The 104,268-nt window shown below is 29.4% G+C and overlaps 16 protein-coding genes across 20 annotated transcripts; 9 read left to right on the plus strand and 7 right to left on the minus strand.

Annotated features, from left to right (window-relative positions):
• Window positions 1–21,667: 21,667 nt before the first annotated feature.
• Window positions 21,668–42,964, plus strand: LOC134833618 (ataxin-1). Of its 3 annotated transcripts, none has more exons than XM_063847995.1 (5): window positions 21,668–22,183; window positions 37,048–37,461; window positions 37,522–38,337; window positions 39,591–39,849; window positions 41,616–42,964. In XM_063847995.1, the coding sequence occupies exons 2-5, from the start codon at window positions 37,253–37,255 to the stop codon at window positions 42,285–42,287; spliced, it is 1,956 nt and encodes a 651-aa protein (XP_063704065.1). In that variant the 5' UTR covers window positions 21,668–22,183; window positions 37,048–37,252; the 3' UTR covers window positions 42,288–42,964. The 3 variants fall into 3 exon arrangements, with proteins under 3 accessions (XP_063704065.1, XP_063704067.1, XP_063704066.1); XM_063847997.1 differs by lacking the exon at window positions 21,668–22,183 and adding an exon at window positions 23,059–23,126; XM_063847996.1 differs by lacking the exon at window positions 21,668–22,183 and adding an exon at window positions 36,666–36,728.
• A 2,623-nt stretch (window positions 42,965–45,587) lies between these two features.
• On the plus strand, window positions 45,588–56,731 carry LOC134834494 (calpain-D-like). Its single transcript, XM_063849198.1, has 9 exons — window positions 45,588–46,127; window positions 50,542–52,179; window positions 52,236–52,384; window positions 52,446–52,577; window positions 52,636–53,117; window positions 54,093–55,440; window positions 55,499–55,638; window positions 55,697–55,963; window positions 56,023–56,731. Exons 1-9 carry the CDS (start codon window positions 45,847–45,849, stop codon window positions 56,341–56,343), a joined length of 4,758 nt encoding a protein of 1,585 aa, XP_063705268.1. The 5' UTR covers window positions 45,588–45,846; the 3' UTR covers window positions 56,344–56,731.
• A 794-nt stretch (window positions 56,732–57,525) lies between these two features.
• On the minus strand, window positions 57,526–58,361 carry LOC134834495 (dynactin subunit 5-like). The gene is made up of 4 exons (XM_063849199.1): window positions 58,253–58,361; window positions 58,010–58,197; window positions 57,839–57,950; window positions 57,526–57,783 (listed from the first exon to the last, which is right to left on the minus strand). Exons 1-4 carry the CDS (start codon window positions 58,301–58,303, stop codon window positions 57,580–57,582), a joined length of 555 nt encoding a protein of 184 aa, XP_063705269.1. The 5' UTR covers window positions 58,304–58,361; the 3' UTR covers window positions 57,526–57,579.
• Window positions 58,362–58,789: 428 nt separating this feature from the next.
• Window positions 58,790–59,241, minus strand: LOC134834496 (histone H2A). Its single transcript, XM_063849200.1, has one exon. It carries the CDS (start codon window positions 59,190–59,192, stop codon window positions 58,818–58,820), a length of 375 nt encoding a protein of 124 aa, XP_063705270.1. The 5' UTR covers window positions 59,193–59,241; the 3' UTR covers window positions 58,790–58,817.
• Window positions 59,242–59,603: 362 nt separating this feature from the next.
• On the plus strand, window positions 59,604–60,034 carry LOC134834498 (histone H2B). The gene has a single exon (XM_063849201.1). It carries the CDS (start codon window positions 59,626–59,628, stop codon window positions 59,995–59,997), a length of 372 nt encoding a protein of 123 aa, XP_063705271.1. The 5' UTR covers window positions 59,604–59,625; the 3' UTR covers window positions 59,998–60,034.
• Window positions 60,035–61,991: 1,957 nt separating this feature from the next.
• On the plus strand, window positions 61,992–62,732 carry LOC134834022 (histone H1A-like). Its single transcript, XM_063848534.1, has one exon. The coding sequence runs from the start codon at window positions 62,037–62,039 to the stop codon at window positions 62,688–62,690; it is 654 nt and encodes a 217-aa protein (XP_063704604.1). The 5' UTR covers window positions 61,992–62,036; the 3' UTR covers window positions 62,691–62,732.
• A 968-nt stretch (window positions 62,733–63,700) lies between these two features.
• LOC134835789 (histone H3-like) lies at window positions 63,701–68,408 on the minus strand. The gene is made up of 2 exons (XM_063850751.1): window positions 68,027–68,408; window positions 63,701–64,060 (listed from the first exon to the last, which is right to left on the minus strand). Exons 1-2 carry the CDS (start codon window positions 68,373–68,375, stop codon window positions 63,738–63,740), a joined length of 672 nt encoding a protein of 223 aa, XP_063706821.1. The 5' UTR covers window positions 68,376–68,408; the 3' UTR covers window positions 63,701–63,737.
• LOC134835790 (histone H3-like) lies at window positions 64,409–69,100 on the plus strand. Its single transcript, XM_063850752.1, has 2 exons — window positions 64,409–64,787; window positions 68,754–69,100. Exons 1-2 carry the CDS (start codon window positions 64,439–64,441, stop codon window positions 69,074–69,076), a joined length of 672 nt encoding a protein of 223 aa, XP_063706822.1. The 5' UTR covers window positions 64,409–64,438; the 3' UTR covers window positions 69,077–69,100.
• LOC134835788 (histone H2B-like) lies at window positions 65,963–66,355 on the minus strand. Its single transcript, XM_063850750.1, is given in 2 exon segments — window positions 65,963–66,007; window positions 66,010–66,355. Coding segments are annotated over 2 exon segments (372 nt in total). The 5' UTR covers window positions 66,337–66,355.
• On the plus strand, window positions 66,717–67,171 carry LOC134835786 (histone H2A). The gene has a single exon (XM_063850749.1). The coding sequence runs from the start codon at window positions 66,766–66,768 to the stop codon at window positions 67,138–67,140; it is 375 nt and encodes a 124-aa protein (XP_063706819.1). The 5' UTR covers window positions 66,717–66,765; the 3' UTR covers window positions 67,141–67,171.
• Window positions 69,101–69,602: 502 nt separating the features above from the next.
• Window positions 69,603–72,298, plus strand: LOC134833152 (5'-nucleotidase domain-containing protein 3). 2 transcript variants are annotated; one of them, XM_063847379.1, is made up of 4 exons: window positions 69,603–69,927; window positions 69,981–70,384; window positions 71,061–72,034; window positions 72,121–72,298. In XM_063847379.1, exons 1-4 carry the CDS (start codon window positions 69,765–69,767, stop codon window positions 72,122–72,124), a joined length of 1,545 nt encoding a protein of 514 aa, XP_063703449.1. In that variant the 5' UTR covers window positions 69,603–69,764; the 3' UTR covers window positions 72,125–72,298. The 2 variants fall into 2 exon arrangements, with proteins under 2 accessions (XP_063703449.1, XP_063703450.1); XM_063847380.1 differs by having other exon boundaries at window positions 71,061–72,298.
• Window positions 72,299–73,236: 938 nt separating this feature from the next.
• On the minus strand, window positions 73,237–75,254 carry LOC134834766 (rRNA methyltransferase 3, mitochondrial). Its single transcript, XM_063849540.1, has 2 exons — window positions 75,237–75,254; window positions 73,237–74,814 (listed from the first exon to the last, which is right to left on the minus strand). Exon 2 carries the CDS (start codon window positions 74,652–74,654, stop codon window positions 73,305–73,307), a length of 1,350 nt encoding a protein of 449 aa, XP_063705610.1. The 5' UTR covers window positions 74,655–74,814; window positions 75,237–75,254; the 3' UTR covers window positions 73,237–73,304.
• Window positions 75,252–76,785, minus strand: LOC134834767 (protein-L-isoaspartate(D-aspartate) O-methyltransferase). The gene is made up of 5 exons (XM_063849541.1): window positions 76,638–76,785; window positions 76,438–76,577; window positions 76,149–76,384; window positions 75,915–76,089; window positions 75,252–75,636 (listed from the first exon to the last, which is right to left on the minus strand). The coding sequence occupies exons 1-5, from the start codon at window positions 76,690–76,692 to the stop codon at window positions 75,556–75,558; spliced, it is 687 nt and encodes a 228-aa protein (XP_063705611.1). The 5' UTR covers window positions 76,693–76,785; the 3' UTR covers window positions 75,252–75,555.
• A 1,057-nt stretch (window positions 76,786–77,842) lies between these two features.
• LOC134835028 (uncharacterized) lies at window positions 77,843–78,687 on the plus strand. The gene is made up of 4 exons (XM_063849879.1): window positions 77,843–78,011; window positions 78,069–78,236; window positions 78,301–78,337; window positions 78,399–78,687. Exons 1-4 carry the CDS (start codon window positions 77,945–77,947, stop codon window positions 78,568–78,570), a joined length of 444 nt encoding a protein of 147 aa, XP_063705949.1. The 5' UTR covers window positions 77,843–77,944; the 3' UTR covers window positions 78,571–78,687.
• An 800-nt stretch (window positions 78,688–79,487) lies between these two features.
• On the minus strand, window positions 79,488–88,330 carry LOC134833630 (cohesin subunit SA-1). The gene is made up of 5 exons (XM_063848014.1): window positions 88,197–88,330; window positions 87,223–88,138; window positions 86,516–86,601; window positions 83,549–84,035; window positions 79,488–81,536 (listed from the first exon to the last, which is right to left on the minus strand). The coding sequence occupies exons 2-5, from the start codon at window positions 88,133–88,135 to the stop codon at window positions 79,579–79,581; spliced, it is 3,444 nt and encodes a 1,147-aa protein (XP_063704084.1). The 5' UTR covers window positions 88,136–88,138; window positions 88,197–88,330; the 3' UTR covers window positions 79,488–79,578.
• Window positions 88,331–88,548: 218 nt separating this feature from the next.
• Window positions 88,549–95,884, plus strand: LOC134835990 (E3 ubiquitin-protein ligase UBR1). Of its 2 annotated transcripts, none has more exons than XM_063851076.1 (7): window positions 88,549–88,682; window positions 88,956–89,205; window positions 89,323–89,502; window positions 89,565–91,839; window positions 91,900–92,011; window positions 92,883–93,011; window positions 93,074–95,884. In XM_063851076.1, exons 2-7 carry the CDS (start codon window positions 89,025–89,027, stop codon window positions 95,534–95,536), a joined length of 5,340 nt encoding a protein of 1,779 aa, XP_063707146.1. In that variant the 5' UTR covers window positions 88,549–88,682; window positions 88,956–89,024; the 3' UTR covers window positions 95,537–95,884. The 2 variants fall into 2 exon arrangements, with proteins under 2 accessions (XP_063707146.1, XP_063707148.1); XM_063851078.1 differs by having other exon boundaries at window positions 88,553–88,682; window positions 89,020–89,205.
• Window positions 95,885–104,268: the final 8,384 nt, after the last annotated feature.

The following is a 104,268-nucleotide window of genomic DNA, read 5'->3' on the forward strand; positions in this document are numbered from 1 at the left end:
AAAAAAAATATTATTAGGTATTTAAAAATAATTTATAAAAATTATATTTTAAAATATTTTATAAAAATGAACAGAAAATCAACTTGTAATTTTTTATTAAAAGTTTAAAAAATTGTTTTTTATTTTAATTAATTAATTTTTCACTTAATTATTAAAAATTATTTATTTATAATTAATTAATTAATTATTAATTAAAAAATTAAATTTTCGATAATTAATTCTTAATTATTATAATTTAATTTAATTTATTTTATTTAACATTTTAAAATTAATATTTGGGAAAAAATATTAAATTAAATTTATTTTAAAAAATTTAATTCAAATAAATTATTACATTTATTTAATTATTATTTTACTTATTATTATTTAAAAAATTAATGTATTTTATTTTTTTTAATTAGTAATTGAAACTAATAATTTTACAGTATTAAAATATTTTTTCATGAAGAAAAAAAATATTTTAAGTTGAAATTTTTTTAATTATTTTATTTTAAATAATTTATAGTTTTTTTATTCAAAAATTCTTATTGGTACGGAAAAAAATTCTGTTGATTTTTTTTATTCATTTTAAAATCAAAAAAATAATCTAAAATAAAAAAATAAAATAATTAAAATAAAAATTTTAATTTTTTTTAAATCTATGAATAAAAAAAATATTTATAAAATTGTTCAAATAATTTTTAAAAAATAATTTTAAATAAATTGACAATTTTTTTCATTTTTTCAGAGTGTCACACGTTAATTCATCCCGACGTTGTTTGCTTTGTAGCCGATTTCTCGCAGAAACCATAAAATCAACATTTGTAGTATTTTGTCCGTTTACTACAGAATTCTTTTTACGATACGATTCTGACTAACCAAAGAAGAAAAAGAAGAAGAAGACGACTTGCGAACGAAGTAAAGGAATGCAAAAAGAAAAAAAAAGAAGAAACTCTGTGGCAAAAGTACACACAATCAAAAGTGAAATAAATATACACAATGATGATGATGATAATTAATGGATTGTCCGGTTTCTGTAGTAAAAATGTGAAGTGAAATACCTTTCTTATGCTTTATTTTTACGATGCCGAGCAAAAAAAGGGATAAAATAAATAAAGAAGAGAAGAAGTTATGGGTGCACGATCAGAATTCTTCTTCTTTTTTTTTTACCTTTTTTCCGTGCGATGCGATGCCAAATGAAGAGAAAAAAACGTCTTTCATCATTATGTTACATGGATGCATGAACAAGTTCGAAACCATTTAAAACTCGATTTTTATTATTATTAACAAAAAGTGACAGATATGGAATTTGAACGAGAGATGCAATTAGATACGAGTCGGTTTCGAGCGATTTTTATCTCTTGCAGTTCAAGAACCAATTTTTTCCTCTTCTTCTCGTTTTTTTTTGCGGTTTAATCCAATCAGCATCCAATCGATATCTCATCAACAATTTTCAAAAAAAAAAAAAAAATGGAATTTTTAAATAAATCCAAAGCAAGCCAATCAAAAAATACACAGAAGCCCTTAATTTGTAAAACACTTTTTTTTTGTTTCGTTCCTCTTTTCATCCGTCAAGAAGAATGCAATAATAACCAGTCCGAATCTACATAAAATATATTTGAATATATCCCATTAAGAGAACGTAAAAGCGTAAAACAGTAGCGTATCATCGGAGCTAAAACCAGTTTTTGTCTTTCATGTTGGATTTTTCGTGCGCGACTTGTAAATAAATTCATTTTTCTTCAGACTCTTGTTCCTTCGGTCGGTTTTTATTTTTTTTGCACACAAATGCATTTGAATGTCGTTTGTGCACGACGACGCGACTGCACGTTCCTTTCCGAGAAGAACGATTTCGCAATCCGCCGCCATAACACACTCGCTCCAATAATACATTATTATCTTTTTATTCATAAGTTTTTTTTTTTGCTTTTTCGATTGTAGTAAAATTTGTTGTTGTTCTCCGCGCGATTTGTAATGCATTTGAGGCGTCTGATGAATTATTTTAGCATAAAATCAAATCAACGCGATGATTTATTTATGTGCAACTTTGAAATAAACAAAAAAAAATCGAGTCAAATGCAAATTTGGTGATGATCGGGGAAATTACGTAAAAAATTTTTTTTTTTTTTTTTTGTTTTTGTTCTAGAGAGAGTTCTTTTTTTGCGAATTTTTGCTTTTCTTATGCAATCAGTGTGGATGGCTGGCGTGAGTAATTCGATACCTTCGTTGCTGATAATTTGCTTTGTTGTCGCGTAATTTGATTCCACATTTAATAATAAATAAAGTAATAATGAAAAAGAAATAGAAGAAAGTCAATTTTTTTTGTTAGAACTTTAGCGCATTGTGCAAAAATTACGATATTTTAAGGTTTTTTTTTGAAAAAAAATTAATATTCTTTTCATTTAAATTTTTTTTAAATAATTTTTGTAAAAATTAAAAAATTAAATTTTTTAATTAATTTAAGTTTTTTTTAATTAATTATTTTTTCAGTGCTGTAATTGTAAAAAAAATAAAAATTCGAGAAATTTAATTTAAAAATTATAAGGCTTAAAAATTAATTTTGGAAAATTATTTTAATTTTTATTTTAGTAAAAAATTAAAATTAATTTAAAAATGCTAATTTTTAAAAATAATTTTAATTTTTAAAATTAAAGATTATAATTTTTTAATTAATTATTAATATTAAATTTTAATAAATTTTTTAATTATTTTAGTTTTTTAAAAATAAATTTTTAATTTAATTAATTTTAATTTCTTAATTTGAATTTTTATTTTAAAATTAATTTTAACAAATGAAAAAAAATATTAATTAAAAATTAAGATATTTAATTTGTATTGATTAGAAATATGACTTTTTTAATTTATTTAAATTAATTTTTTTAAATAATTTTAATTTTTTTTTTAATTTTAAATTAATTTTTTTTTAATTTAATTTAATTTTAATTTTTTTAATTTTTAAATTAATTTAATTAACAAATGAAAAAAAAAATGAAAAAATTGAATTTTATTTTTAATTAATTTTAATTAATTATTTTTATTTAATTTTCAAATTTTTTAAAATTTTATTTTTTAATTTTAACAAATTAACTACAAATATAAAAAAAAAATTAATAAAAAAATTAAAAAATAAATCAGGAAAATTTTTTTTTCATGAAACTGTTAGAATTAAAATCTCGAAATTTTAAAATTTCTTTAAAAAAAATTAATAAAAACTTGGACTTCTAACAGTACAAAAACTGCAATTTTTCCAAAATACCGACGATAATGCAAAAGAAAAAAAAACAATAATAATCATAAAAATGTTGATGAAACTCAATATCATCCTATTTACAATAAAATATATATATTGCTTCGTTGCTGTCTTGATTCCGTGCGCAAACAGCAAAGGTACTCTAATTAAAGTTATGAGTGTGCACAAAAAGCAAAAAAGGTAAGAAAATAATATTTAATTAATCATAAAGTGCATTTGTATTGATTCGGTAAATTTAATTTTCAAGATTGCCTTTGACTGCAATTAATTTCTGCAACGAAGAGATTTTTTTTTTATTTTCATTACTTCGCTCAAAGTTCAGAAATGTTCATAAGATAAACTTCTGACATAACAGCTTTCATTAATTAAATTCTAACAACCTGCATGCTGATAAACTTTTGTGTCTCTCATCGTTGGCGGCGTAGTCATCATTATTTTTATGTGATAAAGGAGGACATTACTCTTCATTTCATGGCAACAAAAAAATTGAGCTAAAAATAAACAAATTAAAAAAAAATTGTGAATATTGATTAAAATTTTACGCTAGCAATTTTTTTTATTGTTGATTGGATTTTAAACAAATAAACAGAACGTAACCAGCTTATCACCAAAAAATAAAAACAATAAAAAGGCAATAAATAAATAATAAAAGTTGTAAATCATCAGGTCAAATTTTCGATGACTGGCAAACTTTTTTTTTTATTTTATTTTCATTTGCAGAAATTTTATTTGTGAAGTGCAATTTTCAGAGAAACTGAACGATCAGCTTTTGGTTTTGAAGTTTCAATCAATTTTATTTGATTGACATATGAAAAAAGTCTTTGAGCTGTTACAAAAAAAATAATTGAAAGGATAAAAAAATTGTAAAAAAAATATTTTTATTAGATAATATTTTTTAATAAAATAAAATAAAAAAAAATTAATTGAAAAAATTTTTAAAACTATTTTAATAAAAAAATTAATTTTCTTTTAAATTATTTGAGAAAAAAAATAATAATTTTAATAATAAATTTATTTCTCAAGGAAATAAATAATAATTAATTTATAAATCTTGTAATTAATTTAATTTTAATTTAATTTTTTTTTTTTTGATTTATTTATTCTTTGTATTATAAAAAAAAATAAATTTTTTAAAAATTATTCAAAAAATTATTTAAAAAATTATTATTAAAAAATTATTATTATTTAAAAAATTATTTAAAAATTATTAAAAATTATTTTAAAAAAATTTAAAAATTAAAAGAAATAATTAATTTATATCACAAAAAAAAATAATAAAATATTTAATATTTTTGAATATTATTTTAGGTACTAAAATTTTTTTTTTATTAAAATAATTTAAAAAAATATTTAATTAATTTATTTTACAGAAAAATAATAAAATATTCACGAAATCAATTAATTAATTTTTTTTTTTAAATTATTTTAATAAAAAAAAAATTTTATTTCGTAAATATTGTTTAAAAAAAATTCAATTAATTTTTTAAAAAAATATTCTATTAACTTATTTTACACAAAAAAAAAATTATAAAATATTCACGAGAATCCTTCGTCAATATTTGACCAATTTTTAAATTTTATCCTCAAATATTCAACTGAAAATGTAATATCAAAGCAATATCAAAACATATTGGAATTATTTTTGCTTTGACAAAATTTCTCCGAATCGAGCATAGAACTTCCTCAAAGCTCCTCCAATATTCATTACTTTCACAGAAGCGAACCAAAAATGGGGATTACCAATACTGCTTTTTTAACGGAAATCCATTTGCTGCCATCAAACATCGCTCAAAACATGCAACAAGTTGAACCAACTCATCAACCTGCCATCATCACAACTACACAACACGTGTCAATATCCCATTCCATTGACTTTGCCCCGCGTACGGTTCGCGTAGGTATACAAAGAGTTTATTTCAGCAGCTTGTTGCCAAAGTAACGAGCATCTCCTTTGTTCGATAAAAGAGCGTAAACAACTTTTTGCGAATGTTTTCGCTGCTATAGGGATCATTTTCAATATTTTATGTGTAGGTATTTGCAAAAGTTGTCGTCTCTTACTTATCATGGAAACCATTCATTAGAGCGACGAAAAATTTTCATTAATTTCCATCTCTTTTTTTTTATTATTGGGAACTAATTGGGGTTAAATTTTAATTGCGACGGAAAACGTAGTGACCCAAATTTAGCTGGAAATTTGTAAATGAAGCAAAATTTTTCGCCAATTACTGAAATGGCGCGTAAAGTCTTCCGAGTAGCTGCGATGAAATTTCGGTCCGAGAAATATTTATTCAAACGCGAACAAAAACTCGACAACATAAAGGTAAAATTCTTATGAAAATAACCTTAAAACCAGTTTTCAGCTGAGAGATGCCTAAAAACATACATTTTTTTTTTGTATTTCATTTCAAGTATGTTCCGACCATTACTCTCTTCGCCAAGTACTTGTGTGCCTGTGTTTGTGTCAGACAATGCGAAATATGTTGCTAGAACCTGGATCTTTACTTGAACATGTTTCGCCCGTAATAATATTAAGTATCATGTACAAGTTGATTTTTTTTTTTTTTTTGATGAAGTGAATTGAAAACGACGAAGGAATTTATTTTTCATTAATATTCAGGTTTCCACGACGACGACGAAGACGAAGACAATCAATTGACAGAAAAAGAGCTTTATGTTTGTTTATTGAAGCTGAAGAAGTGTCTCTTCTCCTCTTCTCGACGATATTCGATCTCATTTGTTGTGAGAAACCACCACGCGAACCTGTTGAGAAGACTTTGACAACGACACAAAAAAAAAAGTTAAACAAACATAAAATAAAAATTCTTATCTCATCGCAAGAATTTCTGGTTGTAAAAATATTTCTTCACAGACAAAAACTTTTTTTTTCCTCTCATCTCAAAAATTATATTGGGAGACATTTTGACGATGATGATAAGTTTCTGTCTGTGAACGAGATAATGATGCGAGATTTAACTTTTATGACTTTTGCAATAAATGCAAAATATAAAATTCTGAATTTTATTAAAATATTTCTGGCCTAATTTTAAATGCAATAAAAAAATTTTTTGCAAAGGAAATCAATCAATTTCGGAAAATAGTTTTATATTTTGCAACGGAAATGAGAAAATTGTCGTAAAAATTGAACTATTGAATGTTTATGACAAGACTTGCTAAGCAGATTTTTACTTGAAAGACATTTACTTCAATGATGGACGAAGGAATGTTGTGGTTTCCTCTGTTTATTAGTTTCCTTAATTAAAAATGTCACTTCAGTATTTATTAAAAATGTTTCGAATTAATTAACTCCTTATTTGATCTTCTTTTTTAATTGAAATTTAAGATCCATACAAATTTTGTAACGCTTTAACTCGAGTTCTGATTTTCGAATCTATTTCAGGTTTTTTGTAGAATGTCAAGTTTAGCTAAAAGAAGGTTTAGGAACAGAAAAATTTGAAAAATTATTGGGAAAATTCGTGGAAAATTATAAAAGTTAATATGGCGTGTAAAATTCATTGCATACCTTATCAATTTTTTATTTTATTTATTTTAAATAACTTTAAATATTTTATTTTATTTTATTTTACAGGCTTCTTTGAATTTTTTGAAAAAATAATTATTAACTATTCTATTATTAGTTCTATTAACAAAAAAAAATTAAAATTAAAATTAAAAAAAAAATTAAATCAAAAAAAATATTTTTTTAATAAAACTCTAACGAAGTTTCAAATTTTTAATAAATTTTAATAATTTTAATTTAATTTAATTTTTTGAAAATTAGGTATTTTTCATATTAAAAATTATTATTTTGAATTACCTAATTTATAATTATTTTAAATTAATTTTTAATTTTAATTAAAATTATAATTTTTTAAAAATATTTTTAACTAAATTTTTGAAAATGAAATGATAATTTTACGATAAAAAATTAAAAAGATTTTCTAAAGAATTTTTAAAAAAAATGTCTAAAAATGAATAAAAAAAAAATTTTAAGATTCTTTTGATTATCACCATTTTTGAATTCATAACGAATTTTTCCATACAAATTATTTGCATCTCAGTAATCAGGTCAATACATTCACAGCTAAAAATTGAAAAAATTAAAATAATTAGAAAATTTTTAATAGTTCATTAATTTTAATGAACTAATTATGAATAAAAATTCAATAAACGAAAAATGTTACAAAAAAAAAATCTAATCAATTTTTCCTGTAAAAAAAATTAAATTAAATGTCAAATCAAATTACGCTAAAAATATCCGATTAACCTTTAAAATATCGCGAGCTACGTTTGTTTCGCTGATATTCTTGTAACTCGCGCGCGCGAGTCTTACAACATAACCACTCCACGCATAAAATTCAGGCAAGTAGTACAGATGGAAAAAAAGTAATGTTGCAACATTTTCAGTGTGTTGTAAAGATCTTGTAAATGTTGCTGTGAAACAAGTTATTTTGTGTGTTGAAACAAAGTTCTCTCTCTTGCTGGCTCAACATAAACAAATAATATGAAATCCATAAACTATTCGATTTTTGTTGCTATATCAATAAAAACACCTCTAATGGCATAAATGGGTAAAGTGGGTGTAACAACTTCTCAAATTATTGCCGGAGCCTTGAGGATTTCTTCTCGGCGGACCAAAACCGAATGTAGAACAAAAAAAAAAAGCCACGATGATGTGTAACGACGAGCTGACAGTAACAACTCATTCGCGTTCAAGCAGCAAGAGAAAAACGAGTTTGTCACTGATTAATTATGGTATTTATAAATGTTAACTGTTCTTATAGTATAATACAATCGAGCGCGATACTAATAAAAATTCCGTGTATAATATTTATTTATACAAAAAAAAAAATAATAATCATGCATGTGTACGAAAGAAGTTTGTGATGTGAGTAAGTTGTAAAACTTAAACGTAAATCATGATTAAGAGTAACATTGCAAGTAATACAAAAGTAGTTTTTTTTCTTCATCGTTTGTATTTACAAACAAACTGAACAAGGAAAAAAATGATTATTGAGTAGGAGTAGCGAGCTGGCTGATGGAGTGACACATTTATGTTCGTTTATACTTTCGTAAAATTGAAATGTACTTTAATAATAAGCAGTTTTGCAGGCGCCAAATGTTTTGTCATTATTCATTTTATACCGAGTTGTAAAACGTTTAAATGTGTTTAGCGACATTCCGGTACAACTCTCTTCACTTCACTTTAATGGTTTACGAGTTAATGATATCAAAGCACGTGAATGCCTTTGGATGTCAAGCAAGTTCAGGTTCAAATTGTTACCTTTAACTTTTGTAAAACTTTTTTCAAGAATTTGACAAGAAATTCAAACTTGACATAAAAGCTTCAAAGATAAAAGTTTAGATCTATCTTAAAACCTTGAAGGTAGATCAACTGATCGGTTGAACCTAACCTACAAATAAAAAATGTGTAAGATTGATCTTGTAAGATCAGAGATCAGATTAAGATCATTTTCTGATCCCTTGATGGATTAGTTTAGCCCCTCAGAGAAGAGATTTGATGCCTTCATGAAGTCAATTTGATCCCTTTAAGAAGTCAACTTGACCCCTTGTGAAGTTCAATTTCTTAACGGATCAAACTAACCCCGTGAAAGTATAAAATTGATCTCAGATTGATTCCTTCTTCTTCTCTCACTATTCAAGGAATCAATTTGTGATCAATTTTATGCCTTCAGGAGGTTAATTTGACTCCTTAAGAGGCGTAACCTTCACAAGGGGTCAATTTGACCTTATGAACGGAATCCATTAAGGGATCAGAAGACAGCATTAAAAGGTTAACTTGATCTCTGATCAACTGATCCTACTGATCCTACTGATCAACTGATCCTAAGAGATCAATTTTAACGGTTTTTAATTTTATTTTTTTTCAATTAGAATCAGAAAAGTCTATGATAGCTTTAAGTCTTGATCACCTTTGATGACCTAAATTAATTTAATTACAAAAAAAAATTAAAGTCTGTATTTGAAAGTTAATCTATTTAACTTTAATACTTTAATAGAAGAAAAACTCTTAAGGCATCCTCATGTCTCAAAATCTAAACGAAACGCAAAAAGTCTCTAAATATTTATTTTTCATCATCATCGGCATAACTTTTCAAACTTAAACAAAAACAAAGGATCTGTTTACTAGAAACATTGTTTGTAGAGCACCTAACTGCTCTGCTGTATAAAACGTAATAATAACAAAACAAATGTTTGTACGTTCAAAAAATCTATTTGTGTGGCAGAGATTCGTTGTTGATAAAAATCATTTTTTTTATCAGAACTTTTTCTTTTGTTTATTTACATTTTTTTAAATTTATTCCGTCTCAGGTTTCTTCAGAGAAAACACGTGGATTGAGAATGACCCGAACCGAGTCACATACGAACGAGTAAAAAAAGGTCAAAAGGCAAATACTCAGTTATGTCAAGTAAAGTAAAGTGATAGTAGAAAAAAAAAATATGTCATATGCACAAACTAGAAACTTTTGTTTAACACGATAGATTTATGCAATGCAAAACAAACAAATTGCACGTTTTTTTCTCTATTTTTCATTCAACGCTATTTTTAGAATGTGAAAAATGGCTTGAACATATGTTTTCAATTACTCTCGTATACCTGCTGGCTGACTTTGTAGCTAACATGTAGCAAGCCAGCTCGAAGGCGTTCCGTTTTATTGTACATTTATGCGGAGTTGGGCTCGAAAAGAGGTTTCATTAACATAACTCACATGTGAACGCGGCATATTGCTCATTTGCATGATAAGACCGAGTTTGTTATGTTCAACGCTAATTTTGGAATTCGAGCAAAATATCAAAGGTTACCGGGGAAAAATATAATTAAATGTTGTTTTGGAAATTATTCTAGAATATTTTAAGAAAAAAATGTTTCACAAAGACAAAAATGTTCGCGGCAAAAATGTCGACCAGACAAAAAACGAAGAAGAAAGGGAAATATTTTTACGATGCATTTTCTTTTTATGCACGTTTCGAGCGAGCGAGGAACGACGACGTGAAGTTGTAATTTGTAATTTATTTGCGTAAAATTTTATTTTCGTTCGCGGATACGTATGACGGATAACGAATACCTCACACGACACGTAAGTATTTAGAGAAATATATAAAATTTTATTTTTGGATATTGTTAGATGTTTGTTGCAGACTGGCAAGAATTACGACAACAACTGTTACAACTCTTTCCCGTTTTTTTTTTTTTGCTTCTTTCGCATGGTCGCATTTTTGCATACATGTTATGTTATTATATGCATTTTTATTTCGTTTAAAAATATTCGAGACTGTAATTAATATAATTGCATGAAATTGTCACCGATGATGTCTTCGCGAAGAGCGACGACGAGAAATTACAAGAGTTTCTTGAACTATAAAGCGCGGTCGGAAAAGTGACAAATTTTTGTTTTATTTGTGTCTAGACAGAGGCTTGAAGAATTTTCTATTTTTAATTGGATGTGTGACAAATGTTGCTGGAGTTGCGGCGAATTTCCTTGATTGACTGACTGAGGAAAATTTAAAAGATTTGGATCAACGTTAAAGTCGAACAAGTTAAAGCATCAAAGGTAAAAATTTTTTTGATTTTTTTTTTCAGAAGCAGCTCTTCAAGAATGACAGTGCTTAACTCATTATTTTTTAAAGTCAAAACTCAAAGTGAGCTGTCAAAATGTGAAATTTTAACAACATTTCTGAAAGTTTTGAGGGTAAGTTCTTTAAATTTGTATGAAAATTCGACATTTTTAACCATAACTCTTGTGAAAGTGGATGAAAAATTTTAAAATTAGGTTTTTTTGAAAGCTTAGACTCTAACGAGTCCAACGATACCAATTATAGCCATGGAGCATTCTTTTTGATGAAAAACGTAATTGGAGTGACATGACAACCTTAGTTCGTTTCCGCTTCTCAGTAAATATGGTTAAACGTCTCTCACATATTTCAGGTTTCTTGACAGATAATTCGGCAACATTTGATTCTTCATTTTGTAAACAAAGGCCAGAGAGATAATAGAAGTTAGAAATGTTCTATCTTACCTCTTTGTCATTGAATTTGCAATAAAGTCCTCGAATAAATTCGTTATAAATTATTTTTAAATGTTTAATTTTGAATTTCTTCTTGAATTGAACTATCGTAATGTAGATAATCCTGAGAGAATTATTTTATAGTAAAATGAAAACTTAAAAATATTTTTATTTTAATTTAATTATTATTTTGAATTATTTTTTTTTATTATTTTATTTTTTTATTTATTTTTATTTTACTAAAATTTAATTTCAATGAACCAACAGTCAATAATATTCAAAATATTTGAAAATTTAAATTTTGATCGTCAAGAAATTTTTTCTAAACTTAGATTTTTTTTTAAATATTTTATAAATAAATATTTAAAAAAAATAAATAAAAACATTAAAATAAAAAAAAATAAAAAAAAACTGATTTTAACAGATTTTACCTTTCTCTTAAAATCATCTACTTTACGGTAATTTAATTCAACATAAAAATTGAACATTTAGAAATAATTTTTAACAAATTTATTACTTACCCAAGAATACTCAAAGCCATAAAGTGACAAACTCAAACTCGCAATGTGTCGAAGGTTGACAAAAAGAATAAACTAATAAATAAATCATTCTTATAATAATCGAAATGTGTCCACAAATAATCTTGAGGTTACGATTTGAACGCACCTTCGACATAGAAAAACAAACGTTTTTCCCCATAAATCTGTGAGTGTCACGGAATCGATGACATTTCCATTAAACGTCCTAGACTTGTGTGATCAACGAAACAACATTTCCATGTCAATATCGAACGACATATACTCGATAAATCTATCTATTGCGTGCCAGTAAATTGTTTTTTTCTTTCCTTCTTGGTATTTACTACTTAAACATTTACACTTACACACTTTTTTTCTCTCTCGTGTTTCGTGTCATGTCACATTCACCTTCAATTTGGGGGTAGGAACAAAAAATACAAATTTATGAATTTATGAAAAGTCACAAAAATAGACGAGAGAAAAAGGCAAGGTTGAGGACGTACCTGCACATAAACACGAAAATGCTCATAAATAAATAATCCATTGAACAAAAAAAAAATGTGTTCCTTCAATTGACGTCAGACAGTCTGTTAGACAATTTTTTTCGGGTAAATATATTGTAAACGTAAGATACCAATCATTCTCGGTTATTATTATTATTTTAGTATTACATTCCGCTCCGTTTACATTTGTTACGCGGTAATGTGTTGATTACCATTATAATACTATATCACAACATTTTCGGGTTGTCTATTATTAACATCGACGACTTACTTGCATACACATGCAATTTTCGGGCTATTTACGTCAATGGGTTGTCTCATTCTCGTGAAAAGCGTGTTTTTGTCATATTGCTGCTCGGTCGAAGGGAAAATCATGATGACGCCGCACGAGGATTCAAATTAACATTTTTTTAAATGGAAATTAATTACTTTTTTTTCGGCATGTTTTTCAATCAACAGCTATTTGATAATGTTTAGTGTCCTTGAAGAAGAAAAATTTGAAAGGAAATTTTCTTCCGAGAATCGTCTTCCAATTGACATATTTTCCCTTGGACCCATTTTCATTTTCGTTATGCGAAAAAAGATGAAAGTATTTGCGTTTTTTGTGCACGTGCGTTCGCCATTTCCTAAAAAAATTTCAGTAACAGGATGTCAGTTTTTTGACAGGGCTGCGAAAAATTATGACTTGAACTTTAACTATTTTAGACAAAAGAATATTTTGACTTAATTGGCTTAAGCTTAAGTTTATGAAAAAATTAAATTAAGTCTTAAGTCAAATATTTTTATTTAAATTTCGAACAAATTTTAGAAAAAAAAAATTTTTTTCAAATATATTTTCAATTATCAAATTTTTTAAAAAAATTAAAAAAAAATAATTTTTTTTCCAAAATTTGTTCGAAATTTAAATAAAAATATTTGACTTAAGACTTAATTTATTTTTTTCTTAAACTTAAGCTTAAGTCAAATAACTTAAAATATTCTTTTGACAGTCTTTTTGTCTTTCTTTTGACTTTTTGCAGTCCTTAATTAATTGATTTGACTTAAGCCTAACTTAAGTGATTTTTACTTAAGCCTTAAGTTAAATAATATTAAATTTTGACTTAAAAAATTTTGCAGTCCTGATTTTTTAGAAAAGAACAATCAAACTTCTTGAAGCTAATGCAATTAAATTAAAAGCTTCAAATGAAAAAAATTCAATTAACTGCAAAAATAATTATTTCTGCAGAAAAAAAAACAAAGGTTTCCATTTCGAACGAATCAATCTGAAACAATCGTTCAAGGACGTTGCCAAGTTACGGATTTTCTGCTTTCATCATCTTGCACTGATTAATGATACTCCTTCATTGTTTAATAAGAAAAAAAGGTAAACAATTTGCTGTCTAGTGGATTTTTAATTTGTGTCTCGTTATCAGAAGTTTTCCTTCTCGTTATTTTCGACCTTTCTTAATCCTCGTTTGAAGAGATTTACGTAGCAAGGATAATCTGTTGTCATGACGCTGTAGATCCATTCCGGTGAATTACTTAAGACATTTCATATTCCTTAATTGACGACTCTTGACAATGAAGGTTAAGTTGCGATGAAAAGGACACGAGTTCATTACAAAGAGAAACACTTGATTCATAATAAAAATAAATAAAAAGGTAAAGTAGGCGAATTGTCAAAGAAAAAAAAATCTTCAAAATTTCAAGTAGAAATTAAAATGTTCTCTAATTATTCTGAATGGACCAGAAATGGTCCCATGGGATGTTTAATTACGCCCCAAGTGATTCCCATACTGCAAGAAGAACCAACTTGTCTTTCAAAGTGTCTCGATAGCAAAGCTCCTTGTTGTCCTCAATCAGCTGCTCGAGTTTCGCTGATCTCAAAATATCCTCGATCCAAAGTTAGTTCGTTGCAATGGCCTCCTCGACCTCCAAATCCAAAATGTTGGTGCAAATCCGAATACAAAATGTCAATAAGTCACGTAGGAAAGATGATCCAAAAGTATGGCTTGAACAAACATGGCGAACGGTGTCGAAGAAAGTGTGAACATCGCATTATGAAAAGTGTCTTGCATCCGTGTCCCTTGGAGTATCATTGCAAGCCTTTCATCAAATTATGAAAAAAGAAAAAAAACCGGGCGTCTCCATCTTATTTGCCATCAATTTACGACTAAAAGCATTACGAAGGAAATGTACTGAATTCCCAAAATCCCCAAAGTGTTCATCAAATTCCATTTATAAAAGTTTTTTTCTTGCTTCCTTCTTCTTGTTTTTGTTATTTGGCTTTTATTTACAACTGAGACCTGTACCTGACGACGACGTTGAAATTCATATTAGTCGACCTTTTTCCGTTCATTCGAGGGTGCTGCCAAAATATGTTGAAAACACGCAAAACTGTCCAACTTCGTGCTGTTTTTGATTCATCATCATTGCCAACCCAACATTGAGCTGCTACTTACACAGAAAAGGATCAAAGAAAACGAAATTATTTGTGCGAGTGTCAAAACAAGACGCTCAAGTTCAAGGAGCAAAGAGAAACGCAGAGAGAAAGTTGGGGGGAGGCAAACGGCAAAAACAGCTGGTTTTGTAAAAGAATGCAGAAACAGAAAATGTGGAGGCAAGGAGGCTATTTTTTTTTTGTTTGAACTAAATATAGAAACGTTCGTTGCGGGTGTTTGGAAATGTTTTTTTTTATTCAGCTAGTTGCCGTTTAAATACAACAAATATAGAGATAGCAGTTTTGTGGGAGATACAATTTTTCTTCTATTTTCTATGGTTGTTTTCGTCGACGATGTTCGCCATGGAGAAAACGGAGACTGTTTTGAGGGGTGAGTTGGAAGGGCACGTGTATGCGATTACATAAACATTTTCTATTCGTTTTCTGTGTAGCGTTAGAGTGGCTCTGGTTTGCTCTTTTTAAACGGAAAATCTTCAATTTATCAAAATTCTAACGCCCAATGCACATTTTGATTCAGTACAATTTTATTACTTAATTTTTGCCCAGTTTACATTTTAAATGTAATCCTTAAATTTTTTATTCTTAAATTTTTGCTTTATATCATATTTCAAATTATCGCCCCAATGCACATTTTGCATTTTAAATTTTCAACCTAATGCATATTTTTAAATTTTTTGCATTTTAATTCTTTTCAGTACGAACTTCTTCCATTCTACCAATTCTTGCCCAGATCACATTTTGAATTGTCATCCCAATGCATATTCTTGAATTTCCCCCGATGAAAATCTTTCTTTAGCATTTTTAAAAAATCGGCCCAATGCACAATTCGTTTTTTTTCAGTTTATCAATTCTGCCCAGTTTATATTAAAATTTCATCCCAATGCATATTCTTAAAAACCTCCCAAAGTATATTCTTAATTTTTTTTCTAATGCATATTTGTAAGCTGTATCATATGGCATATTTAAAAAAACCCCTTAGCATATTTTGAATTTTTCCAAAATTTTTCTGAATATGTACTTGAGTGAAAGTTTTAATTCAACTTTAAATTTCTTAGATTTTTGAATTTCCTCCGATTCATATTTAAAAGTTTCTTTCTATAACATTTTTGAAATGTCATCCCAATGCACATTTTGAAATTTTTACAATATTTTTTAAAATACAGAACTTGAGTATAAGTTTTAATTGAACTGTAAAAGTTCATCCTAATGCATATTCTTGAAAATTTCCTAATGTTTGTTTAGAAATTTCATTTGAAAGCTTATTTTAAAAATTTCAACCCAAGGCACATTTTATGAATTTTCATAATTTTTTACTTTGTGAAAATAATTTTTTTTTAACTTCAGAATTTTTTCATTTGAGTAAAACTCTAAAATTTTTTATCCCAATGCAAATTTTTAAAATCTTGTCCCAATGCAAATTTTGCTATTTAATCAAATTTTTAAGGGCTTTTAGAATAAAATTTCATTTAAAAATATTTTTTTAACCAAAAAATTCAAAAATTTCATAAAAAAGGAAAAATTTTGGCACCCTCTCATAGAAAGAAAAAAGCAATATGACCTTGTTCATTTCACATGAACACCAAAGTATGTTTTCAGCAATGTTAATAATAGCTTTTGTTGTTCGCTTCACAATTCAATGAAAGGTACCTAGCAGCCACAAATCGAGCACAAGTAGAACTTTTGACTAATTTCTGATATTTTATATTGTAATTTATGTGCAATTAATTAGATAACGTTAACAACTTCTCGGTGTGCCACGGGAGAGATGTAAACGAGTTGTTGTTACGTAAACAAACAAACAAAACTGTGGGATTTCATCTCATTCCTCTTGAATTTGAAAAAACTTCCTGTCATTCGATATTTTTCACACAGAAAATAAAAAATCCCTACCACGAATTCATGAATGAGCCTATTTTTATACAGAATTTTATAACGCAGTCACGTAACTTGCTCGTCTCGTTTGTTTGCGAGTGGCAATGTCTATTTACTGTTCAACTTGTATTTTTTCAAAAATAACTTTGTGTGGGCTGATGCCTGTTTCTGAGTTTTAAGATGAGATTTTCCACGAGTTTTGCATAGAAAAGCCTTTTTCTGAGAATTTTTTCTTACCTCACAGAGGAAAATTCTCTCGAAAAGTAATTTCTTATGCCAAATGACTTTTATTTACCTTTTATTTCGTCCTAGATTTGTGTCAAATGCCTTTCAGTAAATTACCGTGCCAACAAAGTGCCTTACAAGAGATTTCCATGGCGATTACGAGTGCATCGAAGTTCATAAAAGTTGGCAATCTGAGGTTAAATGAAGGATAGTGAAGTAAGTAAAGCGATTTTATTGATTTCCTGCAGAAAAATTCGTACGAGAAAAACGTACAAAAACGATAAATTTTACTTTTTTCCCTCTCTTCTGCTTCTTTATGTAATTTTTTTTCAGAAAATGGTCATGAATGTTTCTGACAAAAATCAACGACGCAAAAAAAGTATCTCCATAACACAATTTTTATATTATTTCGGACATGTACGGTACGTGTGCTGCTGGAACACATTCGCATCCAAAACAAGTGATCAATGCCAAAGTGGTTGTGTAACATTTTCCGTTTTTCCCCATTTCCTGCCTCAATCACATCGATGTTGGCCTTGAAATGTAGCGTACACGCGCGCCAAGTACAAGTTCACGTCGTCGTCGTCTTCGTGTGTCGTACGAATGGTGCGACGACTAGAATAATAAACAATTTTTTTTTCACATGAAATTTCCTATTATTTAACATTTTGCGCAGAATCGTAACATTTTTCTTTTGTCCTGTGCTGCTGCTGCTGTTTCGAACTACTTGTTGGTCTGTGTCTACCCCTAGAATTGTTGTTTTTTCCGCAACGTAATTCACGTACAGGCAAGCAGTACGGGTCGCGTCGTATCGTATCGTTCGAGCGTAGAATTTTCTTTTCTCAATGAATTTGCTATCTCTGTCGAATTTCATTTTGATGAAGGAGATAGAGCAAAAATTGTCGTTGTCGCATCGCGATTTTTTTTTCTTTGCTAAGCTCATCGTAAAAATAATAAAATGTGTTGCCAGGATAAAATTTATTTTTCGTATAAAAATCGGTTTTGGGTTTGGTTGCGAGAATAAATGAAATTATTTTATGTCAAAGGTAGAAAGGCGAATTTTAAGCTGAAAGCTGATTTCAAACGTTTGAGTTGGTTTTAGCAAAATGCCAATTAAAAATGACTTTATTATTGCTGAAAATCGTTCGTTTGACCAAAATTCGCCGAATTTTAGAAGAATTTTTTTTTTTTCAATTTTTTACAAAATTAGAAAATTGATATTTTTAATTAAAAATTTGAATGAAATGAATTTAATCTTTTCAAAAGGATTTAACTTTAATTTTTTTTTAATAATTTTAAATAATTTATTTTATCAAATATTTTTTTTTTATTTTATTCAAAAATTAAAAAAAACGTTTTTATTTTATTTTTTTCATAAATAAAATAATTTATTATTATAAAACTAAAAAATAATTTTAAAAAAATCTTTAAGGATTTTCTTTTGATCAATTTTAAATTTAAATTTAAATTAAAATTAAATTAAAAATTAAAATTAAAAAAAAATAAAAAAGTTAAAAGTAAAATATTTAAATTAAAAAGAAAATTTGCTAAATATAAATACCTATATTTAAAATATTATTTAATATGTAATTAAAAATGAATAATTTTTAACAGCATTAATTTTTTTTAATGAAAATATGATTTTTAGTAAAATAATTTAAACGAAACAAAACATTTATTAATTCAAAAAATAATTATTTTTAAAAAATAAAATTTTAGTAATATATAATCAAAATTAATAATAAAAAATATATATTTAATAAAAATAAATAATTTAAAAAAAATTCCGAAAAATTTTTAATTAAAATTTTTTACATAAAATTTTGTATGTCATTAAAAAATAAATAGTTTTTACCTGCATTTTTTTAAAATATTTATTTATTTATTTTTTCTAATTTTTATTAATTTTTATTTATTTATTTATTTTTTATAATTAAAATTAAATAATTTTTAATAAAATTCGTTATAAAATATATAAAAAAAATTAATAAAATAAAATAAAAATTCTGAGTGAAATTTTCCAATTTCCAAATTAAAAAAAAATTAATGAAGTCATCAAGCAATCGCGCGTCAGGAAGTCATGTTATGACTAAGAACGCAATGTTTATTAATAATAATAATAATAAATAATTAAAGCTAAGACATGTTCGGACGGGACGAGTGACTTGGCATAATGTCAAAATTTCGATCGATTATTTTTTTCGTCGACTCGCCACGATTCTCGTGCACTACTAAATAATAATGCGAAAGAAGAAAAAAAAAATCTAGTTAGCGAACGTAAATGTTGTATTTGATATATTTTTTATTTTCAGTAGTGTAACATTATAAATAGAATGAAAATTTATTCATGAATGACACATAACTAGACTTATTTATAAAATCGTAGCGTAGTTTTCCTCAAACAAACAATAATAATAAAAATGTTGTATGCGGCGAAGACGACTGTGGATGTGTGCCAAAAATTGTATTAATAATACATTTTTATGTCATATATTTTATTATTTCTTCATTTTGCGAACACACATACCTACCGCTTTTACGCCATTTATGGCGAGGGAAAATATTTAGTCAGAATGCGCATCGTTGCGAGCAAAAAAAAAAAAAAGAAATTTCTCAAGGTCACCATTTATCGACTCATGTCAGTGTTGCTGCTGCTGTTGTTATTTCCTTTCGCCCATGCATGTTGGCGAAATTAAATTTTCCCTTTGCCAGAGCGACAGATATTTCTCATTAATTACTGGTTGTCAATATGAAAATTAATTGAAATATATGACCAAATTTGATGTCATCCTTCGATGAAAACAGAAATTAGCAAGAATTTTACGAGGATTCAATGTCATTTCATTAAAAGGAAAAGTTTTTGTTTTTTCCATAAATGACAAAGGATTCTTTGAAACATACTTTCATTCATCATGTTTAATATTTTTTTCTTTAAGCCGGCTTCCAGAATTATGCAATTTTAGGAAAAAGTCACAAAATACAAAGAATTTCAATGGAGATACGTCTTTTATATATTTAGAGTTCATTACATTCATTCGTCTCGCAGCGTTCAGGAAAACAAGTAACTTTGGCGAGGGTTGTAATCGTCGTAAAACCTAACCGGCTTCGTATGTCTTGTACAGGCGTAAATAACGTATATCGTGTACAGATATAATACGTACAGCGTATAGAACACATACCGTAAGTGTTACCCGTAGATTTTGTTCTACATGTATAAATGTTTTTTTTTAATTTTTTCAATTTTTTTCAAATTTTTCAAAATTTTAGAAATTATAAGTGGTTTAATTAATGATATATTTTTCACTTATGTTATTAAGAAATATTGTTAAAAATAAAAAAAACATAAATTCACTTTCAAAACTATGCAATCAATTTTACTTTCTTAAACAAATTTTGTCGCTTTTCATACATTTTTTTTAAAATAAGAAATCATAGTTTCTAAAAGTTTTTCGTAATTTTCCATAATTTTTACAATGCATAATTTTATCTAATTTTTCTATTTAAAATCTTCTTTTTGAAAAACCTAAAAAAATATCAAAAAAATTCTGAATAGGTTCATGAATCAAAATTTGCTTGATGAATTTGCAGAATTTCAAAATTTGTATGGATTTTGGTTTTTACATAGAAAATAAATAATAATTTTATTCCTAAATTATTTAATTCGATTTAATTTAAAAATATATCAATAAATTTTTATATTTAAAAAATAAATTAAAATTTAATCAATGAATTAAAAAAAATCTGAGCATTTTTATTTTTGAATAAAAATATAAATAAAGTCAATAAATAAAAAATTTCTCATTTAATCTAATTAAAATAATTATTTAAATAAATAATATAAAATTTAATTCAATAAATTAATTTAATTTTATTAATAAAATAAACAAAACTTTAAAAAATAAATCAAAACTGAATGAATGAATTGAAAATAAATACAAAAATTTCAAGTACAGTTTTCCGACATGTAACAACCCACGCGCAAGTTTGTTTCTCGCCGCATCACAGTATTTCATTGTGATTCAGTCGTCAGTTTGGCTTAATTCACAGAATCAACCAGACATGCAAGAGAGACAAATCTTGCTGCTCTTAGATCAGAACAAGCCTCTTAAATTTTTTTGCCTGATTTTTGGCCATTAAAATTTCTCAAAAAAAAAATTAAAATTATCTCCTTCTGAAAAACGTGAAAAAATTAAATTAATTAAAATAAAAAATAATAAAAGTGAGAACACTGAAAAAATACCTCTACATCATATGTACAGAAACGTGCAGAAAAAGTGTTCGCAAAAAAAACTACGACACAAATTACCGGTTTTGATAACAAAAATACATAAGTGAGTCGAATAATTAACAATTTATTCGCAAAAAAAATTTCCTCAGAAGAAATTACAACAAAAAAAAAAGAAATATTCGCAGAAATTCGCAGTGTGAATAATAACAAAAAAAAATATACGACAGACATTCTTTGTTGTACACAAAAAATAAAAAAAAATACGAGAATTGTGCGTTAAAAATAAATTTACTGAACTCTACTGAATTGAATTGACTCGCCAACGCGGACGAGAGTGAAAATACAACAATAAAAAAATATTCAAGCATAGAAAAAAATTTTTTTCTGGCAAAATAATAATATTAATAAGATCAAAATAAACAGCGGTTTGCGTCAATGCGTCGTTGTCACATTGATGAAATTCAAAAAATAAAATTCTTACTACAGCGTGAGTGAAAAATAAAATGAATTAATTTTTTTCTTTGCGGAAAGTGTTTCTTTTTATACACACGCCTCATAAAAAAAAAATTTATAAAAAAAATAAATGAATAAAAAGTGTATATATAAACTATCAAAACATAGCAAAATATTTTAAAATCTTGTCGCCACTGACATATTTTTAGAAATGTGTTGAAACATTTGTAAAAAAAAGTCAATATTTTTTTAGCAAACGGCATACACATGTTGCATATGGAGTAAAAAAATTACACATAAAAATATATATTTAAGAAAAATATATAAAAAAGTGAAGAAAACGAAGCAGAAAGAAGAAAAAAAAGTGAACATCTTGCAGTCAATAAATAAATAAATATTCAAATGAAATACAAAGTGAATCAGACAACAACAACAAAAACTACATGATTTGATAATAAATAAAATAAATAATAAACACTCATTAAATTTAGAAGCAAATTTCAATTAAAAGACATTCAGGTGACCTACAAGTTATTTTGGGACGCAGACGATTGTTGTAAAAAAAAACATAAATCACATTATTTTAGAACAGTTATGATGATGTCCGCAAATAAAAAGTAATAAATAATTCGGCCCCATTCGAGACGTTGAATTTACTACAGATCAACGCAGAGGCGAAAGGAATTTCTTTGTAAGTATTTTATCAATTTTTTTTTTGTAGTATATTGAAATCATCATCGTCGTCGTCTTGCGAGAAGATAAGCAATTAAAGATTGCAACATTGTAAGAAAACGAAAAAAAAATTTTTTTTATTATAAAAAAAATTGTTTGTCAACATGTTGATGAAAAAAATTATATTTAACACAAAAAATGACAGATAAGCAATTTTTGACCGAATTTTTCATTTTTTTTTAAGTGTAACAAAGTGATACATTGTATTTATTTTTTATTATTTTTATTAGTTAAAAAAATCTTTTTAAAATTATTTTTTTAAAATTAATTTAATCAATTATTTTAATTTAATGATAATTAACGGTAATTAAAATAAAATAATAAATTAAAATAAAATATATTTTAGGTAAATTTAAAATAATTAAAAATAATTGTAATATTTGTATATTTTTTTTTAATATTTTTTTTTATTGATAAAAAAAATAATTACAATGTATTTATTTAAAAATATTTTTTTAATAAAAAAAAATATTATTTAAATAATTAAATCAATTAAAAAATATTTATTTTATATTTTATTATTTAAAAAAATAATTAAATTAAATTATTTATTTTGATTAATAAAAATAATTTTAAAAAAATTAAAACATCTAAAAAAATATTTTTTTATATTTAGGAATTTACCTATTATAAAAAATTATAACCTTAAGGTTAATGACTCAAAATTAATCAAAAATTAAATAATAATATTTTTTTTATTGTCATTTCTGATATGATTCATACAAAGTAGCAATTTTCAAACACAAAAATTTTAATTAATTATATTTTTTTTATTGGAGCAAAAATTCGCAAACCAATAATTTTTTAAAAAATATTTTCAACAGAAATCATCGCAAAAAAAATCTTATTTCATGGAATGCCTTTGAGCATAAAATTCAAAGCTAAGCCAGACATCTCCACAGGTAGAAACGGAATTTGTTTAGCCATTCAGGCATTTTTTGTGCGTGTGAATATTTATTAGCATTGACGAAAAAAAAATAAATAAGAGAGAAAGATGAAACAAACTTCAGAACTTCATTAGCATACATTTGTGAAATATTTTCCACACAATTTTTTTTTTCATAGACAGTCAATCAGTTATTAACCGTTAAATTTTTGTTGTTGTAGGACGAGTAAATTTTTTTTCTTTTTTTTTTAATATAATAATTTATGCATATGAATTCGCGGTTTCATTCAAATTTTCGGCGAAAAATATTATGGAAGCTACGTGTGTGTGTATAAGTGTTATTTATAGCAGACCGCGCGCGAGCTCTGTGTCTGTAGAGTTGGATGTCATTGTCATGGTTAAACTTATGTATAAATATAAAAATGTAAATAGTATCGAAATACACAAATAAATTGCTTTGCTTCTCCTCGCAACAGCAATGTACGTTTTTTATATCAATTTTTTTTTTCATGAATAGAATGAATGCAAGCACACATGAAAAAAAGCTAAAAAAAAACGATTGATTCAAAAAAATGTTCAATGGATGGTGGTGTCTCGTTGTCGTTTCATGCTTATTTGCTTGCTCAATTTCCTGTTTTATATCGCGAACTCGAGCTGCAGATTTGTTCAGTTGATTATTCTTCTCGTTCTTGTTCAGTAAACAAAAAAAAATCTGAAACATTCGAGAGAGAGAGATTAGTATCGCCGATAAAATGGCTTCTGAAAAAAATTCAAATGAGTCATTTTGTCTTTTTTTCCTTTTTTTTCGCGATAATGACTCGACCCATTAATTTATTATCGAAAGACGTTGATTGCAAGTGCACACTAATCTAATTTTAGTCGCATTGAATGAAATTGAATCGAAAACTTTTAAATGAAAATTGATTTTGAATTGATTCATGAGTTGCCTACGACGACGACGAAGATACCGTCAATAAGTCTGTAGTAGTAACGTTATTTATTCTTCCATTATCGCCAGAGAATAAATAAAATGCTCAACAAAACGCTCTGGCACACAAAACGAATGACACGATAGGAACAAAAATAACAAAAATTTTAGTGCATTACTTTTGTTGTTGCCTTAATTCACTTTTATCGATCTGTTGATAGCAGCAGTAGCGTGTCGTATGAGCGACGTCAGGTCATTGTTTATTTAACGGGGAAGATATCAAGAGCATTATCGCTGAAGAAGTACAAAAGTGCATATCTTTTGTTCCCAAGTGAAAAGAAAATCTTCATTAACGATATTGAAAAGAAAAAAAAATATTGAAAATTTACAGAAAAAATAAAAAAATTGACAATTTTAATGAATTTTAAGACTTTTGTAAGAAAAAATAACTTTAAAAGAATTTCATTTTTTTGCAATTTAATTAAATTGTTCTAAAAATATTTCAAATTTAAAATTTTACATTTTTAGCGAAAAAAAATTTAAAGGAAAAAAATTATAAATTTAATAATAAATTATATTAAAATTAATAATAAAATAAAATTAATTAATTAATCAAAATTAAATTTATTTATTTTTTTAAATTATTAATTTATTTTATTATTTTTTAGAGAAAATTTGTCAAAAAAATATTTTTTAAGAAAATTATTTTTTTTTTTGCTTAAAATATTATTTTTTTTTTTTTTTTTGAATTTAATATAATTTAATTTTACAACGAAATTAATTTAAAAAAAATCACAAAATTTATATAAAATTTTATTTTAAAAGAATAAAATATTTTGTGAAAATTCTTCATAAAATTTTAACATTTTTAGTAAAAAAATAAAAAAATATAAATTTTATTTTATTGAGATCTAAAACATTTGAAATTTTTATTTTCATTTTTTTTTCTCAATTAAAATTATCTTATAAATAAAAAATTAAATAAAAATTTTATTTAAATAATTTTAAGAAAGCTTACGTTTAAAAAATAATTATTTTTGATTTTTACTTAATTATTTTTTTTTTATTTTATTTAAAAAAAAATAATTAAAAAATTATTTTTTATTAATTTTTTTAAATTTTTATTATTTTATTAAATTATTGTTAATTTTAGTTAAAAAAATATTTTTGAGCCTATTTTATTATAAATTTCAATAAAAAATCTAAACCGACGAAAAATAATAACTTCGAGCAAAACATTTTATTTTCTTTTCAATCCGTTTTTAATCACTTCTAAACCCCTTGAAATCAAAATAGAACACAAACTACTGTTCAATTCAAGTCCATAACAACAAATATGTACCTTTGCTGTGTATTTTGTAATCCTGTTCTATATCCATTGAATTCTCCTCTCTTCAATATTAGTTCTATAACCTGTTCTGTTCTGTTTTTTATTTGTTTCGAACAATCACGAACATCATCCCGAGCCATTGTCTCGGCAGTAGTTCGAGATTCTATTCATCTCCCCAAATAGATTAAAGTTCTTTTTTTATTTTCTATACGCTAAATTAACATAATTAATCATCATCCATGATCCATGGCGATGACTCCGCTGGTGCGGCGATTCTAATTATACGTTACTTGATCAGATGCGGAGATACGTGATCTCTCTCTTTCTGCCTATTTTCATTTAAAATGAAATAAAAAGCCATTATAATAATTTACTCGTATTGACTCGACGACGACTCGTCAGCCAGAGGTGTATCATTAGCATATGTATGGTAAAAGAAGCCTTTTAACATTTTATTTTCGTTTTGTTTGATCAGCTATCTATCCATCGCACGAGAAATAAAAGAAGAATAAATAAAAAAAAATAATCCGGGTCTCCCGATAAATTTATCATTTATTAAAAGCAGTCAACCGGATTTTTTATTGTTATTTTTTTACAACGTGGTCATGGTGCGTAAAAATTTTTACACACACACAATTCTACGGAAAAACTATGGCGAGGAATTTCCGATCGATGATTAAAATTAAATGACCTTGAACTTTCGACAAAAGTGACGAATTGTCAATTAAGACGAATTAACTGAGTTTATCGTCTCCCATTTGCGTGTGTAAAGTATGCCACAATCCAGCCATGCCATGTATTGAAGCAAAAATCAATAAAACAAGGCAAACTTTTCATTAAGTCCATACTCGATTTATTTTTAGCACAGACTTCTTCAGGGTGATTCAACAAGACTTCACTAAAAAAAAATTCCATCGAAAAATTTGTCTTGAGGGAACTTTTCATTCCGCCATTGGATTTCTGAAGAACAAGACCATCACAGAGCAACAAGATATCAAATTACGACAATATTTTACTGATTCATTTAATCTTCTGAGAGCGAGGCATGAACGAACAAGAAACTAACTATGAAAGAGGAATTCTCTAATAAAACTAAAATGTGTATAAACTTCAGCAATCCGCAACACAGAACGTATGTCGGGTATGTCGCATCAGGCGTCATTAAAATGGAATATGATATGTGTTGAATTTTTATACAAAGTTGTAGTTAAGCCAGCAAAAAATTGTCACTTACTTATTGGGAATCTTGTCTGTCTCTAGATTTTAATTTTTTTCTTTTTACGATATGCGAATAAATTAAGCGGAATCGATAATTATTTTTATGTGTATTTATTATGGGTTATGGTCATTTTTTAATCTGTGGCGTAAGCAAAATTTTTTTCTGACCAAAGTAATTTTTCTTAGAATTTTTATTTTTTTTATATAAAAATAATTTAGGAATAAAATTTAATATTTTTTTTTTAAGTAAAAATTTTATAAAAATTATTTTTATTTTTTTTAAACATTTTAAAAATTATTTTTATTTTTAATTTTTAAAAAATGTTTTAAAATTTATTTTTTAAAAATATTTTAAAATTTATTTTTTTTTTTAAAAAAATATTTTAAAAATTATTTTTAATTTTTTTAAATATTTTAAAAATTAGGTTTTTTAGAAATATTAAGAAAAAAAATTAGATTTTAATTTAATTTTATTTAAATATTTTAAAAATTTTTAAAAAAAGCTTGAAAAAATTTAAAAAAAAAAATCTGTTTTATTCAATTAATTTAATTTTTAAATTTATTTATTTTTTAAATTTAAATATTTATTTTTTAAATTAAATTTTTTAAACTAATTAATTTTTTTTAAATAATTAAAAATTTTAATTTATTTTTTAAAAAAATATTATGAAATTTACTTTTTGGATAATAATTATTAAATTAAAATAAAAAAAAAACCTTCTAAATATTCTAAAAAAAAAAAGTTAATAAAATTTTAGAAACTAATTTTTAAAAAAATAAATAATTAATAAAATTAATTAAAAAAAATTAAAATTAAAAAAAAATCAAAATTCTATTTTTGTAAAAAAAAATATAAAAAAGTATTATTCTTGACACAATTTAATTCAAAAAATTATTTTAAGAAAATTAAAAAAAAAATAATAAAATTACGTCAAATAATTTTAAAAATTATAAAAATGATCGAAACTACCTCAGGCTAATTCACTCTCGTAATAAAATCAGTAAAGTCAAGTTTTGAACATCTTACCAGCTGTGTGACAACAACAACGAGTCTAGGCATAAACCAGTAGTCGTCGTGTTTCATGTAAATGAGTGATAAAATATTTTTTTATTTTTTTCGAATAAAATTTTACACCCACACAAAATCTACGAAACCGCCACAACTCATTATTGATTAAACTTCATTTCCAATTCAACTGGCGAGCATTTAGGAATTTTAATTGATTTCTCGATGTCTTCTCTCGATGGGCATTAGATGCGATTTGTATGTAAATCGTCGTTGAAAGTTGCGATCATTCCGTGATCGCGTGCCGTGTTGTGTGTCGCGTACAGATTTTATGCGTCGTCAAGAATTTTATTATTTCAAAAAAAAAAAGCAATAAATCGATCAGGTTGTGTGTCATTCATCGTGCGGCGGCGGCGATAAGAATGTGAAAGGTTAGCGTATTTTTTTTTTGGTTTGTTCATCTTTCGCATGATTACGGATTGCTAGACGATGATGTCACTTTTTTTTCGCTGATTAGAAGGAGAAAAAATCACAGATAATTATTTTGACAGCTGTCCATCGATCGCGCACTGTTATCGCTCCGAGCGATGCCGAGATGAAGAAAATATCGAAAAAAATTTAAAACCCGTAAAACGGTAGCGCGGAATTTGATTATTTATAATTTCACTTTAAATAACTACATCAATCATCGTAATTTACAAAAAGTGTCACTTCAATCGATTTCCTAACATCACACACTTCATTATCTATTTATACAAACATTCGTAATGATCAACGAAACAAAAATTATGAAAATTTATTTCTAGTAGTGGCACGACAACAACAACACGAGTCGTCGACGTAAAAAAAATGTATTCATAAAAGTTTTATAAGAAACCACTCCTCATTCCACGAGATGTTTAGTAGATATTAAACTGAGTAGATGTGTGATATACAAAAAAAAAATAAATAAATAAATATAATAATAACTGTCTGTTAATAAAAACATGATACAACCACAATAAATTATACTTTATTTAGATAATTTATAGAAAAATCAGTTTTTTACGCTTTTCATTAATATTATTGGAAGTTTAATTTTTTTTTCTGTGGAATGGCAAATATTTGGTTAATTCTGACACAGGATTTTAGGCAAAAAAGTTTTATATATGTTGGAAATATTTGTTTGAAAAATGTTAAAATAATTTTTAGAAGAATTTTGTTTTTTAAAATAATTTTATGCTTTATAATATTTTTAATATACATTTTATTCTAAATAATTTTGTGTATTTTTTTTAATTTTTATAAAAATAATTTATTAATTTAATAAACAAAATATGTAAACAAATAAACAGAAAATAAAATTTCGAATTAATTAATTTTTAAATATTTTTTTTATTAATTTATTTAAAATTTTAATAAAATTAATTTTTAATATTTTAGAATTTTTAAAAATTTATTAAAATAATTTTTTATAATAAATTAAAATTAAAAACGAAAAAAAAAATTATTTCAAATTAAAATATGGAATATTTAATGAAAAAAAAATTATTAAAAATGTTAAATTTTTGTTTGAAGGAATAAAATTTTATTTATTAAAATTAGATTGAAATTTCAAAATAAAAAATTTGAAAAAAATTTATTAAAAATAATTTTATAAATTTTAAATAATTATAAAATTTATTATTTTTTTAAAAGAATTTTTTTTATTTAAATTTTTTTTAAAAATTTTAATTTCAAATAAATTTCAATAACTTTTTTAACAAAAATTTATTTTTTTTTAATTTTTTTCCATTAAAATTTTTAATTTTTTAAAGAAGTTTTTATCTTTTTAGATTTTTAATTTTTTATATATAAATATTTTTAAAAATTAATTTTTTTTTTAAATTTAAATATATTTCACATAAATTTAATAGAAAATATTTAAAAGCGAATTTTAATGGAAATTTACTGAAAATAAATAAATTTTCAAGAATTTTTCTTAATTTTTCGTATTAAAAATATTCAAAAAATAAAAAAAATTTGATTTTTCTCAAAAAATATTTGAAACCCTGAATTCGAGCTTAAACACTCATTTAACGGCAACATCTTGTTCATCGACATCACATTTCATTCACATCTCAACCTCATACTCGAGTTGTTAAGCAAGTTTCATGTTTTTTTTTTGTGGAATCTCTTTCTCTCCACACACTCTTCAGTTGTTTTTCATCTTTTTCAAGCAAGAAAAAATAGATTGAAACCAGAAATGCTGTAATTCGCTGTAATAATAAGTGAAAAAAATGTTGCTACGACGGCCTTGTCCGTGACATTGAGATCATAAAATCATGTTTTCGGCATGAATTTCGAGCAAATTTCATGACGAACGATGAATGGTCAAGTCAGGCAACGCAAAATAGTAATTAGTATGCATGACTCACACAAAACTCCTACTACGACGACGACGACTTGGCAGAATGAATTACATCATCAACCACAAGCGAGACTTAATTGTCCCATGTGGTAGTATCAAAACAATGGCCAATTAAAAATGAAACTCATTCATGAACGAACCGACGAAAAAAAGTTTTAATTAATAATTGTCCGACGGAATTTTTGTGTCAGAGGCGGTTCAACGACGTTTTTCTCGTAAAAATTAAAAATTTTCGAATGAACCGTCGTCTCTGTGTTCCGCGCGACTCGCGCAAGTCACGTATATCAATTTCAATATTTTTTTGTACGAGTGGGCGCTGCATTGTTACCACAGTGTCATGTCTGTCTAATAATAATATAATGAATTATTAAAATTATTACAACTCAACTGCGAATTCATTCTAATGCATAAACAATCGCCGAGCTAAATTTTAATGTAAATCGCAGAGGTGTGAACTTCACGAATCATCCAAACAAAAAAAAAATCAAAAATTTATCCGAAAATGACCTAATTAAATATTTTATTTACAAAAAACCCACACACACTTGCCGACGACGATAAATAGTTGCATATCAGCAATTATTTATTATTAAAATTACAAAAAAAAAAAATAATTACTATTTTTTATGCAAATTTGGATGCCGTCACATTGAATGGAATTACGAAGCTGCCACAAAATGCAAATGAGCTAGATTTGTTAAATCAATTCGTCATTTTTTTTTTTTTGTTTGCAAAACAAAATTCTGATTCCCGCATTAAAATGACAAAAGAAAAAAAAACTCAGGGTGACATTTGACATGATCAGATCATTGAATGGATGATCGCGGTTGATGGTGATTCGATCATCGACGTATTGTCTGGCACAATGGAAGCAACAAAGTGTAGTTCCTGCGCGTGAATTGAGCAATTTTGTGCTCAAATTGGAAAATAATTAAAGTAAAAACTGCGGTTTTTTTTTTTGAAAAAAATTATAAAAAATTTTTTAATTATTTTTTTCATTTTTAATTTTTTTAAAATATTTTTTTAGTAGAAAATATGCAAAAATTGGTCAAAAAAATTTATTTAGTTGATTTTTGAAGCAAATGTTAAAATTGATTTTGAAAAAAAACTTTAATTTCCATTAAATTTTTGAAATTCATAAAATTTAATAATTTATATGAATTTTTTATTTTAATTAATTAATTTATTTATTTAATAATTTTTAATTTATTGATTAATTTTATTTAATTTATTCAATTTTTCACTAATTTTTAAATTTATTATTTTTTATATCTCTTAATAAAACTGTTTAAATATATTTAAATAATTTAATAATATTTAAATAATTAAAAAAAAAATAAAAAACTAACAAAAAAATTTTTTTGAAATATTCAAGAACTATAAATTAATTTTTAATTTTTCTATAAATTAAATTTAAAATATTTTTCATATTTTTTAAAAATATTTAATTAAAAAAAAATTCAAAAAAATTCAAAAAAAAAATTTTTTACAAATATAAATATAAGTTTTTTTTTATTTCTCAGCTTTCTGATGGTGCTATTGGTTTTACCATAACTTTATGTTTTTGCCCCGTTTTGAGGGGTTTTTACTGTTTTTGAAAGTTATATTTTGCTTTAAATTAATTTTAGAATATTTTTATAAAATTCTCAATAAAATTATTTAAAAAAAAAAACATTAAAATTATTTTTTTTTAAATATTATATCTTTTTATTTATTTTTTTTCTATAAATTAATTTTATTTTTTTTGTATCTTAAAATTACTTTTTAAAAGATCAAAGATTTTGTAATTTAAAATTTAATTTTATTAATTTTTTAATAAATTTAATTTAAATTTATTAATTTTTTAATAAATTAACGCAAGCCAAAAAAATAATTTTAAGTAAAACTAACGAAGTCAAATAATTTATTTACAAAACTTATAAAACAGATTAAAACCTTTTCTTGTCTCAGTTTCACTCATTTAATATCTAACCAGCTGACAAAACAAACAAGGAATTCACTTGTTGCTGCAACGATAACACTCAAACGACACATTTTCCTTCATCATAACATGCAAATAAAAAAAAAAGTATGAATGAACTTGCATTCATGCCTTTAAACCTAAAACAATAGAAGTAGCAAGTGTAAGATTACGGCATTAAAGAATTTTTATTATCACATCAAATTGCATAATAATAAAATGAATAATTATAAAAAAAAAACTTTTTTTTTCGTGTTCTGTAACCAAACAACCTACGGAACAGCAGACTTGAATGTCTTCACTTTATACAACGGAATATTTAAAAATAAAATGTTATTCATTGTACCGAGCAGCAAGCGTGCAAATTCCTTCGTCAATTGCTTGAAAGGGCAAACATTCCATTTATTGTTCGAAATCGGGGTGTTTTATCGCTGCTTTGATAATGAAAAAAAGAAACAGGTGTTTTTTCTGACGACGACAACGCGAACCTCTTTTTCGAACAAAAGGAGATAAAGAAGGCATTAGTTGCTACAAACAGTTAATCTCGTTTGAATGTCACAAGTTTGTTTTGAAAAAAAAAATGAATCTAGACACTTTGGAACCTTCCACAGACTTAATTCGATTCAAATGAAATTTATTTGAAATTCAGGGAATTTTTTTTTAATAAATTTTATTGAATGCGATAATCGCTTGTTTGTGGAAAATTTCATAAAATTGATAACTGATCGTTCGGATTATTTTGGAATTACCGAACAGTTACAAAAATCCAGACGTCTCCATTTTTTTTTATTTTTTCATAAACTTTAATTCATTCACCTGTTACCTTTCATCTTTTTCTCTCACCGACTCACATCGTACTCTACGTCCTTGAATAACCCTGTCTTGTTTCCTACCCAAGTACTTTATTGTACAATAATAATGCAATCCGGCTTTTTACGATGAGACAGAAACAGAGATAATGCAAAAAAAAAATTTTTCAACTTGGTTTGAAATGCTTGAATAATTTACAAATGTTTATTTAGCGAGCGAAAGACAACCTTTTTGTCACTCAATTAATCACTTGTCTTGCGTAAATAATAAATAATGTGACCCTTATTACGGCGAAGTGAAGAAGATGCACGTGAGTAACGGTTCTTTTGTTAAAAATCCTGTCTACTTTTTGATTGCCCATGTTGTAAAAGTACCTAACACTCACACACAAAGCCATCATGACATACTTTCTCTCGCTGCGTCGCGCTATTCAAATGCATTGCGTATGAAAAGAAATATCTTGATAAAAATGAAGCAATCTCGAAAAGAGGCACACTTTTAGTGTCATGTCAGTCAGAGAGTTTTTTTTATTATTTATTTATTATTTAAATAAACATATATACGAAGAATGGAAAAAAACATTTCTCTTTGCTTTGCATAATTTATGTATGTATGCGTGTCTGAATAATGCAACGAGATCCATTTTAAATGAGACTAAATGCGAGGAATTGTTTAGAATGTTCTTGTTCAGAGGTAATTTTTGACTGAATTTCTTTGTGAATTATAAATTTAGTTTTTTTCCACGGCTTTAAAGAACATTTTTAATTCTAAAGTGCCATCTAGCGGCAATTTTTACTGTTTTAATGATTTTTTTAAATAAAAATTATTTTTTAATGGAGTTAAATTAATGTTATATTGATTAGAATCAAAAACTTCAGACCTTGAAATAATAAAATTACGTCTAAGGATGAATTTCAAATGTTTTTATATCAAAAGTGACATCTAGCGGATATTTTTTTATTTCAATTTCTTTATAAAGAATTCGAACGAAATGAATTCTAAATAAATTTAAAGTTGATGAAAACATAAAGTTGGAAATACTGAATTAAAAAGATCAAATTAAAGGGATAATTTGAAAAGCCAAGTTTTCAAAGCGCCATCTATCGAATGTTTTTTTTTATTTATTTCAAACTTTGAAAATTTATTCAATATAGTTATTGAAGATTTTCGACTTTTTTGATATTTTAAGCCAAAAAAAATTTTTAACCTAATTTGATTTTAGGTAATTTTTAACTTTTTCTTATATAAAGCGCCATCTGGCGGATATATTTTTTTAAACTTTCATAAAGTTCAAGGAGAAATTTATGCTCTTTTTTGATATTTTATGTTTAAAAATTATTAAAAATAGTTCAAATGGGTATTTTTAGACAATTTCGCACAAAAAGTGACATCTAGCGGATGTTTTTTTTTTAAATTCTTATCAAACTTTAAATTTTTTCTTATATGTATTTTTAACTTTTCTGAAGTTTTGAGTCAAAAAAAAAATTTTTTTTAAACTTTAAAAATTTATTTTAGATAATTTAAAAAAAAATCACACACAAAGCGCCATCTAGCGGATATTTTTTTTATATTACTAAAGCAATTTTTTTATTAAATATTCTCACAACGTAAAAAAAAATGTCAATTTATTTCCATATTCGAGCAATTTTTGGATGTCATTTCCATTTTCATCCTTTTTCAATTTCTTTGACAGACGAAAAAAAAACCCTTTTTTTTGTATATAACAAGATAAAACCATATCAGTCCATTTTGTGCACAGCAACAACAACCCTGACACTGAACCGAACGTTAAATAATGCATAAACTTCACCGAAATCACAATCGAACTCGCTCGTACACCCGGATGACCTTCAATTAAATCTTTGAACTTGGATCTGCTTGCTGCTCGTACATCGCATACATTATGCTAATACGCGCTCATTTATTAATAATAATATTAAATATTTATTTATAAAATTTGTGCCTACTTCGGACCCACCATTTATTTACACAAAAGCGAGTTTACGTATGACATAATAATGGCAAATGCAAAAAAAAAAAAGTTCGGTGTAGGTTGAAAAAAAAAATGTGTGAATTGATACAGTTCATGTTGCTCTTTTTCTCTCGCTCTCTCTCTCGTCGACTTGTTTATTTACTTACTTTTTTTTTTGTTCGGACTTGACGAAAAAAATAAACAAAGTCTTCTTGTTTGGTCAACTCGCTTGTGTGGGCCAGAGAATTGATGACTTTTGCAGTTGCATAACGTTCGTAACTCGACTCCAGCAGTCGAATCGCCTGCGTTTCGTCTAAAAATAGCACCGGCTTATCAGTCAAGATTGTCGTGCCAGACGCCTCCATCGCACTTCTTATATCACGAAAATGTTTATCGCACACAAAACAAGTCGTCGACGTTTCGTAATCTATTTACACAAACTTACACATCACGCTAAACATCTTTTTTTTGAATGACAGAATGTCACATTTCGGCCCGACTCGACTCGAAGTTGATGATAAAATCAGCTGATAACGACACAAAAGTACGTGCCCATACAAATTTTTTTTCCTCGTTGTGCGAAACTATTGATTTTTTTCGAACATTTTTTTCGTGAATGACTGCTATCAAGGTCACGCAATGAAGTTTTGTGAGGAAAACGAGACAATTTACTATAATTTCACTAAAAACCGAAACTTTTTATTAAAAAAAAATATGGAAACGAACACGAAATAAGTGCGGTTCGTTGGTTGTTTTGTCTACTTTACAATATTTTGCTGTAATTTTGTCATCATCGCCACTTGATTGCATTGATTCAATTATTATTATTAATATTTTGTTTATAATTTTGTGTTATTACACTTTTACGGTGTGCGTGCATTATCACGTTTTTAAATAAGAAAAAAAAATCCTGCAGGGCAGACAAATTATTTTACTCAATTTATTTTTCAATTGCTTTTACTTTAAATTTATTTTTGGAAAAAAAATTTCATAATTATTTTTTGGTTTATTTAAATAATTTTTAAAAAATTAACAAAAAAAATAATTTAAATAAAATTTAAAATTTTTAAAATTTTTGAAAAATAAAATTCTCAAAAATTAAAAAATTTTTTTTTTTCACAAAACGTGAAAAATTATACTATTTGAATTTATTTTTTAAAATTTCATAAAAAATTAATCAAATTTATTTTTTTTTTTTATTTTAATTTTTTATATATTTTTTTTTTAATTTAAATTTAATATAAATAAATCTTCTTGTAAAAAAAATAATTATTTTTGTTAAATAATTTTTTAAAATTTTATTTTTTTTTAATATTTAAAAAATTTGACTCAATAATGTATAAATTTAATTTTTTAAAAATTATTTAAATTTTTTATATTTTATTTTATTTATTTATTTTAAATTAATTTTTAATTTAATTATTTATTAATTTTTATATAATTTTCTTTTTCAATTTTAATACATTTCTAAAATTATTTAAATTTAATTTTTCACTGAATTTTATAAATTAGATTTTATTTTTAATTCAATTAATATTTAAATATTGGAATTTAAATTTTCTTAAAAAAAATATTTTTTTAAATATAAATTTATTTAAAATTTTTATTTTAATTTAATTATTTTATTTTATTTTTTTTTTGCTCATTTTTATGATTAAATTTTGAAATAATTTAAGTAAAATTTAAAAAAAAAAAAAAAATTTTTTTTTTTTGTTAAATTCCCTAAAAATTCTACGCTCGAGAAGCAAAACTTGACTAAAAATTAAAATAAAGGGTGTGCAAATTACTTTATTTGATTATTATTTATTATAAATTCAAGTGTCGTAAATCATCGTAGATACACACTCATTCACTAACACAGAACAAACGACAACAACGATTGGCAAATTGTAGTCACTAATATACTTTTAAAGAGGTTTGCTCGTTTTGTCGCTCGCATGCAATTTGTACAAAACAAGATAAATCGCGCGATTCGTCATTTTGTCTCTAAACCGAGACCCATTAAGTGAGTTTTTTGTTCTAAAAAAAATAATAAAAAAAATAATTTTATAAAAATTGGTAAAAAAATGTTTTTTTTTTGTTATCTCCCGTAGTAAAAAAATTCACTTATCACGATCGTTCAGTTTGTGTACACAAAAAAATATTTCATTAATAAAATAATTGTGGAATTATAAAAAAAAATTCGTCGGTTATTTATTTACATTAGTCAACGACGACGACGGCGACGATATATAAAAAAATCGCATACCTTCGTACACGAGCTTGAGATAATTTTTTTTATATTTGAATATTTGTTTAAATTTTTTTTTTATTTTTATTTGCAGATCAACAACAACAACAACGAAATTCATTCATATCCGTGTGACTCGTACGATGTCGAGATAAATTGATTGCCGACAAGCGACACAAAAAAAAATCGTTCGTTCCCTCTTGGCACGACAAAACACCGAAATTATTGATATTTTACCGGGTTACGCGGTCGATAGTGCTGCAGCTGCCTACAAGGGTTTGCTGTATCGACCGTCCTCGATGATTTCCGCCGTAGAATCGCACTTGGGGCCTGGCAGGCCCTCGTTTTACACGAATCCCCATATGCCACACAGTCCCTTGCACTTGCAACCATCGACTTCGGTGCAAATTCCGCCGCCCATTGCGTCGCCTTCGCAAACGGGTCTCCCCAATTTCGGCGGAAATAACAACGTTGCCGAACAATTTGCGAGACCGCATCCAAAAACGAGGTAAGAATTTAAATTTTTTGTGTGAAATTTGGGTTTTAATGATTTTTTTTTGCGTTTCAGAATCAATGGAATGCCAAATGTGCGAAATAATGGCATGACGTCGCCGCGTTCGAAATATGCCACGGAGCAAAATGGTCCCGTAAATCTCGCAGTGATGCCGAATCCGGCATCTTCGCCGCACGCCATCTCGCCAAATGTGTCGCCAAAAGACGATCGTCTCATTCCAATGGATCAATCTGTGTCGCAGCAGCAACAACAAGCGAAAGACAGCTTGATCGAGTCATTCAACAACTCCCGTTTACCGTACGCCGCCAGTAATGCCGCCGCCCTGGCAAATTACTACAATCCCTACTCGTTTCATCGTTACCCGTTGCCGTATGCTCCGCCGCCGCATCACTCGCTTGGGCGTCCCTTGCGATATGAGCCATATTCGTATCTTCCGTCAGTGCCCTATGCGTCGCAATCGTCTCCCCAGTCTACGGGCTTGGGTCCTCTACCGATCTCACAACAAAATGGACACGCCAAAGTGTCGCACGCCACATTACCATCGTTATTACCACCGTTAAATGCAACAAATCCATTGATCGCGCCTCCGCCGCCGCCGCCGCCATCGTCGTCGTCGTCGTTACAGCAAACGCAGCAACAAATACAGCACAAGGAAATGTACAAAGAAAGTAGCAAAATTATGTCGCATAACACGAACAAGAGTCCCAATCACAGTCCGCAACACAACAATAACAACAATAATGTGGGCTTTAAAGTGCCATCTGGCAAGGAAGGATCTCTCAAACATCGCATTCTGACACGCCCTTATGACAAAGATGGGAAGCCGCAACGTTCGCCGCCCGGAATCACAAATGGAATGCCCTTGAATAGGTAATTTTTTTATTTAATAATTTTTTTTTTTATTTGAAAAATTTTCTACATTCAATTCTAATTAATTTTTATAAAAATCTTAAGTTAAAAAAATTATTAAAAATCAAAATTAAATACCTACATATATTGAGATTAATAATTAAATTAAAATTGATAAAATTTTTTTTTTAATTATTATTATTTCTTTAATATTTCAATTTATGAAGTTAAAAATTAATCAAATTATCATTAAAAAATCTAAGTATTGGTTAAAAATAATTTTTATACTTTATTTATTTATTTATTTTTTTTAATTATTATTATATTAGTAGTTTTTAACTTTTTGGTCAAATTAAATAAATTTAATTAATTATTTAATACAAAAATTCATATTATTCAATTAAATAAAAAAAAAAAACTTAAATCTTTCATAGACTTTTGACAAATTATCTTAAAATTAATAAAAAAAAATTATTTATTTTATTTATTTATGAAGATGAAAATTGATAAAATTGTGAATAAAAAAATTTTTCGTTGAAATTAAATTTTCGAATCAATACCTAAATAAAAAAAGTAAAATAAACAAATTTAAAATTTATTTAAATTAAAAAACTTTTTTTTACCGCATTTAGGCCGCTCCAAATTTTTTTCTATGTTTTTGTCCTCTGCCCCATTTCAAAAGCCGAAAATCCAATGGGGCAAAATAAAAAAAAAAGTTTTGAAATACTGTTTCATAAAAAATTCAAAAATTTTAACAAATTTTGGTATATAAAAATTTTTTTTTTTATTTTGCCCCCCCCCATTTTGAAAAAAATGTTTTGGGACAAAAACATCGAAAAAAGTTTGAAGTGGCCTTATTTTATTTTTTAATTTTTTTTAGATAAAATTAATTGAATTTAATTAATTATTGTCTACTAACTAAAAAATTATTTAAATAATCTATAAATTGATATTGTTTTAAATTTTTGCTTACAATATTTTGATACATATTTTGATTTATAAAGATGAAAATTAATTTCATTAAAAAAATTCTAAATTTTTAAATTAAATTAAATTTTTGAATTGGTAAATTAATTAAATTTATTAATAATAATAAAATATTAAATTTAAATAAATTACAAATTTTCAAATTAATTTTCATTTTTTTTTTATTTTTTCAAAGAAAATTTATTAATTCAATCAAAAATATTTAAAACTGTAAAACTACAAAAAATAACGCAAAAAATTATAAAATTGATCCTAAACTAATTAATATTTTCTCCCTTTTTCCGCAGAAATAATAATAATAACAACAACGTGAACAATAACAATAACGACACGAGCAACAACAACATGCACTTCACAAAGGGATCCATCATCGAACTCGCGACAGGCGAACTTAAGCGTGTCGAAGACATGAGAACTGAAGACTTTATCTTGTCGGCGAAGAATTCAAGCAAGTTGGAGTTGCAGGATTCGACAGTTGTGAAAATTACGCCGTCTTCGAATCAAGTTATTGTCATCACATTCAGCTTAAACAAGAACCAGAATCAGGTGAGTCTCGCCACAAAAAAAACGACGAATTTCTGAAATGCAAACAAAACTCTCTGATCCGTATCGCGAAACGTAACTTTTTTCGCTGTTTTTGCATCGACAGTGCATCGTACGTGCAAAAGTCGTGATTTGAATGTGCAAAACATCGCACACAACAATGTTAATATCCCTTTTTGTTTTGCTGATGAGACCATTAAACGTGTTTTTTACGCTCTTCTTCTTCGTTCTTTAACTACCATCATTATTTTTTCGTTGTAGTTTTTTTTTCTTTTTGTGAATTGATACTCTTCATTGATAAGCGACAAAAAGAAAAAACATTCTGTCTCGTTGCAAAATTTATCAAGATCGACATGAATTGACTCTCGTTTTGTTCGTTGCTTAAAATTCTGGCAGTACAACTCTATAAATTCGCGTTTCAAGAGCGAATTTTAATGACTTGTCCTTGCGCGATTGCTTCTGTTTTTGTCCAGATTGAAAAATTTTCGGGTTTACTGACATCACTGTGATAAAAAAAAAAAATGAACGTGACAGTGTTTTAATGGAATGGACAGTCATAAACAATAAAAAAATCGTAATGACAGTATTTAGACATTAATTTTACGATTATTGATAAAATTCCTCAGTTAGAGCGAGTGCACTACTTAATTGACGGACCACAATTACCGGTTGTTTTGGTATATGTCACATATGCTACATTGTTTCAAGACTTAAAAATTAAAAAAAAATTTTTTTGTCCTAAAAGTGATTTAATTGAAAATATTTTTTTAATTTAATTAATTATTTATTTAATTTTAAAAAAATTTTTAAAATTGCCAAAAAATTTTTATTAAAAAATATTTATTTATTTATTAAATTATTTCTTATTTTATTTTATTTCATTTTAATTTTATTTTTATTTATTTATTTTTTTATTATATAATTTTATTTTTTTCTTATTTTTTTATTTTTTTTTTTTTTTTTTGAAAAAAAAGTGAAGTAAAAAATTTAATTCTAACTCAAAATAAAATATTTTTTTTAAATTTTTATTATTTTTTTATTAAATTCATTTAATTTTATTTAAAACATCGAAGTTATTTAAATTTTTAAGGCTTTTCATTGGATTGACAAAATTATTTGATCAGATTTTCTACTGTTCATAGTTTAATTTCATTTTCTATTAATTTAAATAATTTAATTAATTTCAAAAAAAAATAATAATATTAATTAAATGTATATTTAATTATTATTTTATAAAATTTTAAAATTATTTTTATTGTTTTATTTTTTTTAATTAAAAATTTAAAAAAAAATAATTATTATTAAAAAATTTTAAAATTAGTATTAATATCAAGTCAATTCAATTTTTGAAAAATAATTAATTTTATTTTTTTTTATTAAAAACTTAAGAATTAATAATTTTTTTTTATTTTTTTTATGTTTTAATTGAAATTTTTGTCAAACATATTCTTCAATCGAATTCGCTTGTTAATTCAAGTTAATTACTTTTATTTACTATACATTTAGTTTTCGACTCCTATATGGCCTTGACTCAATGTGCGTGTTTTTTACGAGGATCTAAACTAAAGATATATCGACACACGACGTGCACGGAATCCAAACAGAGATTAGTTCGTTAGATTTTGTGAGTGTGTGTCTGTTGTTTGATTTCACGCGATTGTTTCTTAATTGAGAAACCTTTATGCGTAATGAATTTTTTATGAGAGTGTCTAAGACGCCTAATTGTTGATTGAATTACTAATTAAACTCTCTTTTGTCTCTTCTTGCAGGTCGATATGGAAGCCAATGTCGAGCATCCGTTCTTCGTGTACGGCAAAGGATGGGCTTCGTGCAATCCCGACGGCACTTATCAGCAATACGGACTGAAGTGTCAACGTTTGCAAGTCGGCGACATCTGTATTTCGTACAAATCACGCAAAAACGAGTCACAATCGCCACCGCCGCCGCAAAAATACGACATGCCATACAACAACAACAGCGATTTGCCGCAAAACTTGTCCCGTCGTGCTGCCGAAACGCACACAATTCCCGCCACAAATACCATTTCGAGTGCCCGCGCAGCTCCCTCCAGCCTGGAAATGAACCAACACGCGATGATGTCGTCTTCCCTGCCCTACACGAATCACATGCTCGATTTGCAACGCTCCAAATTCGGGATTCCGCAAATAATTGAGCCCGCCAGCCAACAACGTCCCTTGAGTCACGAGTCAACTAGTCTTCAGGAACGGTATGCGAGTTATTTGGCATCCAGTATGGCGGCGCACAACAACCCGGATATGCCGATGTCGATGGTTTTGCCGCACAAAACGGTCAATCAACTCATGACGGATGACGCGAACGAGGCATCTTCCAAGAAACGTCGTTGGTCCGCGCCCAGCAACTTTGAGGACGATAACGAGGAGGCACGGAACGCCTTGCTGCGTGGCAAATATTCGCACTGAATCAACAGGTTGTCGCCGAAATTCTGAAAAACGAGAAAATTTGGCATAATTTCGTACTACTACTACTAAATTTAGCAGTAAATAACATTAAACTACCTTAAAAAAGAACAAAAAAAAACGTTAGCACAAAAAAATATTTTTTATGAACAAATTTATATTGTAGATTTACATAGAGAGCAAAAAAAACAAGGTCCTTTTATAAGAAACACAAAAAATTAAGCAGAAAGGAAACAGGAGTGCCATAAATTAAGCCACGTAACAAATTTTCTGAACACAAAACTTAGCAAATGTAAGAAAAAAATCTACTCGAGAACAAAAAAAAATTTTTTTCGCATAGAATATAATTGTTTAGCATTAAAAAAAAATATTAAATGAAAATTCAGTAAAAAATAATATCTACCTCTAACTAAACATTGAAGAAAAAAATAGTCCATCAAGATGAATATATTTATAGATAGTTGAATAAATGCAGAAGAGAGAAAGAGTTTGAAGTCAAAAAAAAAAAAAAAATATTTTTTTTTAATAAAAACCGGACTGCCAGAGAGACCTCTCAAATTTTGCACGCTTTACTACTTCCACTGCAAATGAAAAAAAATATTAAATTAGCTGAGATTTTAACTAAAATTACTTAGGAACTCAGATCTCACGAAAAATGTGTGATTTTAGCAGTCGAGCAAAAAAAAGTGCAAATAATATTTTTAAAATAAATTAGAAAATCTCATTAGTTTCGAGAGTTGTTGTTAAAAATTATTAAAAAAAAATCTTTCAAAAAAAAAATCTTCCATTAATTTTTTTCTCTTCTATTAAAAAAAAAATCACGCGCACGAAATACTTACACAATCAATCAAAATTCATTGAATTATTTTTTTTTTATAAATCTTTTTTTTTATTAATTCTATTTTTTTTTCTATATAAATAATTAATTAAAAAAAATGCAATTTGTGATATTTTCGCCTCCCTTTTTTTAAAAAAATAATTTTTTAAAAATAATTTTCTTTTTTAAAAAAAAAACTTTTTTAATTCGAGCCTTGAATAAAAAAAAATATTAATAATTATTTTTTGTGACAAAAAAAAATAAAACGACGATGAAAGGTTTTGATCTGTTGGCTGTGATAGACTATCACTGACTATTGATAGTATTCAAACTACAAATAAAACTACAGAACTGAATGGCGTGACAGTAGTAGAGAGGACATCGAATTGTGTCTTTTTTCCATCCCGCAAAAAAAATGTTCAATGTTTCAACTAGAAAAAAAATAACAAAAAAATGCTTTAAATGTTGAAAAAAAAACTAAAAAAAAAATCCTCCTTTTTACGAAGCCAAGTCTTTTGTTTCCATGTGCCTTTTACCTCTTATTATTATCCCCGTTGCGGTTGATTATTTTTACAAATATGTTGATCATGCCCTCATACAACAAAAAAAAAACTTAAAGGAATCTATGTAACAAAAAAAAATGTATTTGAGAACTCTGTGAGATTGCTACAAATTCTGTTGTTAAATGTAGCCATTGTTAATATAAAAAAAAATAAATAATTAATTATATGAAACAGAAAAAAAATTGTCTGATATATTTTTGTGAGAAATGTAAAATAATAAATATGATTAAAAAAAATAAATTTAAAGAAAAAATTAGTTAATAAAAAAATTATATAAGCGAACACGATGTTAAAATGTACTGTAACTTGTAAATAATGAAACAAACAAAAATAAATACAAAAAACTATAAATTGATATGAATGTGGTTTTAAGACAAGTCAAAGACTTTCAATGTACAATTTTAATGCAAAATTGAAATAATTAATGAAATAAAATGAAAAAAACAAAACTACATGATGGAAAAATAAAAAAATATTTTTTTTAATTTTTAAGTGATTTTTTAACAGGTAAGTGAAGTTTTTGATATTTTTTTTAATTTTAACAAAACGAAAAAAAAATATTTATAAGGTCGTTTAATTCGCGAAATTTTATTCAAGTTTTTTTACAAAAGTCGAAAATAATAAAAAAATAATATTTATTTATATTTATTTATCAATTTTTTTTTTTAATTTTTTTAATATTTTTAGTTTTTGAAAAATTTTAGCAAATAATGTATTTATAAAATTATTAATTTATAAAAACTTTCATCTTCAATTTTTGTTTTTATTAAGAAATAATTTCATATGAGATTTAATTGTATTTTTTTTTTAATTTAAAAAATATTCGAAAATAATTGTTGGATAAAAATTAAAAATTTTAATTTATTTTTAAATTAAATATTTTTTTCTAATTTTTATTTCACAAAAATTAAATTTTTAATTTAGGCCGCTCCAAACGAAACTGTCCGATGCCCCATTTTAAATTAGAAAATCCAATGGGGTAAAATTTTCTTTTAAAAATAATTTTTATAAAAATTATTGAATTTTTGTTTTCAAAAAAATTTTGACAGTTATTTTTTTAAAATTCATTTTTTTTTAATTTTAATTAAAAAAAATTTAAATCAATTTTTACTTCACTAATATCAATATAAAAAAGTCAAAACAACAAAAATATTTATTAAAAATCAAAAATTAATAAAAAAAATTGGCATTTTGTATGAAAAAAAGTATTTCAAAATTTTTTATTTTTTTTTGCGTAAATAAACGTAAGATAAAGTGCGCATGAAACTAATAATTTTTTTTAGTTGATAATTTTTCTAGATATTAGCTAAAATAATGAAATATAATCATTTAAATCTATTTTAAAAATTTTTTATTGTTAATAAATCTGTCTAAAAATTTTTTTTTTATATTTATTTTTTTTGATAAATTAATAAATATTTTTTTTAAAATAATTTTTAGTTTTTTTAGCAAACCGACAAGTTTTAAACTTAAAAAATTTAAATTTTAAAAATCTTTAAAAAAAATCCAAAATTTATTTTTAATTTCTAATTTTTTTTTTCTTTTTGATTTTTTTTATTATTTTTTTAAATTTTTATTTCTTCTTTCTTTTTAATTTTATTCAATTTCCAACCAAAATTAAAAAAAAAATTAAAAAATTTTACAAACTTTCGATATAAAATAAATCACAAGGTTGAAATTTGACAATTTTTCATATTCAAATAAGTAGCAAAGCCTGAAATTTAAAAAAAAATCGATTTTCTTTAAATTTCTTCAAAAACTGAAACCTTAAGAGGCCTAAAAATCTAAATTGAGCCTCAAATCTCTCACAAAATACCAGTCGTTTCCTCCACAGATGTATAACAGTCGTCACTATGGCTTTCCTCGTGCCTTCCAGTTACTTGCCTCTTCAAAATTCGTCGTCGCTAATTCAAAAGCTGAGTTGCGAAGCGAAAACAAATCGTGAAAATCGTGAAAAATCCGTGAAAACCCGTCGTTTCTAACTCATTAAACGCGTCATTTTGTGCCATTACGCGGTGCTGTGTTCACTTCATCGCGCCAAACGTCAAAAATCACCGAAAAAAGGAAGGAAAAACGGAAAAATGGCGAATGTTGTTGAAACGAAAATTTGAAAACAAGGTGAATCAAGTGTCCTGTGTGTGAAAATTTTTTGTCTGTGTGAAAAAATGAGGGGATGTGAGTGATGGGAACTTTGGTGTCTGTGCTCAATTGGACTTGTGACAAGTGTCGCAACATCAATGAAATCGAGAGTTTGCAGTGCTCGTACTGCCAGGCGCCCCGAAAAATTCCCGAAGCTGAACTAGATACGGTCGACGGAGTGTTATCTGCGCCCATCGGCGATAGCAGCAGCGACGAAGAAACCGACAAATTCGAGACGGTGCGACGCATTCAGTGCAACAGCAGCAAAAAAGCCTCACAACAAGACAAAAGCAGCGAAAAAGGAGTCTTTGAAGCATCTGCTGGGTAACAATTTGGCAAAAAAATCGTTGTTGTTGTAATTTTTTTTTTTCGTTAAATTAGTCAAAAATGTCGTAGAAAACATTTTTTGAATGAATTCTTTCGTTTTTTAACCCAAAATTTTGCATGAAAAGATTTTTCCTTCATTTTTTTCGCATTTTTCGCTCGAGAGACATTGACTTTGCCTTTGTGTGGGTATCGCCGAAGACAAAGACCAATACATGCGCATAACCGATCATCTGTTTTGTATTTTGGAAAACCCCACAAGTGTGTATTGGTATGTTTTTCCACAGCAACTTTTCATTTTTCTTTTGTTTATCGCTCGTCAGCTGTTTCGGAAAATGTTGCGATCGTACGAAAAAATTCCTTTTAAAGACTTGAGACGTCTTTAATTGAAATTTTTTTACATTCAAAAACCTGAAATTGAATAAAAATGAAAAAAAAATTAAATTAAAATTTAAAAAATTACTAAAAACCCTCGGAAATTGGCTCTGAATCAAACAAGTTGTTGTCAGAAAAAATGTTACGCCACAAACTCTCGATGAAAATTTTCCAACTTTACGATTTTTCCGCATGCAGCGCTATTGTTCAAAAATAATTTCCCGAAACACTTCACTTCATATTTATTGTCCTACTTTGAAACTTAACAGACGGTGTCTCGACGAGCTGAAATTAATTTTTTATTTATTTATTTTTAAAAAAAAACTTTTAAAGTGAAAAAAAATCGAAAAAAGTGACTTTAAAAAAAATAAAATATTTAATTTCAAAAAAAATATTAAAAAAGGTAAAAATAAAAAAAAATCCATAGAACACAAGAAAAAAAATTGATTTTGTGCAAATTATTTCAAAGTACTTAGTGTAGTTAATTCAGTGAGTGCAGCAAATTCTACTTAATAATTTTACGTGTGCGACTACTTTTTGTGAATAATTTCTTACATAAACCAGCAAAAAAAAATCTTTGATCAATAATTTTTTTCATATTTATTTTTTTTTCGGTTGTCATAATCGACTTATTAATCATAACAAGGAATCACAAGGATTTTACGTCATTTTTGGGGCAACTCTCGGTATTTGCTTTTTATTATGACGATAAAAAAATCATTATTGTCTGTATCGCCGAGCCAACTGTGCAGTAATTTCGATTACGTTACACAGAGAGTGAAAACATTATTTATTCAAGTTTTTTTTTTTATTTTTTTGGGAAAATAGAACTCGCGTATCTTATCTGATCATCAGGTAACCACGAAGCAACAACTGACGTATTTGACTGACAATTTATTTATTTTAAATTATGAGGAAGAGACAAAAAGTTATTAATTTTTTTTTCTTATTGTCACTCGAGAAATGTTTATTTAAAAAAAATGTTATCTTAAATTAAAAAAATGGAATGAAAAAATTCCAATTTTGAATTAAAATTGCTTGAAAAAATGTTTTAAAAAATTTAATGAATAAATTAAATAAATAATTAAAATCTATTTTTATGAAAATTTTAAATTAATTAATTCAATAATTTTTAAAATTAAATTTAGTGTGAAATGAATTATTTCTTATAATTAAATTTTAAAAAAATAATTTAATTAATTTTTTTTTATTAAAAACTAAAATTTTAATTTTACAAATTTAATTTAAAGATTCTTAAAAAATAAATTTAAGTTAAATAAATTTTAATAACTTTTCAAATTAAAATTATTGCAAAATAAATTAAATAAATCTTTAAATAAAATTTTAAAAAATAAATTTAATTAAAAAAATTAAATTTTAATTTAAAAAAAAAATATTTTATTTTATAAATTTAATTTTTTTAAGTCTAAATTTGAAGAAAATAAATAAAGGATAATTTTTATTTTTATGAAAAATTTTACAAAACGTAAAAAATAAATTAATATTTGAATACAAAATTTGAAATTTAATTTAATATTAATTTTTTAAATATTTTAATATTAAAAATTATTTGAAAAATTTTTAATTAAATTAAATTTTATTTTTTTATTGAAATTTTCGAGAAGAATAATTAATTTTTTCATTAAATTGGTTATGATTCATTTAAATTTCCCTTAAAAACCAAGATTTTCTCAAGAATTAAAAAAGTTCAGCCGAAAATTTATCAAAAAAGCATAAAAATTGTTCAAAACCAAAACGATCCCAAATGAAACCTTGAAGTACTTTGGCAGTTTCATGACGTTCCTCCATCAATATTAACATTTTTGCGCTCGAAAGTCCTTCACACAAAGACCTGCTCCAAATATTGACACAATTACATCGAAATTAACTGTTTGTTGCGTACCACAAATTACATTTATTTACATCGATCAATAAATATTTGTGCGAGTTTGTCAAAAAAAGTTCCTATTTTTAGCCGCAACTCAAGTTTCACAGGATATTAGCGGCTTTCGGTGCGACACGTGATCCATTTACACGCATATCAATTAAACTTTTGCATTTCGGAGCGAATTGGAACACGTCGCTTCACGAAAAAAAAATCGATTAATTACAAAGTTCAGAAAATGGGAATTTTTAATCATGTAATTCTCGAGAAAAAAGGCAAATGAACGAACGGTGTTGTGGAAATTATTGATCCTGTCTCTTTTTATTCGCAAGAAAAAAAAAGTGGAATAAATTTACATACTGTTTCACATGACACGACGACGACGACGACCTGCTGTAATTTTGTTGCGCGAGGGGGGCATTCGAGGCGAATTAGGTTATGATTAAAACTGTTCCGAGCGTTGTTTTTCCTCGTTGGCATGCGGAAAAGGGTGCGAACATGTAGAAAATATGATTAACATACTGCTCCGTTATTATGCTATCAGCAAAAGAGTGGTCAGTTGACACATAAATTATAGCAACAAATATGACATCGAGGCGTTTTTTCCGATCGTGTTACTTTGATGGAAGTGCCAGGTCGGATTTTCGACAGAAAATTGTAATCGATGTTGCTTGTCTGGCGAAATATCGATTGAATTTTTTTTTTCAAGTTTACTCCCTTTCCTCGTTTTTTTTGGTAGGTTGACATTTTTGTGCGTGTTTCTGAATTATTAAACGTAATGTCATGTAATTTTATTAAATTTTGGAAATCCCTCTCAAACCAGTTTGTCGAAGTTTTTTTTTTAGAAAAACATGAAAATTTAATAGATTACAAAAAAAAAATTATTTAATGATTTTAGGATTTATTTCATAATTTTCCAAGAAATTTTTTTTTTTCTGAAATTAATCTAAACAAAGTTTCTCAAATTAAAAAAAAATCTTTCTGATATTTTATTTTTTTTTTTATTTTTTATATTATAAATTAAAGTATTTATTTAAAATTTAATTAATTTTAAATTTATTTAAATAATTAAATTTAATTTTTTTTAAATTAAAATCTTCAAATAAATTTAATTAAAATATGTAATTTAATTTTTTTTTTCATTAAAATTTAATATTAAATTATTTTGAAAAAATACTTACTTTAAAAATTTTTTTTAGTTATTTTATAATTATCTTATTTTTTTATTAAAAATTTGTTTTTATTTTTTAAAACTAAAAATTAGAATTTTTATTTAATTAATTAAATTAAATTATTTTAATTAAAAATTAAATTTGTTTATACCTAATTATACTAATATCTAAAAATTAAGTCTTTTAAATTACAATATTAAAAAAAAATATTTAAAAAAAAAAATTTTTTTTTTTCAAATTTTTGTGATGATTTTTTATTATTTTATTAAAAAATTTATTTAAAATTTAATTAATTTAAGATTTTAATTGAAATAATTAAAATTTAGTAAAAATCATATAATTGACAATTTTTATAAAAATTTTAATATTCAATTTATTTTAATTTTTTTTTTAATTTTTTAACCAAATTTTAAATGAATAAATGTAAAAAAAATTAGGTAAAAATATTTTAAAATTTTTTTTTTATTTAATAAATTTTGAAAAAAAAAATTGAAATTCACCAAAAATGAGTGTTTTAAGAATAAATTGATACAATTTGAATAAATTGACAAAAAATCCTCTTGAGATAACACTTTTTCCATTAAATGTTTGCAAAAAAAAACTCCCGTAGCGTAAAACTCAACGCCGAAAGACGAACTTTGAAGACCTGAATGTCAATTAATTTGAGTTTTATTTACAATTACTCAAAATTATTTGCTATTTCTTTGTTTATTTTCTCGTCCGCCAGTTGGCATCTGTATTTTTTTATTTGCTATGTAAATATTTATGCCATATATGAGTAACAATAGAACAATATTATAATAATTAGGCAACTGCCGTATATATTTAGAGATGTTTGCATGAATGAACGCGTCATTACACTTTTTTTTTATTGGTAAAACTTTCGAGACACGCGACTTTAATCGTTCGTAGTATCGATTTTTGCGCGTTCATCGACGGTTTCGCACAAAAACTAATTATTTTATATTTTTTTGTCTTGCAGGAATGCGAATAAGCGACGTTTTCTGCCGTATTGCAAGGATAGTCTCGCGATCGCCCACAAAAACATCAATCAACGTCGCATCCGCCTGCATCGATTCCGTTTCCGGCACAACGATGCGTGCGAATTAACGTTATTCCATGCGACGAGCGGCAAACGACGTTCCCAGAGTCAACCGAACATCACGCGAAATTGGGTTTGTTTGTCGTGCGAGTACTTAAATTGCACCGTCGCCTGGCATTGTCTCAGTTGCGAGCATCCGAGTGTTTTGGCGCCCATTTACAAAGCGACGCTGAACAAAAAACCGGATATCGGAGTAAATATTGAGCAAATTCCCGCAGCGATAACAGCGAAAAACCGAAATACGTCGGAAAAATTGGAACAAACGCACCACGAGACACCCTTGAAACCATGGTTGAGTATGGAAAGTGGCTTGAATCATAAATGTGCGAATAAGAAACGATGTCAATTATGTTTATTCAATCGCTACGACTTGTTCAGTGAGAATCAGGGCATCAGCAACAACAACACGCGGCTTAACGGTTACACGCAAATCACGCAAAGGCATCCAAAGTGCGATCATTTGGCGGAAAAATCGACCGAGGAATGCATTAAACTGCCCTTTATCATCGACGACTTGAGCAAAAGTGATTATAACGCGAAAAATTTGAACAATTATTCGAACAAACGCATCAACAAGTCACTTTCGAGCATTTCCGCTGAACCTCTGAGCACCAGTTACAGCAGTAATTTGCTCAAAGAGGCATCCGCGACGGATTTGAGACGAACGCTGCGTCTGGCGAAGATTAACAACACCTCCTTCGACACTTCTTCCGGGCAATACGTGCGTCAATTGTCCGAGCCGAACACCCAAAGTGAGATAAATAACCGAATTTATCAGAACGTCACGTGCGACATCTGCGGAATTTGCAACAGTGGCAAGAAACATTCACCGCCAACGTCGAACGACACGAAAAACATCCAAGAAACCAGTCGATTCACGATCACAACGTTACGTCGTCGCGGCGAAAAGTCATCAGCAACCTCTGAGACCCCAAATCGCGGCGGAGTTTTTGTTTCCATCAAAGATTGGACCGTAAAACCTCCCATTGTTGCTTCGCTGAGCAACTTGGAGTCCAAAGACGGGACTGTCACGATGAACGACAATACTCGTGTCTACGAAAACAGTCAAATTATCAAGCAACACACGAGTAACAACAACGCCGCATCGCAAAATGCCTATGAAAATGTCTCCAAAAGTGACACGAATGACAATTCGCTCCCTGATGCGCCCTTATATGCCATCGTCAATAAGCAAGCGAATCGTTCAAAGGCAGCTGTAGCGTCAAAAAGCACAAATAACGCTGAAAAAGACAAATCACAACCACTTTACTCGTACATTGGCATCACAGACCCCAATGAAACTCCTCTGAATCCGTCGTCTTGTGATAATTCCGCCGAAGATGACGGGATTTATGCCACAATTAGTGCAAGCAGTGCGAATAACAATGTAAAAAGTAGTCAAATTGCCAGTACGTCATGCAGTCTCAACAGCAACGATGCGAATGGCGTCTCGGAAACGGGAGATATTTATGCAAAAGTATGGAAAGGACCCAAAAAATCCATGGATACACAAAAAAGGTATGATTTTTACGTGAATTTCTTTAAAATTTTACTTGAATTTGTATTTTTTGTAGTTCGGCAGCTTCGAAATTATCATCAACGTCATCAGGAATGACCCGAATGTGGACCTGCATTAAATGCTCATACGCCTATAATCCGCAATGGGTGAAACAATGTGATATTTGTGAGTCCAGTCGATCACATTTGAGCTCCAAAGACTCAAGTAAGTGTCTAAAAGAAATTTTTCATGAAAAAAAAAATTTTTTTAATCGATTTTTTGATAGATATTGAAAGTAGTGACAACGACAAGTCTCGTATGTTGAAATTATTGTCACATGGCTTCGATGAGGTACCAACAAAAGTCCCCATGGCAACTTTCGAGCAAGATTTGGAAGACGATTTTCAATTTCTGCCAGGTTTGTATTCGAATTTCACCAAAAAATAAAATTTTAATTAAAGTTTCTCATTTTTCAGGCGACACAATTCCCTCCGATTCCGAAATCGAATGGACATGCAAAAAGTGTACGTTGCTAAATAAAGGCACATCTACCGTTTGTATCGTTTGTGGCGGCTCGAAACTCCGCAGTATCACGTCTGTCGAGGATTTGACGTTGCGCAAAGGCGAATTTTGGTCCTGCTCAAAGTGCACGTTGAAAAATTCCCTCGGGAGTAATGCGTGTAGTGCTTGCAAAGCAACACGACAATCATCATCCGCCCAGCCAAATAATGTCGCAGCATCAACGACAAGTGCATCGTCAATAGCATCAACGACAACGACATCAGCTGTGACGTCAAACATGAAAAATTCATCATCTCAGGCTTGTATTTCGGCAAATTCAGGAAAACATAATGTTGTTGGGAGCGGAAGTAATAATCTGATGCCGCCCGCAAATCGGGGCGTTTCGCGAAGTCCGTCACGGAATGATCGGATATCGGCATCAGGAGCAATACCGAAGGTTAGTCTCTTTTAATTTTTTTATTTTTTTTTTTAATTTTTATATTTACTTTTATTTTTTAATTTAATTTATTTTATTTTATTTTTATTTTTTTATTATTTTTATTATTTATTTTATTATTTTATTTTTATTATTTTTTTTATTTTTATTTTTATTTTTATTTTTATTTTTATTTTTATTTTTATTTTTATTTTTATTTTTATTTTTATTTTTATTTTTATTTTTATTTTTATTTTTATTTTTATTTTTATTTTTATTTTTATTTTTATTTTTATTTTTATTTTAATTTTTATTTTTATTTTTTTTTATTTTATTTTATTTTTATTTTATTTTATTTATTTTATTTTAATTTATTTTTTTTATTTTTTTATTGAAAATATTTAACTTGTAAAATTTTTGAAAAAGCAGAAAAAAATTAAAAAATTATTTTTTTCGATTTGGTATTTTAAAGACATTTTAGCTCTTTCACAGAATATTTTTACAAATTTTTATAAAAAAAAACTTAAAAATATTTTTAACGAAATTTTTGAAATTTCAAAATTTTTGTCAAATTAGTTTAAAACTTCCTTAAATTCTTTGTAAATATTTTTTACGTATTTTTTACGTATTTTTTTACGTATTTTTTACGTATTTTTTAATATTTTTTAATTTTAAGCTTAACTAATCTCTTCAAGTAAATTAAAAAAAAAAATTTTTTTGTTTGTTTAAAAAAAATTTTTTTTAACTTTGAAATGTATGAAAAAAAAATAATTTTTTAAAATTATTTATGATTTAAAACAAAAAAAAAATTATTAAATTAAAAATTTTTTGAACTTATTTTTTAAATAAATTTTATAATTTTTTTCAACATTGAAGTTTATCAAAATTTAAAAAAATAATTTTTTTCCTATAAATTCTGCTTGAATTTTTTTCTTTTTTAAAAAATATTAAAAAATTATTCGATTTTTTAAATCCAATTTAATTTTTTTCTCACAGCGTCACAGTACCGGAGCAATGCTTTCATCATCTTCACGAAACATCATCGCCAGCGGACCAACGAAGCAAACCGCCTCCAAAACATGGCAATGTCCCGCTTGCACTTTCGAAAACTCCTCCGCCTCAGTTGTCTGCGAAATTTGTTCGAGTCACCGCAAGTTGAACGTCACAACGGAAACCAGTTTTTCGGGCGGTCCCATGGGTGCTCTCGACAACGTCGTCGACATGAGTCGCCACGAAAGCAAATTGATGGAAAATCTCCGTCAAATGGAGGAATCCGATGCGCTGAGTAAATGGGAGAACATCATTCAGTATTGCAAGGAAAACAACGAGCTTTTTGTGGATGACTCGTTTCCGCCTGCTGCCAAAAGTCTGTATTACAATCCGAATGCCAATGTCGATGTGAATCCGGTTGTGCAATGGCGACGCCCGCACGAGATAAATTGTGATGGCGGATCGTTTCCGCCATGGGCCGTCTTTCGAACGCCACTTCCATCGGATATTTGTCAAGGAGTTCTCGGCAATTGTTGGCTTTTGAGTGCTTTAGCGGTGTTGGCAGAACGCGAGGATCTCGTGAAGGAAGTTCTCGTGACGAAAGATATGTGTCCGCAAGGTGCTTATCAAGTGCGTTTGTGCAAAGATGGCAAATGGACGACAGTTCTGGTCGATGATTTGCTTCCATGCGACAAACGGGGACATCTGGTGTACTCCCAAGCGAAGCGGAAACAACTTTGGGTCCCTCTGATCGAAAAAGCAGTCGCTAAAATCCACGGATGTTACGAAGCACTCGTTTCGGGACGCGCAATTGAAGGCTTGGCAACACTTACGGGAGCTCCGTGCGAAAGTATTCCACTCCAACCGAGTTCTATTCCGATGCCGAGCGAAGATGAGCTCGACAAAGATCTCATTTGGGCCCAATTGCTCAGTAGTCGATTGGTGAAATTCCTCATGGGAGCCAGTTGCGGCGGCGGAAACATGAAAGTCGACGAGGAGGAGTACCAAAGTAAGGGATTGAGACCGCGACATGCGTATTCAGTATTAGATGTTCGTGATATCCAAGGACAACGACTCTTAAAGCTGCGAAATCCTTGGGGACATTATTCGTGGCGCGGCGATTGGTCTGACGACAGCGATTTATGGACTGATGACTTGCGAGATGCTCTTATGCCTCATGGTGCTTCGGAAGGAGTCTTCTGGATATCGTTTGAGGATGTCCTCAAGTACTTTGACTGCATCGACATTTGCAAAGTTCGTTCGGGATGGAATGAAGTTCGACTTTTGGGAACGTTGCAACCACTTTGTACACTTTCTTGCGTACTTTTAACTGTTTTAGAACCAACAGAAGCAGGTAAATATAAAAATTTATTTTTTTAAGAAGCAAAAAATTAAAAAAAAATATTTTTTAGAATTTACCTTATTCCAAGAGGGTCAAAGAAATTCAGAAAAATCCCAAAGATCGCAACTGGACTTGTGTGTTGTCGTTTTTAGAACTCGAAATCCTGCAAATCCCGAAGTTGGTAGATTAGTCGAACACAGTAAACGTCAAGTAAGTGAATTTTTCTCAATTTTTTGTAAGAAAATTCACGAAAATTCAATTTTTTTAGGTTCGTGGCTTTGTTGGTTGTCATAAAATGCTTGAACGTGATTTATATTTACTTGTTTGTCTCGCATTCAATCATTGGCATACCGGAATCGAAGATCCCTCGTTGTATCCGCAATGCGTATTAGCCATTCACAGTTCAAAAAAGTTACTTGTCGAGCAAATCACACCGCCATCTTACTTATTAGCGGATGCCATCATCAGTCTTACACTCACAAAAGGGCAGCGTCATGAGGGGCGTGAAGGAATGACGGCGTATTACTTAACAAAGGTAATTTTTTCGAAAAAATCTGTTAAAAAAATTTAAAAACTTAATTTTTTTTCCTTCAGGGTTGGGCTGGATTAGTTGTAATGGTCGAAAATCGTCACGAAAACAAATGGATTCACGTCAAATGTGATTGTCAGGAAAGTTACAACGTCGTTTCGACACGCGGCGAGCTAAAAACTGTCGATTCCGTGCCGCCGTTACAGCGACAAGTCATTATTGTGCTGACCCAACTCGAGGGAAGCGGCGGATTTAGTATCGCGCATCGACTTACGCATCGTTTAGCCAATTCGCGTGGCTTGCACGATTGGGGACCGCCCGGAGCAACGCATTGTCCTCCCATCGACAACGTTTTCGGCCTTCATTCGCCCCGAATGATCACCTAAATTGAGCTAAAAACATTTTTGGTGTGATTTTTCTTGCAAAGTGATCTTCAAAATATTGAAAAACTCTTGTTAAATGTTCTGGATAAAGACTTATTTTTCGAAAATCTTGATGACATTCATACTAAAGGGCCATATATTAACATAGATTCTCAAGTTAAACATATTAATAAGTGTAAACGGATAGTTAAGAACACATGTTATCAAGCACAGACTCAAGAGTTCACCAATGAATTATTCTTGTAGACGAGAAATTGATGTGCAACATCACAAAAAATAGATTGAGACAGATATTAGACAGAAAGTTGTCACAAATAATAATTAATTAGGTATAATGTTAGTGATAGGAGACATAGAATTAAGAATAATGTATGATAACGGAAATAAAAATAAAGTAATTTTAACTAAAAATCTCATTTTTTTTTTATTTTCTTATAAAATTTTTTAATAAAAAAAAAATTTCTTCGGTTCGCTGATAAAAATTAATTTAAAAAAAAAAAAATTTACAAAAATTAAAAATATTAAAGAATTAAAAAAAAAATATTTTTTTTTTGAATTTAATTTTTTTTAAAGTTCATAATTCTTGTTCAGAATTGTTTTTTTCAAAATTTTCGAAAATTTTTTATGATTTTTTTTTTAAAAAATTATTTTTTTAAAGTTTTTCCATAATATTTTTAATTATTCAAAAAATTAAAAATTAAAAAAAAAAAAAAAATCTTAAAAAATATTCAAACACTTTTAAAGGTAATTTTTAAATTTATTAATAAATTTCTTAAAAATTTATTTTAATTTTTTTTTTTAATTTGAAATTTTTCAAATTTTTTTTTTTTACAAATTTTCGAGAATTCACTTTGAAAAATCTATTTTCATATATTTTTGAAGACATTTTACAAAATTTTTTTTGAAAATATTTTTTCATAATTTTTTTTCTTAAAAATTTTCATCTAAAATTTTACAAGAGGATATAAAATTTACATTAACTTATCGAAATAACTCAACTATATATTGATAAAAGCTCGAAAATTGATTAATTTAACTCATTTTATAAGAAAAAATATTTCAAAACTTACATTTTTTTATCCTTCATCTTTCGAAAAAATAAAATTTTACGACGAAAAAAAATAAATAAAAATTTAGATCGAACTTTCTGACAAAAAAATCAATGAAAAGTCAAAATTTCTTCGTAAAAGCTAGCAAAAAGGTATAAATATTAATTTTTATTCAACGTAAATAATGACTTTAAGCCGGAATGAAATGCTCGTAATACGATTTTGTATATTCTATCATGAGATCTTGCATTGCCAGCGGTACATGAGCACTTCCTTGTCCTCCTTCTATCGTTCCGTCAGCTTTAAATCTCATATAACTCGCTACCGTTGTCTCTGGCGGCAAAATTGCTCCGTCTTCGATGATGCAACAGTCTTTTAATATGCAACGACGACCCTAAAAACCAAAAGTTTTCAACAAAAATTAAAATTTTTTAACATTTTTCACTCACTATCACAACATTTTTGCCAATAAAGACGAAAGAACCGATGGAAGCTGGCGAGAGAATACTTCCTTCTCCGATGAAAACATGATCTCCGATGTTCAGAGGGAAGAAAGCGACACTAAAAAATAATTTTTATTGAATACATCATGACATCATGTTAAATTTTTCAAGCCTCACCCTTTGCTGAATTGTTTGAATGGCGGTCTAACAACTGCTCCCTTGCCAACGACGCAATATCTTCCAGTTCTCACAGCAGCTAAATCTCCTCTGATGATGGCGCCGCTCTGAACAATCACTTTTCCGTGCAAAACGATGTTTTGGGAGCCGCACAGCACCGTTTGACGACTCACTTTGTTGCCCGTTGCCTGTGAAATGGAAGATTTTAGAAGAAATTCTTGATGATGGGAAGGTTTCTTGTACCGTCTCGACATATTCGTCTTTGTTGTAAAAGTTATTCGGCACTTCCATCATCCTGAAAACTGATTTTTTGGAGGATTTCGAGATTCCCGTGCAAAATTTTTGTTTTGTTTTGATTTGTAAACTGTCAAAAATGACGTTTATGAATTGATTTCAAAATTTTTGAACGTTAATTTTTTTCATATTTTGTTCTATTTAAATATTTTTGATATTGTTGTCTTTAAAATTTTTAGTAAAAAATTAGCAATTTCAATTATTTTTAATAAAAAATTTTAAGAAATGTCTAAAAATGTTCAAAATTAAAAAAAATTATAAAAATTGGGCATTTTCATACTGCTCGATACAATTTCTTTTTAATTTTCATAAAACCAATGAAAAAAAAATTAAAATTCTTAAAAAATTTTTGAATTCTTTTAGAAAAACAGAAAAAAAATTGAAATATGTAGTTTAAAATCATAAAATCGTGAAATTTTTAAATTGTTTGAATGAATTTTTAACTTTCTTTTGATATTTTTGTTGGTCCTGAAAAGGACCTTTTGTGAGTTTTTGAGATCATCCGAGGAGTAATTTATGATGATTTCTCGGTTTTCTTGGGCAACAAGACAGCTTGGATGTTTGGCAAGACGCCGCCTTGAGCGATTGTGACGCCCGAGAGCAATTTGTTCAATTCTTCGTCGTTGCGGATGGCGAGTTGCAAGTGACGGGGAATGATACGGGTCTTCTTGTTGTCACGAGCAGCGTTTCCTGCCAACTCCAAGACTTCAGCTGCCAAGTATTCCATGACGGCAGCCAAGTAAACGGGAGCTCCGGCACCAACGCGCTCCGCATAGTTGCCTTTGCGCAAGAGACGATGGATACGACCGACGGGGAATTGCAATCCAGCGCGGTTCGAGCGAGACTTTGCCTTTGCCTTGACTTTTCCTCCTTTTCCACGGCCTGACATTGTTAATTTTTGTTTTTTTTTCTTCTTTTAGCTTCGATGCAAACACAACGAGATGTTACGAATAACTGATGACGAATTCCGGAACGCTCCCTCTTTTATACAAAAAAATTCGAACGCAGACAGGGGCGGAGTTACGAACGATAAATTATTGAAAATCTCAAATATTTCCGAAAATTCTCGATGAAAATTGGAAATTTTTCATAAAAAAGAAATTTTGAAAAATTTTCCATCAGAATTTTACACAATATTTGAAAAATTCCAAAAATTCAGGGAGAAATTTGAGTTTTTGTGTAATTTTGTGTGTCTCCCGCCATTTTGGTTGTTCCGAACATCTGCTTAAGTCTGCGTTCGAACGAAAATCGTATAAAAGGGAGAACGCAAACGTCGAAAGGCATCATTTCGTTTTTGACTAACAAGGAAGAAACATCTAACAATGGCACCAAAAACCAGTGGAAAAGCCGCCAAGAAGGCAGGAAAGGCCCAAAAGAACATCGCGAAGGGCGACAAGAAGCACCGCAAACGCCGCAAGGAGTCGTACGCCATCTACATCTACAAAGTCTTGAAGCAAGTGCATCCCGACACCGGAGTCTCCTCCAAGGCGATGAGCATCATGAACAGCTTCGTCAACGACATCTTCGAACGTATCGCCGCTGAGGCAAGTCGCTTGGCTCACTACAACAAACGCTCGACGATCACCTCTCGGGAGATCCAAACTGCCGTCAGATTGTTGTTGCCCGGAGAATTGGCCAAGCACGCTGTCTCTGAAGGCACCAAGGCTGTCACCAAATACACGAGCTCCAAGTAAATTCACCCAATTTTCGTCTCAAAAACGGTCCTTTTCAGGACCAACAAAAAATATCAACAAAAAGTTAACAAAAAATCAAAATATTTCTTACCTCGATTTAATTTTTTAATGAATTTTATGCCTTTGAATGATGATATTTCTTTAATTAAATTCATAAAATATTCGAAAATGTTTTGAATTTCATCTTAAATAATTTTTTTTGAAAAAAATATCGAATATCTCGAAGCAGGAATTTAAACTTTTAATACACTTTCTTTCAATTTTTTAAGAAAAAAATATTAAAACTTTCATTAAATTTAGGTTTTGATTGATAATTTTCTTATTCATAAAAATTAGAGCTCAAAATATTCAATTTCGTATTAAATAAATAATACCAAATTTTTTATTAATTTTCATAATTTAAATATGCTCAAAAATAGGCAAAATGTTGAAAAAAAAATTTTCTTAAAAAAGAAATTTTTTTCTTCGCTTGAAATTCGACAATTTCTATCCTTAGAAGGATAAATTTCATGAATTCCAAAACATTTTTGACCATTGCATCTTTTTTAATGAGTCTAGACTTCGCTTAATATTCTACAAAAAAAATAATTTAGTGAATTTCGATTCTTCTTTAATATTTGGCTTCATTTTATTTGCAAAAAAATATGAAATTATTCTCTTACAAAATTCATAAACTCAAAATTGTGCAATTTTCAGATTTTTGTTCTTGACAATAATTTTTTTTTATACTTCAATATTTTTACATATTACAATTTTAAAAATTTATTCAAAATTTTTTGATTTTTTTTTTTTTTCAAATTTTTTTTAATTTTTAATCAAATTTTGCTTATTTTTTACATTGAGTCATTAAAATTTTTAAAAATTGACTTTCGTAAAAAATTTTTGTACCTAAAATGAAACGAAAATTATCTTTTGACTTTAACTCAAACAAAGAAATTTTTTAAACGTTCCTCATCTGAGTCATTCTAAAAATTCTGGATTTTAAGTTTTTGCAACAATTTTTTTGGAATTTCCCTTTATTTTAGCTCTTTGAAAGTATTTTGGATGAATTTCATAAAAAAATTTAAAAAAAAATTATTTCTGTGAAATTTTTTTGACCTTCACCTAAAAACATTTTTGATATTTTTTTTTCATCGAACATCAGATGAGAAAAAAAAGTTACTCAATTTTTTCGAAAATGTCTTTAATTTCATCGAATTTTAAAATTTTTAAAAACCCAAAATCTTTTTTCAGTAAAAAAAAAGTTCAAAAAATCAAAATTTATCTTAATTGAAAAATAAATTGCAAAATGCAGAAACGTAAATCTCTTTTTGCTTTCATTCAGTAGCGATCGTACCTTGAGTGGATGAAAAACTTTGAATGCTCATAATTTTTTCCCGATTAAAAAAATTCATGAAAAAATTAATTAGACAAATAGCTCAGAATAATTAGATTTATTTTTCACAAAAATATTTCCAAAAAATTTTAAAACTTTGTAAAAAATTAAAATTTAATTCAGTCGTAGAGCAAATCGCACTGAACGAAAATCATCCATACCCTTGTTAGAAAAATTAAAAATTTATTGATAAAAAATTAATTTTTTGAAATTTTTTTTCTTTTACTCGGTAGAAAAGATTTCAATCTATCAAGAACATCGAAGCAAATTTTGAAATTTTTCGTAATTTTTCTGAATTTTACAAAATTTCTGAAAAATTTTTATGAATCAACCATCGAACTTTGACGAAAATTTTATTTTTTGTAATAAATTTGAAAGAAACTTGCGGATTTTTGTATTTTTCTGATAGTTTGTTAATTTTTCTAAAAGTTTTCTTGAGATTTTTCATCAAATTTGGAGATATTTCATCAAAATTTGCGAAAATAAGAAACGAGATCGTGAAAATTTGTGAGAAAGAGTCATGAAAGAGCGAAACAATTTCGATGCGACCTACTTCTCGGGCAAAACGGCGCGACTTAAGCAAGTGACGAACAGAGGGCGCTTCACTGATTAAATTTTTCAAAGTTCAAGTTTCGCTTTGCAAACAAATCAAATCTCACTCAAGATGTCTGACGCTGTTGTCGAACCCACACCCGCCGTCGCTGCTGCCTCGCCAGCTGCCAAGAAAACGAAGACGCCCAAAAAGGAAGGCGCCAAGAAGCCCAAAACGAAGCCAACGCACGCCCCAACTGCCACGTTGGTCATGGCTGCCGTCAAGGAGTTGAAGGACCGCAAAGGCTCGTCGTTGTCTGCCATCAAGAAGTACATCGCCGCCAACAACAAGGTCGATGTCGAGAAATTGGCGCCGTTCATCAGAAAAGCCCTGAAAAATGCCGTCGTCGCTGGCAAATTGGTGCAAGTCAAGGGAAAGGGAGCTTCGGGATCTTTCAAATTGCCCGCCAAGGAGAAGGTCGAGAAGAAACCCAAAGTTGCCAAGAAGCCCGCAGCGAAGAAAACTTCCGTCGCGAAGAAGAGCGCCACGAAGAAGGTTGCCAAGAAGCCCGTTGCCAAGAAAAGCACCGAAAAGAAGGAAAAGGCAGTCAAAGCTAAAGTCGCCAAGAAAGCTGGCACCGTGAAACCCAAGCAAAAGGCAACAAAACCAAAGGCAGCGAAGCCCGCAGCAGCAAAGAAGCCAAAGACACCCAAAAAGGCAGCAGCTAAGAAACCCGCAGCAGCGAAAAAACCCGCCGCGAAGAAAGCTGCACCAAAAAAGAAGTAAATTCTTCACGTTTCTAACGCGAAACGCAACTCAAACAAACAATCAGTCCTTTTTAGGACTAACAAATCCCTCCGAAAAAAGTTAAAAATCAATCAAACGAAAGAAAAATTCTTCCAAATGCGAATTTAAGGGCTTCTAAAATTTTTCTAAAATTTGTTTTTCTCGAGAATTTTGATAAAATTTACTTAAATTTGAGTAAATTTCATGATCATTTTAAAAATTAATGAATTATTTTTTCAAAAATTTTTAAATTGAACCAAAAATTATTAAATTTAATTAAAATTAAATTATTTTAACAAAAGTAAAAATATAAAAAAAAAATAGAAAGGGCATATTTTATGTTTCTTTGGTACAAAAAAAAAAGAAAAAAAAAATTTTTTGAACATTTATCATTAAATTCACTCAATTAAGTAAATTTTTCAAAATTTAAAAAAAAAATTATTAAAAAATTTTAAAAAATCTTAAAACAGAGAAAATTTGATGAAATTACGAAAAAAAATCCATAATGAGATATTTTCGTGGGAAATTTTGCAAAAAAATCAGATGTCGACCTTCACTTAAATATTATTTCGCAATTTGATTACCGTCTGATGCTTCCTTAATGAGCACTTTGCACAAAATTAATTACTGCTCAGGACTTTTTTCTGCGAAAAATTGCAGATTATTACAGAAAATTGATATTTTTCCATGAAAACTTCCAGAATTTGTAATTTAAAAAAAAAATATAAAAGAAAAAATTCAAGCTTGGCGTCTCGCAGTTTAGTTTTCATCGTTTTACCTTCGAAAAAAAAATCATGAAAAAGCTCTTTGCGACTGTCGCCAAAGCTGGTTACACTAATTTGCTCATTTTGAAAGATTTGATCCAAAAATAAGCTTGAAATCAGTCAAAAATTATTAAAAATCACGCAAATTGCACCAAATTTCATTTAAAAAATTAAAAAAATCACGAAGCACGGCAAAAATTTTGTTTGAGAATTTTTAACTTTTTTTCGAAAAATTTTGTTGGTCCTGAAAAGGACCTTTTTTTGCGGGAGTTTTTGTCGAAATTTAACCTCCGAAACCGTACAATGTGCGTCCTTGGCGTTTCAAGGCATAGACGACATCCATGGCGGTGACAGTCTTGCGCTTGGCATGCTCCGTGTACGTGACGGCATCCCGGATGACATTTTCCAAGAAAACTTTCAAGACGCCGCGCGTTTCTTCGTAGATCAAGCCGGAAATACGCTTGACGCCGCCACGACGAGCGAGACGACGGATTGCGGGCTTCGTGATGCCTTGGATGTTATCACGCAACACTTTGCGATGACGTTTGGCGCCTCCTTTGCCGAGACCTTTTCCTCCTTTACCACGTCCTGTCATGATTTTTGGTGCTGTTTACTTGTTGAAATACAAACGAAAACTGATGTCGACTCGTTGTGCGTCACTCGTATTTATACCAAAGACCAAAAAAGGGAGGGGGAAACTCGAATTACGCGAAAATTGCAAAAAACTCGCCGGATTTTCGATAAAAAGTTTAAAATTTTACACGAAATTTAAGATAAATTTTTGATTTTTCATATTTTTACAAGAAATTTCGATTAAATTCAATTTCTGAAGAGATTTTTACGAAAAAAGCGGAATTTCAATGCAAACATCTGTCATTCGCTCCCCTCTGTGTATTTGTGCGGTATAAATAGAGATGCTCGTTGCGTTTCTGCTTCATTCGTATTTTGTGTTTGACCAAGTCGAGACAAGAAAAAATCTGAAAAATGGCCCGTACCAAGCAAACTGCCCGCAAATCGACCGGAGGAAAGGCTCCTCGCAAGCAATTGGCGACGAAAGCTGCTCGCAAAAGCGCTCCAGCCACCGGCGGAGTCAAGAAGCCGCATCGTTATCGTCCCGGTACCGTCGCTCTTCGTGAGATTCGTCGCTACCAAAAGTCGACGGAGCTCTTGATCCGCAAATTGCCTTTCCAACGATTGGTTCGTGAAATCGCGCAAGATTTCAAGACTGACTTGCGTTTCCAAAGCTCCGCTGTTTTGGCTTTGCAAGAAGCCAGCGAAGCGTATCTCGTCGGTTTGTTCGAAGACACCAACTTGTGCGCCATCCACGCCAAACGTGTCACCATCATGCCCAAAGACATCCAATTGGCTCGTCGTATCCGCGGAGAACGCGCTTAAATTGTCTCACGATTCAAATTTTTCAAACAAAAAACGGTCCTTTTCAGGACCAACAAAAAAAATCAAGAAAAAGTTAAAGCAAAATCAGATAATTTCACAATATTAGCTAATAATTCTTTGAAAATTTTAACAAATCAAAAAAAAAATTATGAATCATTTTTAAGAATTTGATAAAACTTTAAGAATTCCAAAATTTAAAATTAATTTTTCTTTGAATGCATAATTGAAAATATTTCCAAAGATAATTTGTGATTATATTTTGTTGAAAAAAATTAAAATAATATTTTTTGTAATATTTTCTACAAAGTTCAATTGGATATATGCTCCATAGCTTATGAATTCATTTTTAAAAAAATATTTTTTTGAAAGATTTTTGGTTTTTTAACAATTTTATACACCTAATTTAGAGTCTCTGTGTATATACATATTTTTTAAAATATTTTTTTTTACGGAATTTCTCATCTTAAATCTATTTTTTTTTAATTTTTATTAATTTTTACAAAAATGACCATTTTAAATAATGATTTTTTTTTATTAAACCCTCTTCGATTGTTTTAAAATCTTTGCCAATTTTATTTCAATTATGAAATTTATTTAAAGTTATTGCTCAAAAATTATTGAAGTTGCTTTTGATTATTTGACTTTTTAAAATTCGTTTTTTCTAATTTTTTTAATTCTGCGTCATTTTAGAAAAATATTGAAAAAAATATAAAAATTTAAAGATTATTGAGAAAAACTTAAAAATTCAATTTAAAAGTTTAAAATTGCTCGTTCGAGGTAAAAATTTAATTTTTTTCCTGAATGTCAAAATGAAGCTTTTGCATCAACCCAAAGCTCCGAAAATGATTTTGAGAATTTTAAAAAATAATAATTTTTGTTCGTCACACAAAAAAATAACATATCAAATTGTCGTTAGAATATTTCCCTCCTAAATTTGGCATCCATTTTGAATTTTAAGCAAAGGGACGCTTCTTCTTGTTAAATTTAGTTTTAGACCTTTGAATTAATTTTATGAGCAAAAATATGAAAATATTTTGATTTTTTGTTAACTTTTTGTTGATATTTTTTGTTGGTCCTGAAAAGGACCGTTTTTGAGACGAAAATTGGGTGAATTTACTTGGAGCTCGTGTATTTGGTGACAGCCTTGGTGCCTTCAGAGAGACAGCGTGCTTGGCCAATTCTCCGGGCAACAACAATCTGACGGCAGTTTGGATCTCCCGAGAGGTGATCGTCGAGCGTTTGTTGTAGTGAGCCAAGCGACTTGCCTCAGCGGCGATACGTTCGAAGATGTCGTTGACGAAGCTGTTCATGATGCTCATCGCCTTGGAGGAGACTCCGGTGTCGGGATGCACTTGCTTCAAGACTTTGTAGATGTAGATGGCGTACGACTCCTTGCGGCGTTTGCGGTGCTTCTTGTCGCCCTTCGCGATGTTCTTTTGGGCCTTTCCTGCCTTCTTGGCGGCTTTTCCAGAGGTTTTTGGTGCCATTGTTAGATGTTTCCTTCTTGTTAGTCAAAAACGAACTGATGCCTTTCGACGTTTGCGTTCTCCCTTTTATACGATTTTCGTTCGAACGCAGACTTAAGCAGATGTTCGGAACAACCAGAATGGCGGGAGACACACAAAATTACACAAAAACTCAAATTTCTCCTTGAATTTTTGGATTTTTTCAAATATTTCGTGAAATTCTGATGGAAAATTGTTTAAAATTTCTTTTTTATGAAAAATTTCCAATTTTCATCGAGAATTTTCGAAAATATTTGAGATTTTCAATAATTTATCGTTCGTAACTCCGCCCCTGTCTGCGTTCGAATTTTTTTGTATAAAAGAGGGAGCGTTCCGGAATTCGTCATCAGTTATTCGTAACATCTCGTTGTGTTTGCATCAAAGCTAAAACAAACAAAAAAACTTTAAAAAATGTCAGGCCGTGGAAAAGGAGGAAAAGTCAAGGCAAAGGCAAAGTCTCGCTCGAACCGCGCTGGATTGCAATTCCCCGTCGGTCGTATCCATCGTCTCTTGCGCAAAGGCAACTATGCGGAGCGCGTTGGTGCCGGAGCTCCCGTTTACTTGGCTGCCGTCATGGAATACTTGGCAGCTGAAGTCTTGGAGTTGGCAGGAAACGCTGCTCGTGACAACAAGAAGACCCGTATCATTCCCCGTCACTTGCAACTCGCCATCCGCAACGACGAAGAATTGAACAAATTGCTCTCGGGCGTCACAATCGCTCAAGGCGGCGTCTTGCCAAACATCCAAGCTGTCTTGTTGCCCAAGAAAACCGAAAAATCATCATAAATTATTCGTTCTTGATCTCAAAAACTCACAAAAGGTCCTTTTCAGGACCAACAAAATTATCAAAAGAAAGTTAAAAATTCATTCAAACAATTTAAAAATTTCTCAATTTTAATTTTTCACGATTTTTACTTTTTTTTCTTTTTCCAAAAGAAATTTCAAAAATTATTTAGAAAAATCTTAAAATTTTTCATATGATCTTATGAACTAAGAAGAAATCGTATCGAGCAGTATGAAAAATGCCCAATTTTAAGAAATTTTCTTTAAATTTTTTTATAAATTTTTAAAATTTTTAGGTATGTCTTTATATTTTTCTTTAAAATATTAATTGAAATTGATAATTTTTTGATTTTTCGATAAAAATGTTTATAAACTTCAGGTTTTAGTGCATTTTTAGCATAAAAATATCTAAAATTGAACAATATGTTCAATTAAAATTATATTACAAACCAAAAATGGTTCAAAAATTAATATTTTTTCAAATGAATTCAAACTTTTACGCTTCTATGGGGGTTATTTCGAATTGAAATAAGTAGAAAATGTTTAAAAAAAAATTTTTTCAACAAAATATAATCGAAAATTATCTTTTAGAAAATATTTTTAGGTATGAATTCAAGGAAAAATTAATTGTAAATTTTGAAATTCTTAAAATTTTATCAAATTCTTAAAAATGACTTTTCAATTTTTTTCTATTTTGTTAAAATTTCAAAAGAATCATTATCCAATATTGTGAAATTTGTTGATTTTGCTTTAACTTTTTCTTGATTTTTTTTGTTGGTCCTGAAAAGGACCGTTTTTTGTTTGAAAAATTTGAATCGTGAGACAATTTAAGCGCGTTCTCCGCGGATACGACGAGCCAATTGGATGTCTTTGGGCATGATGGTGACACGTTTGGCGTGGATGGCGCACAAGTTGGTGTCTTCGAACAAACCGACGAGATACGCTTCGCTGGCTTCTTGCAAAGCCAAAACAGCGGAGCTTTGGAAACGCAAGTCAGTCTTGAAATCTTGCGCGATTTCACGAACCAATCGTTGGAAAGGCAATTTGCGGATCAAGAGCTCCGTCGACTTTTGGTAGCGACGAATCTCACGAAGAGCGACGGTACCGGGACGATAACGATGCGGCTTCTTGACTCCGCCGGTGGCTGGGGCGCTTTTGCGAGCAGCTTTCGTCGCCAATTGCTTGCGAGGAGCCTTTCCTCCGGTCGATTTGCGGGCAGTTTGCTTGGTACGGGCCATTTTTCAGATTTTTTCTTGTCTCGACTTGGTCAAACACAAAATACGAATGAAGCAGAAACGCAACGAGCATCTCTATTTATACCGCACAAATACACAGAGGGGAGCGAATGACAGATGTTTGCATTGAAATTCAGCTTTTTTCGTAAAAATCTCTTCAAAAATTGAATTTAATCCAAATTTCTTGTAAAAATATGAAAAATCAAAAATTTATCTTAAATTTCGTGCAAAATTCTCAAGTTTTTATCGAAAATTCAGCGAGATTTTTGCAATTTTCGCGTAATTCGAGTTTCCCCCTCCCTTTTTTGGTCTTTGGTATAAATACGAGTGACGCACAACGAGTCGACATCAGTTTTCGTTTGTATTTCAACAAGTAAACAGCACCAAAAATCATGACAGGACGTGGTAAAGGAGGAAAAGGTCTCGGCAAAGGAGGCGCCAAACGTCATCGCAAAGTGTTGCGTGATAACATCCAAGGCATCACGAAGCCCGCAATCCGTCGTCTCGCTCGTCGTGGCGGTGTCAAGCGTATTTCCGGCTTGATCTACGAAGAAACGCGCGGCGTCTTGAAAGTTTTCTTGGAAAATGTCATCCGGGATGCCGTCACGTACACGGAGCATGCCAAGCGCAAGACTGTCACCGCCATGGATGTCGTCTATGCCTTGAAACGCCAAGGACGCACTTTGTACGGTTTCGGAGGTTAAATTATCGCATTTCTCAACAAACAATCGGTCCTTTTCAGGACCACCAAATGAATCAAGAAAAAAAGTTGAAAAAAAATCAAATATGGATTCTCTTCTCGTAGCGTGTACGAGTTCTGTAGATTTTGCCGAATTTTTTCTCTCAAAGTAACTCAAAACCACTCAATTCACTCACGGCACTCAGCCCCAATGCAGAGAAAAAAATTTCCGACAAATCCCAGTGCAAAAAAAAGAAACATGCCCCAGGTGTCAAACAACGACTTCTGACCAGCCCTAGGTGACAATCAAATGTCGGTACGTGACCCAGCTCACAGAAAATGGTTTTGTACATTTCCCAGCTCACAGAAAAAAATTCTGTACAAACACTATGCTCACATACGGGTTTCTGTAGCGACGTACAGACATCATCGTACCGTGTATGTGTATAGAAACAGACATCCAGCCTGGAATAATGGAAGTGATATTGGAAATCATGGAAGTGATATTAGCGCCTCTCTCGCTCAACTTCTCATTTAACATTGAACCACAACAGAGCGAACATTGAAAAAGAATGAGGCCGTAAAAAATTTGTTTTGTCGCGAAGAAAACTCTTGTTTACCGATCTGCCATAGTCATAAATTAGTCGAATAGGTCGTAAGTGCAACAGTTACCATTAGTTTAGCGAGAATTATCGTCTGGGAGACCCGTGAAAATGTTCAAAACACTCAACTCGAAATTATGCAACTTATCTCAGCTAGGATTAAGACGACGTTTCAATGTGCGAGGATATTCCTTCTACAAAGCCACAGGCGGTATGGAGAAGCCAACATCCTTCTACGACGATTTGTACCGCAAAACGAAGGAAAAATTCGAATGTAAGTCTCTGGCAAGGTCTCTTATTACATAATTTCACTGATTAATTTTATAGCCAAAAAGTTACCAACCGACGTAAACATAAACGGAGTGTTCGCATGCAACGAACTCGATTTGAAGGAAGTTGAAGTGTATGGATTCGATTATGATTACACGCTGGCATGCTATAAACCTTCGTTAGATCGACTTCTTTACACGTTAGGACGAGATTTGTTGATCGACAAGTATAAATATCCCGCGGGAATCCGAGATTTGGACTACAAACCCGATTTTGCGGTGCGTGGCTTGCATTATGACATCGAAAAGGGAGTTTTACTTAAGCTGGATTGCTTCCTTCAAGTCCAATTCGGATCTGTGTTCAGAGGATTGACACCCTTGACGGACGAAGAAGTGCTGGATCTTTATAAAAATCGAATTATTCCTATTGCGTACGTCGAGGGACACACAAAATACTCTTATGTAAGTTTTATTTAAAAAAAAATTATTTAATTTTTAAAAAATTACAAAAAATTAAATTTTTTAAATTTTTTTGATTTTTTTTTCTTGAATCAAATTTTTAAAAATTATTTTTTCACATTTTCTATTTATTTTAAATTTTTTTATTAATTTTTTTTTGTTGAAAAAAAATTACTTTAAAAATAAATTTATTTTTTTTTTAATTTTTTTCTTTTGAAAAAATTAGTCAAAATTGATTTTTTAACATTTTTTAATTTTTTTAATTATTTTTTTTTTATTTTGAAAATTAAAAAAAAATTACTTTTTAACATTTTTTTAACCTTTTTTTGAAACAAATTGCTAAAAATTATTTTTTTTTACAAAAATTGCTAAAAATATTAAATTTGTTTTTTTAATTTTTTTTTTTTTAAATTAAAAAAAAATTCAAATTATTTTTTCGAAAAAAATTTTTTGAATTTTTCAAATTTTTTTTTTCTTTGAAAAAATTTATAAAAAAATTAATTTTTCACATTTTTCATTTATTTTAATTTTTTTTTCTATTGAAAAATTTGTTTAAAATTTTTAATTTTTTCTTGAAAAAAATTGCTTATAATTTTTTTAATAATTTTTTCTTAAATTGTTTAATTAATTTCTTTTTTTATTTTGAAAAAAGTTTTAATTTTTAAATTATTTTTTTTAGAACTCTTCGCCGAAAATGGTTCAATTAGCAGACTTGTTCAGCGTTCCCGAAATGGGTCTCTTGTGCAACGTCACAGAATATTTCGTGCGGAACGGCATCGATTACCATCCAGAAATTCTCTTTCGTGACGTCAAGAATTCCGTGCAAAGCTCGCATCCCATAATGCATGGTCTCGTAACGAAAAACGTTCGTGAATACATTCACGAGAACAAGGATCTCAAATTTTTCTTCCAACGCCTGCAAAATGCCGGCAAAAAATTATTCGTCGTCACAAACAGCCCGTTTTACTTCGTGAATTGCGGCATGACGATGCTAATTGGCGAAAATTGGCGCGATTTCTTCGACGTGGTCATCGTTCAAGCGCGCAAACCGAAATTTTTCACCGAAGATTCGCGTCCCATCCGAATTTATGACGAAGCGAAGGGCAGTCAACGCTGGGATAAAGTCACGAAACTCGAAAAAGGCGTCATTTACTACGAAGGAACGGTGAAGCAGCTCGAAAGTTTGACGGGATGGTGCGGAAATTCCGTGTTGTACTTTGGCGATCATCCGTATTCGGATTTGGCGGATGTCACGTTGGAGCATGGATGGCGCACGGGTGCCATTATCGACGAATTGACGAGCGAAATTGACAAATTGAATCGCGTCGAGTTCAAACGGAACGCAAATTGGCTGCAAATGTTGACGCAACTCATTGAGGATGTGCAAGACGATGAATCGGAAAACTCGAGACAAGCATGCCGAAAATGGATGCTCGAAAGGGATGAATTAAGGATGGAAACGAAGAAAATTTTTAACGAACAATTTGGAAGTGTGTTTCGCACGTATCACAATCCGACGTATTTTTCGCGGAGATTGTTCCGTTTCGCCGACATTTACACAGGGAATATCACCAATTTGATTAATTATTCGGTTAATCACACTTTTTATCCGAGACGGGGAGTCATGCCGCACGAATATTCGTCGTATTTCATGTAAGACTCGTGATTTTTTGCACTTTTTTTGACGAACGGTAACGCTTATTTTCTTGTATTATGTTGAATTTTTATTTTATTTTTAGCTAAATGTTTTTTATGGGACTTTTGAACTTTTATGAACCACGATTTTCTGTTGGGATCAATTTATTTTCTTACATTTTTTGACAAAGACAACGTTAACCAGACCACTTTTGTTGCAATAAATTAAAAATATTGAACGTTAAAAGAATTAAAGCATGTTATTTAGAGACAATAAATAAAACTGATATTTAAATTTACAAAAATTTTGAGTTTACTTTTTCAATGAGTTTTCGGAAAAAAAATAATTTTTTAATTAAATTAAATTAAATTTAATTAATTTAATTATTTTTTTTATTATTTTGAATTAATTAATTAAGTTAATTCAAATAAATTTAAATTTAATTTCTTAATAATTTAAATTTAAATTAAAAGAATTTTTTAAAAATTATGTTAAAATGAATAATTTTTAAAATATTAAAATTAAAAAAAAAATTAAAGAAAAATTAAAAATGAGCAAAATTCTTATCTCAAAGCATTTTAAAATAAAATTCTTAATTTTTTTTTTTTAATTTTTTATTTTAATTTTTTTAATTAAAAAAAGAAAAGAATTTTAACTTAAAATGCTCTGAGGTAAGATTTTACACATTTTTATTTTTTTTTTTATTAATTTATAAAAAAAATAAGAATTTTATAAAAATAATAATTCTCTTAATAATTCACAAATTAAAAAAAAAATATAATTATTTCAGTATTTTTACAGTAATTTTTGTCAATAATTTATTTTATTACGAAAAAATTTAAGAAAAAATAAATTTTCTTTGAATTTTCTATTTGATGGTTCTTCGTTGAAAATTTTAAAATATTAAAAAAAAAACGTAAAAAATACGTAAAAAAATACGTAAAAAATACGTAAAAATACGTAAAAAAAATATTTTTTTTTCGAATGTAGAATTATGTTAAAAATTGAAAAAAAAAATAAAAAATTTCAGTTTTCATAATTTTTACAAAATTTTTCGTATTTTTAATTTTTAAATGAGCAAAAAGTTTAAAAAATTTATTTAAAGTCAAAAATTCAAAAATATTTTTTTTTTTTAAATTTTACCTTTTTTTTCAAAATTTGAGACAATTTTATAAAAATTTAACGTTCTTGAGCCTTTTTCAAATTCAAAACTTGAAAATTTCATTAAAAAAATCAAAAATTTCATATTTTTCACTGTCAAATTTATTCTAAACTATCTAATACTATTCATTCATTTTGACTTAAATTCAGTTGACGCCTTATCTCAAAGAGCAAAACTGACATTGCTGAAGCCACATTTAAACTATCAACCTTTTGCACAATTGGAATCCGCACAATTGCCCCATTTCCAAGTTTTTGTGCTAAAATTTCCTCCAAAATAATCTTCGCTTCTTCACTAACGCCATGCGATTCGCCTCCCATCACAAGCACAAGATGTTTATTTCCTTCTTGCGACATGCTGAAATCGACTGAATAATAATCGAGCAACGGAAGCTTCTCATTATTCGATTCTTTGTCGGCGATGTAATAATTATAAGTGTCTGGCAGATGTTCCTCAACCTCATTCCATTCAACAGGTCCGATAATTTTCACGCTAAAATGCGTTCCTGACGAGCCTCGAATGCATTTCAAGTCCCATGGGTTTGTGCAGCCCTTTGTGAGAATAATTTGATCGGCGCCAGCAGCAGCAGCAACACGAATTATCGCTCCCATGTTGTTCGGTTCACGAATATTGTCCAAGATGATGGTCACGGGCATGACATCTGTCGGGCGTCGTCGCTTTTCGATGAGTTCGTTGAAGTTTGCCGGGAGATTAAAGATGCCTAAAATACCTGGCGTGGTAGTAAGTTGACTCCAAAGCTTCAAATTGTGATTCGCGACTTTGTATTTTTTGGCTTTTGAACGGAGAATTTCATTAGAAATCGGTTTAACTTGTTCAATTTTGCTGAAAATCAGGGTTTCGAGTTGAAGTCCCGCTTCAATGGCTTCTTGGATCAAACGACGTCCCTCGAGAACGAGTTTTCGTTCGGTTTTTTCTTGATGCTTCTTCGAAGTCACACTCATCATGATTTTATCGATTATTGGATCATCGCGTTCGAGTTTCAAATAATTTCCGATGTCAGGATCGTATCTTTCCTCAGGTGCTTTTTTCTCTTTTTTCGGCTGAGGAGGTCTGAAATTCTCTTTTTTAGGTTTTTTACCGCCCTTGGATATCTTGTCGATTTCATTCATGTCGAAAGGTGCATCTTTCTGAACAAAAGCTCGACTTCCTTTGAACTTCATTTTGGGAATTTCGACAGTTTTTGACTTTTTTGTGTGAAACATCCCGTGTTCGACTTCCTGCCATTGATGGATATCCGAAGGTTTTCTCGGTTTTTTGTCGGAAGCCGGCTCTTCTGAAGGCAGTTCAATGATTTCATGCTCTTTTGTGTCTTTGGCGAAACGAGGTGCGAGACATGTGACGCCAAAATGAAAGGATTTTACGGGATTTTGAGCGAAATTTGATGTTCGTGATGTGAAAAGTCCTTTGTGTGATTCGAAAATCTTAATAGTTTGTCGGATCAAGCGGTAATTCATCGTAAATTTGGTTTAATTTAGATTCAGACTCAGTTATTTTTATTGATAAACAAAGCATGTGTCAATTTTTGTAACACAGGCGACTTTCACATGTGCGACATTTGAATTTTAAAACGAAAAATCGTTAAAGTCGTTCCAATTTTTTTTTTGTTTTTGTCCCCTGCCCCATTTCAGAAGTCGAGAATCCAAAAAAGTGAAAAATTTCATCAAAATTTACCGTTTTTTGATCTTTTTCATATTTTGTCAAGAAACTTAATTTTTTTTTAAATATTTTCAAATTTCAAGAATTTTTTTTTATTGAAAAATGAAATTTAAGATGAATTTTCTACTCTAAAAATTTTTACACAAAAACATTTTTAAAATTTTTTCAAATAACATATTTTTCAAATTTAAAAAAAAAAAAAAAAATAAATAAATAAATTTTCAAAATTTTTTCAAAAAAAACATTTTTTTAAAAATTTTTTGAGTTATTTTTACGAAATTTTATTGTTTAAATTTTTAACTTGAAATACTTTGAACTCAATTTTAAATTATTAAATCTCAATGTAGATACCATAAATAACTAAAATATTCATTAATTACCAAAAATTGTTTAAATTTTGTCATTTTGTATGAAAAACTATTTCAAAACTTTTTTTTATTCCCCCCCTCCATTTTGAAAATTTTTTTTTTTTGGGACAAAAACATCGAAAAAAAATTTGGAACGGCCTAAATTAAATTTAATTTCGTAAATTTTAAGCTATTTAAAATTAATTGTTACATTGTGTTTCATTTAGAACACGCCGAAGATGCTTAAATATTTGATCAGAACCAAAATTAGTACAATTATCACCAAGCAAAAGTTGAATTTCCACGAACGAAGGGTTATGACTTGGAAACAACAATGTAACAAACTCGTATATCATTGCAGGTCAGTCAAGGGAACGTACATGACACCCATAAGCCTCTCTTTTGTCACTGTGCCATCAGCCTTTTTGTCGTACTGAAAGTAAAAAACAAAAATTTTAAAAAAATTTCCTTTAAAAAATAAAAAAAAAATATTTTTTTCAAATTTTAAAGGATTTTAGGCACTAAAAATGCTCTAAAATTATTTTTGGTTTCGTTAACTTGGGACTCTCAAACCGAAGTAAGGGTCCCTTCAGGATAAAATTAAAAAAGTTAAGTTTTAATCAAACAGTTTTTTTGTTTTCACATGAATCTCATACGAAATGTGACTCGTACTGTGTTAGCGAAATATAAGTAAAAAGGGGAAATTTTTACCTGTTCCAGATATTGTGTATCTCCGGCAGGACCAACAGGAACAATCAGTCTCCCTCCCGGTTTTAATTGATTTATAAGCTCTTGCGGTGTCTCAGGAGCTGCTGCTCCAACGTGAATTACGTCATACGGGGCTTTTTCCTTGTAGCCCAATCTTCCATCGCCTTCGATGATCATTCTACGAAAAAAAAAAATTAAAAATATTTTTTTTAAAGAAAATTTAATGAAATAATTTACACTTGTCCACTGTCGATTAACGAAGCATCATCTTGTCGAATATTATTAATTCCTAATTCAACAAGTTTTGGATGATGTTCAATCCCGACGACAATACCATTTTCTGGATTGGGAGCCTTGTCTTGATTCAAAAAACGTGCAAAAGCGGAAACGAGAAAGCCAGAGCCTGCTCCGACATCGAGTACTCTACAGCCTGTCTTTAAATGGTCTTTTAATAGTTCGAGAGCGTAGGCGTGCTAAAAAAAATTTTTTTTTAAATCCTTTCATAATGAAAATTTTAAGAATTTACCATATGAGGCGCGGAAATTGTTGCTGAATATCCTATTCGTTGCGGAGAATCGACATACGGATAAGCTGTTTGTGTGTAAAATCCTCTGTCGGTATTTGCAAGGGCATTGTAGACTACATCTGATTTAATGACACCGTACTCTGATTCGAATAAGAAAAACAATGAATTTTTTTTCATTTGAAAAGTTCTGAAGAAAATACCTCTCAGTTGATTACACAAATCGCGATTATTTGCACCTGTACTTCGCCAAGCCATGCAGAATCTTATAAAAGTTAAGAGTGCAGAATGTCTCGCAATGATGGAAATTTAATTGGAAAACTGTGAAAAATTTATCAAAACAAAGAAGGCGATTTTTTTGACGTTAATTCAATCCAATGTGAGACGAATGATAATGATAACTTTAGGGGGAAAGTAAATTTTTAACATAATGGGGAGGGTATTTAATTGAAAAATATCATTTAATTCTTGTTTTAAACTAATTATGTCTTTTGTTACGTTAATTTCTGTGATTTTTTAGCACTTTGCTGTTCTTATTGTTGAAATCCATTATATATTCTAAAATATATATAGGTGACCTAACAACATTTTTGGATATTTGACTTTTAATTTCACTTTCCTCATAAGCTGATAGGCTTTGAGCTGTTTTTTATAGTCTTAACGAAGATCGTTCTGCATAACGTTAGCGAAGATTCTGTGCTTGAAAGATGTTACATAGCTCTATTGGTTTTTTTTTGATGGAACCGTGGATGTTGACTACTTCAATGTTTCACAGTTTATGATACTTGGTTTGATTTTGAGGTTCAGAGTTTGAATTCAATTAACAACATGAAGCAGTAGATGAGCCCGAATAGAAAAAAAGTATATTCTCAGTAAAAGTAAGTTACTTGGTTCTTCAAATTCTTCAGTACATTCAGTGTATTCCGTCATTTATGGATAGTTCAATTCAAATAATTGATTTGACTTTTTCGATTTTTATCAATTTAGTTTTAAATTTATTTATTTTAGTTGGGCTTCCAAGTCTTAATTTGCATCAATTCTTCATTGTTGTGACGAAATAAAATTCTGCATAAAAACTTTCTTGACAATCCTCTTTGACTTTTCATGAAAAATGGTTTTATTAAATTTCATCAGAGAAAACTGCATGAAGATTCGAACAAATTATTTTGTGCTTCTTGAAAAAAATAGATTCGAATTAATTGATTTTTTCTTACTTAGAAAAAAAAATTGAATTTCTGATTAAACTCAAATATTTTCTTATATTTGTAAAGTGTTTTTTTGCTCTTTCTGCACTTCGTCGACCTGTTACTTAAAATGTAGTCTTAAACACTATTTATGAAGGCACAGTGTCAATTATAACTTACATTCGTCTCAAACGTTACTCCATCCTCGTCCGTTCCCTGTCACTATTTACAACAGAGAATGCAATTCAAATTCCTTTCTCCTACCTATTTTAACTAATTTATTAAAAAAATTAAAATAAATCGAATGTGATCAAAAAAGAGAGATTATGAACAACAGACATTATTGGAAAATACTCGTGCTATTAATAGCATTAACTTTACCCATGACAAATGGTAAGTTTCAGGTTTCACGTCTACTTTCTTCTTTCACCTTCGAGTCTTTCGTCACAGGAATCCTCCGTCGTTGTTACCAATGTCGATCACGGGGCGAATTAGGTAGTTGTAAGGACCCATTCAAGTACAATTCAACGGCTGTCGAAATGGAACACGGATTAACGCATGTCCCGTGTGCAAGTGGTTGGTGCGGAAAGGTCATTGAGGGAATCGATGGAGCTGATGGTACGTCTTTGAATTTTGTCTCCAAATTAATTTTTTTTAGTAAAAAATATTTTTTTTTTTATAGATTTTGATCAAGCAACTCAACGAATGTGTGTTCAAAGGTAAAAATTTTCACTAATTAATGAAGATTTTTCATATTTTTAATGAAAATAATTCTTGTAGAGGACCCAGCGATTCAGAAGACAGATGTGCCAATACAATCTACAACCATAAAAAGGTGTTCATGTGTTTCTGTCAAGGAGATTTGTGCAATTCTGGACCACGAATGCAAAATTCATGGCTAACAACGGTAGCAGCAACGACTTTTGCTCTAATAATAATGTCACTTCGTTAATCAAATGTTGTCTTTTCATCTTGATTTCTCATCGAAACCCCATTTTGGAGCTCATTTTTAAATTTTACTTAAATTTCATAGCCTAAAATGGGAAATGAAATGAACGGATTGGAGAAATTAGGCCAATACAATAATCAAAAATATTTTCAGTTACCTTCAGATATTCAATTTTTCTTAAAATTTTCCTATTTTAGGCCGCTCCAAATGAAAATTCAAAATAAAGTACGATGCCCCATTATAAAAGTCGAAAAATGGGGCAAAATAAAAAAAAAGTTAAAAATTTTACCGTTTTTTGTTATATTTTCAAAATTTTTCAAGGAAATTAATTTTTTTTTTAATTTTCAATTTTTAAAAATTTTTGTTTTGAAAATCATATTTTAACATGATTTTTCTTCTCTAAAAATATTGTTCATAAAATTACTGAATTCATTTTTAAAAATTTAATGAAATTTTTTTCTTAAAATTTTAATATTCTGAAATTTAATTTAAATTAGAAAAGTCAAAGAAAATAGTTAAAAAATCATCAAAAATTTAATTTAACACTTAAAAATTGTTAAAATTTTGTCATTTTGTATGAAAATAGTATTTCAAAACTTTTTTTTTTATTTTCAAAAATTTTGGATTTTATTTTTGATTTTCATTTGGAGCGGCCTAAAATTAAAAAAAGTTGAAATTTTGGCAAAAAATCTTTGAAAATTCTATAAAAAATCAATCTGAAGTTTCAAAAATCTATGAAATCGAAAACATTTTTGATAATTGTATCGGCCTTAATTTTTTTCAGCTTTTCTCAAATACAAATCCTTCATCGATGGCAACTCCCCCGACCTTTTTTTTACGAAATCATAAGATTTAATGCGAGATTTCACTCACAATCGACATGACACACCCAATTAAATGTTAAAAATTTAATAGAATGGGACACTCCTTATATTTTATTACACTGAAATATTATTATTAGGTACTTATCGAATGTGTTTCTACTCTAAAATTATTTAATACTCTTTAAATTTACTGCAACGTGTCCATATCGTGGTCCATATCTTGCATTTCCTCGTCCTCCGAGTGCTCATCGCGCTTACGTTTCGAGTAATTTTTCTTCGCCGACGACGGAGCTGTGGTACCTTCTTCGCCATGCACCAACGCGCTGCGATACTGAACAAGCGGCGACCAATCTTCGCTCTTACTCGACGGAATACCGCCTCCCGTTTGACGATCCAAGAAATTCAGGATAACTTTTTTGTCTTGCCGGAGCAATTTGTTCGTAAATTCATTCAGGATCTCCAAAAAGAGTAAACAGGGCGGCGGCGACGACGGATCTTCGTATTGTTCTTGCGGATAAGTCACGGCGAAGAGAATTCCCGCGCGATGTAACGAGGCAATAGCTTCTCGATTTTTGATTTGATCCAAACCGAAGGACAGAGCAAAGCGTTTTGCCAATTCTTTCATGTCCTGGAACTCTTGACAGTTTTTGGAGATGCGATTGGACCCTGTCATAACTTGAATTTCCTTAAAAACGTTCACCAGAGTCAGGCAAATCGTGAGAGCGCAATTAATTTTGTTGATTTCGCGCGCCTTGCCGAGCGTAGTTTTGATGATGTCGCCATAATCGTTGTAAAAACGCACATAATGTTTCAAAATGTCGGCAGCAGCGCTTGTTGGAACGATGTTGTAAATGACGAGTTTGCAGTAACTCGCTAAAAAGTTGCGTTTTTTGTGAAGTTCTTCGATTTTCGTTTCGTCGTGACCTTCTTCTTGTTGCACGCCGAATACTTGTTCCTGCACAAAACTATTCAAAATCCCGTATTGATGTTCGTCCGGTTTAAATACTAAACTACGAATTTGTTCGTTTCCATGGGTCACAAGTTGCTCCGAGAAGACAATCAACAAATCGCAAATTGAGATGTACGCTTCTTCCTTCACCGGAGTGCCTGTGTCGTCGGAAGTCATCAATTTGTTGCACATGTCGACATATTTGTGGAGCATTTCGTACAGTTGACTGACGAAACCGGGAGCTGAAGCAGTATCGCACGAATTTTCGATGTAATAAAGAGCCCAATTGATGCTGAAGAAGCACGCTTTGATGCAATAACACAACGCTTCTTCGGGAAATTGTCGATCTGGCGAGAAATTTCCTTGACTATCCTCGATATCTTGGAAAAGTGATGGAAATAAGTTCCATGCGTTGATGTCGTGTGCCGCAAAAAGGATTGCAACGCGTTTCAAACTGATGACAACATTGTATTTTTCCTCTTCATCCGGAATTTCTTCGCCTTCGATCAAGTTACGCCAATCGTCGATCGATTCCTTGTACTTGTTGACACACGTATCGATCAAATTCGAACGCGCCACGTCGCAAATCGTCGCAATTCCTGTTCCCTCAGTGCATAAATACCCCAAAGTCTTTGCACAAGTCTCCAAAACTTCCGTGGCGTGATGTCGTTGCATCGCCTGACTGATTTTCTCGAGTAATTCTTGAAGTTTTGACGTTTGTCGGGTGGTTGTGTAAATTTCGAGATCAAAATACTGCGGAATTGCGATCAAATTTGTCAGTTTGTCGACGTCGGCGATGTATTTCTCCAATAAACTCGGTAAATATTGGATGAAATGTTCCGTTAATTTTTGTTTGTCGTCTTGGACTTGCTTCATGTCTTTTGTGTTCATCGCGATTTTGCGTCCGCTGCCTCGACCGACCGGCGGTTCGCCTTTGGCGCATTGACGGATGGCGCTGACCATGATTTCAATGAGAGATGATTCCTGTTTGTCATCCAAGGGCTCTTCGGATGGGCCCGGTTCTTCCAAAAGTAAGTCAGTCATGCATTCCCAATCTTTTATCATGGGGTTGCTGTCCATGAAAGAGTCGACTAAGTAGGCGCCGTGCTCGTGTAACTCGGATTCGATGAAAAATTGAACGAGATCTCGGATGAGGGGGGTGTTTGGCAAACGTTTTTTGCCACGGCGGGTGTAAACTGTTGAAAAAAAATTTTTTTTATTAGAAAAATTTTAAATAAGACAAATATTTTCGATTTCATATTAGAAAAAATATTTTTAAAAATATTAAAAATTTATAAAAATAATTCTAAAAAATTAATAAATTTATAAAAACATTTTTTGTTTTAATATTTAAAATAAAAAAAAAAACAAAATATTTAATTTTTTTGTAATTTTTAAAAAAATATTTTTAATTTTAATTTTTACCGCATTTCGAAGAAAAAATTATCAGAGGGGCTCTAATTTATTATTTTTAATCATTTTTTAACTCAAAACTGCTAAAAAATTGAAACTGAAAAAAATTTTTTTCTTTGACATAGTTTTGTTTCAAAAACTAAATCAAGAGCAAAAAAACTGTGTCAAAAACTGTGTCAAAGCAATTTTTGTCAAATTTTGCTCCAAATGGATAAAAATTTATCAGGGGGCTCTAATTTAACATTTTTAATCATTTTTTAACTCAAAACTGCTAAAAAATTGAAACTGAAAAAAAATTTTTCCTTTGACATAGTTTTGTTTTAAAAACTAAATCAAGAGCAAAAAAACTGTGTCAAAAACTGTGTCAAAGCAATTTTTGTCAAATTTTGCTCCAAATGGATTGAAATTTGTCAGAGGGCTCTAATTTATCATTTTTAATCATTTTATAACTCAAAACTGCCAAAAAATTGAAACTGAAAAAAAATTTTTTCTTTGACATAGTTTTGTTTTAAAAACTAAATCAAGAGCAAAAAAACTGTGTCAAAAACTGTGTCAAAGCTATTTTTGTCAAATCTTGCTCCAAATGGATAGAAATTTGTCAGAGGGCTCTAATTTATCATTTTTAATCATTTTATAACTCAAAACTGCCAAAAAATTGAAACTGAAAAAAAATTTTTTCTTTGACATAGTTTTGTTTTAAAAACTAAATCAAGAGCAAAAAAACTGTGTCAAAAACTGTGTCAAAGCAATTTTTGTCAAATCTTGCTCCAAATGGATAAAAATTTATCAGAGGGCTCTAATTTATCATTTTTAATCATTTTTTAACTCAAAACTGCCAAAAAATTGAAACTGAAAAAAAATTTTTCCTTTGACATAGTTTTGTTTTAAAAACTAAATCAAGAACAAAAAAACTGTGTCAAAAACTGTGTCAAAGCAATTTTTGTCAAATCTTGCTCCAAATGGATAAAAATTTATCAGGGGGCTCTAATTTATCATTTTTAATCATTTTTTAACTCAAAACTGCCAAAAAATTGAAACTGAAAAAAAATTTTTCCTTTGACATAGTTTTGTTTTAAAAACTAAATCAAGAACAAAAAAACTGTGTCAAAAACTGTGTCAAAGCAATTTTTGTCAAATCTTGCTCCAAATGGATAAAAATTTATCAGGGGGCTCTAATTTATCATTTTTAATCATTTTTTAACTCAAAACTGCCAAAAAATTGAAACTGAAAAAAAATTTTTCCTTTGACATAGTTTTGTTTTAAAAACTAAATCAAGAGCAAAAAAACTGTGTCAAAAACTGTGTCAAAGCAATTTTTGTCAAATCTTGCTCCAAATGGATAAAAATTTATCAGGGGGCTCTAATTTATCATTTTTAATCATTTTTTAACTCAAAACTGCCAAAAAATTGAAACTGAAAAAAAATTTTTCCTTTGACATAGTTTTGTTTTAAAAACTAAATCAAGAGCAAAAAAACTGTGTCAAAAACTGTGTCAAAGCAATTTTTGTCAAATCTTGCTCCAAATGGATAAAAATTTGTCAGAGGGCTCTAATTTATCATTTTTAATCATTTTTAACTCAAAACTGCCAAAAAATTGAAACTGAAAAAAAATTTTTTCTTTGACATAGTTTTGTTTTAAAAAGTAAATCAAGAGCAAAAAAACTGTGTCAAAAACTGTGTCAAAGCAATTTTTGTCAAATCTTTCAAATGGATAAAAAAAAATTTCAAAACTGCTATAATGAAATCGAAAATATTTTTAATATAAATTTTTCAGTTCAAAACAATAATTTTTTACCTTCAGGAGCATCCGGATCCAACGCAAAAAGTCGATAATTTAAAAACTCCGCAGCTGCTTGAGCCACTCCGCGATGCGACGAGTAAACCAACTCATAAACAATTTCGCAATCCTTATCCGTTAAAATATCTTGATGTATTTTGAGGATATTCAGTACCAATTTCACTGCATGAACAGCAACTTCGAATTCTTTGTCCAATGTCATCGCAACAATGCGATCTTTGAATTTCGACGTGAAAAGTTCCAATTTTCCCTTTAATTGTTCATTTTCGTACAACGGAAGAAGAGCTTGCAAGCATCTGAGACGAACATCGCCAACTTTGTCGTGCAAAGTCCATCCAATGTACTTCAAGTACGAGTCATCCAAAAAGTTTTGTGAAAATTTTTCCATCCAAATTCCGATTTCGCTCATACAAATTGCCCGAATGTCTGGCAAGGTGTCACGATAACGATGAACAAAGACAGATTTGAACATGTAAGTCAACATGTTCTTGATTTCATCCATATTTTAATCGATTTTTCGCTGCGACGTTGCATGAAATTCGAGACGATTCCTTTGACATAGGAGCAAAAAAACTGTGTCAAAAACTGTGTCAATTTTTGTCAAATCTTGCTCCAAATGGATAAAAATTTATCAGGGGGCTCTAATTTATCATTTTTAATCATTTTATAACTCAAAACTGCCAAAAAAACTGTGTCAAAAAGTGTGTCAATTTTTGTCAAATCTTGTTCCAAATGGATAAAAATTTATCAGAGAGCTTTAATTTATCATTTTTAATCATTTTATAACTCAAAACTGCCAAAAAATTGAAACTGAAAAAATTTTTTTCCTTTGACATAGTTTTGTTTTGAAAACTAAATCAAGAACAAAAAAAAAACTGTGTCAAAGCAATTTTTGTCAAATCTTGCTCCAAATGGATAAAAATTTATCAGGGGGCTCTAATTTATCATTTTTAATCATTTTTTAACTCAAAACTGCTAAAAAATTGAAACTGAAAAAAAATTTTTCCTTTGACATAGTTTTGTTTTAAAAACTAAATCAAGAGCAAAAAAACTGTGTCAAAAACTGTGTCAAAGCTATTTTTGTCAAATCTTGCTCCAAATGGATAAAAATTTATCAGAGGGCTCTAATTTATCATTTTTAATCATTTTATAACTCAAAACTGCCAAAAAATTTAAACTGAAAAAAAATTTTTCCTTTGACATAGTTTTGTTTTGAAAACTAAATCAAGAGCAAAAAAACTGTATTAAAAATTTTTGTCAAATTTGCTCCAAAAATAAAAATTTATCAGGGGCTCTAATTTATCATTTTAAAAAATTTTTTAACTCAAAACTGCTAAAAAATTGAAACTGAAAAAAAATTTTTTTTTGACATAGTTTTGTTTTGAAAACTAAATCAAGAACAAAAAAACTGTGTCAAAAACTGTGTCAAAGCAATTTTTGTCAAATTTTGCTCCAAATGGATAAAAATTTGTCAGAGAGCTTTAATTTATCATTTTTTAACTCAAAACTGCTAAAAAATTGAAACTGAAAAAAATTTTTTCCTTTGACATAGTTTTGTTTTGAAAACTAAATCAAGAAAAAAAACTGTGTTTGTCAAAGCAATTTTTGTCAAATCTTGCTCCAAATGGATAAAAATTTTCAGGGGGCTCTAATTTATCATTTTTAATCATAACTCAAAACTGCTAAAAAATTTAAACTGAAAAAAAAATTTTTCCTTTGACATAGTTTTGTTTTAAAAACTAAATCAAGAGCAAAAAAAAAAAACTGTGTCAAAGCAATTTTTGTAAAATTTTGCTCCAAATTGATAAAAATTTATAAGAGGGCTCTAATTTATCATTTTTAATCATTTTTTAAAAAATGAAAAAAAAATTTTTCCTTTGACATATTTTAAAAACTAAATGTCAAAAACTGTGTCAAAGCAATTTTTGTTTTGCTCCAAATTAAAAATTTATCAGGGGGCTCTAATTTATCATTTTTAATCATTTTTTAACTCAAAACTGTTAAAAAATTGAAACTGAAAAAAAATTTTTTCTTTGACATAGTTTTGTTTTAAAAACTAAATCAAAAACTGCGTCAAAGCAATTTTTGTCAAATCTTGCTCCAAATGGATAAAAAATCAGAGGGCTCTAATTTATCATTTTTAATCATCAAAACTGCAAAAAATTCAAACTGTGTCAAAAACTGTGTCAAAGCAAAAAATGGATAAAAATTTATCAGGGGGCTCTAAAATTTTTAATCATTTTTTCAACTCAAAACTGCTAAAAAATTGAAACTGAAAAAAAAATTTTCCTTTGACATAGTTTTGTTTTAAAAACTAAATCAAGAGCAAAAAAACTGTGTCAAAAACTGTGTCAAAGCAATTTTTGTCAAATTTTGCTCCAAATGGATAAAAATTTATCAGAGGGCTCTAATTTATCTAAGAAATGATTTTTAACAAAAAAATTTAATTTTGTGTCAAAATTCTCGATTTTTAATATTTTTTACAAAATTTCTTAAAAAAAAAATTTATAATGAAATCGAAAATATTTTTAATATAAATTTTTCAGTTCAAAACAATAATTTTTTACCTTCAGGAGCATCCGGATCCAACGCAAAAAGACGATAATTTAAAAACTCTGCGGCTGCTTGAGCTACTCCGCGATGCGACGAGTAAACCAACTCATAAACAATTTCGCAATCCTTATCCGTTAAAAAAATTTTGAGGATATTCAAAAACCGCATAGCAAAATTCTTTGTCCAATCATCGCAAAAAAATTTTGAAAAAATTTTCCCTTTAAATTTTCGTACAACGGAAGAAAAAGCATTGAGACGAAATCGCCAACTTTGTCGTGCAAAGTCCATCCAATGTACTTCAAGTTCATCCAAGAAGTTTTTTTTTTCCAAAATCATACAAATTGCCCGAATGTCTGGCAAGGTGTCACGATAACGATGAACAAAGACAGATTTGAACATGTAAGTCAACATGTTCTTGATTTCATCCATATTTTCTTCGAGTTCGCTGCGACGTTGCATGAGAGATTCGAGACGATCGGATGCTCGTTCGTTGCGACCTAAAATTAAAAAAAAAATTAAAATTAAAAAAAATTAATAAAAATTTTTAATTAAATTTTTTAAAATAATTTTAATGAATTTTAACCCATTTTTATGAAAAAAAAATTTAATTAAAAAAAAATAAAAATCATTTTTCAAATTTTAGTCATAAAAATTTAAATTAAAAAATATTTTTTAAACTATTAAAAAAATTATTTTTTTTTAAATTAAAAAATTTAAATTTTTAAATAAAATCTTCAATTATGTAAAAATTTGATATAAATTCAAAAAATAAAAAAAAATAAAAAAATAAAAATCAAAAATATTTTAAAAATGTTAAATTTTAATTTTTTTAAATAAAAAAATTTTCAAAAATTTTAAATTTTTAAAAAAAAAAATTACTCCTAAAATAAATTTTCATTAAAAAAAAAAAATTTTTTTTTTTTAAAAACCTTTAAAAAAAATTAAAAAATAAGGTATTAAAAAATTTGTTAAAAAAAAAATATTAAAAATCCAAAAAAATTTTTATATTTTTTTTTTAATTAAAAAAAAATTTTTTTCAAATATTTAAGAAATTAAAAATTTTAAATTTTTTTTTTATGAAATTCTTAATTTTTCATATAAAAATAAAATTTTCTCACCTTTTGATCGTTCAGCTTCATATTGCCGCGATGCATTATCAAAATGAATGGAAACCATTAACGCGACATCGACAAGAGCCGTCATGAGTTTCATCGCTGCCAACGTTGCTGTGTGCCGAAAAGCTCTAACTTGCGAATCCGACAATCCCGTAAGCAACGAAATGACATTATCCATCAAAAACTGATCGTAAATTATCTCATTCTGGCATTTTCGTACGAGATTCTGAACAAAATCGCAAAAATTTGTCTTAAACTTCTTCCAAATGCCCGTCATGATGAGCGGATATTCGCCACTTTCCTCGTCAAATTCTTCCGTCATTTTCCGAATGATCGCTGTGTGTTCCATCGACGCTTGCATCTCGGGCGTAATTTTACCCTTACATCCGCTTGCGTTGATAAAAAATTGCATGAGAGCATTTAGAGCGGTGTCACGATCTCCTTTGTACGTGTCAATCCAGTCATCAACAATTGACGAGATGCTCGACTTCGAATGACGAATGATGTAAAATAAACTACTTTCATCTGTTGTGATTTCGCGTTCTTTGTCCGTGGCTGTTGCGGGTTCACGTTCTTCGCGTTCGGCACGCGGCGCTCTTGGTTCTCGCGGAGCACGAGGAGCTCGCGGTTGTTTCGGCGTTTTTGGTTGTTTGGGCGTCTTTGGAATCGCAACTCGTTTGTGCGACCCGAAAAAAATATCGTCGTCATCATCGTCGATAATTGGAGCTTTCAAAGGGACTCCGCCTCGCGCTCTTAAACGAGTCATCCTTTTGGGACCGCCAACGCCGCCGCTACTTTCGCCCATTTCTTCATCGTGATCGTCCGCAACACCAATTTCGGCGAGATGTTCTTGTATTTCTGGCGGCGGCTCATCATCCATTCGGATTCTTTTCCCTCCATGTCTGCGGTGCATCATTTTCTAAAAACAAACAAAAAATTAGAAATTTCATTTTTTATGAAAAAAATTAATTTTTTACGTGAAATCTGCACTTGTACGATATCGATTACAAATTTTTCCAAAGTTTAAAAGCGAAATTCCCAATTAAAATTCAATTTTTAACACAAAAAACGCAAAAATAAACAAAATTTTTGTTTTGATGCTTTATTTTGGAAATGAGACGAATGAAATTGATAAATCCCAGTTCACACAAACGTTTTTTCTGTAACCTGGGGCACATCAGCTGTTCGAGACGAATGAAATTGATAACCGAAACTCGCTTTCATGCTAATTCAAACCCAAAATTATGACAACCCAATGCACATTGTGATTTTTTGCCGTGCCCAGTTAGTAATTTATCGATTTCATTCGTCTCAAATTGCAGGATGAAAGTAAATTTGAAAGCAGTTCGAAAGCAGTTTTTTTAAAGAAGGAAAAATTTCGAAAAATTACTAAAATTAGTGAAATTCGTGCAATTTAAAAGCATATTTTCGTGGAATCGGGCAAATAAACAACTGGAAAAACGGTAGGTCATGAGTTTTTCGCGGAAAAACACGAGATTAGCGTGAAAAAAGGCGAGAACCTTGAACCTCTCGTCATTTTCGCTGTGTGTAGATCGCGTATTACGACGTAGAAGTTTCTTTGTTTCTGTTATGTGGATACATCTCTTATTATTTATCTTTCTACTACACTTTTTTTTTGCTTTTTGTGTGTCAATTGCCTTATTTCGACTAAATTTTCTTTATTTTTCCGTTCATTGTTTCCAACATTTTATTTTTTTGTTGTCGTCGTCGTGCAGTTGCCGAAACTGAGAAAATATCGAAAATTAATCGATTATAACATCTTAAAACACAAATTTGCAGCGAAGATGATACGATCGCACCAGCAGCAGCAGATAGGCGCGTTGCCCGACTGCCAGAAGGAACTGAAGAGCTGGAAGGACAAATTCGAGATGGATACGTTGAATCAGCTGGATTTGGTGCAATTTTTCCACACAATCAGTCCGTACTTTCTCACAATCGAGCCGAAAGACGACCCGAGCGACTTGGGTGAGTGAAAGCTTTTTTTTTTAATTTTTTTTTTCGTCAAGGTTAGGTGTCTCCGCGTCGTCTACGACACAACGTACACACGAAAAAAAATTTATAAATTTGTTTCTTTATTTATAGGTTGTTGTGCATTCGACGAAGCGGGTGCCAAGGCAGCGATTATCGATGTTCTCGAGGAACTAATTTGCGGCGACAATCCGCAACTGGTACTCGAAAAGATCAAAACGGAAGAAAATGTGCCCTCGGTATGCGGCAGAGTCTTCAAAAGTGGCGAACCTACGTACAGTTGTCGCGAATGCAGTAAGTTTTTTTGCATGATCTCATCGCATGATGACGCATTTTCACACGTTTTTTCTTCGAAGGCATGGATCCAACTTGCGTTTTGTGTGCGGGGTGCTTTGGAAAATCGACACATCGACATCACAAGTACAAGATGAGTACGAGTGGCGGCGGCGGATGTTGCGATTGCGGCGACCGGGAGGCTTGGAAACGCGATCCGTACTGCGAGGAACACAAATTGGGCTTGGAGAAGCAAGGCGATAGTAAAATAGTGACGGAACGGATGAAAAAAATTTGTTACATTGTCTTTCGGAGTATTTTGTCCTTTTGTACGAAATGTTTCCAAATGAAGGGAGAGAACCTGAACCCATCAGATTTTGACGGAGACATATTTTGTACAATTTTGTACAATGACGAAGTGCATACGTTCGATCAGGTCATCCAAACCCTCACGAACATCATTAAAAGCAACCAAAAGGAAGCCCTCGAGAACGTTACGGCAATCGATCGTGAAGGCAGAGCAGTTGTCAAATGCGCTACTTATGCCATTTGCAAGAAATTACAGCAAGAAATCGAACGAAAACCCGTGAGGACGTTAACAGCTAAAAATACTCCGTTAAAGGTCGATGTCTTGCACAAAGATGTCGTCGCTTGTCAATACGTCACGATGTATCTCCTATCGTGGTTTCAGGATTTCATGACGAAACATCAGGCGTTTCGGGCGATTTTTTATGAAATTGTAACGGAATCGGGAAATCCTTATTCCTTAAAGAATATTTTGCTAAATGACATTAATTTGTGGAAAGAAGCTCGTACGAGTTGGCATCGCCTCCTTATATCCGGCATGCTAATGGAATATGAGTACAAAAAAAAGTTGGCAGTGACTTTTACGCAAAAATACTCGCAACTCATGCAAGAATTCATCCGAGACGATCATTTCCACACATTTTCCATCGTTTCGTTGAGTGTTCAACTCTACACCGTGCCAACAGTCGCTCATCACTTAATCGCCGCGGAAGACGCTTTTTTCAAACTTCTCCATACTTTTCATACGGAAACGATTGAGAAACATGTGAAGAACCACGTGCTGCAATTTGAGAAGAACGCGTCGGGTCAAACGGTTTTCAAACGTGCCGTTTACATCCTGATCGATCTAAAATACCTCCTGAGCTTCAAACCGGATCAATGGACCCAAGAACTTCGGATGGGATTTTTGCATGGCGTTCAACAACTCATTAAATTCCTAAAAGTGATGCAAGGGATGGATGCTGTGACACGCCAAGTGGGTCAACATATGGAATATGAGCCAGAATGGGAGTCCGCGTTCACTCTTCACATCAAATTAGCGAATATCATAACTCTCGTGCTCGATTGGTGCTCCACGGATCAAGTTGTACTTGTCAAAGTGTATCGCATGGTGGTCGATGCCTTGCTGGAGAACAAATTTATTGTGTCGCAGACGAAAGCGGAGGTTCGGGAGCTTGCCGATCACAGTGCCAACTGTTTACAATACGATGTCTTATCGAAACCAGTTTCAATTCATTTGCCGTTAACACGTTTCTTGGCAGGACTTTATATTAACTTTGAGAAATTCGGTTTGGATTTCGATTCGGTTACGGGAAATGTCGAAAAACCGACCCCAGAAAGGATTATTGAGCCGGTTTTGTGTGCAAGAACGATGATTTCTCAAGTTTGCGCGGGAATGTGGCGTCGAAATGGATATTCGCTCTTGAATCAACTCTTTTTCTATCGGAATGTGCGATGTCGTGCCGAGATGTTGGACCGGGACATCATAATTTTGCAAATGGGAGCTTCCCTTATCGAAAGTAACGAGTTTCTTATTCATTTGTTGAACAAATTTAACTTACTGGCATGGGCTTCTCCCAATTACGAGCCAAGTACGAGTGGCGTCGAAGAGGATGGCGTTCGTCAAATCGCCAATATGATCGATGAGTTTTTGGAATTGCTCATAATTATCATCGGGGAGAGATATACGCCGGGAATAGGATGCGTTACGGAAGACGATCGTTTGCGGAAAGAAATTATTCAGCAGCTTTGTATTAAGCCGTATTTACATTCGGAGCTGATGAAGTCCCTGAGTGAAGATGCAAATGGCGAAACTGGCATGGAAAATGTCATTGATGATGTTGCGGTCTTTAAAAAACCATCGCAAGCCGAGAAAAAAGGAGTTTATGAACTGAAAGAGGAACATTATGAGAATTATAATATGTACTTTTATCACTATAGTAAGGAGGAAAAGTCAAAATCTGAGGAAGCGCAACGCAAAAGGAAACAAGATAAGAATGAACTGGTTTGTTGTCCGCCGCCAAAGTTACCAAAACTTACGCAGTCTTTCAGGTGAGGGATTTTAATTGAAAAATTTTTTAAAAAAATATTAAAAAATTTCTTTTTTTTTAGTATGATCACAAATATGCTACAATGCGATGTTATGCTTCAATGTATGCAAACTGTGCTTAAGCGAGCGTTGGATTTAACAGCTATCACTTTTCTTGAAAGTCATTTAGCGAAGGTAAATATTGAAGATTATTTTTAAAATTTATTTTAACCTTTTTTTTTTTGCTCAATTTTTTTTTCATTTCATTTTGATATTCAAAGATATTAAAAAATTTTTTTTCAAAATATTTTTTTTACAAATTTTTTACTTGAATTACTCTGAATTTCAATTAATTTAACTTAAAATTTCATTTAAATTTTTATTAATTTTAAATTTATTTTTTATCAATTTTAAATTAAAATTTTTAACTGAAATTTTATTAATTTTTTTGAATCAAATTTTTATTAATTTTAAATTATTTTTTTTTTATAATTTTGAACTGAAATTTTATTAATTTTTTTGAATCAAATTTTTATTAATTTTAAATTTTTTTATAAAATTTTTTTAATTTTTTTTTGAACTGAAATTTTATTAATTTTTTTGAATCAAATTTTTATTAATTTTAAATTAATTTTTTTTTTATAATTTTGAACTGAAATTTTATTAATTTTTTTGAATAAAATTTTTATTAATTTTTAATTAATTTTTTTTTATAATTTTGAACTGAAATTTTATTAATTTTTTTGAATCAAATTTTATTAAATAAAATTTTGAATGAAATTTTATTAATTTTTTTATCAAATTTTTATTAATTTTAAATTAATTTTTTTTTATAATTTTGAACTGAAATTTTATTAAATTTTTTGAATCAAATTTTTATTAATTTTAAATTATTTTTTTCTTATAATTTTGAACTGAAATTTTACTAAATTTTTTGAATCAAATTTCTATTAATTTTAAACTATTTTTTTTTAATTTTAATTTATTTTTTTAAATTTTGTTTGAAAATAAATTTTAAAAATTAAAAAAAAAAATTAAATTTTATTTTTTTTTCAAATATTTATAGACTCTTCATTTGATGGGATACGCATTACAAGAAGAAGAATCCGGAAACTATCCTTTCCTCCTGTTCCTTGAACGTTCGTCAAATTGGGGCTTACTTCCTTTGTTAGAAGAATTAGCAAAGAGTCCAAGAGTAAGTTTTCAATTTTTTTTTCTTCAAAAATCAAATTTTTAATTTTCCAATTTTTTTTAAAGGTTGAATCACAACGCGACTTGATCGTTTGGGTCATCAAAAAGTTCAAAGAACTCAAACAACGCAAAACCGACGAAGAAATGCAACCAGAGCCCGAAACGGAAACCATGCAATCCGAGTCGCAACAAACCGCAGCAATTGCTGAACAAGCGCAAAAAGAAGAACGCGCCCGTCTCGCCGCAAAACGTCGCGCCCAAATTTTAGCTCAAATGGCAAATGCGCAAAAAACCTTCATGGAAGGCAATGCCGAGTTGTTCAAGGAAGCAAATGACGACGCCAATATGCGAGCAAGTACCTCATCTGCTGGCGCCATGGATTGGCAAGATGACGAAGGAACGTCGACAGAAGAGATTAAAGTCGAAAATTGCTGCTTAGGCCCGAACCGGAAAATTGTCCGTTTAGAAGATAAGGAATACACGTGCATCTTATGTTCAGAAGACGCGGTTGTAAGTCGTTACGGACCCTCAATGGTATATCCGGCATTCATCCAGAAGAGCAGTGTGTTGTCTCGTTACCAGAAAACCAGTGACGGGGTCTTGCAATATCTCGAAACAACGATTCATCCATCGCCGCATACAAGCACATGCGGGCACGTCATGCACATTTACTGTTTCAAGCAATATTTCGAGAATGAAAAGTCCAAGGAAAGTCGTCGCCCGTACCGAAATCGAACTCCGGTGCTATTCGACGTCGACAAAAACGAATTTTTGTGTCCTCTGTGTCGCTTTTTGTCGAATTCCGTGTTGCCCCTTGTCCCGGCATTGCCGACTTTGAGTGAAGGACCGAGCGATTTGAAGAAGGCACTCGATTCTCTGGACTTTAATACATGGCTCGAGCTCATGGATGACTTTACGGCACAACTTCCGTTGGAATATCCGCTCGAAGGGGACTTCAAGAAGGAAGTACAACGCACATGCAACGAACTCTACGAAAGCAAATTCGTCAAAGTTGTCAATGAAAAGTTCAATTTGAACATCGAAATCGAGAAAAGTGGTCCCGAAAAACACTTGAACGCCATTTTTGGCGAAACCACAGAACAAAACGTGAATAATTTCGTGAACGCTATAAAGACAATTTCGCCGTATCATGCCCCAGCACCGGGAATCGAGCAATTTTTGGTGACTTGGCTTTCGTGCGGTTACACAATTGAATCTCTCGAAATGCTTCTGCGTGCCACAGATAAGCCACTGAAGGGAGAAATGTCAATTCGTTACACTTCATGCTTGTCGGGACTTGTGCGCATCTCCGGCATCATTTGCGCCAACAATACTCGTTCAAATATCGAAATGATCTCACACTTGAAGTCCGTTTACGATATTTTACTGGCACGAAAATCGGCTTGTGTGCTTGAATGGGACCTCTTTGGCATGATGGTGATGTTAATTTTTTCGACGCGATCCGTACTTGGAGCGGGATTCGGCGAAGCAAGTATCCCCAAGGGAGAACGAGTTGATCATTCGATCGTTAAAGCGATTTTTTTGGCGACAATTTTGCGAATTCTCATCACGTACGAGCCAAATACGGAAATGGACACCTTCATGGATGACGATACAGAACCCGCGGTACCAGAAAATGAGAAACTTTTGTCGTTTTATAACAATTACAACATCTACTTGGATGACAACGTCGAAAATCGACCAAATATCAGCACGAAAACGCTAATCGAACAAATAAAGTTGCAATGTCACACGTTCCTGCGATGCTCGTGTCTCCTGTTCAATTTCATGACCGACGTGGAGTTGCCCGACGAATTGCAATATCTTGGCGGCGACACGTTCGAAGTGATGACCTCGTACTTGGGCCTTTCATCTGATGTCACTTCATACTTCGACGATGCGGTTTGCGTTAATTTCATCAAGCGACTCGCGGATCATCCAGACATCAAAGAGTTTAAGAAAAAAATTTCCGATCGTCGCACGGATGAAATTATCCCAATTGTGTCGCCTGTGACGCCCATCCGACAGTTGATAACGCTCCCCGATGACTACATTGACGTCATTAACAGTGTTTCGGTCTTTTCGTGTCCAAACTACGAAAAAGAAGAAAGTCGCAATCCGACAATGTGTTTGGTTTGCGGCGAAATTTTGTGCTCCCAAACGTACTGTTGTCAAAAGGAGCTGCTCGTGCAAGATGCCATTCGGAAAGACAAGCAAGAAGTTCAACCCGTGGGCGCATGTACCTATCACATGCATTCGTGCGGTGCGGGAATCGGAATTTTCCTCAAGATTCGAGAAGCGGAAATTTTGTTGTTGGGTCCCAATAAGGGATGTTATATCTCAGCGCCGTATTTAGACGACTACGGAGAGACGGATCAAGGCCTGAGACGAGGAAATCCCCTGCACTTGTGTCAAGATCGCTACAAGAAACTTCACTTGATGTGGCTGAGTCACGGAATTCACGAGGAAATTGTGCGACGTACCGAATCCGGGCAAATTCAGTTTGCAACGCAATGGCAAAATTTCTAACCGATCCAACCAAAAAGGACTTTTAAATGTGTTTCGTTTTGTTTTTTCTCAGATGAAAATATCTCTCTTTGTGATATAAATTCTTCGCAACTCTCTAAATTACACTTAGCCAAAATTCAATTGTGTTAAATACGTAAAAAAACAAAAAAAAAAATAATAGATCGATTTATAATCTTATCCAAGTTTAATAATTACCTGTCTAATTACCTAGCTACTATTACTGATAAGCAAATGGCTGGAATGTGTCTTTCGAATTCACAACTTAGAGAAAAAAAAATGTCTCTGCTGATGGAGATTTTAACTGTAAATATGTTTGAGTAGGATTTAATGAACAAAAAATGAAATAAATAAAAAAAATTGAAAAAAATTATTTGAAATGATTTTTTTTTGTTATTCTTTAGAAAATTAATTCAGAAAAAATTTATTTGCGAAGATTTTCAACCAACTTTTGATGGGTTTCAAAGCTAAAATTTAATAAATATTCATTCTAAAGTTGATTTTCATTGAAATCTGATCGATTTTTGATCAAATAAAAAAAAGCTAAAATTTAATACGATTTTATTATATGATCGATTTTTGATCATAAAATAAAAAAAAGCGATTTTATCAAAAGCAAAAATCGTACTTTTTTTCTCAAGTCAATTTTCAACCAACTTTTGATGGGTTTCAAAGCTAAAATTTAATAAATATTCATTCTAAAGTTGATTTTCATTGATATCTGATCGATTTTTGACGAAATAAAAAAAAGTACGATTTTATCATATGAGGAGCAAAAATCGTACTTTTTTTCTCAAGTCAATTTTAAACCAACTTTTGATGGGTTTCAAAGCTAAAATTTAATAAATATTCATTCTAAAGTTGATTTTCATTGATATCTGATCGATTTTTGATCAAATAAAAAAAAGTACGATTTTATCATATGAGGAGCAAAAATCGTAATTTTTTTCTCAAGTCAATTTTCAACCAACTTTTGATGGGTTTCAAAGCTAAAATTTAATAAATATTCATTCTAAAGTTGATTTCCATTGATATCTGATCGATTTTTGATCAAATAAAAAAAAGTACGATTTTATCGTATGAGGAGCAAAAATCGTACTTTTTTTCTCAAGTCAATTTTCAACCAACTTTTGATGGGTTTCAAAGCTAAAATTTAATAAATATTCATTCTAAAGTTGATTTCCATTGATATCTGATCGATTTTTGATGAAATAAAAAAAAGTACGATTTTATCATATGAGGAGCAAAAATCGTACTTTTTTTCTCAAGTCAATTTTCAACCAACTTTTGATGGGTTTCAAAGCTAAAATTTAATAAATATTCATTCTAAAGTTGATTTTCATTGATATCTGATCGATTTTTGATCAAATAAAAAAAAGTACGATTTTATCATATGAGGAGCAAAAATCGTACTTTTTTTCTCAAGTCAATTTTCAACCAACTTTTGATGGGTTTCAAAGCTAAAATTTAATAAATATTCATTCTAAAGTTGATTTCCATTGATATCTGATCGATTTTTGTTGAAATAAAAAAAAGTACGATTTTAAATGAGGAGCAAAAAAAAGTACGATTCTAAAGTTTCATTGATTAAATAAAAAAAAGTACGATTTTATCATATGAGGAGCAAAAATCGTACTTTTTTTCTCAAGTCAATTTTCAACCAACTTTTGATGGGTTTCAAAGCTAAAATTTAATAAATATTCATTCTAAAGTTGATTTTCATTGATATCTGATCGATTTTTGATGAAATAAAAAAAAGTACGATTTTATCATATGAGGAGCAAAAATCGTACTTTTTTTCTCAAGTCAATTTTCAACCAACTTTTGATGGGTTTCAAAGCTAAAATTTAATAAATATTCATTCTAAAGTTGATTTCCATTGATATCTGATCGATTTTTGATGAAATAAAAAAAAGTACGATTTTACCATATGAGGAGCAAAAATCGTACTTTTTTTCTCAAGTCAATTTTCAACCAACTTTTGATGGGTTTCAAAGCTAAAATTTAATAAATATTCATTCTAAAGTTGATTTTCATTGATATCTGATCGATTTTTGATCAAATAAAAAAAAGTACGACTTTATCATATGAGGAGCAAAAATCGTACTTTTTTTCTCAAGTCAATTTTCAACCAACTTTTGATGGGTTTCAAAGCTAAAATTTAATAAATATTCATTCTAAAGTTGATTTCCATTGATATCTGATCGATTTTTGATGAAATAAAAAAAAGTACGATTTTATCATATGAGGAGCAAAAATCGTACTTTTTTTCTCAAGTCAATTTTCAACCAACTTTTGATGGGTTTCAAAGCTAAAATTTAATAAATATTCATTCTAAAGTTGATTTTCATTGATATCTGATCGATTTTTGATCAAATAAAAAAAAGTACGATTTTATCATATGAGGAGCAAAAATCGTACTTTTTTTCTCAAGTCAATTTTCAACCAACTTTTGATGGGTTTCAAAGCTAAAATTTAATAAATATTCATTCTAAAGTTGATTTTCATTGATATCTGATCGATTTTTGATCAAATAAAAAAAAGTACGATTTTATCATATGAGGAGCAAAAATCGTACTTTTTTTCTAAAGTCAATTTTCAACCAACTTTTGATGGGTTTCAAAGCTAAAATTTAATAAATATTCATTCTAAAGTTGATTTTCATTGATATCTGATCGATTTTTGACGAAATAAAAAAAAGTACGATTTTATCATATGAGGAGCAAAAATCGTACTTTTTTTCTCAAGTCAATTTTCAACCAACTTTTGATGGGTTTCAAAGCTAAAATTTAATAAATATGCATTCTAAAGTTGATTTCCATTGATATCTGATCGATTTTTGACGAAATAAAAAAAAGCCGATTTTATCATATGAGGAGCAAAAATCGTACTTTTTTTGTCAAGTCAATTTTCAACCAACTTTTGATGGGTTTCAAAGCTAAAATTTAATAAATATTCATTCTAAAGTTGATTTCCATTGATATCTGATCGATTTTTGACGAAATAAAAAAAAGTACGATTTTATCATATGAGGAGCAAAAATCGTACTTTTTTTCTCAAGTCAATTTTCAACCAACTTATGATGGGTTTCAAAGCTAAAATTTAATAAATATTCATTCTAAAGTTGATTTTCATTGATATCTGATCGATTTTTGACGAAATAAAAAAAAGTACGATTTTTACATATGAGGAGCAAAAATCGTACTTTTTTTCTCAAGTCAATTTTCAACCAACTTTTGATGGGTTTCAAAGCTAAAATTTAATAAATATTCATTCTAAAGTTGATTTTCATTGATATCTGATCGATTTTTGACGAAATAAAAAAAAGTACGATTTTATCATATGAGGAGCAAAAATCGTACTTTTTTTCTCAAGTCAATTTTCAACCAACTTTTGATGGGTTTCAAAGCTAAAATTTAATAAATATTCATTCTAAAGTTGATTTTCATTGATATCTGATCGATTTTTGACGAAATAAAAAAAAGTACGATTTTATCATATGAGGAGCAAAAATCGTACTTTTTTTCTCAAGTCAATTTTCAACCAACTTTTGATGGGTTTCAAAGCTAAAATTTAATAAATATTCATTCTAAAGTTGATTTTCATTGATATCTGATCGATTTTTGACGAAATAAAAAAAAGTACGATTTTATCATATGAGGAGCAAAAATCGTACTTTTTTTCTCAAGTCAATTTTCAACCAACTTTTGATGGGTTTCAAAGCTAAAATTTAATAAATATTCATTCTAAAGTCGATTTTCATTGCTATTTGATCGATTTTTGATGAAATAAAAAAAAGTACGATTTTCGTACTTTTCGTACAAAAATCGTACTTTTTTTCTCAAGTCAATTTTCAACCAACTTTTGATGGGTTTCAAAGCTAAAATTTAATAAATATTCATTCTAAAGTTGATTTTCATTGATATCTGATCGATTTTTGACGAAATAAAAAAAAGTACGATTTTATCATATGAGGAGCAAAAATCGTACTTTTTTTCTCAAGTCAATTTTCAACCAACTTTTGATGGGTTTCAAAGCTAAAATTTAATAAATATTCATTCTAAAGTTGATTTCCATTGCTATCTGATCGATTTTTGACGAAATAAAAAAAAGTACGATTTTATCATATGAGGAGCAAAAATCGTACTTTTTTTCTCAAGTCAATTTTCAACCAACTTATGATGGGTTTCAAAGCTAAAATTTAATAAATATTCATTCTAAAGTTGATTTCCATTGCTATCTGATCGATTTTTGACGAAATAAAAAAAAGTACGATTTTATCATATGAGGAGCAAAAATCGTACTTTTTTTATCAAGTCAATTTTCAACCAACTTTTGATGGGTTTCAAAGCTAAAATTTAATAAATATTCATTCTAAAGTCGATTTCCATTGCTATCTGATCGATTTTTGACGAAATAAAAAAAAGTACGATTTTATCATATGAGGAGCAAAAATCGTACTTTTTTTCTCAAGTCAATTTTCAACCAACTTTTGATGGGTTTCAAAGCTAAAATTTAATAAATATTCATTCTAAAGTTGATTTCCATTGCTATCTGATCGATTTTTGACGAAATAAAAAAATGTACGATTTTATCATGTGAGGAGCAAAAATCGTACTTTTTTTCTCAAGTCAATTTTCAACCAACTTTTGATGGGTTTCAAAGCTAAAATTTAATAAATATTCATTCTAAAGTCGATTTCCATTGCTATCTGATCGATTTTTGATGAAATAAAAAAAAGTACGATTTTATCATATGAGGAGCAAAAATCGTACTTTTTTTCTCAAGTCAATTTTCAACCAACTTTTGATGGGTTTCAAAGCTAAAATTTAATAAATATTCATTCTAAAGTCGATTTCCATTGCTATCTGATCGATTTTTGATGAAATAAAAAAAAGTACGATTTTATCATATGAGGAGCAAAAATCGTACTTTTTTTCTCAAGTCAATTTTCAACCAACTTTTGATGGGTTTCAAAGCTAAAATTTAATAAATATTCATTCTAAAGTTGATTTCCATTGCTATCTGATCGATTTTTGATGAAATAAAAAAAAGTACGAGACGGAGCAAAAACGGTACTTTTTTTCTCTAACTCAATTCAAAAATTTACATGAGGTTTCAAATAAGAATTTTGGCTGAAATTTTTTTTGCTAACATCTTTAAAAAGCTCCTGTACATCGAAAACGCAAAATTTAGAAAAAGTCCAAAACAAAAGTTGTTTCTAAAGACAAAACCTTCAATTTGAGACGGAGAACGGTGAATAAATATTCATTCTAACTTTTTTCAAAAATGGATTTTACATGAGCCCTCATAATAAGAATTTTCTAAATATAATTTTTTTTGCTAACATCTTTAAAAAGCTCCTGTACATCGGAAACGCAAAATTTAGAAAAAGTCCAAAACAAAAGTTGTTTCAAATGCCAAAACCTTCAATTTGAGCTGGAGAACCGTGATCTAACTCAATTTTCAAAAATGGGTACATGAGCCCTCATAATAAGAGGATTTTGGCTGAAATTTTTTTTGCTAACTAAATCGGAAACGCAAAATGGAAAAAGTCATTCAAAACCTTAAGAGAGAATAACTCAATTTTCAAAAATGGGTACATGAGCCCTCATAATAAGAGGATTTTGGCTGAAATTTTTTTTGCTAACATCTTTAAAAAGCTCCTGTACATCGGAAACGCAAAATTTAGAAAAAGTCCAAAACAAAAGTTGTTTCTAATGCCAAAACCTTCAATTTGAGACGGAGAACGGTGATCTAACTCAATTTTCAACAAAAGTTGTTTCTTGCCAAAACCTTCAATTTGAGACGGAGAACGGTGATCTAACTCAATTTTCAAAAATGGGTACATGAGCCCTCATAATAAGAGGATTTTGGCTGAAATTTTTTTTGCTAACATCTTTAAAAAGCTCCTGTACATCGAAAACGCAAAATTTAGAAAAAGTCCAAAACAAAAGTTGTTTCTAATGCCAAAACCTTCAATTTGAGACGGAGAACGGTGATCTAACTCAATTTTCAAAAATGGGTACATGAGCCCTCATAATAAGAGGATTTTGGCTGAAATTTTTTTTGCTAACATCTTTAAAAAGCTCCTGTACATCGGAAACGCAAAATTTGGAAAAAGTCCAAAACAAAAGTTGTTTCTAAAGCCAAAACCTTCAATTTGAGACGGAGAACGGTGATCTAACTCAATTTTCAAAAATGGGTACATGAGCCCTCATAATAAGAGGATTTTGGCTGAAATTTTTTTTGCTAACATCTTTAAAAAGCTCCTGTACATCGGAAACGCAAAATTTAGAAAAAGTCCAAAACAAAAGTTGTTTCTAATGCCAAAACCTTCAATTTGAGACGGAGAACGGTGATCTAACTCAATTTTCAAAAATGGGTACATGAGCCCTCATAATAAGAGGATTTTGGCTGAAATTTTTTTTGCTAACATCTTTAAAAAGCTCCTGTACATCGAAAACGCAAAATTTGGAAAAAGTCCAAAACAAAAGTTGTTTCTAAAGACAAAACCTTCAATTTGAGACGGAGAACGGTGATCTAACTCAATTTTCAAAAATGGGTACATGAGCCCTCATAATAAGAGGATTTTGGCTGAAATTTTTTTTGCTAACATCTTTAAAAAGCTCCTGTACATCGAAAACGCAAAATTTGGAAAAAGTCCAAAACAAAAGTTGTTTCTAAAGACAAAACCTTCAATTTGAGACGGAGAACGGTGATCTAACTCAATTTTCAAAAATGGGTACATGAGCCCTCATAATAAGAGGATTTTGGCTGAAATTTTTTTTGCTAACATCTTTAAAAAGCTCCTGTACATCGAAAACGCAAAATTTAGAAAAAGTCCAAAACAAAAGTTGTTTCTAATGCCAAAACCTTCAATTTGAGACGGAGAACGGTGATCTAACTCAATTTTCAAAAATGGGTACATGAGCCCTCATAATAAGAGGATTTTGGCTGAAATTTTTTTTGCTAACATCTTTAAAAAGCTCCTGTACATCGAAAACGCAAAATTTAGAAAAAGTCCAAAACAAAAGTTGTTTCTAATGCCAAAACCTTCAATTTGAGACGGAGAACGGTGATCTAACTCAATTTTCAAAAATGGGTACATGAGCCCTCATAATAAGAGGATTTTGGCTGAAATTTTTTTTTGATAAATTTTTTTTTGCTAACATCTTTAAAAAGCTCCTGTACATCGAAAACGCAAAATTTAGAAAAAGTCCAAAACAAAAGTTGTTTCTAAAGACAAAACCTTCAATTTGAGACGGAGAACGGTGATCTAACTCAATTTTCAAAAATGGGTACATGAGCCCTCATAATAAGAGGATTTTGGCTGAAATTTTTTTTGCTAACATCTTTAAAAAGCTCCTGTACATCGAAAACGCAAAATTTAGAAAAAGTCCAAAACAAAAGTTGTTTCTAAAGACAAAACCTTCAATTTGAGACGGAGAACGGTGATCTAACTCAATTTTCAAAAATGGGTACATGAGCCCTCATAATAAGAGGATTTTGGCTGAAATTTTTTTTGCTAACATCTTTAAAAAGCTCCTGTACATCGAAAACGCAAAATTTAGAAAAAGTCCAAAACAAAAGTTGTTTCTAATGCCAAAACCTTCAATTTGAGACGGAGAACGGTGATCTAACTCAATTTTCAAAAATGGGTACATGAGCCCTCATAATAAGAGGATTTTGGCTGAAATTTTTTTTTGCTAACATCTTTAAAAAGCTCCTGTACATCGAAAACGCAAAATTTAGAAAAAGTCCAAAACAAAAGTTGTTTCTAAAGACAAAACCTTCAATTTGAGACGGAGAACGGTGATCTAACTCAATTTTCAAAAATGGGTACATGAGCCCTCATAATAAGAGGATTTTGGCTGAAATTTTTTTTTGCTAACATCTTTAAAAAGCTCCTGTACATCGAAAACGCAAAATTTAGAAAAAGTCCAAAACAAAAGTTGTTTCTAATGCCAAAACCTTCAATTTGAGACGGAGAACGGTGATCTAACTCAATTTTCAAAAATGGGTACATGAGCCCTCATAATAAGAGGATTTTGGCTGAAATTTTTTTTTGCTAACATCTTTAAAAAGCTCCTGTACATCGAAAACGCAAAATTTGGAAAAAGTCCAAAACAAAAGTTGTTTCTAAAGACAAAACCTTCAATTTGAGACGGAGAACGGTGATCTAACTCAATTTTCAAAAATTGGTACATGAGCCCTCATAATAAGAGGTTTTTGGCTGAAATTTTTTTTGCTAACATCTTTAAAAAGCTCCTGTACATCGGAAACGCAAAATTTAGAAAAAGTCCAAAACAAAAGTTGTTTCTAAAGACAAAACCTTCAATTTGAGACGGAGAACGGTGATCTAACTCAATTTTCAAAAATTGGTACATGAGCCCTCATAATAAGAGGATTTTGGCGAAAAATTTTTTTTAACAATTTTTTTCGCGCTAAACATTACTTGAGTCATAAGAATCACTCTTCTCTATGAAACATATGCTCGGAAACGCATAGTTTTGGAACTTACCCGTGATTCCTCATATTTTTAGGCAAATACAATATAAAAAAAAAATAAAAAAAAAAAAAATAAAAAATAAAAATAAAATTAAAATAAAAAAAAAAAAAAAAAATGAAAAAATAAAAAATTTGGTAAATAAGAAAGTTTGTGCAAAAATTTTAGAAATTTAAGTAATTTTTTATAAAAATTTTGTTAAAGTTTTAAAAAATTGAAAGAAATA

The sequence above is a fragment of the Culicoides brevitarsis genome, chromosome 3 (genome assembly GCF_036172545.1).
Source record: "Culicoides brevitarsis isolate CSIRO-B50_1 chromosome 3, AGI_CSIRO_Cbre_v1, whole genome shotgun sequence".
Taxonomy (NCBI): domain Eukaryota; kingdom Metazoa; phylum Arthropoda; class Insecta; order Diptera; family Ceratopogonidae; genus Culicoides; species Culicoides brevitarsis.

Bases quoted from the DNA above. Each gene is read 5' to 3' on its own strand.
- LOC134833618 (XM_063847995.1), top strand. From the start codon at position 37,253: ATGATTTCCGCCGTAGAATCGCACTTGGGGCCTGGCAGGCCCTCGTTT. The intron at 37,462-37,521 runs GTAAGAATTTAA...TTTGCGTTTCAG, and splicing joins AGACCGCATCCAAAAACGAG to AATCAATGGAATGCCAAATG. The intron at 39,850-41,615 runs GTGAGTCTCGCC...CTCTTCTTGCAG, and splicing joins TAAACAAGAACCAGAATCAG to GTCGATATGGAAGCCAATGT.
- LOC134834494 (XM_063849198.1), top strand. From the start codon at position 45,847: ATGGGAACTTTGGTGTCTGTGCTCAATTGGACTTGTGACAAGTGTCGC. The intron at 52,180-52,235 runs GTATGATTTTTA...TATTTTTTGTAG, and splicing joins TCCATGGATACACAAAAAAG to TTCGGCAGCTTCGAAATTAT. The intron at 55,441-55,498 runs GTAAATATAAAA...AATATTTTTTAG, and splicing joins TTTAGAACCAACAGAAGCAG to AATTTACCTTATTCCAAGAG.
- LOC134834495 (XM_063849199.1), bottom strand. From the start codon at position 58,303: ATGATGGAAGTGCCGAATAACTTTTACAACAAAGACGAATATGTCGAG. The intron at 58,198-58,252 runs GTACAAGAAACC...TCCATTTCACAG, and splicing joins AAGACGAATATGTCGAGACG to GCAACGGGCAACAAAGTGAG. The intron at 57,784-57,838 runs GTGAGTGAAAAA...TTTGGTTTTTAG, and splicing joins TTGGCAAAAATGTTGTGATA to GGTCGTCGTTGCATATTAAA.
- LOC134834496 (XM_063849200.1), bottom strand. From the start codon at position 59,192: ATGTCAGGCCGTGGAAAAGGAGGAAAAGTCAAGGCAAAGGCAAAGTCT.
- LOC134834498 (XM_063849201.1), top strand. From the start codon at position 59,626: ATGGCACCAAAAACCAGTGGAAAAGCCGCCAAGAAGGCAGGAAAGGCC.
- LOC134834022 (XM_063848534.1), top strand. From the start codon at position 62,037: ATGTCTGACGCTGTTGTCGAACCCACACCCGCCGTCGCTGCTGCCTCG.
- LOC134835790 (XM_063850752.1), top strand. From the start codon at position 64,439: ATGGCCCGTACCAAGCAAACTGCCCGCAAATCGACCGGAGGAAAGGCT. The intron at 64,788-68,753 runs GTGTCACCATCA...ACAAGTAAACAG, and splicing joins GTGCGCCATCCACGCCAAAC to CACCAAAAATCATGACAGGA.
- LOC134835786 (XM_063850749.1), top strand. From the start codon at position 66,766: ATGTCAGGCCGTGGAAAAGGAGGAAAAGTCAAGGCAAAGGCAAAGTCT.
- LOC134835789 (XM_063850751.1), bottom strand. From the start codon at position 68,375: ATGGCCCGTACCAAGCAAACTGCCCGCAAATCGACCGGAGGAAAGGCT. The intron at 64,061-68,026 runs GTGTCACCATCA...ACAAGTAAACAG, and splicing joins GTGCGCCATCCACGCCAAAC to CACCAAAAATCATGACAGGA.
- LOC134833152 (XM_063847380.1), top strand. From the start codon at position 69,765: ATGTTCAAAACACTCAACTCGAAATTATGCAACTTATCTCAGCTAGGA. The intron at 69,928-69,980 runs GTAAGTCTCTGG...TTAATTTTATAG, and splicing joins AACGAAGGAAAAATTCGAAT to CCAAAAAGTTACCAACCGAC. The intron at 70,385-71,060 runs GTAAGTTTTATT...TATTTTTTTTAG, and splicing joins GACACACAAAATACTCTTAT to AACTCTTCGCCGAAAATGGT.
- LOC134834766 (XM_063849540.1), bottom strand. From the start codon at position 74,654: ATGAATTACCGCTTGATCCGACAAACTATTAAGATTTTCGAATCACAC.
- LOC134834767 (XM_063849541.1), bottom strand. From the start codon at position 76,692: ATGGCTTGGCGAAGTACAGGTGCAAATAATCGCGATTTGTGTAATCAA. The intron at 76,385-76,437 runs GTAAATTCTTAA...AATTTTTTTTAG, and splicing joins CAATTTCCGCGCCTCATATG to CACGCCTACGCTCTCGAACT. The intron at 75,637-75,914 runs GTAAAAATTTCC...TTTTACTTTCAG, and splicing joins ATACACAATATCTGGAACAG to TACGACAAAAAGGCTGATGG.
- LOC134835028 (XM_063849879.1), top strand. From the start codon at position 77,945: ATGAACAACAGACATTATTGGAAAATACTCGTGCTATTAATAGCATTA. The intron at 78,237-78,300 runs GTACGTCTTTGA...TTTTTTTTATAG, and splicing joins GGGAATCGATGGAGCTGATG to ATTTTGATCAAGCAACTCAA. The intron at 78,338-78,398 runs GTAAAAATTTTC...TAATTCTTGTAG, and splicing joins CAACGAATGTGTGTTCAAAG to AGGACCCAGCGATTCAGAAG.
- LOC134833630 (XM_063848014.1), bottom strand. From the start codon at position 88,135: ATGATGCACCGCAGACATGGAGGGAAAAGAATCCGAATGGATGATGAG. The intron at 84,036-86,515 runs ATGTTGACTTAC...GAAATCAAGAAC, and splicing joins ATATGGATGAAATCAAGAAC to ATGTTGACTTACATGTTCAA. The intron at 81,537-83,548 runs GTAAAAAATTAT...TTTTTTCAACAG, and splicing joins GGATCCGGATGCTCCTGAAG to TTTACACCCGCCGTGGCAAA.
- LOC134835990 (XM_063851076.1), top strand. From the start codon at position 89,025: ATGATACGATCGCACCAGCAGCAGCAGATAGGCGCGTTGCCCGACTGC. The intron at 91,840-91,899 runs GTGAGGGATTTT...CTTTTTTTTTAG, and splicing joins AAACTTACGCAGTCTTTCAG to TATGATCACAAATATGCTAC. The intron at 93,012-93,073 runs GTAAGTTTTCAA...TTTTTTTTAAAG, and splicing joins AATTAGCAAAGAGTCCAAGA to GTTGAATCACAACGCGACTT.